Below are 121,896 nucleotides of genomic sequence, written 5' to 3'. Positions count from 1 at the left end.
AGCTCGACAAGACTTAATTCCTTTTGCTTGCTCTACTGTGGATCCTAGAGATTAAATTCTTATTATGTTCCAGTGGATCAGCTTTTCTACTCCAGACCGTACAATCACTTCTTGAAATCGGCTAATACAGAGAGACATTTTCATGGATAAACACTAGCTGAGTTGTCAGTTTGAATCGCCCAGAGTCGAAGTGGAAATAATATAGGGAGAAGACGAATTCATTTCAATATCGTTGATGAAACAGTGGAGCAGGAAAACAAAAACCAAAATGCGTGCGTAATAAATAAGATAACAAATGTTATAATTTAGCTAATTCTCCTCTTATGCATAAAATGGAAACAGGTTTACTGGAAAACAAAACTGAAACCTACGTATATGTTCGTGTAGTAACACGTGGTCTTGCTAAAGTTCTAAGTTTCGAAATAAACTGAAATGAAACGTTGCAAATGTAAACTACAGCTGCAACGACATATATTTTTAACGTATTTAAACTACTCAGAAAAGTAATTTCACACTTACGGTAAACGAAGTTCTAAAAAAAACCCATCACCTATTAATAACTATTTATAACCTATTAATAACTCAAGATAAACTAGTTTAAAAAAGGGCTTTATATATCACTTACTATATGTATCTAGCTACATGACCACAGGGACTTAAGAAGATTTTACGTGTACAACTAACAACAATAAGGTTTGGCTAATTCAGCAAAATAAAAAACAATATACAAACTTAACAATATCAAATACAGATAATAAAATATATTTATAACAATCATTAGATACCACATATAAATAGACAGCTCTAAAACTAATAATTCAACCTCTTAGTGGCACAGCGGTATGTCTACGGACTCACACCTCAAAAAACAGGGCTTCAATACCTGTGGCAGGCAGAGTACAGATAGACCAGTGTGTAGTTTGTCTAAACAAACAAACTATTTTCAATATATAAGAAAAACTTATCACCAGCACTCAGTTATTCGGACCGGCATGGCCAGAGGGTTAAGGTACTTGAATCCTAAACTGAGGGTCGCGGGTTCAAATCTCCGTCTTACCAAACTTATAACTATAACATAGAGTTATCTAATTACAGTTTACACACACAACCAAGTGGTGTCTTGCTATGACTTATTTTAATTGATTTCGTAACTTTATGATACCTCACTGTAATTATACCCTTAACATATTAATGTCTTATAACACTCTTGAGGTGTAAAGATATTTAATAACAATTCAAAAATAGTATTAGCTCTTTACTATAGGCAGATTAGAAGACACAGTTTGTTAAATATTTTAAAACAATAAATTTACAGAAGTAATTATTATTGTCTGGGATTAAACATATTGCGAGTGGTAGATCCTGATGTGTTTCTCATTACAAAACTATGTTAGTTCAGCTCTCTTCTTCTTAGATGTGTTCTATACAACGAAGGTTTAGCGTCGCCCTGAACATGTATACCTGTTTTGGATTAGAGTAATTTTAGATATTTCCGCTAGAGGGCGTAGCTCTGCAGTTGCTTGATACTAAGAGTTTTGTCAGCAGATTGTGTAGCGACCAGTGTTATCTGTGTTTAGATATCGTAAGTTATCAATTCTTTTGTTTTACTTTTGTCACCTATTTTAATTTAAGAAACAGCGAAACTCGTGAAGATTTCAGTTTAATATCCAACTAATTATAGAGTAGAAATTGATATAGAGTTTATTTCTATCTTAATGTTGCGCGATTATGTACACCATTCAACATATGATCAACTAGAAGACAACAATGACAGTAATGATGTCGCTAGAATGCAGGCCGGCCTTGCTGAGCCCTTCGGCCACGCACGAGGCTATCGAAGTCCGGGACCACTCTGAACAAGTTCACGAGGCCCATCTCCGCACAAATCAGTCGGCTTCTCGCAGCTCAACTCCGTCCTTTCTGATAAGGAACCTCATATCTTCAGAGAAGATTTCTTCTCAACGAAACCAGTCAAAATGTGACCATTGTCGCTATCGAAATTATAGGTCTTTACAAGTAAACTGTTCATCAGAAGAACAGGATTTGTCGGAGACAGGTAGCATAGAAAAAGGTGAGTGGACAACCTACAGCTACTAGCATAAAGCTAAGAACATTTGTATCACGTACATAGCAGCATTAAGCAGTTGCTACTGACTGTTATAGTCTAGGAGAAATACGCTCGTGTATTTTAAACAACACCAAGTTGGAGTAACCGTTTCTCCTTATAATAAAGATGTAATGAACGTCCACTTGAGGTAATCATTTCTCCCTGTAATAAAGTTGTAAAGGACGTCCACTTGAGGTAATCATTTCTCCCTGTAATAAAGATTAAAGAACGTCCACTTGAGGTAATCATTTCTCCCTGTAATAAAGATGTAAAGAACGCCCACTTGAGGTAACCATTTCTCCCTGTAATAAAGATGTAAAGAACGTCCACTTGAGGTAATCATTTCTCCCTGCAATAAAGATGTAAAGAACGCCCACTTGAGGTAATCATTTCTCCCTGTAATAAAGTTGTAAAGGACATAACTTGAGGTAATCATTTCTCCCTGTAATAAAGATGTAAAGAACATAACTTGAGGTAATCATTTCTCCCTGTAATGAAGTTGTAAAGGACGTCCATTTAAAGTAATCATTTCTCCCTGTAATAAAGATGTAAAGAACGTCCACTTGAGGTAATCATTTCTCCCTGTAATAAAGATGTAAAGAACGTCCACTTGAGGTAATAATTTCTCCCTGTAATAAAGATGTAAAGAACGTCCACTTGAGGTAATCATTTCTCCCTGTAATAAAGTTGTAAAGAACGTCCACTTGAGGTAATCATTTCTCCCTGTAATAAAGATGTAAAGAACATAACTTGAGGTGATCATTTCTCCCTGTAATGAAGTTGTAAAGAACGTCCACTTGAGGTAACCATTTCTTTTGTAGTAAAGATGTAAAGAACGTCCATTTAAAGTAACCATTTCTTTTTGTTATAATGTTGTAAAGAACGTTCACTTAAAGTAACCATTTCTCCCTGAAATACACTTGTAACAGGGTATGCAGTTACGCATAAAATGGTGTTTAGTTGTTATGAGAAATGATATTACCAATTTGCCGTTTAGTTGTTATGAGAAATGATATTACCAATTTGCCGTTTAGTTGTTATGAGAAATGATGTTACCAATTTGCCGTTTAGTTGTTATGAGAAATGATGTTACCAATTTGCCCGATTCATGATTAGTTGTTATGAGAAATGATATTACCAATTTGCCCGATTCATGTTTAGTTGTTATGAGAAATGATGTTACCAATTTGCCCGATTCATGATTAGTTGTTATGAGAAATGATATTACCAATTTGCCCGATTCATGATTAGTTGTTATGAGAAATGATATTACCAATTTGCCCGATTCATGATTAGTTGTTATGAGAAATGATATTACCAATTTGCCCGATTCATGATTAGTTGTTATGAGAAATGATATTACCAATTTGCCCGATTCATGACACGAGAGATTTTATTGAAGCCAGTTCTTAGAACCTGTAGTTATGTTATTTTGCGAAACAAATATTTGATTTTTACACTTAAATGTATATGATCTCATCATACACTTAAATGTATATGATCTCATCAGTTAATTTCGTGTCGTTTAAACAGAGAATATGTCGATAGCAATTGTAGTTTTGCAAGGAAAGTTTGTTTGTTTTTATAATCTCGCCCAAAGCTATCCGAGGGCTATGCGCTACAAAGAAAGATTCTATTCAATCATTCATGGAGAAAGACGCCATCTTGAAACTAGACAATAATTACATGTAAAACATTTTAACAGTGAAACTTATACTCCCATTAACTAAAAGGAAACCAAGAGAAAAATAAAACATTAGCTTGAAAGTTAAAGAACAAATGTCGTTTGCAGCAGTTTTCCTTCAACTGAATCACTCAGTATCGTTTAAAACAAAATTTCAATGAAGAAAGATATATATTTCCAAATATTTCTGCTCAAATATTAGGTATGATCAGAGAACCATAGACGGTATAGATGACATGCATAATATAAAAAAGGTTTAAAAAGAAGTGGCGGAAGTCACGTGTAGATCCATGGAAATGATGAAATTCATGTGTTGAAGCACAACTGTAACATATCATCACACACAATAGAAAGTGAAACCGTTTGTCTCCTAAAGTTCTAAATGAGTTCACTTGTGAAATAAACCTACACTTTATAGTTCATTCTGCCCCATAGTCCCCGTGGGTTAATAATGTTCAGTTACCTCTGCAGTTCCGCCAGTTTGTGAGTAACAAAAGGAAAAAGGTGCGTGTTTACTAAGCTTATGAAATGTGGTTGTTTGGTAATAACTACAAAAATCATCCAGTGGTAAGCAGTAAAACGGATTATCTTATTTTATCCGTTCTTATCACTCATCTCAAAGGAAAACAGCAGTTCAAATCATGGGAACATATTCACGTTACGAGAAGGAAAAACATAAAGTTTCTTATTAAAGTTTTCTCCTTTGAAGGACATGCAACATATGAATCTAGAAATTCCGTTAAAGAACTTCTAATAAACTGTATAGCCACCTAATAACTATAGTTAGCTTACACTTATCATGCAAAGTGCATTAAACTTATTATTGGTGAATTAAACACGGAAGGCTGTCAGTGTATGAGATACGTGTTAGCAATAAGGTAAACACAGAAGGCTGTCAGTGTGTGTGTTAGTAATGAGGTAAACACAGAATACTATCAGTGTGTGTGTTAGTAATAAGGTAAACACAGAAGGCTGTCAGTGTGTGTGTTAGTAATGAGGTAAACACAGAAGGCTGTCAGTGTATAAGATACGTGTTAATGATGATAGTTATTGAGTTTACATATCACACCTGATAGTTATTATGTTATGTATATCACACCTGATAGTTATTAAGTTAGGTATACCATACTTGATAGTTATTCAGTTTACATATATGACACCTGATAGTTATTAAGTTATGTATATCACACCTGATAGTTATTATGTATAGCACACATGATAGGTATTGAGTTTACATATCATACCTGATAGTTATCTACTTATGTATACCACATGTATTAGTTATTGAGTTTACATATCACACCTGATAGTTATTATGTTATGTATACCACATTTATTAGTTACTGACAAGGTTCACTTATGGAAGTATAATATTTGAAACACATTGTTGTTAAGTAGCTACTTACTAAGGTATCACATTCTAAATGTTAAGTAGCTACTTACTAAAGTAGCACATTCTAAATGTTAAGTAGCTACTTACTAAGGTAGCACATTCTAAATGTTAAGTAGCTAGTAACTAAGGTAGCACATTCTAAATTTTCAAAACTAGATATAAGAAATATATCGTAAATATACGAGTGTCGGATCTGTTTCTCAGTTTAATGTTCTTAAACTGTTTAAAGATCTACACACACACACACATAGGACATCTTTACGAATACATTTCGTTTCGAAATTAAGCCTAAAATGAAACTAAACGCAACTCTTAGTAGCAATAAGTTCAATTATGAAGCGCTCATAATTATGTTTAGTAAATTGCGCTCAACATTAAAATACGGTAAAGAATATTCATAACACAATCGCTACTCAATATCGACATTTTATACAATATAATAGATCAATTTCCTGGCTATAAAAAAGCGAAACCTTCGAGAAGGTAAATCGTCTTCTCGTGAAAGTTTTATCTAGAGTATATGTTATTGAAATATCACATAGAAAAATATTATTTCAAATGAGTCGTTTTTATTATAAATATTGCATAGTCAGAGCTGACTGTTATGCCTAAAAACAATTTTGTTTTCCACTAATTTACATTTTTAAGCCAATTATCCTTCCGGCAATATGTATATCAGAGTGCGCATTTCAAGACTGTTTACAAAGTTACATTTAATTAAACTACGTTATTATTAATGAATATATACGAGTAAACTTGAATAAAAACGTAGTCAATAAATGAAATTTGAATGTTTTATATGTTCACAAGAAAATACTTTTCAAAAATCCACAATCGTCCTTAGTATGATGTTTGTTTTCTGGGTCTTCTTTATTTACTACCCTTCTCCGAAGTATGGAGCTTAACGTATATTACTTATTATAATATAGCTAAGACTAGCTTCTATACCCTTCAATCCTATTTGTTTATAGAGCCATAAACTAGAAAGTCCAGCCCGTTTGCCACGCCCATCTACCACCTCTCTTGCCAATAATTCATTCTTACATTTAATACTTTATCATTTACAGCCATTACAGAGGCAAACTTTCAACCTATCAGAATTATCAACACTTCTGCCTTTCCATGTTTTGTATTTTCACATGGCTCTGGAATAATTAATTACTTGTTTGTAGTTTTATTTCACTGATATAGTTATACTTAACTCTGTTGTGTTTCATTTATTTTTGTTGAACTAGCTTGTTCTGACTGCACTTCATTATTTGTATCTGGTGGGGTTACGTTGACTGATGTGGTTTTATTTAATTAACTCTTCAGAACGACTCTAGACAGGATTTGTCTTTGTTGTGTGAGCAGAATTCATGAATGTGTATGATAAGTCATTGAAATGTCTATATATTTCTGTGAAAGCTCACAATTAAGCTAGAAAATTAATAAAAACAAATATTTCACTTAATGCCACTAATTACACGTAACGGTTTTTGATGGAGAAAAAATTATGTTACGTTATCCCGCAGAGAATCAAACCTGAGATTTTAGGGTTCTAAGTCTGAAGATTTACCATTGTCACACAACGCACTTTTCTCTTTTTATTACTTTCTTATATTTCTATAATTCTTACTTCGCAATGTGAAAAGTACATATTTTTACTGCTGAAATAACGTGTATGTTTTCATTTCTTGGACTAAAAACCATAAAGTTCTTTATGTGTGACTTGGAACATTGTTTTGAAAAATAACAAATCAGAGTTAGAATTATTTCATTTAATGTTATAGTCCTCGGACGTGCTTGTAACTCAAACGAGTCAGTCTTTGTTTGAAACAAAATTACAAAATTGTATGTATAACCCAAGCACTTTCGAAAAGTGGACCTTTTTTTCATCAGCTTGTCCTTCATAAAGAAATGTCCACTTTTCAAAAGTGCTCGCAACATAGAATTTTGTAATTTTGTCCCAAACATTTATTGAGTCTCCTTGTTTATCTAATAATACTTATATTTAATATTTCGCTCACAAAACCTTAATTACTGGCTTAAACGCATATAGATGGCAGTGTAACGGATTTGTTTGTTTGTTTGTTTTTGAATTTCGCGCAAAGCTAAACAAGGGCTATTTGCGCTAGCTGTCCCTAATTTAGCAGTGTAAGACAAGAGGGAAGGCAGCTAGTCATCACCATCCACCGGCAACTTTTGGGCTATTCTTTTACCAACGAATTGTGGGATTGACTGTCACATTATAACGGATGAAAGGGCGAGCATGTTTGGTGTGACGGGGATTCGAACCCACGACCCTCAGGTTACGAGTCTATTGCCTTAACTACCTGGCCATGCTGGGTTTTGTTTGTAATTAAGCACAAAACCACATAATTGGGTCTCTGTTCTCTACTCACCACGAGTACCGAAACCCTCTTCCTAGCGTTATAAGCCTAAAGACAAACCACATTAAATTTTAATGCAGAGTTATGCAGATAAATTTTCTGTGTTCTGTCCGCTACAGGGAATCCAGCCCCGGATTTTAGGGTTGTATGTCCTAATAGTTACCATTGGACAAATGGAATCACTATACTTAATATCCATAACAAAACAATCACTGCAGCTGGTTTTGTTTGTGTGTACAACTTAATCAGTCCATTACGGATTTCAAATAAAAACAAAGTAAATTGTCTATTTAACTGGCCACCCTTTGCTGTATTACTAGTAAGCCTAAGTAATCTCAAGAGGCGAATACGTAAAAAGAGAATTTGCTCGTTTGTTTTGAATTTTGCGCAAAGCTACACAATGGCTGTTCCTAATTTTAGCAGTAAAATAGTAGAAGGAAAGCAACTAGTCATCACCATTCTTCTTAACTCTTAGGTTATTATTTTACTAACGAATAATGGGATTGAACGAATCATAACAATGCCTTCACCCCTGGAAAGGTGAACGTGTTTGGCGGGATAGGAATTCGAACTGGGAGGTAAATACAGTAACCACCTGGCCATACTGAAACGGTGAAGCACAGTATGTTTATTCATTACACTGAAAATGTGGAAAAAGTTGTTATCGACGCTAAGCCTAAGTTATGTTCTGGTAAAATCAGGTGTTTTAACTATGCATTATAAACAAAACATTTCAAGGTTAGCATTGTTAATACTAAATGCACAAGTTGTTATATACAACAAAAAATTAAAACTTTATATTTATCGACAGTTTATTAAAACTATTTTACGTCTACTTGCTTTCGCACAAATCTACGTAATTGACTATTTATACTTTGACGATGTAGAGAATCTAATGCTGGATTTTTAACCTTTTAAGTTCATAAACTTAATGCTCGTCCATAGACCAAATATATTTTACTTCAATATTTGTGTAAAAGTTGTATCTTCTGCAATAGTAACATAGATTCCATATATGTATATAAACGAGTGTTTTGTTGTTGGTGGTGGTGGTGGTGTTTTTTTATAATTTATCTTCTGGAACCTAATAGTGCGTAGTCAAAACAATGTTGGCCTGACGGTACTGCGTGAACTTTGTTACAAAACTGCTGATAAAATTACTTATTATGACGTGGAACATAATCTGTTTCTTCAAGAACTAGGAATCAAAAGTTTGTCTGATTTTTATTCATCTTTCAGCTGAAACGAAATCAGAAATGGATCTTTCTCAAGGTAACACATCAGAGAAGAAGTTACGAAAAGCAAGAACAGCTTTTACGGACCATCAATTACGAGTAAGAATTTTGTAAAAATGTTTTTTATGAATTCAGTGTAAAAAAGAGAGAGAAAAAAACGCTATGAAATGAATCACACTTTCTTTAGAGAGAGATTTCTCAGGAATTCGTTCTCAGAAAATTGTTTAATATATATTACTTAGAGCTTTCTTATGAGTTCATTCTCAGAAAATTGTTTACTATATATGACTTAGAGCTTTCTCAGGAGTTCATTCTCAGAAAATTGTTTAATATATATTGCTTAGAGCTTTCTCAGGAGTTCATTCTCAGAAAATTGTTTAATATATATTACTTAGAGCTTTCTCAAGAGTTCCTTCTCAGAAAATTCTTTAATATATATTACATTCATTAGAATACAGTAATTTTACAATAAAAACAACAATAACAGGATAATTGGAATTTATAATGTGTTAGCTATACCAAGCTTGAACCACTATTATAAATGTAATGTCAGTTTCTCTCTCCGCTTCATTCCACTTTTATGGTGAACTGTTTTGTGCCTTTCATTGAGCGGAACGTGAATCACTGGCCGTACAGACTGGCATTCTGATTGGCTGTATTACATTCTTCCAGTGGTTTTCCAAACACATGAAACATCAGCATCATGATGTAATTGATTGTTTTCCATTCATCCTATGATTTTACAATTACATGAAACAATAAAATCCTGATGCTGTATTCCATCCATCTGATAACGTGAAAAAAACGTAAACACCTGATGGAATTGGTTGTCTTCTATTTATCCGAATGCTCTACACATATGTGAAACGTCAACATACTTTCTTTCACATTGTTCAAGAACAAGTTTAAACTCTGTGATTCGCATTAGTGTGACGTCTAAAACAGAACTAGATGAGACCACTCATTATAACATAAGCTGAATGAACAATCATTTACCCATCAGATTAGATATCTAATTTACATAACAATGAGTTAATGAATATCATTTGCATTATTTTATGATAAGGTGGTTTATCTTGAAATAGCTATAATGCTACAAATTGTAATTATCCTTTAACTGCTTTATGTTGAATAAATTTTATGAAACTTAGGCTTCGCTGAAGTGAAAATAATTCTTTGTCTTTTTACATGAAAATCATTGTTTTTATTCAAAACTGATATGCAATCCGTCAGAGGACTAGCATAATGAAGACATAAAATTAGTGTCCACATGTTGACTCTTCTAGCCCATATTGCTGACTAAAAGGACTTATACTTACAAGCACAAGATAAAAAAATTAAAGTAATATCACATGTTGACTCTTCTAGTCCTAAAAGACTTATAATAAGAATCACAAGGTATAAAAATTAATTTACTGTTCATATGTTGACTCTTCTAGTCCATATTGTTAATTAAAAGGACATGAACTAACAAGCACAAGGTTTAAAAATTAATTTAATGTCCACGTGTTGACTCTTCTAGTCCATATTGTAAACTAAATGGACTTACACTAACAAGAACAGAAGGCATAAAAATGAATTTAATGTTCATTTTGTTGACTCTTCTAGTCCATATTGTTCATTAAAAGGACTTATAGTAATAAGCACAAGGTATAAAAGTTAATTTAATGTCTACGTGTTGACTCTTCTAGTCCATATTGTTAACTAAATGGACTTATACTAAGAAGCACAAGATATAAAAATTAATTTATTGTCCATATGTTCACTCTTCTAGTCCATATTGTTTATATGATTTAGTTAAATAAGAACTTAATATGTTTACGACCAAAAGCAACGTTATAAAGTAAAAACAGTAAGAGTTGATATTTAACTTTAATTTTGTTTGTAAGTAAAATCGTACGTATACTTCAGACTCTGGAAGAAAGTTTTGAAAGACAAAAGTACCTGAGTGTTCAGGATCGAATGGAACTAGCTGTTAAACTAAACCTAACAGACACCCAAGTGAAAACGTGGTACCAAAACAGAAGGTAAGATAACAAATGTAGTTATGTAGATAGCTGTACAGAGAGCAAAATTTGTTACTCATTTTAACCTGATTAATGTTATTAGTATCAATTCACAAACCAAAACAACAAAATGAGTGATGCAATTGATTATGTGCTAAAACGTGATGTATTTTTAGCCGCGGTATAGTGGCTCATAGTGGTCTCTGAATATTTGTTGTGTTCTGAAGTACAAGTTTTCAGTTCATAGCTCTATTATCTCTTGATCGATTTAATATATAATTAAAGTTTAGGGTTCAGAAGGTCAAACCCTTTCGAGTGATGTACTTGGCCATGCCCAAGGTCTCATTGACTGATTTACTCTGCCTAAAATAAAAGTCTGCCTAAAATAATTTCAATTTAAGGGTGGACTGGCAGTAATCCTGATAATTAATAAAAATGAATAGGAGATACGCGCGCCCCATACTTAGTATTGCTGGCGCACGAAAATGTAGCTATTATAAAGGAGGTAAGGGCTCATAGATTGATTTATTCTAATCCTACTTAAGAAAGTTTCAGGTGCCGCAGTTATTGAGGATTCCTTCTTGCTTTTACACTGACTACATGCAATATAAGTTTCAGTTACATAACTGATTATAAAACGTTTTTAATTTATATGTAACAATTCTGCGAACACTTACAGTCTCATCTTTAATCTACACCTTTGTCTTATATTCTGTTTACTTTTATTAATAAATTGAACTATAAGATGTAAAAAGTATTTCTCAGATAACCCAAATTCATCAATTAGGTTTATAAAAAAGAAATGTTTGTGGTTATAGAAATACATTTTAAACTTGTTTTCATTTTGTATGAATAATTCTCCAGGAATATGTATTATATTTCATTAAATTAATAAGGTTTGTTTTTCTCATCAGAACAAAGTGGAAAAGACAAGCATTGGTGGGATTAGAAATATTCCCGCCAGATGGAGGCAGCCTTTCAACTTTCCCTTCTATGTTAGGACCGCCTTTCTGCTACTGGCCTTACAGCTACAGTAGTTACCTGTCATCACTGTCTGGAATAAGTAATGGACAATTAATTTCAGTTAGCGGTTTATCTTCTTTTGATTTCTACCAGAGACAAGGTCAGTTTCTAACAAATTATCGTCCAGTTTTGCCTCGTCCTATGTACCCAGGTTCTAACCCTTACCCGTCAGTAATTAAAAGACAACCGCTACCATAACTAGGTTCACAAAAGTTTGACATAATCTTCATTAGTTTTCAAAATAGAAACAACGAAATTGGAAGTGAACATTTGTTATGAAAAGTTTTGTCATTAATAACCAAGTGACAATTGGACAGTAATTTTCATTATCCTACGAAAATAAGAAAGTTATCTAAAGAGTTTTATTGTGACTTGTTGATAAGACACAAAACCTTCAGCCGAGTACGTAATTCTTATCTTGTTATGTCAAGTAAACTAATTTATCATATACAGACAGCAATATATCTGCTGGAAAATCTCGTAAGCCTTTGTTAATACGAACTACAATTCCTGAAAGGCCGAGAGAAAAATTGCATTCAACAAATTATCCAGGAAACTTTACGTAACTCTCTGTTATGATGAATTAAACAAAGGCCTAGTGAGAATTACGATTAATTGATTATTCTTCAAAATATTGTGTAACCTTCCTTTTAACGCGACTGAAATTTGCGGGAAGCTTTGTTGAAGAGAACAGCGTTATTCTACAAAGCTAACAATTAATTATGTTTAAATGACAACACAGTTTTTTTGTGTTTTTGTATAATTTGTTCTCCTTTGTAGGTGGTGGGAACAGTCGAATACATCATAAATTTTCTAGAATTTCCAAACTTGTGCCTGAAGTAAAGATTTATTCTTTTTTTATCGATTTGTTAATTCATAGGGGGCTGTTTTCATCACTTTTTTTGTCAAATCAAGTTTACAGGTTTCTCGGAAACATTTAGTTACTCTGTATCTCTGGTCTCATACAAAGACACTTTCAAGCAGCTACATAACGGGGAAAAATGAACATGAGATACATCATAAACATCACCAAACAATTTTTCAAAAATTTCGATTTGGCAGAAGGCTTACGTTTAGTAAACGATATACACATTTCTCAATGCATTTATGATTTCATAGATGGGCTGATTAGAGTTTACTGAACTGAATAGAATGTTAAGTCTGTATTTTTTGACAAACAAAATGCTTAAGAAAAATAATAATGCTCTAGATTACTAAATGAATGCAGTATGAAAATAAGAGAGAAAGTTTTAAAGAAATACTCCAGATTTCTATTACTCATATATTGTTAAAAAATTACATTCGCGTTCCTTCTTGTGTCGTATTACATACTCGCATTCAAGTTTGAAACGAGTTTCTTCGTACGTCATGTTGCACTGTAGGCTTTCAACCGAACTCCTCATGTCTACAGACTTACATCGAAGTTTCCTCTTGTGTAGTGTTACATACTTATATCTAATGTTTAAGCAAGTAGCGGTTCCTAAACGAGAATCGGGAAACCTGCCCAAAATAGAGACTTTATGATACGTAGTCATGTGAAGAACTCTCAGTACGAAGATGCTTTTTGCCATCTACACTATATTCCCTTAATTATTACGTAAAACAGTGATTTTTTTTGTTAACCAGGGTAACGTTACGAAATTTATAGATCTTTTATTCGTTAAATTCTTTTGTGTGTGAGAGAAGATGCGGCAACCGAGATCTAACCCAGCAGGCGTTTGTTCGTTTGTCTGTCGGCAACTTTGGTGCTGTTGTCTAGCCTAATTAACCTAAAGCTCGACTTCGTGCAGACCACCGGTAAGATCCTTTCTTTCTCGTTGTAAATCATTTTCCTTAACTTTATTTGGCCACAAACTCTCCCGTAGGCTGACTAAGACATTGAGAGAAGAGAATAGTCCGAACAAAGTAAGTGGGAAATATTTTTACAGACAAGAATCGTAGTGATGTCAAATCTGACCTTCGTATAACTGCCTTTCCCAGCCGCCGCCGGCGAGTGGCTGTGTATAAATCGCTCAGTGTTTCACGAGATTGCTGTACCATCCGGTTAGTCTAGTCCGCAGTTCCTATTCTTCGTAATTACAAAGGTTTACTCTGTCAAACGTAATTAAATGTCTCAACAGCTACTGTGATGATGAAGCAACGTGAGTCACGCTGGAACACTAGGTGTAGATCAAACAGTGTCACTTTTACAGTCGGTCAAAGGGCAAAAGTTCAGCCCTTCTACATTCATAAACATTATAATCTATGGTTTGCTTATGACTACATGTATTAGTATTCACACGACGACTTTATAACTGTGACGAGAAACATGTATCCTAAACTTTTGAATATTAATAAAATTGTTCATCAGTTAATAATACCTCGTTGTTATTGTACTTGACCTACCAACAAAATGTATAAACAGTATTTTCACTTGTAAAACATATCAGTAACAAGTGAACTAGCAACCCTCAAGCGAAAGGTAAATATTAGTTCACGAGGTATATGTACAGTTCTGGTAAAGTTTATGTGAAGCTCACGTGATTTGTGTATGCACAATTCTGGTAATGTTTGTGTGTAGTTTAGGTGATTTATGTATGTATAATTCTGGTAATGTTTGTATGTAGCTTACGTGATTTGTGTATGTACATTTCTGGTATTGTTTGTGTGTTGTAGTTTACGTGATTTGTTTATGTACCTTTCTGGTAATATTTGTGTGTAGTTTACGTGATTTGTTCTTGTATAGTTCTGGTAATGTTTGTATGTAGCTTACGTGATTTGTGTATGTACAGTTCTGGTAATGTTTGTGTGTAGTTTACGTGATTTGTGTATGTACAGTTCTGGTAATGTTTGTGCATAATCCAAGTAATTAGTTCTGGAATATAGTATGTAGTGCATGTGGTTAGTCTGTATAGAATATAGTGTGTAGTACATGCGGTTAGTGTTTGTATGGAATATGGTTTGTAGTACATGTCGTACTTCTGTATAGCTCGTTTCCGAGGTAAACTTTATTACAAAACTCACATAATTCTGTTTACTTACCAACATTGTTGAAGAAACACATTAGTAGAATTATTCTTCTGTTCATACCGTAATAATGTGTCCATTATATTTAATTTACCTAACCTTAATTCCACCATTAGACATATGTAACACTTCAAGCCTTGGTTTGAACAAACTTTAAATCTAAAGTTAATGGACTTCAAGAGTGTTAACTAATTTCATGACTCAACACCAACGATGCTGAGTCACTTAAATGAAACGAGAAACTTGTCTGTTTATTAATAAATTATAAAGAAATGACGTTAAAATTATATTGACATCAAAATGAGGATATTACTATGATTTGTACTGTTGGCCATACCATGTCTCTTAAATTGTCTTTTTTAGACAATTACGACAATTATTCCTAATTTATGGCAAAGCTACTAAGTCCATGTGCTGCGGTCAGAAAATTTAAATTTCGGACCACAGCGAAGGTAAACGGCCGGCACTACACACCTAAATCTGTTGGATTTCTAGTTACCAATTAAAAATTAGGTTGACCCTCACATGATAATGTTTTCGCAGATGAAAGGCCTAACATGTGCGGCGACAGGTTTCTATCCCGTGACTGACTTTCAGGTTGTGAGTCGAATGCCCTAACTATTAAGCTATACCAAACCTTACTTGAAAGAAATATCACGATGAATATGACACCTTACATAAGATTATAGAAATATTAATAAAACTTAACCTAATAGTTATTTTCTTTCTAGGCCTGGCATGGCCAAGCGCTGAACATGCTCGCCCTCCCAGCCGTGGGGGCGTATAATGTGACGGTCAATCCCAGTATTCGTTGGTAAAAGAGTAGCCCAAGAGTTGGCGGTGGGTGGTGATGACTAGCTGCCTTCCCTCTAGTCTTACACTGCTAAATTAGGGACGGCTAGCACAGATAGCCCGTGAGTAGCTTTGTGCGAAATTCCATTCCATACTTTCTTTCTAGCATTCCATGTTTTTGCGCCATCTGTTGAACAAATAGTATATTAGAATATATACAGGATTTTCAGTAAATTTGCTGTTATTTAAAACAATTTTCCGTTGTAATTTGTAGAAAAGTTTCCGTAAAGCTAGATTTATTTTTATGTAGTCACTTATAATTTGGAGTTTATTTTTCCAAAAAAACAAAACAAAATAAAGGCATTAATTAGCTCTTTCAGTTTGGAATGAATTTTACAATAAAATATCTGTTCATATATTCATTCATCTCTTTAGCTGCTATTTTTTATTGTGTATGTTATAAACTAAGCTTAAAAATGCAAAAGTAAACAGAGTAGTTAGTCATGATTTAAACATATAATCAACAGTATAGGTTACGTTCAGTGTAAGCAAAAATTAAATATTGTATTTAGAAACTAAGCTATGGAAAATTAAAAATACATACAACTCGGATTATATTTAGTAGATAAAATGTTTATTGTTTTAGTAATAATTTATTTAATTTTTTGCATAGAGTTAAAAATAGTATGGTGTCGGAAACTCAGATGCAGTTGAGCTTACTAATTACAAAGTCCCCCACTGGTACAACGGTAAGTCTTCGGATTTAAAACGCCAAAATCAGGTGTTAGATTCCCCTCGGTGGACTCAGTAGATAGCCCAATGTGGCTTTGCTATAAGAAAATACACACATAAATTACTACTTGTTTGTCTGTTGCTTTGTGTGAGACATATACACACTTTAGATGTGATCCTGCCATCTAGTGAATGTTTATAAAACGTTGTGTATTTAAAAAAATAAATAAAAAAATTATGCTTTATATAAAGAGCTACAGATGCCCCGGAACTGAAAGTAAATAACACTTCAATTCTGTGGCCATAAATATGGCATTTGGAAAATCATGATACAACCTTTATATTTTATTTTGCGTTGTTGGACCCAACCTCTTATTTGAGTAGAATTTCGAAAGATGAAAATAAGGGAAAATAAAAATAAAAAACTTTTTAGCATTTACATGGAAAATGTGAACACTATGAAATTGAGCTAAATATGAGCTGGTCAAAAGTTTAAGACCATACCAAAAAAGAAGTCCTAAACAGGGTAAGAAATGCTCAACATTAGTGAGTTGCATGGCTTTCATTGCGAATAACTGCAAACATTCGCTTTAGCATGGTCGATATAAGCGTTTGCAGAAGGCTGGCTGGAATGTTATTACAAGTGGTGAAGATGGCTTCACGAAGATCATGCACTGTTTGACATTATTATCTGGATATTATATCTTCGTATTTGAGAGTTCCTTTGTTTCAACTTGCAAAACCGTGTAGTACACTGAGCGCTTATAAGTTTATAACCGTCTAGTACACTAAGTGCTTATAACTGTTTATAACCGTGGACTACAATGAGCGCTTGTAACTGTTTCATATTCTGTAAACTATTATAAATTCCACTACTTTACTTTATTGTTTAAGTGTAGTTTTATTAAATAGAGTTATGTCAACATGAGTTTATTTGTCTGATTTAAAAAAAAATGTTTATGAAACAGACCAGAATTAATTAATCTAACAGGTAACATCTGCAAGATAGCATAACTTAAGTACTGTGTGTGTGAAAATTATAGAATGAGGAGTGAAGAGCATGAAAACTAAAGCAACGTTTTCTTCAGGTTGTGGCTAGTAGAAGTGTAATAACTTAAACAGCACAAACACTTCTTCGAAAAACATTTTTTAATCTGGTTAAAACAAAATAATTTCACTAGTGAACATTAACAACATGGTCCATAATCAGTGTTTCAATACAATATTATCCATAGTGTTATTGTCTTCGTACAGTCATGTGAAAAAATTAGGGCACCCTATGAAAGCCTGTGTATTTTTGTAACAATTTTGGATATATAGATATTTAATCTCAATATCAACAATACTGAGAGATTATAGGAATATAACTAAACAATTAAAACTGAAGAAAACACTTTTCAAGATCTTCTGTAAATGTAATTCTACAAAAATGCATATTCGAAATGAGGAAAAAGTTAGGACACCCTACCCCCTAATAGCTAGTGTTACCCCCTTTGGCTGAAACAACTGCAGTGAGATGCTTCTTGTAGCCATCTACTAGTCTCTGACATTGGTCTGAAGAAAGTTTACCTCACTCCTCAATGCAGAATTCTTTCAGCTGTGAGATGTTTGAGGAGTTTCTTGCATGTACAGCTCGTTTCAAGTCACCCCACAGCATCTCAATGGGATTAAGATCTGGGCTTTGACTCGGCCATTCCAGGACTGTCCATTTCTTAGTTTTCAGCCAGTCCTTGGTGAATTTACTGGTATGTTTTGGGTCATTGTCGTGTTGCAGGGTCCAGTTCTGCTTCAGCTGGACTGACATGTTCTTCATCACCATCTGATACACAGTAGAATTCATGGCAAATTCTATGATTGTGAACTGTCCAGGTCCTGCTGCAGCAAAGCAGCCCCAAACCATGACACTTCCACCTCCATGCTTCACAGTTGGCATGAAGTTCTTTTCCTGGAATGCTGTATTTGGTTTATTCCAAACATGTCCTCTGTTCTGGTGTCCAAATAATTCAATTTTGGACTCATCTGTCCAAAGAACATTATTCCAGAAGTCCTGGTCTTTGTCTACATTCTCTCTGGCAAACTTCAGTCTGGCCTTGATGTTTCTCTTAGAGAACAAAGGTTTCCTCCTTGCACACCTCCCATGCAAGTTAAACTTGTGCAGTCTCTTTCTGATTGTAGAGACATGCACTTTCATATTAACAGTAGCCAGGGCCTGCTATAGGTCCCATGATGACATTTAGGGTTTTTTGGAGACCTCTTTAAGCATCTTGCGGTCTACTCTTGGGGTGAACTTGCTTGGACAACCAGACCTGGGCATGTTGGCAGTTATTTTGAAAGCCCTACACTTGTTGACTATTTTCTGGACAGTGGAATGGCTGATTTCAAAATATTTTGAGATATTTTTTAAATCCCTTACCAGAGTCATAAGCTGCTACAATTTTCTTTCTGAAGGCCTCAGACAGCTCTTTTACTCTCACCATGGTGCTCACTCTCACTTCAACAGTCAGGAGCACACCAAACTAAATGTCTGAGGTTAAATAAGACAAACCTCATTCAAAATGCTGATTAACGATTTTCTAATCATGTGCACCGGGTGTGATACACCTGTGTGTCAGTTGAGCCATTTTAAGTGGGTATAAATGTGGGGATGTCCTAACTTTTTCCTCCGTTAGAATATGCATTTTGTAGAATTACATTTACAGAAGATCTTGAAAAGTCTTTTCTTCAGTTTTAATTGTTTAGTTATATTCCTATAATCTCTCAGTATTGTTAAAATTGAGATTAAATATCTATATATCCAAAATTGTTACAAAAATACACAGGCTTTCATAGGGTGTCCTAACTTTTTCACATGACTGAAGATCCAAGTTTCCATTTCTTGTTTCCAAGAAATAAGCTCCTTTGAGTTAAACCAAAGTTCCAATTCTCTCTGTTCCTGCAGGGAGAATTAAAATAGAAATTATCCTCAGCTTATGTTATTTTAAAAACACCAGTTACAACAATAACACAAACAACTTCTAGAAATGTCAACAAAATATCTCCTGCAATATATTAATAACAGATTAAGTAGCTGTGAAGCTACGTATGAAAAGTTCACCCTATATTAATGAAAGTTATGTACTTTCAAAAGAATCAAAGTAGTTTGATATCCTTTCCAGAACCAGATATTATATTCTCTCTACCAGGTTTCTAGTTGCATTCAATGAATATTTAAGCTTATCTGTAATCTTATTTATGTGCTTTGTAAAGCTTTACCAATAGTGATATAAATATAACTGAATGTAAGGAAACACAATTAACTTATGTGAAATTAAACATCCTTTAAACTAACAATTTTAACCCTCATTCTAACCAACCATGGAATAAAGAAATTCTAAAAGAATGTCTTACTTTTACTGTAGTACATTATCTTTACAAAATAGCAAACATTACAAGTTTTTATATGTAAAAAAGTCCATTTTATAACTATGTATTTGAAACTACTAACAACTAATACTTATAGCAGTCAAACAAAGTTTATCATAGAAGCTACACACAATGTTCTTATCTTTTCTAAGTGGTTGACTTTTACACTCCTATCTGCAAAGAATGAGTTTACCATCAAGAATACCTTACAATTTGTCAACTCAACAGAATTTGATCACTCTCCATAGCATCACCAGTTTTGACATTAAGTTGTGATTTACTGTTTCCTGATGATAATGGGGATACTGGCTTAACTAAAAACAACTTATAAAACTATTTGATATTACAACCAAATAACCTCACTTTGTGTCTAATAATAAAACATGATCAAATTGACAGAGTGACCATGGGCTCACAACTTGCTTCTACAGAGTTAATTTAGTTGTCTTCTGACAAAATTAATTGATTTTTGCTGTATCCATCTGAATTTAACCCTTTAGTATTTAATAAATACGTAGATGACACTTTTATTGTATTCAGAGCAGAAAGCCATGTTAAAAATGTTTTGATATATCAAATGTACAGTTGAAAAACAAAAAATAACCTATATTGGTTTTTATATCTAGACCAGGGGTCACCAAACTTTTTTCACAGGGGGCCAGATTACTTGGGGAATGAGAAGTGCGGGCCACATGATCATTGTGTTCAATACTCATAAGCTAGAACGAAAGCTCTCTGTAAAAGACTTAACACTAAGTTTAGGATGCCACATTAGCCACGTGGGAGTAGCATGCAATACACACATATAATAAAAAACAAACAGAAATACAACCAACATTTTTATTTACCAAAAAGGTTATCAAAGAAGGTGACATTAGCAAAAACAGTTGTCACATCGTACATTGTGAGTACATATCTGAATTTCACTAAGCCGCATAAAAGTTAGTGAGATTAATGAAATTGGCATTTGGCTTTCAAAATATCTTCAATGTTTGTTCTGAATTGCTGCATCCAATCATTAGAATTGCTCTCAAATGTTCATCAGTCAACCTTGATCGATGTACCGACTTCACATACTTCATTTTTGGAAATGCTTGTTCATAGACACAAGTTGTTCCAAACACTGATGCCATACCAGATGCAAACTGCTTCAGCTTTGGAAAATCATCTTCAGGTATGCAGCTGTAAAATTCAATAAGTTGCCCCTCTCTGTGTTTTGCTTTCAACAAGTCATTTCCTTGCAAATCGATGACCTCCAGCTGAAGTTCCACTGGCACATCACCAATGATACAATCAAAAGGATTCTGAAAAAGGAGAATGTCACTTTAGATTCTGTCCAGATCTGAAAATCTCTCTAAAAATGTTTATTTAAATCACCAATAATCTTTTTCTGAAACTCCAGGTTGACATCTTCTGTGATTCCAGCATGAAACTCATTGAAACACTGAAAATGAGAGGTTCCTCCTTCCAAATGTGCTTCAAACAATGACAGCTTTCTCCAAAATCCTTTAATGATTCTATAGAGATCACAGACAAGGTTACTCTTCCCCTGAAGTTTCAAATTCAATTCATTGTTGTGGGATGTGATGTCAACTAAAAAATGACAACTTTGACAACCAGGTTGGATCCAATAGAAGTGGATCGGCTCTATATTTCTCGATAAAAAATATACCTATTTCTCTTTTCAGCTTATAAAAACGAGACAAGACTTTACCTCAACTGAGCCACCTCACCGACATGTGATAAGGGAAGTCACAGAAATTTGAATCAATTTTTTCAACAAATGCCTTAAACTGGCGATGATGAAGTGCATGACCCTGAATGAAGTTCACTGCAGAAATGACTGGTTTCAATATGCAAGAAATATCTAAGTCTTTTCCACAGAGTGCTTGCTGATGTATGATGCAGTGTATGAACAGAGTGCTTGGGAGTTGAATATCTTCCATCTGTTACCTGATCAGCCCCACCAGACCCTTCTTTACTCCAGCCATGTTTTTACCTCCATCAACTGTTACACCTCTAAGCTGATTGCACTGAAGGTTATAGTCTTGCAAAGTTTTATGCACTTCCATGAAAATGTCTTCTCCAGTTGTTCTTCCGTGCATGCTGCAAACTGATGACAACTCTTTCATGATCTGAAAGTCCATATTAACTCTACGAATGAAAACGAGAAGTTGTGACGTACTCGAGAGATCAGTTGACTCATCCAGTGCCAGAGAATACCATAGGAAGTTTCTAGCTTTTTGGCGTATCTGTAATGCGATGTTCTCTCCAAGTTCTTCTGCTCTCCATACAACTGAAGTTGCTGAAAGGGTGGTACTTTCAAAGAAATTGGCTTTTTCAGAACACAGCTCATTTGCTGCTTCCATCATACACTCTTTGATGAAGTTGCCGTCAGTAAAAGGTTTTCCTCGCTCTGCCATCCTATGCACTATTTTGTAACTTGTACGAGTGACAGATTCATTTTCAGCAAACTTTCTCGTGAAGAGATTCGTTTGAGATTCAAAAACATGGTTCATGGATTCAAATTTCTCAGAACGGAACGTTCCTGAAAATTTCAAATATGTTGATAGATGTTTTGTTTCATAGTGACGCCGAAGATTGTACTCTTTTAAAACGACAACACTTTCGGTACGTATCACACAAGTAGCTTTCTGTTTCCACAAAGAAGTACTTTTCTCCCCATTATTCACGACACTCAGTGTCCACTTTTGTTCTTTTAAAAGCAGCCATAATGATGAGTGAAATAAACACAATCCGAAAATGAAAAACACAAAACACTGCGAGAAAAGTATTGTACTGGTCCAAGAACGCACAAACAAAATATATTGAAACGTATGTTTGCCACAACACTTACCTAAGAACGAGTTACGAAAAGCGCATAACCCGACTACTAAAAGAAATGAGCTTGCTGAAGCGGTAACCCTAGGCCACTGAATTTACAAGACGAGTCGATAGGACGAGGGTTAAGTCTGTACTTGTTTTCGAAATCCTAATGCTTTCATAGATATGTGCCTCGATATGAATAAACGGGTAGCAAGGACGAAAGAAAAATGTTCCTGTTGGTTAAATATGTGAGTGACAGCCTTGTTTCTTTTTATCATAACCTCTTGTATATGCCAACTTGAAGCGATGATTTATTTTGTTATGGCAGTCGGACATTTGATGAAATGTCACTTTTTATTTCCAAGCAGCTAGATGCTGACGGGCTGAACAAAATGACCTCGAGGGTCGTATCTGGCCCGCGGGAGGTGGTTTGGTGACCCCTGATTTTGACAACTGAACAAGAACAATGGGTTCAAACTCTTACAAATGAACATTTTCTGCTCTGGTCAGCATATTTATATTTGTTTAGTTATAAAATTAATTCAGTAATCATTTTAATTCATAGTTCTTACTGTAATATCCAATGTTAAGTTATTGATATTAAAAATGCCTTCCCTCTAGCAGCCAATAATAAAATTCCTTTTTAATATATTAACAAAGTATAAACCACAAAATTCCAGATCTCAATGTTTCCAAATGCCCTATCACCCTGTTTTTATTACCCTATACTGGTTCCCATTGCATCAAACTAATACGAAAATTCAAGAGCATTCTGCATTCTAATTATCCACAAGTCGGCCTAAAAGTGATCTTTAAATTCAACAAATGGAAAATGTATTTTTTTCCATTTCAAAGGCAAAATGCATTCTTTCAAAAAAGTCACTGGTGGTCAATACTCTCATGCCCATCTTGAAGGCACAGCTACACTGGATCAGTGACATGAACCCTCAAGAAGCATGTACAAAACAACCCTTTCAACATTCCCTCAAATCTACAACCACCTGAGCACAGACTGTAGCAAGAAGCCGAACATTGTATGCTTCAAAATGATAGATTCAGCAACAGAAAAATAAACCTAAAGGAAGCAGGAAAAACTTAACACCAATGCTGAACAATACCACTGCATCTCAAACAGCAATAAATTTGTCTGTACTGAAATGAGCAAAGAGTGAAAACTTCAAATAATCAAATGTGAATATTTATCTCAGATAGATATAAATTCACACTAAAAGTTCAACTGTGAAGATAATTATTTCGATTTATGGGTTTTAACTGCATCCGTGTCTTACCTGCCAACCTGGATGCAGAGATCACCATATATGGTACCTGGGTTTGATTCCATGGGATTAGTGGCTCCAATTATATCTCTGCCTGTCTTCACAACATTCAGACCTTCCCATGCCTATGAATATATAACAATATGTTTACTTTGAAAAACCTTGCAACAAGCATTATTACATCAAATCTTCACAACAGTTCTCTTTCCACAAGTAACAAAACCAAGGCTGTACAAGAAACATGTATATCACTGTTTCTTGTATCTTAAATGATATCTTACTCTGAATGCATGCCACCGATTCCTGAACCCTAAACGATATTTCACTCCAAATGTATGTCACTGATTCTTGTATCGTAAATGTTATTTTAGTCTAAATGTACATCACTGACTTTTGTATCGTAAATTATATTTTAGTCTAAATATACATCACTGATTCTTGCTTCCTAAACAATATTTTAGTCTAAATGTATATAATTTATTCTTGTATCCAAAGCAATATTTAATTCTTGAATCCTAATTAATATACTAATATAAATGTATATAACTAACTTTTGTATCTTAAGTAATATTCTATTCTAAATGTACACATTCATTAATTTGGAATACTCAATTACTGGAAGAAGAGAATAATTACTTCACATTTATTCATTCATAATTACCATGGCAACAACAAGACCATTAAAAGAAAGGGAGACCTGCCAGTTCTTCATTGTGCTTTTTCAAAAGTACTTCATCAGCCTACAAAGAAGATTTTCCAACAATTATCCATTTAACTTTCATAATATATTGGACTGATAAACAGTAATATTAAGATAAAAATTTGCACATATATTTCATTATTGTAGAAGGCAAAAACTGTACTAATTGTTACTTATTGTAAAATAAAAAATATACTTTGCTAAATATGTTATGTAACGTACAATATTAGGACAAGGGGCCTGTTACTCCATCTTCACTGTCCCACCCTCTAAATTATACTAAAATTATTATGTTTTAAATTAATCCTTATTGTTATTAATATAGCTATCAAGCTTTATCTTAAACTTATTGCCTCTTACATAACAACAAAACTGCTTTTTCAAAGGATGTCAAATTATTTTCTCTTAGTGAAACCATGTCGACTATCCAATAAAATTCTGCATTTTCTTAAATGACTTTGTAAAGCATCTTTTAACAGATCTTACAAAACTTTTCACTCAAGTGACATAATAATAACAGGTCTACAATTATTGGGACAATTTTTATAACCTTCCATGAAAAAAGAAGTGATATTAGCTAACTTCCAGTCCTCTGAAACCTGTCCACTCTTCTAGGATTTACAAAAAAATAGTAGAAAGAGGCCCACATGTCCAACCTCCTTCAAAACCTTTGGGTAAGTAGTATCTGGTCCACAAGCCTTATTGTTTTCTTAAGCTTCACAATTTTATCTTAACAAGCTCAAAATAAATGCAGCAACTTTGTTCAATCTATTAATTGTTCAATAAATGTGTTTCTGAAACACTAACATAAATCATAATTTTATAAAAACTCAGAATTTGTTTTCAGTTCTTCTTTACTGAATGACTGAAACTATAATCCTTACCTGAATAAATATGTAATTTATTTCTGGTAAAAGTTATAATTGTATTGATACATAGCATACAAATAATAAAATATTCAAGTGTAGAATTAATTTACTTTTAAATATGCATTGGCAGCAATATTGATTGGAAAAAACATAATCTGTTTAAGTCATTCTAAAGATGTATATTTTACAAGTGCTGCATAAAAACAGACTAAAATATACGTTTTAATATACTGTCATTCAGGTACTTTATCTGTTGCCATTTCCACTTCTGCAGTTCTGATAAGAAAGGCACGTGGAATTTGAATAGGACCTTTTGATCAGGATCAAGAAAGAGATTTTATTTACTGGTACGTGCCGATGTTTTTGTTGTTTTTCTGTAGTTTTAACCAACATATTTTAATATTTTGTCCTGGCAATACGCTGCAAATCATTTTATCAAGCAAGAAGTCAAACCAGTCTCGTAATTTACTGTCACTTATTCTGTTGACTGAGAGGTGATCGTATCTCATCAATATTCAAAGACCTGGACTGCAAGACGTTTAGTATTTGAAAGATCATTTCTAGACGTATATTTAGCTTTTTCTCTGTTGGTGAATATCCAACCACATACTTATCTAGCATATGAATAAAGTATACTGTATAGATTAAAGTTCCCAAGTCAGATTTCACAAAACTTCTAACTCCTAAGTTAACACTATCAGAAAAATAACAATAGCATGTTATTCGAAAATTAGACATTGCCTGTACAACGTGTGTGTAATTTCTTGAAGCTGGCTGTTTACCTGTAAAAATTTCATTCCAATTAGTTTGAACCCTTTCTTTTCGAATCGATGAATTATTTCACCAATTAGACCCCGCTGGACACCATCAGACTTGACCATTATAAAAGTTCTTTCTCTTTGTGTTGCCATGACTGACGAATTAGAATCAAACCCAGGAAGCCACAATATATGGCTAACCCTTCACCACCACGTTGCAGTGAAGAGAAAAGCGTAATTCAATCTTTATCTGGGCATATGTCGAAGGCCTGGCATGGCCGAGCGCGTAAGGCGTGCGACTCGTAATCCGAGGGTCGCGGGTTCGTGCCCGCGTCGCGCTTAACATGCTCGCCCTCCCAGCCGTGGGGGTGTATAATGTGACGGTCAATCCCACTATTCGTTGGTAAAAGAGTAGCCCAAGAGTTGGCGGTGGGTGGTGATGACTAGCTGCCTTCCCTCTAGTCTTACACTGCTAAATTAGGGACGGCTAGCACAGATAGCCCTCGAGTAGCTTTGTGCGAAATTCCAAAACAAGCATATGTCGAAAATTATGCAAACAAAATATTTGAAAAAAAAAATGTGTCTGTGTGTGTGTATTAAATATAATCTATTAAAAAGATATATTTTTGCTTCTATAGGATTCAAATAAAATAAAATAATACAATACAGTAGTGAGGATACAAAATTTAATATTACTGGATTATATTAAAGCTGTTAGACTGAAAAATGTATTTTCCATTACAGTTTTAAATATTAGTTTTAGGTCACTGTTAAATAATTGAACATATAATTATTTTTGTTACTGTTGAATCATTTCATAACCTAATTAATACCAATTGTTGTTTTTTGTACTAATAACAAAATATTCACGCGTTTACCCACACACACAAAAAAAGAAAGTGAAATATTTGTAAACCAATGATACAGGAGTGATGAAATAACTAATCGGCAGATGATAGCTACATTTTTGTATATAGGTATTCTACTTATCATTCTGATATATATATATATATCCTTTTGAAAAGCGAAATAGTTTGAAACGGGATTGTACGTCATTACAAAAAAATAGTTAAATGCAATCAAAAAATAAAAAACAAATAATTTCTGTTTAGAACCTGATATCTCACTATTTTATAAGCATTTTGAATTTAGTGTGAATATTGAATTTAGTCAGTCTCGATAAAACATATTATAAAAGATAAATATATCATACAAGTACGTAATTGTCTTTTCAACCCAAAGGATATAGATACATACCGATGAATAAACACTCGATAATTTCTAAGGATAAATTATATACCTTATACAGTTGCAACATAAAAAGTAAAGAAACAAGAGTATTTAAATTACAGATTTTAAAATTAAATAAGGATCCTGCCATGAAAAAGTAATCAAACAAGAATGAAAACCACAATCACAAATTTACAAAATTCAATCATCACTTTAGCCTACAGATACACTAGATGGCCAAAGGTATGTGAACACCCGACCATCACACCCATATGTGCTTGTTGAACATCTCATTCCAAAACCATGGGCATTAAAATAGTGTTGGTCATCCCTTTGCTGCTATAACAGCCTCCATTCTTCTGGGAAGGCTTTTCACTAGATTTTGAAATATGGCTGCGGGGATTCGCTCCTATTCAGTAACAAGAGCATTAGTGAGGTCTGACACTGATGTCGGGCGAGAAGGCCTGACTCGCAGTCGTCGTTCCAATTCATCCCAAATGTGTTCGATGGGGTTCGTTGAGGTCAGGGTTCTGTGCATGCCAGTTAAGTTCTTCCATACCAACCTGGGCAATTAAGATTTCCCTTCGCTAAAGCTAAAGAACCTAGCCCAAACCATGAAAAACAGCCAAGACCATTATTCCTCCTTCACAAAACTTTACAGTTGGCTCTGTGCATTCAGGCAGGTAGCGTTCTCCCGGCATTCGCCAAACCCAGAGTCGTCCGTCAGACTACCAGATAGTGAAGCGTAATTCATCACTCCATAGAACGCGTTTCCATTGCTCCAGATTCCAATGGCAGTGTGCTTTACACCACTCCAGCCGATGCTGGCATTATGCATAGAGATCTTAGGCTCGTGTGTGGCTGCTCGGCCATGGAAACCCATTTCATGAAGCTCCCGGCGAACAGTTATTGTGCTGACGTTGCTTCCAGAGGCAGTTTGGAACTCAGTAGTGAGTATTGCAACTGTAAACAGACAATGTTTACGCGCTATGCGCTTCAGCCCTCGAAGGTTTCGTTCTATGAGCTTGTGTAGCCTATCGCTTCGTGGCTGAGCTGTTGTTGCTCTTAGATATTTCTGCTTCACAATAACAGCACTTACAGTTGACCGGGATATTGACCGAGACAGCTCCTACAGGCAGAAATTTGACGAACTGACTTGTTGTGAAGGTGGTATCATATGACAGTGGCACGTTGAAAGTCACCGAGCTCTTCAGTAAGACCCATTTTACTCCAATGTTTGTCTATGGAGATTGCAAACGCAAACTAACGTGGCAGGGGTTTAGTTTAGAGAGAGAGAAATCAGAAGAATTCTCTCTCCAACTGGGGTGTTCAGGAACGTTGTGGTTCCTCTTCGTCCCCTCACGTGAGAAATTGTTAAAATATCCATGGGTTTTTTTCCTTTACTTTTATTTTGATATTTTTTAAGGTGGAGTGGGGTATTTGTGAATGAGAGGAAAGACGGGAGAACTGGACGAGAGCAGCGTAAGTGAAGTGAGCCAGACCCGAGGATGGAGTACATTGGCGGCTGGCGAATTGATTTAAAATTTACTATGGCTGAATAACCTGTGACTGGAGATTGCATGGCTGCATTCTTGATATATAATCGCCTGTCGGCAATGGGTGTGACTGATATAGCCAAACCCACTAATTAGAAGGAGTGTCCACATACTTTTGGCGATGTAGTGTAGTGCATAAAGCTGCCAAAATATGGATTAAATTTTATAAATTTGTGATTGTAGTTTCAATTCTTGTTTAATTACTTTTACTAGCAGAAATCCTAATTCGTTTTAAAATTAATAACTATCTAATACTTTTGTACACGAATAAGTTTCTGCATCCCTATTCATAATGAATATCTTTAATATGTTTCTTCCGATTTTTTCCTTACACGTATAAAAAATAATATTTTGTAAGGTTTGGTTTGTTTTGAATTTCGCGCAAAGCTACACATGAGCTGTCTGCGCTAGCTGTCCCTAATTCAGCAGTGTAAGACTAGAGGGAAGGCAGCAAGTCATCACCACCCACCGCCAACTCTTGAGATACTCTTTTGCCAGCGAATAGTGAGATTGACCGAAACATTATAACGCCCTACGGCTGAAAGGGCGAAGATGTTTGGTGTGACGAGAATTCGAACCCGCGAACCTAGGATTATGAGTCGAGTGCCTTAACAATCTGGCCATGCGAAGCTTCTATAGTAGGAAAACCTTTAATTCATGCATGAAACTTCAAATGCTACCATAAATAAGATACTCTAAAATATATTAGCACCATCACTATCGCGTCTATGTTAGTGCTGTGATTTTACTGAACATTTCATACTAGAAATTGTTATCTTGTGATTGTTGCATATTTCATTAGTAGATGTGATTCCATGGTCTACTAATATTGATGTGGTTCCAAGGACTATCACCAAGGGTAAATCCACAGTCATCTGTTCTTGTGGCTCTACTGTTTATCAACATAAAGTAGTTTCAAGATCATCTGTTCTTTCAACTCTATGTTCCACCTGAAAAATGGTATTGAGTTTTGTATTATAAAAGACCCACAGCTGAAAGGACATGTTTGGTAGCAGGATTTCAATTTGAAGATTAGGCGTCAAGCACCCTAACTACATTAGTGCTTGCTTATCGCTACACAATAGCAAATTTATACATCAGTTAGCTGTATACCTCAAAATATAAACATTATATTGAGCACTTTCCTACATATTACAGTAATAATCTCAATCCAATGGATTGTATACTTGATTTAGAATAATAAATTAAAGTATATAAACATACTGAAACATATCTGTAGAGAAATGCACTCATACTTTGGTGGGTTTTACTTAATTGTGCAATAACTCTGTTTCGATTCCTTAACATCTTTTATCTTAATGAAAATATCATTGCATTTTCTCTCTCTTTTTCATACTTTTACGATTTTTGCAAGTTTTAGTTTGCTACATGAAGTTAACGTGTACCTTTCATTAACGTTTAGAATCAGTGTTTGACATAAGAGATATCTTAAAGTAGAGAAGTTTATTTTAATAAAAGTTTTAATACCCATACCAGTCGTCTTGACGTACATTTTTACTTCAAGTAGGTTTCTCGTCATCACGAATTATGGTTGACTACATTATAACAAAATTATTTTTGAATCACATCAGGTAGCGACATCTGGTCATTTCCTATATAATAACAGCGCTGTAGCATATTTCTCATTGCAAGATACTCCATCGTAAGACTGTCATGTGTCGAAAACGCACTACTCATCTACCATACGAGGACAATGATTTACAGTACCCTTTTCAACAGTCCTATCACTCAAAATACTTCCTTTAGTACCTTGACTGGTAGTCTTCATCTGGAATAGATGAAAACCAGATTTATTCATTAGCTGCTTGAGAACTGAAATAAATGTACGAGAATGATATGATTAAAAGCCTAATTTTTCAAAAGAGAGCTTTCTCGTGTTGCATATTATCCTAAGGCATTTGGATGGTTTTCGGCAGTGATATTTGTGTAAGTAATTTCGAATCTCTCCTGATACAGTGTACCACACTGATACAAGGTGGTCTCTTTTTTTATAATCCTGTGAGGCCAAGTTGATCCTCATTTATTTCAAATGATCTTAAATACAAGTGGTATCCTGTACACATTATGATTTGGTTGTTCGAATATTTTCTATCAGAAAGAGGCAATGTGCAATCATCCCAAAAATGATCTATTTTGTGTGGTGTACATTCCACTCTACTGCAGATTTATATCAGCTACAGTTGTGATGCGACTTCAATATTCAAAATCGTTTTCATATAATGAATACGATATAATTATTTTGCTACTTTTAGGGGTTCGTTGATTTCCTATATCAACTGACACTTTACTTTCAGTTTAAATTACTCTGTTTGAAACACTTCGATGACAAATATTTTGACAGCTCACAATTTAGTTCTTTATTCCTCTATTTATCAGTGAAATTACTGACAGATCAAAATGTAATGAATTATATTTTTCAATTTAATTCGATGAAAGTGAAACAACTGAAGTAGTCTATTAAATGGAACACCCAATTCTTATTGTACCAACTAAAGAACCAGAGATTTCAAAAAATCTTTATATTGGTTTATTGAAATTCTAAACGCAAGAAGTGAATAAAATAATAGGAGTATATTGTTTTAATGGAATCCGAAACACTATGTATTTAGCGGTATGTCTATGGATTCACAACGCTAAAATCAGGGGTTCGATTCGCCTTGATGGGCTCAGCAGATAGCCTGATGTGAGTTTTCTATACGAAAACACACACACACACTTATTTTAACGGAATCCTAAGCACAAGAAGTGTCTAAAATATTAGGAGTACATTGTTTTAATTGATCCTAAACACAAGAAATGTATAAAATATTAGGAGTATATTGTTTTAATGGAATGGTAAGCACAGGACGTGTCTAAAATATTAGGAGAACATTGTTGTAATGGAATTCTAAGCAAAAGAAGTGTCTAAAAGACTAGAAGTACATTGTTTTAATGGAATTATAAACAGAGTAAGTGTTAAAATATCACGAAAACATTGTTTTAATGGAATTATAAAAACAAGAATCTAAAATATTAGAAGTACATTGTTTTAATGGAATTATAAACAGAGGAAGTGTTAAAATATCACGAATACATTGTTTTAATGGAATTATAAAAACAAGAATCTAAAATATTAGGAGTACATTGTTTTAATGGAATCCTAAACACAAGAAATACCTAAAATATTAGAAGTACATTGTTTTAATGGAATCCTAAACACAAGAAATACCTAAAATATTAGAAGTACATTGTTTTAATGGAATTATAAAAACAAGAATCTAAAATATTAGAAGTACATTGTTTTAATGGAATTATAAAAACAAGAATCTAAAATATTAGGAGTACATTGTTTTAATGGAATCCTAAATACAAAAAAAAAGTGTCTAAATAACGAGTACATTCTTTTATTGGAATCATTGACACAACAAAAGTTGAGAATATTAGGAGTATATGGCTTTAATGGAATTCTATGTCCAATAAGTGTCCAAAATATTACGAGTACATTGTTTTAATGAAATCCTAAGCACAAGAAGTGTCTAAATAACGAGTACATTCTTTTATTGGAATCATTAACACAACAAAAGTTGAGAATATTAGGAGTATATGGCTTTAATGGAATTCTATGCCCAATAAGTGTCCAAAATATTAGGAGTACATTGTTTTAACGAAATCCTAAGCACAAGAAGTGTCTAAATAACGAGTACATTCTTTTATTGGAATCATTGACACAACAAAAGTTGAGAATATTAGAAGTATATGACTTTAATGGAATTCTATGTCCAATAAGTGTCCAAAATATTACGAGTACATTGTTTTAATGAAATCCTAAGCACAAGAAGTGTCTAAATAACGAGTACATTCTTTTATTGGAATCATTGACACAACAAAAGTTGAGAATATTAGGAGTATATGGCTTTAATGGAATTCTATGCCCAATAAGTGTCCAAAATATTACGAGTACATTGTTTTAATGAAATCCTAAGCACAAGAAGTGTCTAAATAACGAGTACATTCTTTTATTGGAATCATTGACACAACAAAAGTTGAGAATATTAGAAGTATATGACTTTAATGGAATTCTATGTCCAATAAGTGTCCAAAATATTACGAGTACATTGTTTTAATGAAATCCTAAGCACAAGAAGTGTCTAAATAACGAGTACATTCTTTTATTGGAATCATTGACACAACAAAAGTTGAGAATATTAGGAGTATATGGCTTTAATGGAATTCTATGCCCAATAAGTGTTCAAAATATTACGAGTACATTGTTTTAATGAAATCCTAAGCACAAGAAGTGTCTAAAAGACTAGAATTACATTGTTTTAATGGAATCCTAAAAACAAGAAGAATCTAAAATATTAGGAGTACATTGTAATGAAATCCTAAGCACAAGAAATGTATGAAATACTAGGAGTACATTGTTCTAATGGAATCATCAGCATAAGAACGGTCTAAAATATTAGGATTATATTGTTCTAATGGAATTCTAAACACAAGAGTCTAAAATAATAGGAGTATATTGTTTTAATGCAATCCTAAAAAAAAGAATGCCTAAAATAATAGGTAAACATTGTTTTATTGGAATCCTAGACACAAAAGTGTCTAAAATAACAGGAGTACATTCTTTTAATGGAATCCTAAAGACACAAAAGTCGAGAATATTAGGAGTATATTGTTTTACTGGAATCCTCAGTCCAACAAGTGTCTAAAATATTACGAGTACATTGTTTTAATGGAATTATAAAAACAAGTAAAATCTAAAATATTATGAGTACATTGTTTTAATGGTATCCTAAGCACAAGAAATTCCTAAAATATTTGGACTGCATTGTTTAATAGAATCCTAAGCACAAAAAGTATCTAAAATATTAGGAGTACGTTGTTTTAATATAATCCTTAACACAAAAAGTGTCCAAAATATTACAAGTACATTGTTTTAATGGAATCGTTAACACAAGAAGGGCCAGAAATATTAGGAATACATTACTTAGTAGAATCCTAAGCGACAGAACTATTAGGAATACGTTATTTAATAGAATCCCAAGCACAAGAAGTACCCAAAATATTAGAAGTACATTGTTTTAATGGAATCTTGAGCACAAGAATTGTCCAAAATATTAGGAATACATTGTTTTTATGGACTCCTAAGTACAAGAAGTGCCTTAAAATATTGGGAGTATATTATTTTAATGGAATCCTAGACACAAGTGTCTAAAATAATAGGAGTACATTGTTTTTATGGAATCCTAAACAGAAAAGGCGTCTAAAATATTAGGAGTGCATTGTTTTAATGGAATCCTAAACAGAAAAGGTGTCTGAAATATTAGGAGTGCATTGTTTTTATAGAATCCTAAACAGAAAAGGTGTCTAAAATATTAGAAGTGCATTGTTTTAATGGAATCCTAAGCACAAGAAGTGTCTAAAATATTAGGAGTACATTATTTTAATGTGAATCTTTACTCATAATTATCTTTAATGCTTTGTTCTTTTGATGTTTTTCCTTATACATATGAAAAACAATAATGATTGATACGAAAACCATTAAATCATGCATGAAACTTGAAGTACCATTGTAGATATAACGTAATGCACATTATCACCATCATTGTTGTATCTATGTTAGTGCTGTGATGTTACTGAACATTTTAAACTAGAAATTGTTATTTTGTGATTTTTACATGTTTCACCAATAGGTGTGATTCCGTTATCTACTAATATTGTTGTTGTTCCAAAGGCTATCACCAAGGTTAAATCCACAATCATCTTTTTGTTGTTCTCTGGTCTACCAACAAAGACATTTCCACTACCAAATGTTTTCATTGTTTTATAGGCTACATACCATACTTGTTCCAAATTCATCTGTGTTTTACTGTACGATAACCAACCTACCAGAACAGTCTATGTAGAGGAATATTTTCAGAGATATTTAGCAGAAGACATTTCAAAGATAGTTCTCATGTTACAGTGTACATGGTTTAGTAGAAGATATTTTAATTAAAGTTATCTCATTCTTGTGTTCCAGTGTACATGGTTTAGTAGAAGACCTTTTAATTAAAGGTATTTAGTTCTTGTGTTCCAGTGTACATTGTTTAGCAGAAGACATTTTAATTACAGTTTAGTTCTCGTGTTCCAGTGTACATGGTTTAGTAGAAGACATTTTAATTAAAGTTTAGTTCTTGTGTTCCAGTGTACATGGTTTAGCAGAAGACATTTTAATTACAGTTATTTAGTTCTTGTGTTCCAGTGTACATGGTTTAGTAGAAAACATTTTAATTAAAGTTATCTAGTTCTCGTGTTCCAGTGTACATTGTTTAGCAGAAGACATTTTAATTAAAGTTATTTAGTTCTCGTGTTCCAGTGTACATGGTTTAGTAGAAGACATTTTAATTAAAGTTAATTAGTTCTTGTGTTCCAGTGTACATGGTTTAGTAGAAGACATTTTAATTAAAGTTATTTAGTTCTTGTGTTCCAGTGTACATTGTTTAGCAGAAGACATTTTAATTAAAGTTATTTAGTTCTTGTGTTCCAGTGTACATGGTTTAGTAGAAGACCTTTTAATTAAAGTTATTTAGTTCTCGTGTTTCAGTGTACATGGTTTAGTAGAAGACCTTTTAATTAAAGTTATTTAGTTCTCGTGTTTCAGTGTACATGGTTTAGTAGAAGACATTTTAATTAAAGTTATTTAGTTCTCGTGTTCCAGTGTACATGGTTTAGTAGAAGACATTTTAATTAAAGTTTAGTTCTTGTGTTCCAGTGTACATGGTTTAGCAGAAGACATTTTAATTACAGTTATTTAGTTCTTGTGTTCCAGTGTACATGGTTTAGTAGAAAACATTTTAATTAAAGTTATCTAGTTCTCGTGTTCCAGTGTACATTGTTTAGCAGAAGACATTTTAATTAAAGTTATTTAGTTCTCGTGTTCCAGTGTACATGGTTTAGTAGAAGACATTTTAATTAAAGTTAATTAGTTCTTGTGTTCCAGTGTACATGGTTTAGTAGAAGACATTTTAATTAAAGTTATTTAGTTCTTGTGTTCCAGTGTACATTGTTTAGCAGAAGACATTTTAATTAAAGTTATTTAGTTCTCGTGTTCCAGTGTACACGGTTTAGTAGAAGACATTTTAAGTTATTTAGTTCTTGTGTTCCAATGTACATTGTTTAGCAGAAGACATTTTAATTAAAGTTATTTAGTTCTCGTGTTTCAGTGTACATGGTTTAGTAGAAGACATTTTAATTAAAGTTATTTAGTTCTCGTGTTTCAGTGTACATGGTTTAGTAGAAGACATTTTAATTAAAGTTATTTAGTCCTTGTGTTCCAGTGTACATGGTTTAGAAGACATTTTAATTAAAGTTAATTAGTTCTTGTGTTCCAGTGTACATGGTTTAGTAGAAGACATTTTAATTAAAGTTATCTAGTTCTCGTGTTCCAGTGTACATGGTTTAGTAGAAGACATTTTAATTAAAGTTATCTAGTTCTCGTGTTCCAGTGTACATGGTTTAGTAGAAGACATTTTAAGTTATTTAGTCCTTGTGTTCCAGTGTACATGGTTTAGTAGAAGACATTTTAATTAAAGTTATCTAGTTCTCGTGTTCCAGTGTACATGGTTTAGCAGAAGACATTTTAATTAAAGTTATTTAGTTCTTGTGTTCCAATGTATGTGGTTTAGCAGAAGACATTTTAATTAAAGTTATCTAGTTCTCATGTTCCAGTGTACATGGTTTAGTAGAAGACATTTTAAGTTATTTAGTTCTTGTGTTCCAGTGTACATGGTTTAGTAGAAGACCTTTTAATTAAAGTTATTTAGTTCTCGTGTTTCAGTGTACATGGTTTAGTAGAAGACATTTTAATTAAAGTTATTTAGTTCTCGTGTTCCAGTGTACATGGTTTAGTAGAAGACATTTTAATTAAAGTTTAGTTCTTGTGTTCCAGTGTACATGGTTTAGCAGAAGACATTTTAATTACAGTTATTTAGTTCTTGTGTTCCAGTGTACATGGTTTAGTAGAAAACATTTTAATTAAAGTTATCTAGTTCTCGTGTTCCAGTGTACATTGTTTAGCAGAAGACATTTTAATTAAAGTTATTTAGTTCTCGTGTTCCAGTGTACATGGTTTAGTAGAAGACATTTTAATTAAAGTTAATTAGTTCTTGTGTTCCAGTGTACATGGTTTAGTAGAAGACATTTTAATTAAAGTTATTTAGTTCTTGTGTTCCAGTGTACATTGTTTAGCAGAAGACATTTTAATTAAAGTTATTTAGTTCTCGTGTTCCAGTGTACACGGTTTAGTAGAAGACATTTTAAGTTATTTAGTTCTTGTGTTCCAGTGTACATTGTTTAGCAGAAGACATTTTAATTAAAGTTATTTAGTTCTCGTGTTTCAGTGTACATGGTTTAGTAGAAGACATTTTAATTAAAGTTATTTAGTTCTCGTGTTTCAGTGTACATGGTTTAGTAGAAGACATTTTAATTAAAGTTATTTAGTCCTTGTGTTCCAGTGTACATGGTTTAGAAGACATTTTAATTAAAGTTAATTAGTTCTTGTGTTCCAGTGTACATGGTTTAGTAGAAGACATTTTAATTAAAGTTATCTAGTTCTCGTGTTCCAGTGTACATGGTTTAGTAGAAGACATTTTAATTAAAGTTATCTAGTTCTCGTGTTCCAGTGTACATGGTTTAGTAGAAGACATTTTAAGTTATTTAGTCCTTGTGTTCCAGTGTACATGGTTTAGTAGAAGACATTTTAATTAAAGTTATCTAGTTCTCGTGTTCCAGTGTACATGGTTTAGCAGAAGACATTTTAATTAAAGTTATTTAGTTCTTGTGTTCCAATGTATGTGGTTTAGCAGAAGACATTTTAATTAAAGTTATCTAGTTCTCATGTTCCAGTGTACATGGTTTAGTAGAAGACATTTTAATCAGTTATTTAGTTCTTGTGTTCCAATGTATGTGGTTCAGCAGAAGACATTTTAATTAAAGTTATCTGGTTCTTGTGTTCCAATGTATGTGGTTCAGCAGAAGACATTTTAATTAAAGTTATCTGGTTCTTGTGTTCCAGTGTACATGATTTATCAGAAGACATTTTAATTAAAGTTATCTAGTTCTCGTGTTCCAGTGTACATGGTTTAGTAGAAGACATTTTAATTAAAGTTATCTAGTTCTCGTGTTCCAGTGTACATGGCTTAGTAGAAGACATTTTAATGAAAGTTATTTAGTTCTCGTGTTCCAGTGTACATGGTTTAGTAAAAGACATTTTAATTAAAGTTATTTATTTCTTGTGTTTCAGTGTACATGATTTAGTGGAAGTCATTTTAATTAGTTATTTAGTTCTTGTGTTCCAATGTATGTGGTTTAGCAGCAGACATTTTAATTAAAGTTATCTAGTTCTTATATTTCAGTAAATGGTGCTTGGTTATCTATTATAGTACAATCAATCATTTACTGCTGTTGCAAGAATAATATTTTTTGTTTCTCAGTATACACCATTAACGTTGTTTATGTTTCTTGCTTCACTTCACAGGCTTCATATGCCACAGTCCATCATTTAAATAATGAATGTTCTCTATTCCAACACCTTTGTTAACTTTTTCTCTGAAAAAAAAAAGAGAAAATAATTTTATATAGTAGTTTAGACTGACTATAAACTTCTGCCTGTAAAACCTATATAAGACTAACAAAGATTTTCTAATACCAACTTTTTATGGAAAACATAGTTTAGACTGACTATAAACTTCTGCCTGTAAAACCCATATAAGACTAACAAAGATTTTCTAACACCAACTTTTTATGGAAAACATAGTTTAGACTGACTATAAACTTCTGCCTGTAAAACCTATATAAGACTAACAAAGATTTTCTAACACCAACTTTTTATGGAAAACATAGTTTAGACTGACTATAAACTTCTGCCTGTAAAACCTATATAAGACTAACAAAGATTTTCTAACACCAACTTTTTATGGAAAACATAGTTTAGACTGACTATAAACTTCTGCCTGTAAAACCTACATAAGACTAACAAAGATTTTCTAATACCAACTTTTTATGGAAAACATAGTTTAGACTGACTATAATCTTCTGCCTGTAAAACCTACATAAGACTAACAAAGATTTTCTAATACCAACTTTTTTATGGAAAACATAGTTTGCTTTCATGTCATTTTCATGTCAGTTATAGAGCACACTGCCAATTTATATTTAACAAATAACTTCATCACCTAAGGTGTACTTGAACCTGTAACATGGCCTGTTTTGAATGGAAATAAGTTTATGAAATTTATATTTTAACAGTAATGTGGTAAATAACAATAATATTATTAATTATTTATTTAGAAGTATTTAACCAGATGTCTTGTTGCTCTTCCAATTAAAGAAATAGATTAACTGCCTTTTTTATTGGTTAAATTAATATATGTCAATATTTAATTTTTACAGCTTTGGCACACAATCTAGAAATAAGTTTTTGAAAATGTGGTTTGTTTTTACTTAAGCACAAAACTACAAAATGGGCTATCTATACTCTGCTCAACATGGGTATTGAAGCCAGGTTTCTAGTATTGCAAGCCTGCAGACATTTTGCTGTGCCAATGGTGGGCTAGTTTCATTAAAGCTGGGGACAAAACTTTCAACTTTAGATATGAGTTGATACTTTTATTCAGATAGTGGTCTGCTAAAGTTCATATGTCAAGTTTTAAGTCAAAACAGAAGTTAACATTTTCTTACACTGAAAATGCATCTCTGATAGGTACTTGCCTATCCTCACCTAAAGCTATCTCTGACAGGTACAGTTACGACAGAAAGTGTTCGTACCCCTGCATCCCGAGTAGTTTTTGCTCATAACATAAAAAAGTATCACGATTAGGCTAACAGAAGTAAAATTTATTATAAATATTACACTAACACACATCTACATGAATTTTTATGTAAATTAAACGATAAATAAACTGTTTATAAACAAATAACTAAAAATAGGAGGAGCAGAAAGTGTTCGTACAGTTCAGAACGTGTGAAAAAACTGATATTCCCGTATCAATTTCGTTTAGGTTGGCAAATAAACTACATTATACCATTCTAGAACTAGACACTGGGTTCATAATTATTGGAATTTAGCCAGCAAAAAATCTACTTCCGGCAATTTAGCGCTGTCTCTGTCTATCTGCTTGGTCATCATGGCGAACAGGAAACAACTGTCCAGCGATTTAAAAAAACGAATTATTGTAAAATATAAGCATTGTGTGTTTCTTTCTGGTATTGCTACACAACTTAATGTGCCAAAATCTACTGTTCAAAGCATAATTGCCAAGTTTAAGCTAACAGGATCAACTGCTAACCTCCCTCGTTCCAGATGTTCCACCAAAATTCAAGAGAGAACCAAGAAGGTTCTCAGAGAAATTAGTAGGAACCCTCGTTTAACACATAATTACATACAGAAACTGGGGTTGAAGTAAGCACCTATACAGTTACGAACATATCATGCTCTTCTGGGTTCAAAGCATGATGTCCTCGTAGAACTCCATATTTAAAGCCTGTTCATTTAGAAGCATGATTGAGGTATGCAGGAAAGCATGTAGATAAACCCTTTACCTATTGGAAGAGTATTCTTTGGTCAGACGAGACTAAAAATCGAGCTTTTCGGCCACAATGATGTTCGCAATATTTTCTGTAAGAAGGGTGAACAAAATCTTCCAAAGAACACCGTCCCTACAGTTAAAAACAAAGGTGGCTCGATCATGCTATAGGGTTCCTTCAGCTCTTCTGGTGTAGGCAGCCTTCACCATGTCAACAGAATCATGAAAAAAGCAGAGTACGTTAATATATTAGACACTTATATCAAGAATGATGCTCGTAACTTGCAACTTGGGCATCGTTCGATCTTCCAACATGACAATGACCCTAAGCACACATTGAAATATGTGCAATCCTGGTTGCAGAGGAACCATATAAGCATTCTGGAGTGGCCATCACAGTCACCCAATCTCAACCCAATTGAAAACGTTTGGCATGAGTTGAAGACCAGGGTTCATCAGCGTCATCCTAAAAACTTGCAAGAGTTTGAGGCCTTCTGTAAAGAAGAATGGAAGAAAATACCAGTGGAGTACTGTCAAATGATCATGGAGAGCTATGAGGAGAGACTGTGCCAAGTAATTCACCTGAAAGGCTACACAACTGACCATTAAAGTAGACGCACGAACACTTTCTGCCCCTCCTATGTTTGGTATTTGTTTTTAAACACTTTATTTGTCGTTCAATTTACATAAAAATTTATGTAGAAGTGTGTTAATATAATATTTATAATATACTATACTTTGATTATCCTAATCATGATACTTTTTAACTTATGAAAAAAAAACTGCTCACAATGCAGGGGTACGAACACTTGCTGTCGTAACTGTACTTGCTTATCCTCATCTAAATGTATCTCTGACAGGTACTTGCTTATCCTCATCTAAATGTATCTCTGACAGGTACTTGCTTATCCTCATCTAAATGTATCTCTGAAAGGTACTTGCTTATCCTCATCTAAATGTATCTCTGATAGGTACTTGCTTATCCTCACCTAAATGTATCTCTGATAGGTACTTGCTTATCCTCACCTAAATGTATCTCTGATAGGTACTTACCTATCCTCACCTAAATGTATCTCTGAAAGGTACTTGCTTATCCTCATCTAAATGTATCTCTGAAAGGTACTTGGTTATCCTCATCTAAATGTATCTCTGACAGGTACTTGCTTATCCTCATCTAAATGTATCTCTGACAGGTACTTGCTTATCCTCATCTAAATGTATCTCTGAAAGGTACTTGCTTATCCTCATCTAAATGTATCTCTGATAGGTACTTGCTTATCCTCACCTAAATGTATCTCTGATAGGTACTTACCTATCCTCACCTAAATGTATCTCTGAAAGGTACTTGCCTATCCTCATCTAAATGTATCTCTGACAGGTACTTGCTTATCCTCATCTAAATGTATCTCTGAAAGGTACTTGCTTATCCTCATCTAAATGTATCTCTGAAAGGTACTTGGTTATCCTCATCTAAATGTATCTCTGACAGGTACTTGCTTATCCTCATCTAAATGTATCTCTGACAGGTACTTGCTTATCCTCATCTAAATGTATCTCTGACAGGTACTTACCTATCCTCATCTAAATGTATCTCTGAAAGGTACTTGGCTATCCTCATCTAAATGTATCTCTGATAGGTACTTACCTATCCTCACCTAAATGTATCTCTGATAGGTACTTACTTATCCTCACCTAAATGTATCTCTGATAGGTACTTACCTATCCTCACCTAAATGTATCTCTGATAGGTACTTACCTATCCTCACCTAAATGTATCTCTGAAAGGTACTTGCCTATCCTCATCTAAATGTATCTCTGACAGGTACTTGCTTATCCTCATCTAAATGTATCTCTGACAGGTACTTGCTTATCCTCATCTAAATGTATCTCTGACAGGTACTTACCTATCCTCATCTAAATGTATCTCTGACAGGTACTTGCTTATCCTCATCTAAATGTATCTCTGACAGGTACTTACCTATCCTCATCTAAATGTATCTCTGAAAGGTACTTGGCTATCCTCATCTAAATGTATCTCTGATAGGTACTTACCTATCCTCACCTAAATGTATCTCTGATAGGTACTTGCCTATCCTCACCTAAATGTATCTCTGAAAGGTACTTGCCTATCCTCATCTAAATGTATCTCTGATAGGTACTTACCTATCCTCACCTAAATGTATCTCTGAAAGGTACTTGCCTATCCTCATCTAAATGTATCTCTGATAGGTACTTGGTTATCCTCATCTAAATGTATCTCTGACAGGTACTTGCTTATCCTCATCTAAATGTATCTCTGACAGGTACTTGCTTATCCTCATCTAAATGTATCTCTGACAGGTACTTGCTTATCCTCATCTAAATGTATCTCTGACAGGTACTTGCTTATCCTCATCTAAATGTATCTCTGACAGGTACTTACCTATCCTCATCTAAATGTATCTCTGAAAGGTACTTGGCTATCCTCATCTAAATGTATCTCTGATAGGTACTTACCTATCCTCACCTAAATGTATCTCTGTTAGGTACTTACTTATCCTCACCTAAATGTATCTCTGATAGGTACTTACCTATCCTCACCTAAATGTATCTCTGATAGGTACTTACCTATCCTCACCTAAATGTGTCTCTGAAAGGTACTTGCCTATCCTCATCTAAATGTATCTCTGATAGGTACTTACCTATCCTCACCTAAATGTATCTCTGAAAGGTACTTGCCTATCCTCATCTAAATGTATCTCTGATAGGTACTTACCTATCCTCACCTAAAACTATCTTGATCATAGTTTGCCCTCTAAACATGATAAAGAATGTTTGCTTTTGTACCCTCTCCTCATTTCCAAACATATGCTGATCATGTGACCACCTTCCAACAATTATACTGTGACATCTACACTACTTCAGATACTTCCCTCTACTATACTAATACAATCCTCACTTTTAAGAATTAGCAACTACAAAGTAGAAACAGTGGGGAAGAATGGAGGTAAGAGGTAAGTACCTAATGGAATACAGATTTTCAGCGTAAGAAAATGTTAACTTTTACTTTCTTTCATCTAAAGCTGAAATGACACACTATAAAGGTGGTGAAGACATGACAGTATTCAATTAAGTGGAGAGTAACTACCTTGAAAGAACAGGTGTGTCAATAATAAAAAAAAAGGCACACTCGTAGGCATAGCACTATTTCTGGAACAGTAAAGAACACAGTAATATTTATAATGTAATAAGCAGGTTCCATAACCCCAAGAAAGCACAATGTGAACAAAAACAGAAAGTCTAGTGTGTGATTGAAAATGGTCGTAAATAAATATATTCCAATGGTAGTGTCTCAGGTTCACAAATCCAACCAGAGAGCACAAGTGGCAGATCATGGTAAACAGAGGAATGCCACAGAACAAACAGACAGAGATGAGAACTATGAAAGGAGAGAGTACAAGCAATATAACATAGCAGGAAATGAACTGAATAAATTAGTAGGTCAGGATTAAAAAATGGAATGTAAGGAAACAGAAGAAAAGGCTAAACAATACTCCTGAGCAGCTAATATTCTGGGAAGGATAGCCTGCTATGGATAGAGGATAACATACAAGGAATGGTAAAGAATGCAGGAAACAGTAATAGAAGAAATATGGAAAGGACAAAGACTGCATGCCAGAAGGGGGAGGAAATAGGTTTTAGGAGAAAAGTGGTACAAGGAACATATTAAGATTACAAAGATTGCATACCAGAAGAGGGAAGAAATAGGTTTTAGGAGAAAAGTGGTACAAGGAACATATTAAGATGAGAAAAACTGCATGCCAGAAGGGGGAGGAAATAGGTTTTAGGAGAAAAGTGGTACAAGGAACATATTAAGATGACAAAAACTGCACGCCAGAAGGGGGAGGAAATAGGTTTTAGGAGAAAAGTGGTACAAGGAACGTATTAAAATGATAAAGACTGCATGCCAGAAGGGGGAGGAAATAGGTTTTAAGAGAAAAGTGGTACAAGGAACATATTAAAATGGTTCAAATAGAAATCAGAACAGGGCATGAAAGACAAAATTGGAACTTAGAAGACCCTTAAATATCAAACACATAAATTCACTCAAAGAACCTATAAGACAAAGGACAAAACTGAAACCTACCCTGAAGAACTTGAGAATAAAAAGATACCCAGTTAACAATACCAAATACGATTCAAGTCTAATTTCCAATCAGATGAGGCTAGTAGCAAATATAGAAACTTACAAACTCAACAACATAAAAGGAGTAAATATAATGAACCATTTCACCCATTAAATTAGCCGAAGGTACAATTACCCAAACAGTAACAATGACAGAAAACCAGAGTACAAGTACTGAAATTTAAACAAAGTAATAATCAAATTCTTAAAGCAAATTTAAACTAAGTAACTTCAATGGTAAAATAATTCTAGAAATCTAATTTACCAAATACCAAGCAGGGAAGACCTGTGAAGAAATAAATTATCAAGTGTGGTAATCAGGTCCATCTACACAAGTTGCTAAACATAGCTATACTTACTTGGAGTGAGGAATACACAATGGAGAATTTACCAAAATACCTTACCCAACAGATTACATGGAAGTGCAATAGAAAGACATTTCAACACAATATTTTATTTTTACTCACAAAAAAATTCATAACATGAAAAAAAGAAATTGTCGAACAAAAGTATGACACAAATTCCCAGTGAACTAAAGTCTGTGATTTCCGCCTCAACCCTGATATGAATGTCAGAACCACTGTTACCATCCACCAAATTAAATATTGAACAAATTGGAATTCAGAAAACAGAAAGAACAAATCCTTGATGACGAGAAACTCACCTGAAGTAAAACTGTATTCTCAAGATGGCTGGTATGAGCTTTAAGTAAAATAAAGTGCAGACAACCTTTTGAGCTTCTTAGGTCATCTTCAGCTTAACCTTAGAAGGTTGAAACATTGTTTTGTATTTTACTTTAATTAAAGTGCTAATACCCATACAAGCCATCTTGAGAACACGGAAAGAACAAATGAGTAGAAACAATTGATATCAAATGCAGAAAGTTTAATCCATGATCAAATGTCACATGGAGAACCTGTTAAAACACATGTTTATACACTAGAATGCCTATCGAGAATGTGAGAACTGTGTTAAAATAGCAGAAGAAGCTAATTGCTTTAATACAGATGGCACAGTATGATTGGTGGAGGGTAGTCACATGATCAGCACATTCTGAAATGGCACAGAAACAAAGGGGTGTGAAAGACTAGTATGTTATTAGCAAGTTTTTTGGCAATGCTTAGAGGACAAACTAGGATTGAGAGAGCCTTGGTAAGAAGAGGTTGTACCATTTTGGTATTTAGTGTTTTACTTATATTTTCATAGTAACATCTGCCAAAGCTTGTTAATTAATACAGAATTTCCATGTTTTAGCACACATGCTTTGAGAGCACAGCCTGTGCCTCCTCAACATAATGGTAAAAAGACTAACAAATCCAGGAGCATTATGATCTGTGGCCCACTAGACAGATTCAGGATAAAGCCCATGGAATAAGGGTAAGAAAGGGTGAAGACCCCTGAAGCTCCTACATGTTCAACAAATTAGAAGAAAATTAATAGTTTGAACTAAAGAAATTAATATATTTTCCTATCCAATAACTACAAAACATTACCATTATTTCTAGCCACACCTGTTGAAAATGATTAATTTCTCAGACTCTAAACACATTGCTTTTTAAGAGAATTGTTCCTATTTCTGCAATACGATACCAGATATTCACAATACAATACCAGATATTCAAAAGTTTCTAAGCCAATTGTTGGTTGAAAAACTATCTTTTAATTTGTTTATTAATATTTTCTTTTTTCATAAATACAATTGAAAATACTTTATTAGACCAAATGCAATGTCAATACCCTGTTAGTTTTGATTCTACAAATAAATATTTTGTGAAAAAGTGAAACAGTTGTCTTGCAACTTAATGAAAAATGTAGTGAGAGATTTATATGAAAACTGTTGACTGTGACTTCAAAGACTCTATTATAACATCCACTGAAACTGATATGCTTCTCATCATCTGTAGGCTGGTTTAGAAATGCATTAATTACTATAGAAATAACAAAAACAAACTTACATTTCTTCTGCAGATATAGACATGAGACCAACAGCTAAAGCATGCTTCTTTCCTTCAGCCATGACAGCCTGTTAACTAGTTAAGGAAAATTATGATTCTCAGAAAACCTTACTAATAGAGTGGCTTTTAAGCATTAAATCTTTTGCTCGATTCAAGCACCACAATGAAGCAGGAGTGTTCTTTACATTTCTCTTTGACTACGTACCTGCCAAATTAATACAAAAAGTAAACTTTTTTAAAAAAAGGATACAACAACTGTTCCTTGTGGAACATCAATCATTTTCGCCCCTGGTGAAGTTAACCCAGGACACATAATATTGGCACCACTGAGAACAAAACGGATTGCACCTTTATCAACCTGCTGCCAGGGGCAAATAAAAGGATCTGAAGATAAAAAGAAAAAAAATTTTAGGTGGAAGACATAAAAAAAACATAGAAGTGGAGTAAGTAAGAAAACAGAGTGGACATTTGGTGAAAAAAAACCCCATAGAAGTGGAGTGAGTAAGGAAACAGAGTGGACATTTGGTGAAAAAAAAACCCATAGAAGTGGAGTGAGTAAAAAAACTTGTGGAAGTTTGGTGAAAAAAAGAGAAGTGGAGTAAGAAAACTTGTGGAAGCTTGGCTGAAAGGATGCGAGAAAAGTAAAAACAGTGGAACCTTCCAACAGCAGCTTGCTTGAAAGGATCTTGGTGAGCAAAAAATTAATAGAAAAAGCTCACTGAAAGCTAAATAGATATCAGGATAAAAGTAAAATAAGCTATAAGACAATGTGAAATCAAAATGAGCTACAAGACAGTGTGAAATCAAAATGAGCTACAAGACAATGTGAAATCAAAATGAGCTACAAGACAGTGTGAAATCAAAATGAGCTACAAGACAATGTGAAATCAAAATGAGCTACAAGTCAATGTGAAATCAAAATGAGCTACAAGTCAATGTGAAATCAAAATGAGCTACAAGACAATGTGAAATCAAAATGAGCTACAAGACAATGTGAAATCAAAATAAGCTACAAGACAATGTGAAATCAAAATAAGCTACAAGACAATGTGAAATCAAAATAAGCTACAAGAGAATGTGAAATCAAAATAAGCTACAAGACAATGTGAAATCAAAATAAGCTACAAGACAATGTGAAATCAAAATAAGCTACAAGACAATGTGAAATCAAAATAAGCTACAAGAGAATGTGAAATCAAAATAAGCTACAAGAGAATGTGAAATCAAAATAAGCTACAAGAGAATGTGAAATCAAAATAAGCTACAAGAGAATGTGAAATCAAAATAAGCTACAAGACAATGTGAAATCAAAATAAGCTAAAAGACAATGTGAAATCAAAATAAGCTACAAGACAATGTGAAATCAAAATGAGCTACAAGACAATGTGGAATCAAAATGTTCGTGAGAGAGAATGTTAACACAAAATAATAATCTGGAAACGATCTGAGAGAAAACAACCTAAAAATACTGAAACAGTTTAAGAAAATAGAAATCTTCACAGTTGTTTGTGTAGTAGAAAAACTCAGCATTATTTCAATTTTTTAAAGTCAACCATACTTAAGTTGGTATCCTTTAGTAAAATATTTGTTGAACAAATTTTTAATTAAAAACTGAAATGGAAATGAACTGTTTATTATTGAATTTAAAAGAAAATTTACATTTGTAAATACTGGCACAAATTAATTTTAAACAAATCGGTTACAAACACATTTGAAGGATTGCTGAATCTATAAAACATTTACAATATGTACTGTACAAAGTTACTAAAACATGTACATTAGGTAGAGTACAGAAGACTACCCACATTTGTGAAGCAGCCGAAGTGTTGGGTAATATGGTCCCTCCCTCTGTCGAAAAAACAGAAGCTCTCCACCAGCTCCCACTAATACTTCTATATGGTCGTGGCTGTTATAAGAAATGTAAAACTGAAAATTATCTATGTTGGAGTAATCTACTTCATAGTTTTATAAATTTCTAATTATATAGCTCTCAATCTTTCTAACAAAAGTATTCAATACTTAAAACATACTTTAATAACACTTTTCCCCATTCGATTTAAAGCTACTCCAATACATACAAAATGTTTATCCAGCAACTAATTACCGTACTCTAGTTCAAAGCTTATAATCAAATTATAAAAAAAAACAACAGCATGCTGTTACAAAGACAACGATTAAGCTACAAATATTAACTGTAACACACAAATCAACAACTGAAGTATGCATCAACTTTACACAAACCTCTCCAACTAGAATGTGATTACTTTAGAGTTTATACTGAAGAACAGGCCTCAACATTGGTGGCTAAATGAAAAAAGAAATTGGGCTCTAGTCTGAACCCATAACAACCACGAGTAATTAAATGGCAAAAGTTAACGTTTTTCTAAATTGAAAATGTATTTCCAGTGACATTACCCCTCACAACATACTTATAAATTAGTGCTGCCATCTATTGGAACACATGTTAAATGCTTACGACTAGACTTTTACCTCCTGCTCCTGCATAGCCACATGTAAGAGGTTATACAGCAGCTCTCCATTGATAGAAGTGTGACAACCCCTACTGTAACTAACACCCTCTAAATGGTTATGCAGGACAATACTAAATATACCTGAAAGTCTCTGTAGTAAAAAAAAATACTAAATACACCTGAAAGTCTCTGTAGTAAAGGACAACACTACATACAGCTGAAAGTCTCTGTAGTAAAGGACAATACTAAATATACCTGAAAGTCTCTGTAGTAAAGAACAATACTAAATATACCTGAAAGTCTCTGTAGTAAAGGACAACACTACATACAGCTGAAAGTCTCTGTAGTAAAGGACAATACTAAATATACCTGAAATTTTCTGTACTAAAGGACAACACTAAATATACCTGAAATTTTCTGTACTAAAGGACAACACTAAATATACCTGAAAGGCTCTGTAGTAAAGAACAATACTAAATATACCTGAAAGTCTCTGTAGTAAAGAACAATACTAAATATACCTGAAAGTCTCTGTAGTAAAAAACAATACTAAATAAACCTGAAAGTCTCTGTAGTAAAGGACAACACTAAATATACCTGAAAGTCTCTGTAGTAAAGGACAATACTAAATATACCTGAAAGTCTCTGTAGTAAAGGACAACACTAAATATACCTGAAAGTCTGTAGTAAAGGACAACACTAAATATACCTGAAAGTCTCTGTAGTAAAGGACAACACTAAATATACCTGAAAGTCTCTGTAGTAAAGAACAATACTAAATATACCTGAAAGTCTCTGTAGTAAAGGACAACACTAAATATACCTGAAAGTCTGTAGTAAAGGACAACACTAAATATACCTGAAAGTCTCTATAGTAAAGAACAATACTAAATATACCTGAAAGTCTCTGTAGTAAAGGACAACACTAAATATACCTGAAAGTCTGTAGTAAAGGACAACACTAAATATACCTGAAAGTCTGTAGTAAAGGACAACACTAAATATACCTGAAAGTCTGTAGTAAAGGACAACACTAATTATACCTGAAAGTTTCTGTAGTAAAGGACAATACTAAATATACCTGAAAGTCTCTGTAGTAAAGGACAATACTAAATATACCTGAAAGTCTCTGTAGTAAAGGACAACACTAAATATACCTGAAAGTCTCTGTAGTAAAGGACAACACTAAATATACCTGAAAGTCTCTGTAGTAAAGGACAACACTAAATATACCTGAAAGTCTCTGTAGTAAAGGACAACACTAAATATACCTGAAAGTCTCTGTAGTAAAGGACAACACTAAATATGCCTGAAAGTCTCTGTAGTGAAGGACAACACTAAATATACCTGAAAGTCTCTGTAGTAAAGGACAACACTAATTATACCTGAAAGTCTGTAGTAAAGGACAAAATTAAATATACCTGAAAGTCTCTGTAGTAAAGGACAAAACTAAATATACCTGAAAGTCTCTGTAGTAAAGGACAATACTAAATATACCTGAAAGTCTCTGTAGTAAAGGACAATACTAAATATACCTGAAAGTCTCTGTAGTAAAAAAAAATACTAAATACACCTGAAAGTCTCTGTAGTAAAGGACAACACTACATACAGCTGAAAGTCTCTGTAGTAAAGGACAATACTAAATATACCTGAAAGTCTCTGTAGTAAAGAACAATACTAAATATACCTGAAAGTCTCTGCAGTAAAGGACAATACTAAATATACCTGAAAGTCTCTGTAGTAAAGGACAATACTAAATATACCTGAAAGTCTCTGTAGTAAAGGACAATACTAAATATACCTGAAAGTTTCTGTAGTGAAGGACAATACTAAATATACCTGAAAGTCTCTGTAGTAAAGGACAATACTAAATATACCTGAAAGTCTCTGCAGTTAAGGACAATACTAAATATACCTGAAAGTCTCTGTTGTAAAGGACAATACTAAATATACCTGAAAGTCTCTGTAGTAAAGGACAATACTAAATATACCTGAAAGTCTCTGTAGTAAAGGAGAATACTAAATATACCTGAAAGTCTCTGTAGTAAAGGACAATACTAAAGTATGTACACTTTTACCAAATTGTGTCTAGAATTCCCGAGCTTCTAGCTTAAATAAAAAGTTCACTTAAGGAACTTAACTTTTTTGTTTTTATAGCACAAAAAGTGTGAGTTCACTTACTTGTAATTAACTTACTGTCTTGTAGAGAAAACAGCAAATGGCAAAATTGAAAGTTTTCTTTCCTGGGTACAGATAGGTGCAATGATGCCCTACAGTTTTACTTAGAGTGAACAGATTGTGGGTGCAAAGTGCACTTTCTACAAAACATTGATTGTGTGCTATTGTTCCCATACATAAAGATGTATTTACTTCTGACTGTTACACTTATAGCACTGTTCAATCAAGACACTTCTGTGTTATTTAAGTGAATGTCAGCTGCTTTGAACTTTAAATATATTCTTTTTTAAATAACATATGCCTTTGAAGCCTTTTCATGTGAAAGTTCAATGTTTTAACTTGAGTTTGAACTTTGAAAAAATTATATGCTTTAGTTTGGGACTTTGTACCTCAACTTTAAATGGATTTACTTAAATATTTAAACCATAATTTTGGATTTGGTTAATGTTCTTTAAAGGGTATATTCTGTTCAACGTAGGATTTGTAGCTTAAATTACGAGGGGGAATACATGAAGTTTCTGACAGATTTCTAAATGTTCATCTCTTATCAACTTGATACACACACCAATGAACACCTCTCCTTGTTTGATTTAGTATTTGCATTTTTTTATTGTTTTGTGTTTGTAAATAAGCATGTTTGTCCTCATGAATGTTTCAGTTTCAACTCTTCTAGTCACTCTCAGTTAAAGATCAAAGTGATACTCAGTTGTATTAAACAGTCCAGTATCTTACAATAAGTGGGAAATACCACAGTTTTACCATTTACAATCTCGCATACACTTACCATTTAACAATTCTAAGAGATTCTTTCTTGGGCAAAATTTGGTTGATGTAGTCCTCAATGTAAGGAAACTGGTCCACAATCTTGTTCTTGATAGATTTTTGCACAGAAGATTTTAACTGGGTAAGACCAGAAACATGTTCCTTTTCATCAAACCTACAGAAATGGAAAATGACTAATTCTACATCAGTAAGTTCTAACTTAGAGCCTTATATACGTAGATGTTTTTATCAAAGGCTATATCAATACTTGTTACTTCCACTGGTCACTTCATTACAGACTTATCTTGGCACTATATTCTACTATGAATAAGACATTTTCAACAGTAGTTACATGAATATTTCTAATTTATTGTCCAGCTAACAAAGAGAATTAGCTAAAATTTTGTCTTCTGTACTTGTTGATCAGGTTTACTTTGATATTGATGGCATTGAACTTCATATACACACAAAACAAATATGAAAACTATAAGCAAAACAAGTCTTTACATTTATGTGGTGCACAAGTGATGAAACTATAGTTAAATGGAACCAGAACCAAGATGGTGACACTCTTATCCCATATTTGTTTTTCCATTTGAAATTTCAGGTTACATAATCATAACATTTTTAACTCATGAAGAAGCCACTTAACTGCAAAGCTCAGTGAATACTTGGATCAATCTTTGGAAGCAAAAGTATGGTATCAATTATTTCAATATTGGATGTGTAATTGACATCTTCACTACTACAGACAAGTTATGATCATAAAAATGCATACCTCATTTCAGACATATGGTTTTAGTACTTTTTAATATGAGGATATTATTTTCCATTGTTTTAGGATAAACTGTTTAACTTTTATTTTGTTCATTCCAATCAATCGTTACACTCCACTAATCTTCTGCCTCATAAACATTGGAATACCTTAAAATCTACTGTTTAATAATTTTGCTATGTATAGTACATGTATAATAATAATATTAAATTCATAAATTAATTTTATAAATAGTATATCATGAGACTTTTTAACCCATAAAGGATGTTGTAATTCCTGATAACAAAAAAAAAAGCTAATTACTAAATCCAGCCCTAATACCCCATTTCTGACTCATCAATGATGCCCTAATCTGGACCTTCCTAACAAACAAAAACTAATTACTGCATCCAGCCCTAAATCTTTTAGGTATCCAACAACCCATTCTTTAAACTCCTATAAAATTAAACCCTCTACCACTCTAGATAACAATTTATTCTACAGATTTATTACCATATTAGAGAAGTAAAATTGTATGAACTGTGTTGGATAATTACATATCTTATATTTGTACTCTGGCCCCACCTTGCCTTTAATAAAAAATCTGAGATATCTGTGTTATCAATTTGTTTAATAATTATGAAAACTTGTTTGATCACCCATTTTATTCTTATGAGAGAAAAGTTAAGATATTTTTATCCTATGAATCCCCAAAAGTGAGAACTTTGCAAGTAGTAACTGACTGAGCCAAAAGGGCATGGTGAACCAAAAGTTCCATTGAATTTGTAAAGAAGGTAGTGCTTGACCAATATTCCTGTAGACCCCCCTCAATGGACATAATATTAAATGGGTCTGAGGAAGGACTTTTCCAATTTTGATTAACCAGCCCATCCAAGCTGTCACGGAAAGTAGCTGCTGAATATGATTGGCAGATGCCTATTTAGAATAAGCCAGAAGAAGCTAGTTACCCATGTAATAATTAAATCACAACTCCAGACCAGGGATATGATGTGCAAAAGCCTGTATTTGACTATTTGACAAAACATGTAAGGTGACTATGCAAGTCTGAAGGAAAGGGCCTGAAATTGGTAAACCAACCTGAGATGGACAAACTGAAGATAAGGATGAGACGAAGGGAATATCAGTATATGTAGATAATCATAGGAGACATCCATTTTTATCATCTGTAACCCTGGAGAAAATGCTCATTGGGTGAACTTGGGTAGTGATATGAAGCAAATTTGATTGCCTACTGCAAAAGCAATTCTTGAACAGCTTACGACAGATGCTAGCTGATTACAAGATCTCGAAGAGAAAGGAAGGAAACAGAAAGGAGAAACCAGAGGTGGGGAAAGAAACTGGACAACATATCTTTCTGACAGAATCTGAAGCATCCATTAATTGTTGATGAAGAAACACCAGTGTTAAAGAAACTCAAACAAATACAACCCCACTGAGTAGTCACTAGTATTGTTGGCAGTGGGTAGTGTGTTGTTTTTGAAGGCAGTAAGAAGAAGCCCCTTAAGTAGAAGGAAAGGATAAGGGCTGGGAAAAAGGAATTTGAATCCAGTGAAGTTCTCACAAATAAAAACAGGCTACAGTATTTGTAAGGGTTGACTGCTTGTAAACCATTGTCACCCAAGGTTTGATAGCTTATGGAACCGTATCAAATATGTAACACCACAGAAATGGAATTATAAATACGTCCCCGAGACATGTTGACGATAAATGGATCCAAGCCAACACAGCATCACAGCTTATAAGGTCCCAACAACAAAGAAACCATGAATGTAATGCCAGAGCCAAAGACAATATTCAGGCTAAAGTGGAGGAGAAAAGGGCAAGGATATCTGCCAAAAACCTTTTGGAATTTCCATAGAGAGCCTCAGACAGGATGTGTAGAAAAGGCTGATACTCAATAAGGGTAAAACACAGGCAAGAATATTGGGCAGGAGTACAACTAACAGTAGATTCACGAACTGTCCCCCAACAAGGAAGCTAACAACTGCTGATCTAAAAATACTTAGTCTGTAGGATGGTAAGAAAGGAAAAACTGATCAGAAGTCATTGTGGGAGCATGGCATGCTAATCCGTTCACTTAATTGCAAGGTACACTAATCAATATGAACCCTAATATCAGAAGAAAGGGAAAAACTAAAAAGGGTTAGGAAGATTGTTCATGTAACGAGGTGAATAAGAAATAGATGAAAGGATTGAAACATCACAAATCTGAGATATGTATACAGACAGAATTAGGCCTTGGAAGCTTCTCATGTTGGAAATGGGATGGAACAACAAACTATGGAGGCAGAAAAAGATTATCAGAGTCCTTGTCAGCCTGCACAGGCTCAGGAAGAGTCTTGGGACAAAGGTTGTCCCACGTAACATTAAATCTCTCAATAAATCCACTATCAGGTCACCCTCACCTAAGACCTGAAAAAAATTGCTGTTTAATGGTGTAACTCCTGAAGGGTTAATGTTAAATTAAGAATTTATTATACAGTAAAGGTTAATCAAAACTGAGATGGAGATATACAGTTACAATAATTGACAAATACTAACATACAAATCAAACATGAAGCACACAAATAAACACTGGAAGTTATAATACCCCTGTACTGAAAATGTATTTCCAATATGTACTTACCTCTCCTGACACTCAACCTTTCATTCTAACTTTTCTCCAGTGTTGACATATTATACTAAACTGCAAAGTGATAGTTTGATAGAGTCCAGAGGAAGTGATATGCAATCATAATGCGAGCATATAATGGTATCACACTCCTATCAGTGATGCATGATGACTTACATAAAAGACAGGTTGGAATTATGCAATTCCAGTAAGGAAGGGGAGGCAAACATAAAGAAAAAGTTTACCTACAGGAGGCAGTACTGAACAGCTAATATTGTAAGTGGAAGTAGCTGGTGTTTCTGGTAATTACTATTTTTAATTATTCCAGCTATGTGTAAATAATTTGTTAATAAGCTGGACAATTGTTCAATTATCAAATCCATTAAAAGACTAGCTCTAATTACACGTAGGCTTCACTTGGAATACTGTGTACAGCGTTTATTTTATTACTTTTGAAAAGATATTGACTTACTGGAAAGAGGTTAGAAGAGGAATACTAGGATGATTCTAACGATAAAACAGTTTTTTGGGAATACATGAAGATCTCTTCACTTATTTTGTCTTCAGAAAAGAAAGTTATGAGATGATCTGGCTTATTCATGAGTTTGACACGATAAAGGCCTCTGACTTTGTGCTGTATCCTGAAACAATAGAACAATGGACACAAGGACTCAAACTAATCCTTGAAAATAAAAAGAGACAGCCTAGACTTTAGCTATGATCTTTTCATTTTTCTAACAGGCTGACTAACTTATGAAATGAATAGCCATTGACAATACTGGAAACTGGTGCTTCATGGGAGTTCAAGATGGGAATTATTTAATTCCTGAAACTAAAATGTAATTTTATTTCTATTTTTCTTTGTGAATGTAAAAGCAGTTCAAAGACCAAATGATCCCTTCTAACCTGTATCTGAACACTGTCTTGCTTTCAGTTTTACTAATTAACATAAACTTACCACAAATACACATATAAGGTCAAATATTGTTATACACCGTGTTACCTGTACTGTGTGTATGTATAACAGAACATTAGTAAAGTTGTCTTTTCTTTTTTTTAAGTCTTCTTTTGTAAAGTTATTTTACAGCAAACTTAGTTTTTGTCTGTCCACAAAAGTCCTCCCAAAGTTCAAGTCTAATTTGGATGACCATTTGCATGATTTTTCAACAGCATAAGGGGAAATTCCTAACAAAGTTTCATTACAATTCTTATAAAAATATTTATTTAGTGCATATGTCCACTTTATTTTTTGTGAAACAAGTCAATAACAGTGTCGATCCAATATTATGTTAAAAAATACATCCTTGATTAAAGTTGACAAATAATTGGACCTTATAACATTCTTCCTAAAGTTGGAACTTTTTCCCTTTTTAATTAGATACATTAATTTTGTACATTATTATCAATAAAATTATTCTTTTAGAAAACCTTAAAAATTGCATTAAAGTGAGTTTAATGCAGAATTTCAGAGTCTTCCTAGTAGAGAATCACTGTAAAGAAAAGTGTAGAGAATTCATGTGTGTAATATGGACTGTTTTATGACCAAAGGAACCATAAGTTCATCACAGAGTTTGTTGTATATAAATTTGCAGTAACCTTCATAAAATTATCCAGTCAACCATCATAAGTTACACAGGTATTTTTCCTATTTCAGTATGAATATAAAGTGATCAAAAACTTTGAAAATCATGATTCCACAAATTGATAAATAGAAAAGTGACTTATTAAGGAAAAAATCTGAAACATTGCACATTTTCATTTACATAAGGTTTGAATAAAACAACGTATGAATCAAGATTTACATGTATTTACACTAAAGTTATACAAAAATGAACAAAAAGGTTTAGAAGTGAGTAGTTTGCAAGATTTGCAACTGTAATGTAAATCACTTTCACGTATCAGCCCCCAAGATCTCTGGTCAAGTCACTAAGGTTTCTTTGGTTGTAGTTGTATGGGTTTCTCTCACCAGCTGCACCTCTGAAATTGTAATCTGGATTTTCAATGTCTACCTCCTCTTCTGATTTGCTGCTCTCTTCTGAGGATGGCTGCTATCTCTTTGGCAGAGTGGGTACAGGGAGCTCAGGGCAGTGTGGCACTGGGGTGATGGATGATAAATGATAGCAGATGCATTCTTGTCAGCCAGACACTTGGAAGGATCCATCATGCAGAAGTAGCAATTGCTTGAGTGGTCAGTGGGTTTGTGCCAAATTCTTGGAATAGCAAACTTTAACACTTTTTCCCCCTCTGTACCATCCTGCAAAAGAGAAAAAATTGTTATTATGAAGAATAAATTTATTTCATCCACAAGTAATGTGCAAAAGGTTTATGCAAAATATTTTATATGTGATATTTTTTCTATACTATTGGAAAATAAAAAAAATAGATATTTAAATTTTAAAAGGTCTAAACTTTGTATAATATAAAATCTTACTATTCAAGTAAGTAAAAATTGTTTGTCTTACCTGCTAGTGTTTTTTTGCAGTGCTCACAGGTAAAATGAGGCGTCCAGGGTTTGTCTTGATCTCTGACAGGCATGCCGAAATGTGCCTTGTAGGCTTCACACATTTTAGCAAATGCTATCACGTAGCACGTTTTTTCTCTCGTCTTGATAAATTGGCCACATACATAGCAGAATATGCCTGGAGAATGCTTGCAGCTTCTTGATGCCATCTCTTATAAAATCAGATAGGTCTATGTGTTCATTTAGGCAGCTAGAACTAAACTGAAGTGGGGAGTCCCTGTATATATATATTACTATGAAAAGTTCCCAAAAGTTCTACAACATTCTAGAAAGTTCTTGAAAATTCAAGAAAATTCTTTTGGGTATTCAGCACTGAATCTACCTGGAATGTTCTGGAAAATGAGTAAATTTGAAAATTGCATTACCCAGGTTACAAAAGCAAAGTTTGAAGAGAAAAATAGGTTTTTTTCCATTTATTTTAGGCATAGGCAATTGGAAAATAACACTTTCTGTCCAGGAACAAGAAAAAGTAAAAATTTTGTGACATAGTGTTATATATGTTTTTGTCCTGTTTAGTTAGCTTATAGTAATTTGTAGGACTTTATGATTACTTTGTGGTATTCTGTAATTACTTTGCAATAATTAGTACACAATACTATCATTTTTTTTACTTACATCACTAGATTTGTTCTGACTTCTAAGTTCCAGACAAATACTTTTAACAGAAACCTGTTCTACTACTGATTAAGAACAGTTTTAGGTTATTTCATGTCAACTTTGTACCCATCCTCCTTTAACAATATTTAAACTGATTAAACACATTATTAGATATGAAATTTGCTGACATCATAAGAAGTGAATGATAAATTAACTTCAAGAGGTCTGTTAGATAACAGGAAAATCTAAATGTTAAAGAAAAATCTTTATTGTCTCATTGTTAGACAACTAACTAGATGAGAGAACAATTACTGTTTTCACCTATGCCTTAAAAGTCTTAATTGGTGTATGCCATCAGGTAATGTTTGTCAAACAACAGTTTGTAACATTGTTAGTTGGTGTAACAAACCTATTATGATAAATTTGACAAAGTAACTATTAATGCATAATGGTAGAAAATTGTTTATTATACAGGCCACGGCAAAACTACTGCTAGTAATTCAAACACTCACATCTAACTGAAGTTTTTAGAAGCATCTATACCTATGATTACTTACCTGGTAACTGAACACCTATCAAACTCAAAAAAGAAAAATAATTTAATTATAGGAAAAGCCAGAAGACCGGCTGGCCTACAAAAGATATCCTTCACCAATCAAACATATATACAGTTATTATAAACACTAGAAGCAGTACTAATTTTATAACTTTACTCACTGTTTAACTGAAGCATGACTAACCTTTCACAATTCCAGCTTTTGATATAGTACATTAGTAGCAAACAGTTCTGCTAGTACTAAGTTAAGCTTAAAGTAGTATTTTCACTCATATTTTAGTTACGTTGAGGTTTATAAAGAATACTTTACAACTATACCATATATCATACTCACTGACAATAGTAATAATACTAATACTACTAGTAATACAATCATCAGTTGCAGACAACAGTCAGTAACACGTAATAACTAACGCAATAATTCAACAAGAGGTTTACTTGTACTACATTACTTTTGTTTTGTATAACACAAGTACTGGTAACATAGAAAACAAAAAATAAAAAGTACAATGTCGCTTATCAACATTTTCATACAGCCACATCCAAAATGCCGGTTCGCTAGAATGTCTAACTCTACTATTGTATTCGCCATTATCAATGTTAAAACTAAAATATCCACGATGCCAACAGACATCACTGTGAACTTGAAAATATTAATATACTTACTTCTTGAACATATTATATCATGTAAAAAAGTACCCACACCTTCACAGTTTTTCTCCTTAAAATTATTAAACACGAAATCTCAAATAAAACCTAGTTTAACTTCTAATTACGGATAACCAGACACAACTTATCTCCCAAAAAAATAGTCTCGTAGACAGAAATATTCTAGAGGTCACTATTAAAATTTATTACAATATCACAATCGTTTAAGAGATGAAAATGTGTGCGGGAATTATTATAAAATCATGAGCTTTTATTGCTTTGAACTTTTTTGCAACATATAATTCAATACAAGAATGTACCTATTGATCTATCTAGGTCATCCCATTCTTTGAACTAAATCTTAAAATAAAGATGAAATAGTGCAATACAAATCAAATAATTATCAATCCGCCCTTTAAATTATTTTGAATTCACTGCATCTGAAGGGTTTGTTTGTTTGTTTTTTGAATTTCGCACAAAGCTACTCGAGGGCTATCTGTACTAGCCGTTCCTAATTTAATAGTGTAAGACTAGAGGGAAGGCAGCTAGTCATCACCACCCACCGTCAACTCTTGGGCTACTCTTTTACCAAAGAATAGTGGGATTCACCGTCACATTATAACGCCCCCACGGCTGAAAGGGCGAGCATGTTTGGCGCGACGGGGATGCGAACCCGCGACCCTTAATTACCAGTCGCACGCCTTAACACACTTGGCCATGCCGGGCCCGCACCTGAAGGGTAATTCACGGTATCGAAACACAGTTTTTAGTGTTGTAAGTCTGCAAACAAACTGCTGTGACTTTAGGGGGGCATATCAAAGTATTCACCTTATTCTTGTTTGCACGATTATTATTAACTCTCTACTGATAACAAAAACACTTTTTCTGACTGTGCTTCTCTCTCAAGTCCCCCACTAACACAGCGGCAAGTCTACGGATTTAACAACGCTAAAATCAGGGGTTCGATTCCCCTTGGTGGACTCAGCATATAACCCAATGTGGCTTTGCTATAAAAAGAACACACACGCCTCTCTCTCAAAAATTACTGCATGACGTCACTGTTAATATTTGATCTGACACTCATTACTAATATGATCAAAAAGTAGAATCATGTTTGCTGTCCATAAACAACAAAGCTGTGACGTACAGAAGTGTATGAATATTGAGAACCAATGATTGGTCATCCTACATTATTTATATTACAGATGAAACAACTGATCATCTTTTCAATCGGTAATGGTTTCATAATTATGGATGTGAAATTGATAAACCTACAGGATTATTTGTACCGATCAAATGCTGTCAGAATCCAATACATTTTACCACCAGTATGTTTAGTTAACATGAAACAAAAACATTTAATCAATAGGTTTAAAAATTAATTGAAACAGATTAATAGTTATGTTATTAAATATTTGTACTGAAGTTATCTTTTAAAAGGTTAGATATCCGTGCTGGTTATTTAAAAGGTTAGATATCACTGCTGGTTATTTAAAAGATTAGATATCTGTGCTGGTTATTAAAGATTGATACTGAAATTATCTTTTAAAAGGTTAGATATCTCTGCTGATTATTTAAAAGGTTAGATATCTGTGCTGGTTATTTAAAAGGTTAGATATCTCTGCTGGTTATTTAAAAGGTTAGATATCTCTGCTGGTTATTTAAAAGGTTAAATATATGTGCTAGGGAAACTTAATTGATTTCTCCAACTTCCAATTGTATACTAATTTTTTTTCTTCTGAGTTTTAATGTTTGGAAATTGTTGCTTGTTAAGAATTGATGTTCAAACCTCTTTCATAAACGTTATCATTTTTGTGTTTCTACTCCACGAGAGTGTTAATCAATGTAGTAACCAAAACCTGGTATTCTTCGATAGGCCTTGACGGGAAGCAGCGACATAAAGCGTGACTGTTTTTTTTTTTTTTGGTTAAGCGCAAAGGTACACAATGGAGTATCCGTGCTCTACCCGTCACGAGTGTCAAAACACAATTTTTAGCGTCGTAAGACAGCAAATTGTCCGATGACCCACTATATTGTTGAGGGGGGTACAACATACGACAAGAGAGGTACGAACAAACTGTTATTTTTAATATATCCATTTCTTGGAACCAGTAATAAGAATGAGTGAATTGTTATTAGATCCATTTCTTGGAACCAGTAATAAGAATGAGTGAATTGTTATTAGACCCATTTCTTGGAACCAGTATTAAAGAATAATTGAATTGTTATTAGATCCATTTCTTGGAACCAGTATAAAAGAATGAGTGAATTGTTATTAGGTCCATTTCTTGGAACCAGTATTAAAGAATGAGTGAATTGTTATTAGATCCATTTCTTGGAACCAGTATTAAAGAATGAGTGAATTGTTATTAGATCTATTGCTTGGAACCAGTATTAAAGAATGAGCGAATTGTTATTAGATCCATTTCTTGAAACCAGTTTTAAAGAATGAGTGAATTGTTATTAGATCCATTTCTTGAAACCAGTTTTAAAGAATGAGTGAATTGTTATTAGATCCATTTCTTGAAACCAGTTTTAAAGAATGAGTTAAATGTTATTAGATCCATTTCTTGGAACCAGTATTAAAGAATGAGTGGATTGTTATTAGATACATTTCTTGAAACCAGTTTTAAAGAATGAGTGAATTGTTATTAGATCCATTTCTTGAAACCAGTTTTAAAGAATGAGTTAAATGTTATTAGATCCATTTCTTGGAACCAGTATTAAAGAATGAGTGAATTGTTATTAGATACATTTCTTGAAACCAGTTTTAAAGAATGAGTGAATTGTTATTAGATCCATTTCTTGAAACCAGTTTTAAAGAATGAGTGAATTGTTATTAGATCCATTTCTTGGAACCAGTATTAAAGAATGAGTGGATTGTTATTACATCAATTACTTGTAACTAGTGTTAAAGAATGAGTAAATTGTCATTGTATCTATTTCTTGGAATGGTATTAAAATGATGATTAAATTGTTATTATATCTTGTTATTTGTCTCTACTAGATGGCGGCACAAGTACTATCAATATTTTAAAAATTGTTGTTTTTATTGTTTGTTGTTCTTGAATTAAGCACAAAGCTACTCAGTGGGCTATTTGTGCTCTGCCCACCACGGGTATCGAAACCCGGTTTTTAGCGTTGTAAGTCCGCAGACGTAACGCTGGGCCACTGAGGGGCAATTAAAAAAAATTCATAATGCTCAATTTTTCCATCTCCAAGTGCTTTTATTTTTGTGTACAGCTTATAAAAGTTCTGAAATAGTTTCCTACTTAATGTTTGGAGTTAAATGCAGTTTTTAGCTTATTTTGGATTGAAGTTGATTTAGTTGCTAACTTCCTGTTATTTCAAACTTTGAATTACAAATATTCAAACAATTTGAATATCTGTTTTGATATTATAAGGTACGAATAACTTCACCTGAAATTTTTGTTTTTTTGTTACACTTTCTTCTGCACGTTGAATATAATATTATACATATAAAGAGTTTCACTAACCACTCAAAGTATAAGCAACGATTCCAGAGTAACAAACTGATGAACTTACGGTGCTAAAATCCAAGGTTTTGATTCTCCGCGATGGACAAAGTGCAAGTAACCGATCTAGTAGGTTTGTGCTAAAATAAACAACGAGCTAAGTTAGCCTTTACGGATGCAGAGGGCGACCTAGCGTCTCTGTTACTCGGCACTATTCAGTAGTAAATGTGCTATCTCCAGTACATATATAAAGATTAAAATCTTGACATGCGTAAACTCAGCTTGTTTTAGATTCTTAAGAGGTTAGTTCCTGTTTTTCATGTGTGGAACTGAAAGAGAGGCATTTCTAAAAGCCTATTTTTGATTTAATAAGGATACATATCATCCACGTGGGGGGTCAATCAATTTTCAAGAACAGAACTAGTTATATACAATATGATATTTTAAGCATAAACAAATTTCGAACAAATATCGGTGTAAAATGTCCCCCAGTGAATTAACAATAAGTTTGAAGACTTAACTCCCTAAAATCCGGGGATATACTCCCTGTGGTGGGAAAAGAACAGATAGGCTATTGAGCAGTTTTTAACTAACACAAACAAACAAATCAGACTATATTACTCAAAATTAACTAGTTTTTGCCACCAATATGTGGTAAAAAATATAGTTATTCACAATATCTTATATTGACAAATGCATATAAAGAATTGTGTTTACATCCATTATTAATATAAAATCAATGCAATGTTTTTAACCTTAGTTCTGTAGCGAATTTTGAATTAGCTCTTTCATAAAATGATTGTTACAATGATTTTCTTCGTTTTATAAAAACTACTAATTAAGAATGTTTCTCCATGATAGTCCAGTGTATTTCGATTCTAATGTTTTTCCCATGACAGTTCAGTTTATCATGATTCCAATGTTTCTCCGTGATAGTCCAGTTTGTCATAATACTAATGTTTTTCCATGATACTCCAGTGTATTTTTATCCCGGTGTTTTCTCCATGACAGCCGAGTGTATCCTGATTCCAGCGTTTTCTCCATGTAGTCCAGTGTACTCTGATCTTGGTGTTTTATCCATGACAGCCGAGTGTATCCTGATTCCAGCGTTTTCTCCATGAGAGTCCAGTGTATTTCGATTTTAATTTTTTCTCCGTGGCATTGCAGTGTGTTCTGATCCTAATGTTTTCTCCATGACAGTCCAGTTTTTCTACCTTTTAGTGATTTTTCCATTACAGCCCAGTGTATCCTGATCCTTATGTTTTCTCCATGACCGTTCAGTGTATCCTGATTGTTTAGTTGTTTTGACGTTGCAAGATTTTCTGACTCTTTCGTTTCATGTACCTTCCGGTGACAGGGATCCGTAACCATAGCAACAGAGCTCCAATGTTCTCGAAAGCTTTCAGTTAAAGACTGGCTGTGCGTTATACACCATTCACTGCTAGTTTCTCTTAAATTTGTAAACCGTTGTAATGCGTCTCACGCGTGTAGTTCTTAGGAGCTCATAGAAGATGAAACTTACGCCCTGTTTCGATGATTGTTTAAATTTGGCTTTATGTAGAGATGTTAATAAATCTTTTTTGTTTTGGGTGAAAGATTCAACGTTACACACAAAACAACAAAAACAGTTAAGTTAGATTTATATTAAATACCTTTAAAAGGAAAGCATACTAGTGAATAAAAAACAAAAGACATGATTTTAGTTTACTCCAGAAACAAATATTTTCGATAAATCTGAGGAGAAAGTTAAGAAGAAAATGTGATTTCTAAATATATGGATGTTTGTACAAACTCCATACATTATTATGTAGAATATACAAGTGAATGTTTGTGCAGGATCTATACGTTAGTACGTTGGTTCTATTACTAAACGTTTGTGCAGTATCCGTACATTAATCTGTGGATGGCACACTTAAGTGTTTCTCCAGAACGAATATGTTAATATAGTATAAGGAGATATCGTCTTGACTGACATAGTTTAACGCTCGCAGACGAGATTGTTGCTAGTGGTGACTGACAAATATTTTGTGCACGTTTCATGTTACGTCATCTAATCAGATATCTATTAGGATGTGCTTCTTTATCACGTTGGAAAGGATAGTTAATATTTAGTTTTGGATTTTCGCACAAAGCTACTCGAGGGCTATCTGTGCTAGCCGTCCCTAATTTAGCAGTGTAAGACTAGAGGGAGGGTAGCTAGTCATCACCACCCACCGCCAACTCTTGGGCTACTCTTTTACCAACGAATAGTGGGATTGACCGTCACATTATACACCCCCACGGCTGGGAGGGCGAGCATGTTTAGTCGCACGCCTTACGCGCTTCGCCATGCCAGGCCCCGTTGGAAAGGAACATCTACAGTTGACTAAATGTAATCCTTTAATGGAACAGAAAGTTAGTAATATGGTTTTCTTGAGTTCCAGAGCTACGAACAATATGGAAACCAGTTCCTGCTAAATATACCCACATTAAGCAAGAATGCTGTACTAATCAACACCAGCGAAAACACGTGTTATATTAAATACACGAGTAGGGTTAAAGATAAAAATTCCAGACGTTTCTCTTCAAAGAGGTAATGTTCATAACCCGGATAACTGCGTCACGTTGTCTTTTATGTAACACAATGTAAAGTTCATAACCCGTATAACTGCGTTACGTTGTCTTTTGTGTAACACAATGTAAAGTTCATAACCCGGATAACGTTGTCTTTTATGTAACACAATGTAAAGTTCATAACCCGGATAACGTTGTATTTTATGTAACACAATGTAAAGTTCGTAACCCGGATAACGTTGTCTTTTATGTAACACAATGAAAAGTTCATAACCCGGATAACGTTGTCTTTTATATAACACGATGTAAAGTTCATAACCCGGATAACTGCGTTACGTTGTCTTTTATGTAACACAATGTAATGTTCATAACCGGGATAACTGCGTTACGTTGTCTTTTATGTAACACAATGTAAAGTTCATAACCCGGATAACGTTGTCTTTTATGTAACACAATGTAAAGTACATAACCCGGATAACTGCGTTACGTTTTCTTTTATGTAACACAATGTAAAGTTCATAACCCAAATAACTGCGTTACATTGACTTTTATGTAACACAATGTAAAGTTCATAACCCGGATAACGTTGTCTTTTATGTAACACAATGTAATGTTCATAACCGGGATAACTGCGTTACGTTGTCTTTTATGTAACACAATGTAAAATAAACAGCCGAGATAACTGTGTTACATTCTTTTAATGTAACACAGTGTAAAGTTAACATCTAATATAATTGCGTTACACTGATTGTAAATACTAATTTAAAGTAAGTATCATCTGTAATTACAAGATATCCTCTGTTCTGGTTATGAAATTCTGTAATTACAAGATATCCTCTGTCCTGGTTATGAAATACGTGGCAGTGGATGCTATGATAAATAACATAACATATTAATACAGTATTCATTATTACCTCACCCAATGCTTTGTATAAGCTTTAAAACTCAATATGTATGCACTTAAACACAGTATACACTGTGCAATAGTCAGGGTAGCTCTGTAGGGTGAGGTAGTGGCGATATGGATGCTTTCTGTTACCCACTTTCATCACCCAGCCCTTAATATCTCTTCACAGTGTTTCACATTGGTACCTAACTGACAATAGAGTAGAACTCAATAGATGGTTTTTCTTCCTCGCATTCATCCATAGAGAGTGGTAGCGCATTCTCTGATATATGTAAGGAGTTTGAGGACCTCCCCCCATTAAATCTGTATATGATGTTAGAGAAAAGGTAATAAGGGTTTATGTTCTGCTGTAATGATGTGACACCATCTATGAATGTAGCTAAGCTTAATTTTTTTTTTAAATATAATAAAAGCAATAATTGGGATGGGATATAATAATTTGGATGGGATACAATAATTTGGATGAGATATAATAATTGGGAAGGGATACAATAATTTGGATGGGATACAATAATTGGGAAGGGATACAATAATTTGGATGGGATACAATAATTGGGAAGAAATACAATAATTTGGATGGGATGCAGTAATTGGGAAGGGATACAATAATTTGGATGGGATACAATAATTGGGAAGGGATACAATAATTTGGATGGGATGCAATAATTGGGAAGGGATTCAATAATAGGGAAGGGATACAATTATTGGGAAGGGATACAATAATTTGGATGGGATACAGTAATTTGAATGGGATACAATAATTGGAATGGGATACAATAACTTGGATGGGACACAATAACTTGAATGGGATACAATAATTGAGAAGGGATACAATAATTTGGATGGGATACAATAACTTGGATGAGATACAATAATTTGGATGGAATAGATGGAGTTGTGAACCCCTATTGATATGCTCCTTTTTCCATGTTATCATTCCGCAACGTTTGATGAAGAACCTAGCGATTTTGAAGACTTTCTCTCACAAACTAAACATAAGTTTTTGTGCTTTACACTATACTAACTGGAGTACCCATCCACTGAACAGAAGTTATGTAAATTCATGATTAATAAAAGGTTACATTATGACATGAATAGTTGCTTCTATTATATTTCATTGTAGAAAGCGCCGACAAAAACTGAAAAACACAAAACGTTAAACCGTAATTCTGAATATCTTTCTGCACACTCCCAAAAAACCTACAGGCCAAATCTGGTAAAGATCCATCAACATAGGGCGAGGTAGTGGTGAACAAACTCCCAGTAAAACCACAAAATGCAAACCTGAAAGTTATTTCTCCACAGACCTAATAAACCTGCGTACGAAATCTGGTAAAGACCCTCTACGAGAGGTAAGCTAGTGAATTATAAAAACATATTCAAAAACGCAAACAAAATCCTCATAAAATCCACATAATACAAAACTGGAGTTTTATATTTACTCTCTAAAGGATCTGATTAATATATATATATGTGTATGTATATATATTGTTGAAAATCTATCAACACACTGCGATGTAGTTACTTGGACATAAAAGAGACTGTTAACATATATGTAATATTCTAATGTTCACTACGCAGAATGAACATACAACAGACTGTTATGATATAATTGTAATTTTCACAAGTTGGACTGTTCACAACCTAGATAGTTACGTGTCATGTAGTAATGATGAACTGAACAATACAGATATTTGGGTTATATTAACAGATGTGTAGCAATGATAAAACTAATAATGCAGATACTTGGGTTATATTAACAGATGTATTGTAATGATAAAGTTAACAATACAAATACTTAGGTTATATTAACTGATGTGATGTAATGATAAAGTTAACAATACAGATATTTGGGTTATATTAACAGATGTGTAGCAATGATAAAACTAATAATGCAGATACTTGGGTTATATTAACAGATGTATTGTAATGATAAAGTTAACAATACAAATACTTAGGTTATATTAACTGATGTGATGTAATGATAAAGTTAACAATACAGACACTTGAGTAATATTAACAGATGTGTTGTAATGATAAAGTTAACAACACAGATACTTGTGTTAGATTATCTTTTGTGACATCTAATAGTTTCTGATGAATATATTAGTGACACCTAGTAGCATCTGATAAATAGATTACTGACATCCACTAGTATCTGAAGAATAGATTAGTGACATCCAGTAGTATCTGATGAATAGATTAGTCACATCCAGTAGTATCCGACGAATAGATTACCGACATCCAGTAGTATATGATGAATAGATTAGTCAGTCCCAGTAGTATCTGATGAATAGATTAGTCACATCCAGTAATATCTGATAAACACACTAATGACATCCAGTAGTATCTGATGAATAGATTAGTCACATCCAGTAGTATCTAATGAATATATTAGTCACATCCAGTAGCATACGATGAATAGATTAGTGACATCCAGTAGTATCTGATGAATAGACTAGTCACATCCAGTAGTATCTGATGAATAGATTAGTCACATCTAGTATCATCTGATGAATAGATAAGTCACATCGAATAGTATCTGATGAATAGATTAGTCACATCCAGTAGTATCTGATGAATAGATTAGTCACATCCAGTAGTATCTGATGGATAGATTAGAGACATCCAGTAGTATCTGATGAATAGATTAGTGACATCCAGTAGTATCTCATGAATAGGTTAGTGACATTCAGTAATATCTGATGAATAGATTAGTGACATCCAGTAGTATCTGATGAATAGATTAGTCACATCCAGTCGTATCTGATGAAAAGATTAGTCGCAGCCAGTAGTATCTGATGAATAGATTAGTAACATTTAGTAGTATTTGATGAATAGATTAGTGATATCCAGTAGTATCTGATGAATAGGTTAGTGACATTCAGTAGTATCTGATGAATAGATTAGTGACATCCAGTAGTATCTGATGAATAGATTAGTCACATTCAGTAGTATCTGATGAAAAGATTAGTCGCAGCCAGTAGTATCTGATGAATAGATTAGTCGCAGCCAGTAGTATCTGGTGAAAATATTAGTCACATCCAGTAGTATCTGATGGCTAGATTATTCACATCCTGAAGTATCTGATGAATAGATTAGTCACATTTAGTAGTATTTGATGAATAGGTTAGTCACATCCAGTAGTATCTGATGAATAGATTAGTCACATCGAGTGGTATCTGATGAAAACATTAGTCACACCCAGTAGTATTTGATGAATAGATTAGTCACATCCAGTAGTATCAGATGAATAGATTAGTCTCATCCACTGTATCTAATTAATAGATTAGTCACATCCAGTTGTATCTCATGAAAAGATAAGTCATATCCAGTAGTATCTGATGAATAAATTAGTGACCTCCAGTAGTATCTGATGAATAGATTTGTGACATCTACTCGTATCTGATGAATAGATTACTGACACCCAGTAGTATTTGATGAAAAGATTAATCACATCCAGTAGTATCTGATGAATAGATTAGTCACATCCAGTAGTATCTAAAGAACAGATTAGCGACATCTAGTACCATCTGATAAATAGATTACTGACATCCAGTAGTATCTGATGAATAGATTAATGACATCAAGTAGTATTTGATGAATAGATTAGTCACATCCAGTAGTACCTGATGAATAGATTAGTCACATCCAGTACTATCTGAGGAATAGATTAATGACATCCAGTGGTATCTGATGAATAAATTAGTCGCAGCCAGAAGTATCTGATGAGTAGATTAGTCACATTTAGTAGTATTTAATGAAAAGATTAGTCACATGCAGTAGTATCTGACTAATAGATTAGTCACATCCAGTCGTATCTGATGAAAAGATTAGTCGCAGCCAGTAGTATCTGATGAATAGATTAGTCGCAGCCAGTAGTATCTCATGAATAGATAAGTCATATCCAGTAGTATCTGATGAATAGATTAGTGACATCCAGTAGTATCTGATGAATAGATTAGTCACATCCAGTAGTATCTGATGAATAGATTAGTCACATCCAGTAGTACCTGATGAAAAGGTTTGTGACATTCAGTAGTATCTGATGAATAGATTAGTGACATCCAGTAGTATCTGATGAAAAGATTAGTCGCAGCCAGTAGTATCTGATGAATAGATTAGTCGCAGCCAGTAGTATCTGATTAATAGATTAGTCACATTTAGTAGTATTTAATGAATAGATTAGTGACATCCAGTAGAATCTGATGAATAAATTAGTGACATTCAGTAGTATCTGATGAATAGATTAGTGACATCCAGTAGTATCTGATGAATAGATTAGTGACATCCAGTAGTATCTGATGAATAGATTGGTGACATCCAGTAGTATCTGATGAAAAGATTAGTCGCAGCCAGACGTATCTAATGAATAGATTAGTCACATTTAGTACTATTTGATGAATAGATTAGTGACATCCAGTAGTATCATATGAATAGATTTGTGACATTCAGTAGTATCTGATGAATAGATTAGTCACATCCAGTAGTATCTGACTAATAGATTAGTCACATCCAGTCGTATCTGATGAAAAGATTAGTCGCAGCCAGTAGTATCTGATGAATAGATTAGTCGCAGCCAGTAGTATCTCATGAATAGATAAGTCATATCCAGTAGTATCTGATGAATAGATTAGTGACATCCAGTAGTATCTGATGAATAGATTAGTCACATCCAGTAGTATCTGATGAATAGATTAGTCACATCCAGTAGTATCTGATGAATAGGTTTGTGACATTCAGTAGTATCTGATGAATAGATTAGTGACATCCAGTAGTATCTGATGAAAAGATTAGTCGCAGCCAGTAGTATCTGATGAATAGATTAGTCGCAGCCAGTAGTATCTGATTAATAGACTAGTCACATTCAGTAGTATTTAATGAATAGATTAGTGACATCCAGTAGTATCTGATGAATAAATTAGTGACATTCAGTAGTATCTGATGAATAGATTAGTGACATCCAGTAGTATCTGATGAATAGATTGGTGACATCCAGTAGTATCTGATGAAAAGATTAGTCGCAGCCAGTAGTATCTAATGAATAGATTAGTCACATTTAGTACTATTTGATGAATAGATTAGTGACATCCAGTAGTATCATATGAATAGGTTATTGACATTCAGTAATATCTGATGAATAGATTAGTGACATCCAGTAGTATCTGATGAATAGATTAGTCACATCCAGTAGTATCTGATGAAAAGATTAGTCGCAGCCAGTAGTATCTGATGAATAGATTAGTCGCAGCCAGTAGTATCTGATGAAAAGATTAGTCACATTCAGTAGTATCTGATGGCTAGATTAGTCACATCAAGTAGTATCTGATGAATAGATTAGTCACATTTAGTAGTATCTGATGAAAACATTAGTCACATCCAGTAGTATTTGATGAATAGATTAGTCACATCCAGTAGTATCATATGAATAGATTAGTCTCATCCAGTGTATCTAATTAATAGATTAGTCACATCCAGTTGTATCTCATGAAAAGATAAGTCATATCCAGTAGTATCTGATGAATAAATTAGTGACATCCAGTAGTATCTGATGAAAAGATTTGTGACATCTAGTCGTATCTGATGAATAGATTACTGACACCCAGTAGTATTTGATGAAAAATTAATCACATCCAGTAGTATCTAAAGAACAGATTAGCGACATCTAGTACCATCTGATAAATAGATTACTGACATCCAGTAGTATCTGATGAATAGATTAATGACATCAAGTAGTATTTGATGAATAGATTAGTCACATTCAGTAGCATCTGATGAATAGATTAGTCACATCCAGTACTATATGAGGAATAGATTAGTGACATCCAGTAGTATCGGATGAATAGATTAGTCACATCCAGTAGTATCTGATAAATAGATTAGTCGCAGCCAGAAGTATCTGATGAGTAGATTAGTCACATATAGTAGTATTTGATGAATAGATTAGTTACATCCAGTAGTATCTGATGAATAGATTAGTCACATCCAGTAGTATCTGATGAATATATTAGTAAAATCCAGTAGTATCAGACGAATAGATTAGTCACATCCAGTCGTATCTGATGAAAAGATTAGTCGCAGCCAGTAGTATCTGATAAATAGATTAGTCGCAGCCAGTAGTATCTCATGAAAAGATAAGTCATATCCAGTAGTATCTGATGAATAGATTAGTGACATCCAGTGGTATTTGATAAATAAAGTAGTCACATCTAGTAGTATCTGATGAAAAGATAAGTCATATCCAGTAGTATCTGATGAATTGACTAGTGACATCCAGTAGAATGTAATGAATAGATTAGCCACATCCAGTAGTATCTGATGAATAGATTTGTGACATTTAGTGGTATATGATGAATAGATTAGTCACATCCACTAGTATCTGATGAATAGATACGTCACATCCAGTATTATATGATGATTAGATTAGTCACATCCAGTAGTATCTGATGAATAGATTAGTCACATCCAGTGGTATCTGATGAACAAATTAGCGACATCTAGAACAATCTGATAAAAAGATTACTGAAATCCAGTAGTATCTGATGAATAGATTAATGACATCAAGTAGTATTTTATGAAAAGATTAGTCACATCCATTAGTATCTGATGAATAGATTAGTGTCATCCAGTAGTATCTGATGAATAGATTAATGACATCCAGTAGTATTTGATGAATAGATTAGTCACATCTAGTAGTATCTGACGAATAGATTAGTCACATCCAGTCGTATCTGATGAAAAGATTAATCGCAGCCAGTAGTATCTGATGAATAGATTAGTCGCAGCCAGTAGTATCTCATGAATAGATAAGTCATATCCAGTAGTATCTGATCAATAGATTAGTGACATCCAGTAGTATCTGATGAAAAGATTAATCACATCCAGTAGTATCTGATGAATAGATTAGTCACATCCAGTAGTATCTGATGAATAGGTTTGTGACATTCAGTAGTATCTGATGAATAGATTAGTGACATCCAGTAGTATCTGATGAAAAGATTAGTCGCAGCCAGTAGTATCTGATGAATAGATTAGTCGTAGCCAGTAGTATCTGATTAATATATTAGTCACATTTAGTAGTATTTGATGAATAGATTAGTGACATCCAGTAGTATCTGATGAATAAATTAGTGACATTCAGTAGTATCTGATGAATAGATTAGTGACATCCAGTAGTATCTGATGAATAGATTGGTGACATCCAGTAGTATCTGATGAAAAGATTAGTCGCAGCCAGTAGTACCTGATTAATAGATTAGTCACATTTAGTAGTATTTGATGAATAGATTAGTGACATCCAGTAGTATCATATGAATAGGTTATTGACATTCAGTAGTATCTGATGAATAGATTAGTGACATCCAGTAGTATCTGATGAATAGATTAGTCACATCCAGTAGTATCTGATGAAAAAATTAGTCGCAGCCAGTAGTATCTGATGAATAGATTAGTCGCAGCCAGTAGTATCTGATGAAAAGATTAGTCACATCCAGTAGTATCTGATGGCTAGATTAGTCACATCGAGTATTATCTGATGAATAGATTAGTCATATTTAGTAGTATCTGATGAAAAGATTCGTTACATCCAGTAGAATCTGATGAATAGATTACTCACATCCAGTAGTATCTGATGAATAGATTAGTCTCATCCAGTAGTATCAGACGAATAGATTAGTAACATCCAGTCGTATCTGATGAAAGGATTAGTCGTAGCCAGTAGTATCTGATGAATAGATTAGTCACATTTAGTACTATTTGATGAATAGATTAGTGACATCCAGTAGTATCATATGAATAGGTTATTGACATTCAGTAGTATATGATGAATAGATTAGTGACATCCAGTAGTATCTGATGAATAGATTAGTCACATCCAGTAGTATCTGATGAAAAGATTAGTCGCAGCCAGTAGTATCTGATGAAAAGATTAGTCACAGCCAGTAGTATCTGATGAAAAGATTAGTCACATCCAGTAGTATCAGATGGCTAGATTAGTCACATCCAGTAGTATCTCATGAAAAGATAAGTCATATCCAGTAGTATCTGATGAATAAATTAGTGACATCCAGTAGTATCTGATGAAAAGATTTGTGACATCTAGTCGTATCTGATGAATAGATTACTGACACCCAGTAGTATTTGATGAAAAAATTAATCACATCCAGTAGTATCTAAAGAACAAATTAGCGACATCTAGTACCATCTGATAAATAGATTACTGACATCCAGTAGTATCTGATGAATAGATTAATGACATCAAGTAGTATTTGATGAATAGATTAGTCACATCCAGTACTATCTGAGGAATAGATTAGTGACATCCAGTAGTATCTGATGAATAGATTAGTCACATCCAGTAGTATCTGATAAATAGATTAGTCGCAGCCAGAAGTATCTGATAAATTGACTAGTGACATCCAGTAGTATGTAATGAATAGATTAGCCTCATCCAGTAGTATCTGATGAATAGATTTGTGACATCTAGTGGTATCTGATGAATAGATTAGTCACATCCAGTAGTATCTGATGAATAGATTAGTAAAATCCAGTAGTATCAGACGAATAGATTAGTCACATCCAGTCGTATCTGATGAAAAGATTAGTCGCAGCCAGTAGTATTTGATGAATAGATTAGTCGCAGCCAGTAGTATCTCATGAATAGATAAGTCATATCCAGTAGTATCTGATGAATAGATTAGTGACATCCAGTAGTATCTTATGAATAGATTAGTCACATCCAGTAGTATCTGATGAATAGATTAGTCACATCCAGTAGTATCTGATGAATAGGTTTGTGACATTCAGTAGTATCTGATGAATAGATTAGTGACATCCAGTAGTATCTGATGAAAAGATTAGTCGCAGCCAGTAGTATCTGATGAATAGATTAGTCGCAGCCAGTAGTATCTGATTAATAGATTAGTCACATTCAGTAGTATTTAATGAATAGATTAGTGACATCCAGTAGTATCTGATGAATAGATTAGTGACATCCAGTAGTATCTGATGAAAAGATTAGTCGCAGCCAGTAGTATCTGATGAATAGATTAGTCGGAGCCAGTAGTATCTGATTAATAGATTAGTCACATTCAGTAGTATTTAATGAATAGATTAGTGACATCCAGTAGTATCTGATGAATAAATTAGTGACATTCAGTAGTATCTGATGAATAGATTAGTGACATCCAGTAGTATCTGATGAATAGATTGGTGACATCCAGTAGTAACTGATGAAAAGATTAGTCGCAGCCAGTAGTATCTAATGAATAGATTAGTCACATTTAGTACTATTTGATGAATAGATTAGTGACATCCAGTAGTATCATATGAATAGGTTATTGACATTCAGTAATATCTGATGAATAGATTAGTGACATCCAGTAGTATCTGATGAATAGATTAGTCACATCCAGTAGTATCTGATGAAAAGATTAGTCGCAGCCAGTAGTATCTGATGAATAGATTAGTCGCAGCCAGTAGTATCTGATGAAAAGATTAGTCACATTCAGTAGTATCTGATGGCTAGATTAGTCACATCAAGTAGTATCTGATGAATAGATTAGTCACATTTAGTAGTATCTGATGAAAACATTAGTCACATCCAGTAGTATTTGATGAATAGATTAGTCACATCCAGTAGTATCATATGAATAGATTAGTCTCATCCAGTGTATCTAATTAATAGATTAGTCACATCCAGTTGTATCTCATGAAAAGATAAGTCATATCCAGTAGTATCTGATGAATAAATTAGTGACATCCAGTAGTATCTGATGAAAAGATTTGTGACATCTAGTCGTATCTGATGAATAGATTACTGACACCCAGTAGTATTTGATGAAAAAATTAATCACATCCAGTAGTATCTAAAGAACAGATTAGCGACATCTAGTACCATCTGATAAATAGATTACTGACATCCAGTAGTATCTGATGAATAGATTAATGACATCAAGTAGTATTTGATGAATAGATTAGTCACATCCAGTAGCATCTGATGAATAGATTAGTCACATCCAGTACTATATGAGGAATAGATTAGTGACATCCAGTAGTATCGGATGAATAGATTAGTCACATCCAGTAGTATCTGATAAATAGATTAGTCGCAGCCAGAAGTATCTGATGAGTAGATTAGTCACATATAGTAGTATTTGATGAATAGATTAGTTACATCCAGTAGTATCTGATGAATAGATTAGTCACATCCAGTAGTATCTGATGAATAGATTAGTAAAATCCAGTAGTATCAGACGAATAGATTAGTCACATCCAGTCGTATCTGATGAAAAGATTAGTCGCAGCCAGTAGTATCTGATAAATAGATTAGTCGCAGCCAGTAGTATCTCATGAAAAGATAAGTCATATCCAGTAGTATCTGATGAATAGATTAGTGACATCCAGTAGTATTTGATGAATAAAGTAGTCACATCCAGTAGTATCTGATGAAAAGATAAGTCATATCCAGTAGTATCTGATGAATTGACTAGTGACATCCAGTAGAATGTAATGAATAGATTAGCCACATCCAGTAGTATCTGATGAATAGATTTGTGACATTTAGTGGTATATGATGAATAGATTAGTCACATCCACTAGTATCTGATGAATAGATACGTCACATCCAGTATTATATGATGATTAGATTAGTCACATCCAGTAGTATCTGATGAATAGATTAGTCACATCCAGTGGTATCTGATGAACAAATTAGCGACATCTAGAACAATCTGATAAAAAGATTACTGAAATCCAGTAGTATCTGATGAATAGATTAATGACATCAAGTAGTATTTTATGAAAAGATTAGTCACATCCATTAGTATCTGATGAATAGATTAGTGTCATCCAGTAGTATCTGATGAATAGATTAATGACATCCAGTAGTATTTGATGAATAGATTAGTCACATCCAGTAGTATCTGACGAATAGATTAGTCACATCCAGTCGTATCTGATGAAAAGATTAATCGCAGCCAGTAGTATCTGATGAATAGATTAGTCGCAGCCAGTAGTATCTCATGAATAGATAAGTCATATCCAGTAGTATCTGATCAATAGATTAGTGACATCCAGTAGTATCTGATGAAAAGATTAATCACATCCAGTAGTATCTGATGAATAGATTAGTCACATCCAGTAGTATCATATGAATAGATTAGTCTCATCCAGTGTATCTAATTAATAGATTAGTCACATCCAGTTGTATCTCATGAAAAGATAAGTCATATCCAGTAGTATCTGATGAATAAATTAGTGACATCCAGTAGTATCTGATGAAAAGATTTGTGACATCTAGTCGTATCTGATGAATAGATTACTGACACCCAGTAGTATTTGATGAAAAAATTAATCACATCCAGTAGTATCTAAAGAACAGATTAGCGACATCTAGTACCATCTGATAAATAGATTACTGACATCCAGTAGTATCTGATGAATAGATTAATGACATCAAGTAGTATTTGATGAATAGATTAGTCACATCCAGTAGCATCTGATGAATAGATTAGTCACATCCAGTACTATATGAGGAATAGATTAGTGACATCCAGTAGTATCGGATGAATAGATTAGTCACATCCAGTAGTATCTGATAAATAGATTAGTCGCAGCCAGAAGTATCTGATGAGTAGATTAGTCACATATAGTAGTATTTGATGAATAGATTAGTTACATCCAGTAGTATCTGATGAATAGATTAGTCACATCCAGTAGTATCTGATGAATAGATTAGTAAAATCCAGTAGTATCAGACGAATAGATTAGTCACATCCAGTCGTATCTGATGAAAAGATTAGTCGCAGCCAGTAGTATCTGATAAATAGATTAGTCGCAGCCAGTAGTATCTCATGAAAAGATAAGTCATATCCAGTAGTATCTGATGAATAGATTAGTGACATCCAGTAGTATTTGATGAATAAAGTAGTCACATCCAGTAGTATCTGATGAAAAGATAAGTCATATCCAGTAGTATCTGATGAATTGACTAGTGACATCCAGTAGAATGTAATGAATAGATTAGCCACATCCAGTAGTATCTGATGAATAGATTTGTGACATTTAGTGGTATATGATGAATAGATTAGTCACATCCAGTAGTATCTGATGAATAGATACGTCACATCCAGTATTATATGATGATTAGATTAGTCACATCCAGTAGTATCTGATGAATAGATTAGTCACATCCAGTGGTATCTGATGAACAAATTAGCGACATCTAGAACAATCTGATAAAAAGATTACTGAAATCCAGTAGTATCTGATGAATAGATTAATGACATCAAGTAGTATTTTATGAAAAGATTAGTCACATCCAGTAGTATCTGATGAATAGATTTGTGACATTCAGTAGTATCTGATGAATAGATTAGTCACATCTAGTAGTATCTGACGAATAGATTAGTCACATCCAGTGAATAGTATCAGTGATGAATAGATTAGTCACATCCAGTAGTATCTGATGAATAGATTAGTCTGATGAATAGATTAGTCGCAGCCAGTAGTATCTGATGAATAGATAAGTCTTATCCAGTAGTATCTGATGAATAGATTAGTGACATCCAGTAGTATCTGATGAAAAGATTAATCACATCCAGTAGTATCTGATGAATAGATTAGTCAGTAGTACATGACATTCAGTAGTATCTGATGAATAGATTAGTGACATCCAGTAGTATCTGATGAATAGATTAGTCGCAGCCAGTAGTATCTGATGAATAGATTAGTCACATCCAGTAGTATCTGATTAATAGATTAGTCACATTTAGTAGTATCTGATGAATGATGAATAGATTAGTGACATCCAGTAGTATCTGATGAATAGATTAGTGACATCCAGTAGTATCTGATGAATAGATTAGTGATTAGTCACATCCAGTAGTATCTGATGAATAGATTAGTGACATCCAGTAGTATCTGATGAATAGATTAGTGACATCCAGTAGTATCTGATGAATAGATTAGTCACATCCAGTAGTATCTGATGAATAGATTAGTGACATCCAGTAGTATCTGATGAATAGATTAGTGACATCCAGTAGTATCTGATGAATAGATTAGTGACATCCAGTAGTATCTGATGAATAGATTAGTCACATCCAGTAGTATCTGATGAATAGATTAGTCGCATCCAGTAGTATCTGATGAATAGATTAGTCACATCCAGTAGTATCTGATGAATAGATTAGTCACATCCAGTAGTATCTGATGAATAGATTAGTTACATCCAGTAGTATCTGATGAATAGATTAGTCACATTTAGTAGTATCTGATGAATAGATTAGTCACATCCAGTAGTATCTGATGAATAGATTAGTCACATCCAGTAGTATCTGATGAATAGATTATCCAGTAGTATCTGATGAATAGATTAGTCCAGTTCATCCAGTAGTATCTGATGAATAGATTAGTCACATCCAGTAGTATCTGATGAATAGATTAGTCGTATCCAGTAGTATCTGATGAATAGATTAGTCACATTTAGTACTATTTGATGAATAGATTAGTGACATCCAGTAGTATCTGATGAATAAATTAGTGACATCCAGTAGTATCTGATGAAAGGATTTGTGACATCTAGTCGTATCTGATAAATAGATTAGTCGCAGCCAGAAGTATCTGATAAATTGACTAGTGACATCCAGTAGTATGTAATAAATAGATTAGCCTCATCCAGTAGTATCTGATGAATAGATTAGTGACATCCAGTAGTATCTGATGAATAGATTAGTCACATCCAGTAGTATCTGATGAATAGATACGTCACATCCAGTATTATCTGATGATTAGATTAGTCACATCCAGTAGTACCTGATGAATAGATTAGTCACATCCAGAAGTATCTGATGAAAAGAGTAGTCGCAACCAGTAGTATCTGATGAATAAATTAGTCGCAGCCAGTAGTATCTGATGAATAGATTAGTCACATTCAGTAGTATTTGATAAATAGATTAGTCACATGCAGTAGTATAAGATGAATAGATTAGTGACATCCAGTAGTATCTGATGAATAGATTTGTGACATCTAATCGTGTCTGATGAATAGATTAGTCACACTTAGTAGTATCTGATGAATAGATTAGTCACATCCCATAGTATCAGATGAATAGATTAGTCTCATCCAGTAGTATCTGATGTACAGATTAGTGACATCTAGTACCATCTGATAAATAGATTACTGATATCCAGTAGTATCTGATAAATAGATTAATGACATCCAGTAGTATTTATGAATAGATTAGTCACATCCAATAGTATCAGATGAATAGATTAGTCTCATCCAGTATATCTAATTAATAGATTAGTCACATCCAGTTGTATCTCATGAAAAGATAAGTCATATCCAGTAGTATCTGATGAATAGATTAGTGACATCCAGATGTATTTGATGAATAGAGTAGTCACATCCAGTAGTATCTGATGAAAAGATAAGTCATATCCAGTAGTATCTGATGAATAGATTAGTGACATCCAGTAGTATCTGATGAATTGACTAGTGACATCCAGTAGTATGTAATGAATAGATTAGTGACATCCAGTAGTATCTGATGAATAGATAGACATCTAGTAGTATCTGATGAATAGATTAGTCACATCCAGTAGTATCTGATGAATAGATTCTCACATCCAGTAGTATCTGATGATTAGATTAGTCACATCCAGTAGTATCTGATGAATAGATTATCACATTAGTAGTATCTGATGAATAGATTAGTCACATCCAGTAGTATCTGATGAATAGATTAGTCACATCCAGTAGTATCTGATGAATAGATTAGTCACATCCAGTAGTATCTGATGAATAGATTAGTCACATCCAGTAGTATCTGATGAATAGATTAGTGACATCCAGTAGTATTTGATGAATAGATTAGTCACATCTGATGAATAGATTAGTCACATCCAGTAGTATCTGATGAATAGATTAGTCATTATCCAGTAGTATCTGATGAATAGATTAGTGACATCCAGTAGTATCTGATGAATAGATTAGTGACATCCAGTAGTATCTGATGAATAGATTAGTCACATCCAGTAGTATCTGATGAATAGATTAGTCACATCCAGTAGTATCTGATGAATAGATTAGTCACATCCAGTAGTATCTGATGAATAGATTAGTCACATCCAGTAGTATCTGATGAATAGATTAGTCACATCCAGTAGTATCTGATGAATAGATTAGTCACATCCAGTAGTATCTGATGAATAGATTAGTGACATCCAGTAGTATCTGATGAATAGATTAGTCACATCAGTTTTATCAGTAGTATCAGTGATGAATAGATTAGTCAGTAGTATCTGATGAATAGATTAGTCCAGTCCAGTAGTATCTGATGAATAGATTAGTCACATCCAGTAGTATCTGATGAATAGATTAGTCACATCCAGTAGTATCTGATGAATAGATTAGTCACATCCAGTAGTGATGAATATTAGTCACATCCAGTAGTATCTGATGAATAGATTAGATGAATAGATTAGTCACATCCAGTAGTATCTGATGAATAGATTAGTCACATCCAGTAGTATCTGATGAATAGATTAGTCACATCCAGTAGTATCTGATGAATAGATTAGTCACATCCAGTAGTATTTGATGAATAGATTAGTCACATCCAGTAGTATCTGATGAATAGATTAGTCACATCCAGTGTATCTGATGAATAGATTAGTGACATCCAGTAGTATCTGATGAATAGATTAGTCACATCCAGTAGTATCTGATGAATAGATTAGTGATATCTGATGAATAGATTAGTCACATCCAGTAGTATCTGAATAGATTAGTCACATCCAGTAGTATCTGATGAATAGATTAGTCACATCCAGTAGTATCTGATGAATAGATTAGTCACATCCAGTAGTATCTGATGAATAGATTAGTCACATCCAGTAGTATCTGATGAATAGATTAGTCACATCCAGTAGTATCTGATGAATAGATTAGTCACATCCAGTAGTATCATGATGAATAGATTAGTCCAGTATCTGATGAATAGATTAGTCACATCCAGTAGTATCTGATGAATAGATTAGTCACATCCAGTAGTATCTGATGAATAGATTAGTCACATCCAGTAGTATCTGATGAATGATGAATAGATTAGTCACATCCAGTAGTATCTGATGAATAGATTAGTCACATCCAGTAGTATCTGATGAATAGATTAGTCACATCCAGTAGTATCTGATGAATAGATTAGTCACATCCAGTAGTATCTGATGAATAGTAGTCACATCCAGTAGTATCTGATGAATAGATTAGTCACATCCAGTAGTATCTGATGAACAGATTAGTGACATCTAGTACCATCCGATAAATAGATTACTGATATCCAGTAGTATCTGATGAATAGATTAATGACATCCAGTAATATTTAATGAATAGATTAATCACATCCAGTAGTATCAGATGAATAGATTAGTCTCATCCAGTGTATCTAATTAATAGATTAGTCACATCCAGTTGTTTCTCATGAAAAGATAAGTCACATCCAGTAGTATCTGATGAATAGATTAGTGACATCCAGTAGTATCTGATGAATAGATTAGTCACATCCAGTAGTATCTGATGAATAGATTAGTGACATCCAGTAGTATCTGATGAATAGATTAGTGACATCCAGTAGTATCTGATGAATAGATTAGCGACATCCAGTAGTATCTGATGAATAGATTAGTCACATCCAGTAGTATCTGATGAATAGATTAGTCACATCCAGTAGTATCTGATGATTAGATTAGTCACATCCAGTAGTATCTGATGAATAGATTAGTCACATTAGTAGTATCTGATGAAAAGATTAGTCACATCCAGTAGTATCTGATGAATAGATTAGTCACATCCAGTAGTATCTGATGAATAGATTAGTCACATCCAGTAGTATCTGATGAATAGATTAGTCGCATCCAGTAGTATCTGATGAATAGATTAGTCACATTTAGTAGTATTTGATGAATAGATTAGTCACATCCAGTAGTATCTGATGAATAGATTAGTAACATCCAGTAGTATCTGATGAATAGATTAGTCGTATTCCAGTAGTATCTGATGAAAAGATTAGTCACATCCAGTAGTATCTGATGAATAGATTAGTCACATCCAGTTTTATCTGATGAATAGATTGTGACATCCAGTAGTATCTGATGAATAGATTAGTGACATCCAGTAGTATCTGATGAATAGATTAGTCACATTAGTAGTATCTGATGAATAGATTACTGACATCCAGTAGTATTTGATGAATAGATTAGTCACATCCAGTAGTATTTGATGAATAGATTAGTCACATCCAGTAGTATCTGATGAAAAGATTAGTCGCAGCCAGTAGTATCTGATGAATAGATTAGTCGCAGCCAGTAGTATCTGATGAAAAGATTAGTCACATCCAGTAGTATCTGATGGCTAGATTAGTCACATCCAAGAGTATCTGATGAATAGATTAGTCACATTTAGTAGTATTTGATGAATAGATTAGTCACATCCAGTAGTATCTGATGAATAGATTAGTCACATCGAGTGGTATCTGATGAATAGATTAGTCATATTTAGTAGTATCAGATGAATACATTACTGACACCCAGTAGTATTTGATGAATAGATTAGTCACATCCAGTAGTATGATGAATAGATTAGTGACATCCAGTAGTATCTGATGAATAGATTAGTGACATCTAGTCGTATCTGATGAATAGATTAGTCACATTTAGTAGTATCTGATGAATACATTACTGACACCCAGTAGTATTTGATGAAAAGATTAGTCACTTCCAGTAGTATCTGATGAATAGATTAGTCACATCCAGTAGTATCTGATGAACAGATTAGTGACATCTAGTACCATCTGATAAATAGATTACTGATATCCAGTAGTATCTGATGAATAGATTAATGACATCCAGTAATATTTAATGAATAGATTAGTCACATCCAGTAGTATCAGATGAATAGATTAGTCTCATCCAGTGTATCTAATTAATAGATTAGTCACATCCAGTTGTATCTCATGAAAAGATAAGTCATATCCAGTAGTATCTGATGAATAGATTAGTGACATCCAGTAGTATTTGATGAATAGAGTAGTCACATCCAGTAGTATCTGATGAATAGATTAGTCACATCCAGTAGTATTTGATGAATAGATTAGTTACATCCAGTAGTATCTGATGAATAGATTAGTCACATCCAGTTGTATCTGATGAATAGATTAGTGACATCTAGTAGTATCTGATGAATAGATTAGTCACATCTAGTAGTATCTGATGAATAGATTAGTCACATCCAGTAGTATCTGATGAATAGATTAGTCACATCCAGTAGTATCTGATGAATAGATTAGTCACATCCAGTAGTATTTGATAAATCGAGTAGTCTTATCCAGTAGTATCTGATGAAAAGATAAGTCATATCCAGTAGTATCTGATGAATAGATTAGTGACATCCAGTAGTATCTGATGAATTGACTAGTGACATCCAGTAGTATGTAATGAATAGATTAGCGACATCCAGTAGTATCTGATAAATAGATTTGTGACATCTAGTAGTATCTGATGAATAGATTAGTCACATCCAGTAGTATCTGATGAATAGATTAGTCACATCCAGTATTATCTGATGATTAGATTAGTCACATCCAGTAGTATCTGAATTATAGATTAGTCACATTATTAGTATCTGATGAATAGATTAGTCACATCCATTAATATCTGATGAATAGATTAGTCACATCCAGTAGTATCTGATGAATAGATTAGTCACATCCAATAGTATCTGATGAATAGATTAGTCACAACCAGTATTATCTGATGAAAAATTTAGTCGCAGCCAGTAGTATCTTATGAATAGATTATTCGCAGCCAGTAGTATCTGATGAATAGATTATTCACATTTAGTAGTATTTAATGAAAAGATTAGTCACATCCAGTAGTATCTGATCAATAGATTAGTAACATCCAGTGGTATCTGATGAATATATTAGTCGTATTTCAGTAGTATCAGATGAAAAGATTAGTGACATCCAGTAGTATCTTATGAATAGACTACTCACATCCAGTTTTATCTGGTGAATAGATTAGTGACATCCAGTAGTATCTGATGAATAGATTAGTCACATTTAGTAGTATCTGATGAATAGATTACTGACATCCAGTAGTATTTGATAAATAGATTAGTCACATCTAGTAGTATTTTATGAATAGATTAGTCACATCCAGTAGTATCTGATGAAAAGATTAGTCGCAGCCAGTAGTATCTGATGAATAGATTAGTCGCAGCCAGTAGTATCTGATGAAAAGATTAGTCACATCCAGTAGTATCTGATGGCTAGTTTAGTCACATCCAGTAGTATCTGATGAATAGATTAGTCACATTTAGTAGTATCTGATGAATAGATTAGTCACATCCAGTAGTATCTGATGAATAGATTAGTCACATCGAGTTGTATCTGATGAATAGATTTGTCATATTTAGTAGTATGTGATGAAAACATTAGTCACATCCAGTATTATTTGATGAATAGATTAGTCACATCCAGTTGTATCTCATGAAAAGATAAGTCAAATCCAGTAGTATCTGATGAATAAATTAGTGACAACCAGTAGTATCTGACGAAAAGATTTGTGACATCTAGTAGTATTTGATGAATAGATTAGTCACATCTAGTAGTATTTGATGAATAGATTAGTCACATCCAGTAGTATCTGATGAAAAGATTAGTCGCAGCCAGTAGTATCTGATGAATAGATTAGTCGCAGCCAGTAGTATCTGAAGAAAAGATTAGTCACATCCAGTAGTATTTGATGGCTAGATTAGTCACATCCAGTAGTATCTGATGAATAGATCAGTCACATCGAGTGGTATCTGATGAATAGATTAGTCGTATTTCGTAGTATCTGATGAAAAGATTAGTGACATCCAGTAGTATCTGATGAATAGATTAGTCACATCCAGTTTTATCTGATGAATAGATTAGTGACATCCAGTAGAATCTGATGGATAGATTTGTGACATCTAGTCGTATCTGTTGAATAGATTAGTCACATTTAGTAGTATCTGATGAATAGATTACTGACATCCAGTAGTATTTGATGAATAGATTAGTCACATCTAGTAGTATTTTATGAATAGATTAGTCACATCCAGTAGTATCTGATGAAAAGATTAGTCGCAGCCAGTAGTATCTGATGAATAGATTAGTCGCAGCCAGTAGTATCTGATGAAAAGATTAGTCACATCCAGCGGTATCTGATGGCTAGTTTAGTCACATCCAGTAGTATCTGATGAATTGATTAGTCACATTTAGTAGTATGTGATGAATAGGTTAGTCACATCCAGTAGTATCTGATGAATAGATTAGTCACATCAAGTGGTATCTGATGAATAGATTAGTCATATTTAGTAGTATGTGATGAAAACATTAGTCACATCCAGTAGTATTTGATGAATAGATTAGTCACATCCAGTAGTATCAGATGAATAGATTAGTCTCATCCAGTGTATCTAATTAATAGATTAGTCACATCCAGTTGTATCTCATGAAAAGATAAGTCATATCCAGTAGTATCTGATGAATAAATTAGTGACAACCAGTAGTATCTGACGAATAGATTTTTGACATCTAGTAGTATTTGATGAATAGATTAGTCACATCTAGTAGTATTTGATGAATAGATTAGTCACATCCAGTAGTATCTGATGAAAAGATTAGTCGCAGCCAGTAGTATCTGATGAATAGATTAGTCGCAGCCAGTAGTATCTGATGAAAAGATTAGTCACATTCAGTAGTATCTGATGGCTAGATTAGTCACATCCAAGAGTATCTGATGAATAGATTAGTCACATTTAGTACTATTTGATGAATAGGTTAGTCACATCCAGTAGTATCTGATGAATAGGTTAGTCACATTTAGTAGTATCTGATGAATACATTACTGATATCCAGTAGTATCTGATGAATAGATTAATGACATCCAGTAATATTTAATGAATAGATTAGTCACATCCAGTAGTATCTAATTAATAGATTAGTCACATCCAGTAGTATCTGATGAAATAGATTAGTCATATCCAGTAGTATCTGATGAATAGATTAGTGACATCCAGTAGTATTTGATGAATAGATTAGTCACATCCAGTAGTATCTGATGAAAAGATAAGTCATATCCAGTAGTATCTGATGAATAGATTAGTGACATCCAGTAGTATCTGATGAATTGACTAGTGACATCCAGTAGTATCTGATGAATTGACTAGTGACATCCAGTAGTATGTAATGAATAGATTAGCGACATCCAGTAGTATCTGATGAATAGATTAGTGACATCCAGTAGTATCTGATGAATAGATTAGTCACATCCAGTAGTATCTGATGAATAGATTAGTCACATCCAGTAGTATCTGATGAATAGATTAGTCACATCCAGTAGTATCTGATGAATAGATTAGTCACATTAGTAGTATCTGATGAATAGATTAGTCACATCCAGTAGTATCTGATGAATAGATTAGTCACATCCAGTAGTATCTGATGAATAGATTAGTCACATCCAGTAGTATCTGATGAATAGATTAGTCACATCCAGTAGTATCTGATGAAAAGATTAGTCGCATCCAGTAGTATCTGATGAATAGATTAGTCACAGCCAGTAGTATCTGATGAATAGATTAGTCACATTTAGTAGTATTTGATGAATAGATTAGTCACATCCAGTAGTATCTGATGAATAGATTAGTAACATCCAGTGGTATCTGATGAATAGATTAGTCGTATTTCAGTAGTATCTGATGAAAAGATTAGTGACATCCAGTAGTATCTGATGAATAGATTAGTCACATCCAGTTTTATCTGATGAATAGATTAGTGACATCCAGTAGTATCTGATGAATAGATTAGTCACATTTAGTAGTATCTGATGAATAGATTACTGACATCCAGTAGTATTTGATGAATAGATTAGTCACATCTAGTAGTATTTGATGAATAGATTAGTCACATCCAGTAGTATCTGATGAAAAGATTAGTCGCATCCAGTAGTATCTGATGAATAGATTAGTCGCATCCAGTAGTATCTGATGAAAAGATTAGTCACATCCAGTAGTATCTGATGAATAGATTAGTCACATCCAGTAGTATCTGATGAATAGATTAGTCACATTTAGTAGTATGTGATGAATAGGTTAGTCACATCCAGTAGTATCTGATGAATAGATTAGTCACATCCAGTGGTATCTGATGAATAGATTAGTCACATTTAGTAGTATGTGATGAAAAGATTAGTCACATCCAGTAGTATTTGATGAATAGATTAGTCACATCCAGTTGTATCTCATGAAAAGATAAGTCAAATCCAGTAGTATCTGATGAATAAATTAGTGACAACCAGTAGTATCTGACGAATAGATTTGTGACATCTAGTAGTATTTGATGAATAGATTAGTCACATCTAGTAGTATTTGATGAATAGATTAGTCACATCCAGTAGTATCTGATGAAAAGATTAGTCGCAGCCAGTAGTATCTGATGAATAGATTAGTCGCAGCCAGTAGTATCTGATGAAAAGATTAGTCACATCCAGTAGCATTTGATGGCTAGATTAGTCACATCCAGTAGTATCTGATGAATAGATAAGTCACATCGAGTGGTATCTGATGAATAGATTAGTCACATTTAGTAGTATCTGATGAATACATTACTGACACCCAGTAGTATTTGATGAAAACATTAGTCACTTCCAGTAGTATCTGATGAATAAATTAGTCACATCCAGTAGTATCTGATGAACAGATTAGTGACATCTAGTACCATCTGATAAATAGATTACTGATATCCAGTAGTATCTGATGAATAGATTAATGACATCCAGTAAAATTTAATGAACAGATTAGTCACATCCAGTAGTATCAGATGAATAGATTAGTCTCATCCAGTTGTATCTCATGAAAAGATAAGTCATATCCAGTAGTATCTGATGAATAAATTTGTGACATCCAGTAGTATTTGATGAATAGAGTAGTCATATCCAGTAGTATCTGATGAATAGATTAGTCACATCCAGTAGTATCTGATGAATAGATTAGTCACATCCAGTAGTATCTGATGAATAGATTAGTCACATCCAGTTGTATCTGATGAATAGATTAGTGACATCCAGTAGTATCTGATGAATACATTTGTGACATCTAGTCGTATCTGATGAATAGATTAGTCATATTTAGTAGTATCTGATGAATACATTACTAAAACCCAGTAGTATTTGATGAAAAGATTAGTCACTTCCAGTAGTATCTGATGAATAGATTAGTCACATCCAGTAGTATCTGATGAACAGATTAGTGACATCTAGTACCATCTGATAAATAATTTACTGATATCCAGTAGTATCTGATGAATAGATTAATGACATCCAGTAGTGTTTGATGAATAGATTATTTACATCCAGTAGTATCAGATGAATAGATTAGTCTCATCCAGTGTATCTAATTAATAGATTAGTCACATCCAGTTGTATCTCATGAAAAGATAAGTCATATCCAGTAGTATCTGATGAATAGATTAGTGACATCCAGTAGTATTTGATGAATAGAGTAGTCATATCCAGTAGTATCTGATGAATAGATTAGTCACATTCAATAGTGTTTGATGAATAGATTAGTTACATGCAGTAGTATCTGATGAATAGATTAGTCACATCCAGTTGTATCTGATGAATACATTTGTGACATCTAGTCGTATCTGATGAACAGATTAGTCACATTTAGTAGTATCTGATGAATACATTACTGACACCGAGTAGTATTTGATGAAAAGATTAGTCACTTCCAGTAGTATCTGATGAATAGATTAGTCACATCCAGTAGTATTTGATAAATCGAGTAGTCTTATCCAGTAGTATCTGATGAAAAGATAAGTCATATCCAGTAATATGTGATGAATGGATTAGTGACATCCAGTAGTATCTGATGAATAGATTAGTGACATCCAGTAGTATCTGATGAATAGATTAGCGACATCCAGTAGTATCTGATGAATAAATTAGTCACATCCAGTAGTATCTGATGAACAGATTAGTGACATCTAGTACCATCTGATAAATAGATTACTGATATCCAGTAGTATCTGATGAATAGATTAATGACATCCAGTAATATTTAATGAATAGATTAGTCACATCCAGTAGTATCAGATGAATAGATTAGTCTCATCCAGTGTATCTGATGAATAGATTAGTCACATCCAGTTGTATCTCATGAAAAGATAAGTCATCCAGTAGTATCTGATGAATAAATTAGTGACATCCAGTAGTATTTGATGAATAGAGTACTCATATCCAGTAGTATCTGATGAATAGATTAAACACATTTAATAGTGTTTGATGAATAGATTAGTCACATGCAGTAGTATCTGATGAATAGATTAGTCACATCCAGTTGTATCTGATGAATAGATTAGTGACATCCAGTAGTATCTGATGAATACATTTGTGACATCTAGTCGATCTGATGAATAGATTAGTCACATCCAGTAGTATCTGATGAATGATTATGACATCCAGTAGTATCTGATGAAAAGATTAGTCACATCCAGTAGTATCTGATGAATAGATTAGTCACATCCAGTAGTATCTGATGAACAGATTAGTGACATCTAGTACCATCTGATAAATAGATTACTGATATCCAGTAGTATCTGATGAATAGATTAATGACATCCAGTAGTATTTGATGAATAGATTAGTCACATCCAGTAGTATCAGATGAATAGATTAGTCTCATCCAGTGTATCTAATTAATAGATTAGTCACATCCAGTTGTATCTCATGAAAAGATAAGTCATATCCAGTAGTATCTGATGAATAGATTAATGACATCCAGTAGTATCTGATGAAAAGATAAATCATATCCAGTAGAATCTGATGAATAGATTAGTGACATCCAGTAGTATCTGATGAATTGACTAGTGACATCCAGTAGAATGTAATGAATAGATTAGCGACATCCAGTAGTATCTGATAAATAGATTAGTCACATCCAGTAGTATCTGATGAATAGATTAGTCACATCCAGTATTATCTGTGGATTAGATTAGTCACATCCAGTAGTATCTGAAGTATAGATTAGTCACATTATTAGTATCTGATGAAAGTTTAGTCACATCCAGTAGTATCTGACGAATAGATTAGTCACATCCAATAGTATCTGATGAATAGATTAGTCGCAACCAGTAGTATCTTATGAATAGATTATTCGCAGCCAGTAGTATCTGATGAATAGATTATTCACATTTAGTAGTATTTGATGAATAGATTAGTCACATCCAGTAGTATCTGATCAATAGATTAGTAACATCCAGTGGTATCTGATGAATATATTAGTCGTATTTCGTAGTATCTGATGAAAAGATTAGTCACATTCAGTAGTATCTTATGAATAGACTACTCACATCCAGTTTTATCTGATGAATAGAATTGTGACATCCAGTAGTATCTGATGAATAGATTTGTGACATCTAGTCGTATCTGATGAATAGATTAGTCACATATAGTAGTATCTGATGAATAGATTACTGACATCCAGTAGTATTTGATGAATAGATTAGTCACATCTATTAGTATTTGATGAATAGATTAGTCACATCCAGTAGTATCTGATGAAAAGATTAGTCGCAGCCAGTAGTATCTGATGAATAGATTAGTCGCAGCCAGTAGTATTTGGTGAAAAGATTAGTCACATCCAGTAGTATATGATGGCTAGATTAGTTACATCCGAGAGTATCTGATAAATAGATTAGTCACATTTAGTAGTATTTGGTAAATAGGTTAGTCACATCCAGTAGTATCTGATGAATAGATTAGTCACTTCGAGTGGTATCTGATGAATAGATTAGTCATATTTAGTAGTATCTGATGAAAACATTAGACACATCCAGTAGTATTTGATGAATAGATTAGTCACATCCAGTAGTATCAGATGAATAGATTAGTGACATCCAGTAGTATCGGATGAATAGATTTGTGACATTTAGTCGTATCTGATGAATAGATTAGTCACATTTAGTAGTATCTGATGAATACATTACTGAAACCCAGTAGTATTTGATGAAAAGATTAGTCACTTCCAGTAGTATCTGATGAATAGATTAGTCACATCCAGTAGTATCTGATGAACAAATTAGTGACATCTAGTACCATCTGATAAATAATTTACTGATATCCAGTAGTATCTGATGAATAGATTAATGACATCCAGTAGTGTTTGATGAATAGATTATTTACATCCAGTAGTATCAGATGAATAGATTAGTCTCATCCAGTGTATCTAATTAATAGATTAGTCACATCCAGTTGTATCTCATGAAAAGATAAGTCATATCCAGTAGTATCTGATGAATAGATTAGTGACATCCAGTAGTATTTGATGAATAGAGTAGTCATATCCAGTAGTATCTGATGAATAGATTAGTCACATTCAATAGTGTTTGATGAATAGATTAGTTACATGCAGTAGTATCTGATGAATAGATTAGTCACATCCAGTTGTATCTGATGAATACATTTGTGACATCTAGTCGTATCTGATGAATAGATTAGTCACATTTAGTAGTATCTGATGAATAGATTAGTCACATCCAGTAGTATCTGATGAATAGATTAGTCACATCCAGTAGTATCTGATGAATAGATTAGTCACATCCAGAGTAGTATCCAGTAGTATCTGATGAAAAGATTAGTCACATCCAGTAGTATCTGATGAATAGATTAGTCACATCCAGTAGTATCTGATGAATAGATTAGTCACATCCAGTAGTATCTGATGAATAGATTAGTGACATCCAGTAGTATCTGATGAATAGATTAGTAACATTTAGTAGTATCTGATGAATAGATTAGTGACATCCAGTAGTATGAATAGATTGATGAATAGATTAGTCACATCCAGTAGTATCTGATGAACAGATTAGTCACATCCAGTATTATTTGATGATTAGATTAGTCACATCCAGTAGTATCTGATGAATAGATTAGTCACATCCAGTAGTATCTGATGAATAGATTAGTCACATCCAGTAGTATCTGATGAATAGATTAGTCACATCCAGTAGTATCTGATGAATAGATTAGTCACATCCAGTAGTATCTGATGAATAGATTAGTCACATCCAGTAGTATCTGATGAATAGATTAGTCACATCCAGTAGTATCTGATGAATAGATTAGTCGCATCCAGTAGTATCTGATGAATAGATTAGTCACATTTAGTAGTATTTGATGAATAGATTAGTCACATCCAGTAGTATCTGATGAATAGATTAGTAACATCCAGTGGTATCTGATGAATAGATTAGTCGTATTTCAGTAGTATCTGATGAAAAGATTAGTGACATCCAGTAGTATCTGATGAATAGATTAGTCACATCCAGTAGTATCTGATGAATAGATTAGTGACATCCAGTAGTATCTGATGAATAGATTAGTCACATCCAGTAGTATTTGATGAATAGTAGTATCTGATGAATAGATTAGTCACATCCAGTAGTATTTGATGAATAGATTAGTCACATCCAGTAGTATAGATTGATGAATAGATTAGTCACATCCAGTAGTATCTGATGAATTAGATTAGTCACATCCAGTAGTATCTGATGAATAGATTAGTCACATCCAGTAGTATCTGATGAATAGATTAGTCACATCCAGTAGTATCTGATGAATAGATTAGTCACATCCAGTAGTATCTGATGAATAGATTAGTCACATCCAGTAGTATCTGATGAATAGATTAGTCACATCCAGTAGTATCTGATGAATAGATTAGTCACATCCAGTAGTATCTGATGAATAGATTAGTGACATCCAGACATCCAGTAGTATCTGATGAATAGATTAGTGACATCCAGTAGTAGTATCTGATGAATAGATTAGTCACATCCAGTAGTATCTGATGAATAGATTAGTCACATCCAGTAGTATCTGATGAATAGATTAGTCACATCCAGTAGTATCTGATGAATAGATTAGTCACATCCAGTAGTATCTGATGAATAGATTAGTCACATCCAGTAGTATCTGATGAATAGATTAGTCACATCCAGTAGTATCTGATGAATAGATTAGTCACATCCAGTAGTATCTGATGAATAGATTAGTCACATCCAGTAGTATCTGATGAATAGATTATTCACATTAGTAGTATCTGATGAATAGATTAGTCACATCCAGTAGTATCTGATGAATAGATTAGTCACATCCAGTAGTATCTGATAGTATCTGATGAATAGATTAGTCACATCCAGTAGTATCTGATGAATAGATTAGTCACATCCAGTAGTATCTGATGAATAGATTAGTCACATCCAGTAGTATCTGATGAATAGATTAGTCACATCCAGTAGTATCTGATGAATAGATTAGTCACATCCAGTAGTATCTGATGAATAGATTAGTCACATCCAGTAGTATCTGATGAATAGATTAGTCACATCCAGTAGTATCTGATGAATAGATTAGTCACATCCAGTAGTATCTGATGAATAGATTAGTCACATCCAGTAGTATCTGATGATGTCACATCCAGTAGTATCTGATGAATAGATTAGTCACATCCAGTAGTATCTGATGAATAGATTAGTCACATCCAGTAGTATCTGATGAATAGATTAGTCACATCCAGTAGTATCTGATGAATAGATTAGTCACATCCAGTAGTATCTGATGAATAGATTAGTCACATCCAGTAGTATCTGAGTAGTCACATCCAGTAGTATCTGACATAGATTAGTAGTATCTGATGAATAGATTAGTCACATCCAGTAGTATCTGATGAATAGATTAGTGACATCCAGTAGTATCTGATGAATAGATTAGTCACATCCAGTAGTATCTGATGAATAGATTAGTCACATCCAGTAGTATCTGATGAATAGATTAGTCACATCCAGTAGTATCTGATGAATAGATTAGTCACATCCAGTAGTATCTGATGAATAGATTAGATTGACATCCAGTAGTATCTGATGAATAGATTAGTCACATCCAGTAGTATCTGATGAATAGATTAGTCACATCCAGTAGTATCTGATGAATAGATTAGTCACATCCAGTAGTATCTGATGAATAGATTAGTCACATCCAGTAGTATCTGATGAATAGATTAGTCACATCCAGTAGTATCTGATGAATAGATTAGTAGTCACATCCAGTAGTATCTGATGAATAGATTAGTCACATCCAGTAGTATCTGATGAATAGATTAGTCACATCCAGTAGTATCTGATGAATAGATTAGTCACATCAGTAGTATCAGTCCAGTAGTATCTGATGAATAGATTAGTCACATCCAGTAGTATCTGATGAATAGATTAGTCACATCCAGTAGTATCTGATGAATAGATTAGTCACATCCAGTAGTATCTGATGAATAGATTAGTCACATCCAGTAGTATCTGATGAATAGATTAGTGACATCCAGTAGTATCTGATGAATAGATTAGTCACATCCAGTAGTATTTGATGAATAGATTAGTCACATCCAGTAGTATCTGATGAATAGATTAGTCACATCCAGTAGTATCTGATGAATAGATTAGTCGCATCCAGTAGTATCTGATGAAAAGATTAGTCACATCCAGTAGTATCTGATGAATAGATTAGTCACATCCAGTAGTATCTGATGAATAGATTAGTCACATTTAGTAGTATTTGATGAATAGATTAGTCACATCCAGTAGTATCTGATGAATAGATTAGTCACATCCAGTGGTATCTGATGAATAGATTAGTCATATTTAGTAGTATCTGATGAAAACATTAGTCACATCCAGTAGTATTTGATGAATAGATTAGTCACATCCAGTAGTATCAGATGAATAGATTAGTCTCATCCAGTGTATCTGATGAATAGATTAGTCACATCCAGTTGTATCTCATGAAAAGATTAGTCACATCCAGTAGTATCTGATGAATAGATTAGTGACATCCAGTAGTATCTGATGAATAGATTTGTGAATAATCTAGTAGTATCTGATGAATAGATTACTGAGTCACATCACATCCAGTAGTATCTGATGAATAGATTAGTCACATCCAGTAGTATCTGATGAATAGATTAGTCACATCCAGTAGTATCTGATGAATAGATTAGTGACATCCAGTAGTATCTGATGAATAGATTAGTGTGACATCCAGTAGTATCTGATGAATAGATTAGTCACATCAGTAGTATCTGATGAATAGATTAGTAGTATCTGATGAATAGATTAGTGACATCCAGTAGTATCTGATGAATAGATTAGTGACATCCAGTAGTATTTGATGAAAAGATTAGTCACATCCAGTAGTATCTGATGAATAGATTAGTCACATCCAGTATGATGAATAGATTAGTCACATCCAGTAGTATCTGATGAATAGATTAGTGACATCCAGTAGTATCTGATGAATAGATTAGTGATATCCAGTAGTATCTGATGAATAGATTAGTGACATCCAGTAGTATTTGATGAATAGATTAGTCACATCCAGTAGTATCTGATGAATAGATTAGTCTCATCCAGTGTATCTGATGAATAGATTAGTCACATCCAGTTGTATCTGATGAAAAGATTAGTCACATCCAGTAGTATCTGATGAATAGATTAGTGACATCCAGTAGTATCTGATGAATAGATTAGTCACATCCAGTAGTATCTGATGAAAAGATTAGTCACATCCAGTAGTATCTGATGAATAGATTAGTGACATCCAGTAGTATCTGATGAATTGATTAGTGACATCCAGTAGTATTAGATGAATAGATTAGTCACATCCAGTAGTATCTGATGAAAAGATTAGTCACATCCAGTAGTATCTGATGAATAGATTAGTCGACATCCAGTAGTATCTGATGAATAGATTAGTGACATCCAGTAGTATCTGATGAATAGATTAGTCACATCCAGTAGTATCTGATGAATAGATTAGTCACATCCAGTAGTATCTGATGAATAGATTAGTCACATCCAGTAGTATCTGAAGAATAGATTAGTCACATTAGTAGTATCTGATGAATAGATTAGTCACATCCAGTAGTATCTGATGAATAGATTAGTCACATCCAGTAGTATCTGATGAATAGATTAGTCACATCCAGTAGTATCTGATGAATAGATTAGTCGCATCCAGTAGTATCTGATGAATAGATTATTCACATTTAGTAGTATTTGATGAATAGATTAGTCACATCCAGTAGTATCTGATGAATAGATTAGTAACATCCAGTGGTATCTGATGAATAGATTAGTCGTATTTCGTAGTATCTGATGAAAAGATTAGTCACATCCAGTAGTATCTTATGAATAGACTACTCACATCCAGTTTTATCTGATGAATAGATTAGTCACATCCAGTAGTATCTGATGAAAAGATTAGTCGCAGCCAGTAGTATCTGATGAATAGATTAGTCACATCCAGTAGTATCTGATGAATAGATTAGTCACATCCAGTAGTATCTGATGAATAGATTAGTCACATCCAGTAGTATCTGATGAATAGATTAGTCACATCCAGTAGTATCTGATGAATAGATTAGTCACATCCAGTAGTATCTGATGAATAGATTAGTCACATCCAGTAGTATCTGATGAAAAGATTAGTCACATCCAGTAGTATCTGATGAATAGATTAGTCACATCCAGTAGTATCTGATGAATAGATTAGTCACATCCAGTAGTATCTGATGAATAGATTAGTCACATCCAGTAGTATCTGATGAATAGATTAGTCACATCCAGTAGTATCTGATGAATAGATTAGTCACATCCAGTAGTATCTGATGAATAGATTAGTCACATCCAGTAGTATCTGATGAATAGATTAGTCACATCCAGTAGTATCTGATGAATAGATTAGTCACATCCAGTAGTATCTGATGAATAGATTAGTCACATCCAGTTAGTATCTGATGAATAGATTAGTCACATCCAGTAGTATCTGATGAATAGATTAGTGACATCCAGTAGTATCTGATGAATAGATTAGTCACATCCAGTAGTATCTGATGAATAGATTAGTGACATCCAGTAGTATTTGATGAAAAGATTAGTCACATCCAGTAGTATCTGATGAATAGATTAGTCACATCCAGTAGTATCTGATGATGATTAAGTAGTATCTGATGAATAGATTAGTGACATCCAGTAGTATCTGATGAATAGATTAGATGACATCCAGTAGTATCTGATGAATAGATTAGTCACATCCAGTAGTATCTGATGAATAGATTAGTGACATCCAGTAGTATCTGATTAATAGATTAGTCACATCCAGTTGTATCTGATGAATAGATTAGTCACATCCAGTAGTATCTGATGAATAGATTAGTGACATCCAGTAGTATTTGATGAATAGAGTAGTCACATCCAGTAGTATCTGATGAATAGATTAGTCACATTAAATAGTGTTTGATGAATAGATTAGTCACATGCAGTAGTATCTGATGAATAGATTAGTCACATCCAGTTGTATCTGATGAATAGATTAGTCACATCCAGTTGTATCTGATGAATACATTTGTGACATCTAGTCGTATCTGATGAATAGATTAGCAATATTTAGTAGTATCTGATGAATTTATTACTGACACCCAGTAGTATCTGATGAATACATTACTGACACCCAGTAGTATTTGATGAAAAGATTAGTCACTTCCAGTAGTATCTGATGAATAGATTAGTCACACCCAGTAGTATCTGATGTACAGATTAGTGACATCTAGTACCATCTGATAAATAGATTACTGATATCCAGTAGTATCTGATGAATAGATAAATGACATCCAGTGGTATTTGATGAATAGATTAGTCACATCCAGTAGTATCAGATGAATAGATTAGTCTCATCCAGTGTATCTAATTAATAGATTAGTCACATCCAGTTGTATCTAATTAATAGATTAGTCACATCCAGTTGTATCTCATGAAAAGATAAGTCATATCCAGTAGTATCTGATGAATAGATTAGTGACATCCAGTAGTATTTGATGAATAGAGTAGTCACATCCAGTAGTATCTGATGAAAAGATAAGTCATATCCAGTAGTATCTGATGAATAGATTAGTGACATCCAGTAGTATCTGATGAATTGACTAGTGAGATCCAGTAGTATGTAATGAATAGATTAGCGACATCCAGTAGTATCTGATAAATAGATTTGTGACATCTAGTAGTATCTGATGAATAGATTAGTCACATCCAGTAGTATCTGATGAATAGATTAGTCACATCCAGTATTATCTGTGGATTAGATTAGTCACATCCAGTAGTATCTGAAGTATAGATTAGTCACATTATTAGTATCTGATGAATAGATTAGTCACATCCATTAATATCTGATGAATAGATTAGTCACATCCATTAGTATCTGACGAATAGATTAGTCACATCCAATATTATCTGATGAATAGATTAGTCGCAGCCAGTAGTATCTTATGAATAGATTATTCACATTTAGTAGTATTTGATGTATAGATTAGTCACATCCAGTAGTATCTGATCAATAAATTAGTAACACCCAGTGGTATCTGATGAATATATTAGTCGTATTTCGTAGTATCTGATGAAAAGATTAGTCACATCCAGTAGTATCTTATGAATAGACTACTCACATCCAGTTTTATCTGATGAATAGATTAGTGACATCCAGTAGTATCTGATGAATAGATTTTGACATCTAGTCGTATCTGATGAATAGATTAGTCACATATAGTAGTATCTGATGAAAAGATTAGTCGCAGCTAGTAGTATCTGATGAATAGATTAGTCGCAGCCAGTAGTATCTGGTGAAAAGATTAGTCACATCCAGTAGTATCTGATGGCTAGATTAGTTACATCCGAGAGTATCTGATGAATAGATTAGTCACATTGAGTAGTATTTGATGAATAGGTTAGTCACATCCAGTAGTATCTGATGAATAGATTAGTGACATCGAGTGGTATCTAATGAATAGATTAGTCATGTTTAGTAGTATCTGATGAAAACATTAAACACATCCAGTAGTATTTGATGAATAGATTAGTCACATCCAGGAGTATCAGATGAATAGATTAGTCTCATCCAGTGTATCTAATTAATAGATTAGTCACATCCAGTTGTATCTCATGAAAAGATAAGCCATATCCAGTAGTATCTGATGAGTAGATTAGTGACATCCAGTAGTATCTGATGAATAGATTTGTGACATCTAGTCGTATCTGATGAATAGATTAGTCACATTTAGTAGTATCTGATGAATACATTACTGACACCCAGTAGTATTTTATGAAAAGATTAGTCACTTCCAGTAGTATCTGATGAATAGATTAATGACATCCAGTAGTGTTTGATGAATAGATTATTTACATACAGTAGTTCCAGATGAATAGATTAGTCTCATCCGGTGTATCTAATTAATAGATTAGTCACATCCAGTTGTATCTCATGAAAAGATAAGTCATATCAAGTAGTATCTGATGAATAGATTAGAGACATCCAGTAGTATTTGATGAATAGAGTAGTCATATCCAGTAGTATCTGATGAATAGATTAGTCACATTCAATAGTGTTGGATGAATAGATTAGTTACATGCAGTAGTATCTGATGAATAGATTAGTCACATCCAGTTGTATCTGATGAATAAATTAGTGACATCCAGTAGTATCTGATGAATACATTTGTGACATCGAGTCGTATCTGATGAATAGATTAGTCACATTTAGTAGTATCTGATGAATACATTACTGACACCCAGTAGTATTTGATGAAAAGATTAGTCACTTCCAGTAGTATCTGATGAATAGATTAGTCGCATCCAGTAGTATCTGATGTACAGATTAGTGACATTTAGTACCATCTGATATATAGATTACTGATATCCAGTAGTATCTGATGAATAGATCAATGACATCCAGTAGTATTTGATAAATCGAGTAGTCTTATCCAGTAGTATCTGATGAAAAGATAAGTCATATCCAGTAGTATCTGATGAATAGATTAGTGACATCCAGTAGTATCTGATGAATTGACTAGTGACATCCAGTAGTATGTAATGAATAGATTAGCGACATCCAGGAGTACCTGATAAATAGATTTGTGACCTCTAGTAGTATCTGATGAACAGATTAGTCACATCCAGTAGTATCTGATGAATAGATTAGTCACATCCAGTATTATCTGATGATTAGATTAGTCAAATCCAGTAGTATCTGAAGTATAGATTAGTCACATTATTAGTATCTGATGAATAGATTAGTCAATCCATTAATATCTTATGAATAGATTAGTCACATCCAGTAGTATCTGATGAATAGATTAGTCACATCCAATAGTATCTGATGAATAGATTAGTCACATCCAGTAGTATCTGATGAAAAGATTAGTCGCAGCCAGTAGTATCTTATGAATAGTTTAGTCGCAGCCAGTAGTATCTGATGAATAGATTATTCACATTTAGTAGTATTTGATGAATAGATTAGTCACATCCAGTAGTATCTGATCAATAGATTAGTAACATCCAGTGGTATCTGATGAATATATTAGTCGTATTTCGTAGTATCTGATGAAAAGATTAGTGACATCCAGTAGTATCTTATGAATAGACTACTCACATCCAGTTTTATCTGATGAATACATTAGTGACATCCAGTAGAATCTGATGGATAGATTTGTGACATCTAGTCGTATCTGATGAATAGATTAGTCACATTTAGTAGTATTTTATGAATAGATTAGTCACATCCAGTAGTATCTGATGAAAAGATTAGTCGCAGCCAGTAGTATCTGATGAATAGATTAGTCGCAGCCAGTAGTATCTGATGAAAAGATTAGTCACATCCAGTAGTATCTGATGGCTAGTTTAGTCACATCCAGTAGTTTCTGATGAATAGATTAGTCACATCGAGAGTATCTGATGAATAGATTAGTCATATTTAGTAGAATCTGATGAAAACATTAGTCACATCCAGTAGTATTTGATGAATAGATTAGTCACATCCAGTAGTATTAGATGAATAGATTAGTCTCATCCAGTGTATTTAATTAATAGATTAGTCACATCCAGTTGTATCTCATGAAAAGATAAGTCATATCCAGTAGTATCTGATGCATAGATTAGTCACATCGAGTGGTATCTGATGAATAGATTAGTCATATTTACTAGTATCTTATGAAAACATTAGTCACATCTAGTAGTATTTGATGAATAGATTAGTCACATCCAGTAGTATCAGATGAATAGATTAGTCTCATCCAGTGTATCTAATTAATAGATTAGTCACATCCAGTTGTATCTCATGAAAAGATAAGTCATATCCAGTAGTATCTGATGAATAAATTAGTGACATCCAGTAGTATCTGATGAATAGATTTGTGAAATCTAGTCGTATCTGATGAATAGATTACTGACACCCATTAGTATTTGATGAAAAGATTAGTCACTTCCAGTAGTATCTGATGAATAGATTAGTCACATCCAGTAGTATCTGATGAACAGATTAGTGACATCTAGTACCATCTGATAAATAGTTTACTGATATCCAGTAGTATCTGCTGAATAGATTAATGACATCCAGTAGTATTTGATGAATAGATTATTTACATCCAGTAGTATCTGATGAATAGATTAGTGACATTCAGTAGTATTTGATGAATAGAGTAGTCACATCCAGTAGTATCTGATGAATAGATTAGTCACATTTAATAGTGTTTGATGAATAGATTAGTCACATGCAGTAGTATCTGATGAATAGATTAGTCACATCCAGTTGTATCTGATGAATAGATTAGTGACATCCAGTAGTATCTGATGATGAATATGATAGAGCAATATTTAGTAGTATCTGATGAATTTATTACTGACACCCAGTAGTATCTGATGAATACATTACTGACACCCAGTAGTATTTGATGAAAAGATTAGTCACTTCCAGTAGTATCTGATGAATAGATTAGTCACACCCAGTAGTATCTGATGTACAGATTAGTGACATCTAGTACCATCTGATAAATAGATTACTGATATCCAGTAGTATCTGATGAATAGATTAATGACATCCAGTAGTATTTGATGAATAGATTAGTCACATCCAGTAGTATCAGATGAATAGATTAGTCTCATCCAGTGTATCTAATTAATAGATTAGTCACATCCAGTTGTATCTCATGAAAAGATAAGTCATATCCAGTAGTATCTGATGAATAGATTAGTGACATCCAGTAGTATTTGATGAATAGAGTAGTCACATCCAGTAGTATCTGATGAAAAGATAAGTCATATCCAGTAGTATCTGATGAATAGATTAGTGACATCCAGTAGTATCTGATGAATTGACTAGTGACATCCAGTAGTATGTAATGAATAGATTAGCGACATCCAGTAGTATCTGATAAATAGATTTGTGACATCTAGTAGTATCTGATGAATAGATTAGTCACATCCAGTAGTATCTGATGAATAGATTAGTCACATTTAGTATTATCTGTGGATTAGATTAGTCACATCCAGTAGTATCTGAAGTATAGATTAGTCACATTATTAGTATCTGATGAATAGATTAGTCACATCCATTAATATCTGATGAATAGATTAGTCACATCCATTAATATCTGACCAATAGATTAGTCACATCCAGTAGTATCTGATCAATAGATTAGTAACACCCAGTGGTATCTGATGAATATATTAGTCGTATTTCGTAGTATCTGATGAAAAGATTAGTCACATTCAGTAGTATCTTATGAATCGACTACTCACATCCAGTTTTATCTGATGAATAGATTAGTGACATCCAGTAGTATCTGATGAATAGATTTGTGACATCTAGTCGTATCTGATGAATAGATTAGTCACATATAGTAGTATCTGATGAAAAGATTAGTAGCAGCTAGTAGTATCTGATGAATAGATTAGTCGCAGCCAGTAGTATCTGGTGAAAAGATTAGTCACATCCAGTAGTATCTGATGGCTAGATTAGTTACATCCGAGATTATCTGATGAATAGATTAGTCACATTTAGTACTATTTGATGAATAGGTTAGTCACATCCAGTAGTATCTGATGAATAGATTAGTCACATCGAGTGGTATCTAATGAATAGATTAGTCATGTTTAGTAGTATCTGATGAAAACATTAAACACATCCAGTAGTATTTGATGAATAGATTAGTCACATCCAGGAGTATCAGATGAATAGATTAGTCTCATCCAGTGTATCTAATTAATAGATTAGTCACATCCAGTTGTATCTCATGAAAAGATAAGCCATATCCAGTAGTATCTGATGAGTAGATTAGTGACATCCAGTAGTATCTGATGAATAGATTAGTCACATTTAGTAGTATCTGATGAATACATTACTGACACCCAGTAGTATTTTATGAAAAGATTAGTCACTTCCAGTAGTATCTGATGAATAGATTAGTCACATCCAGTAGTATCTGATGAACAGATTAGTGACATCTAGTACCATCTGATAAATAGTTTATTTATATCCAGTAGTATCTGATGAATAGATTAATGACATCCAGTAGCGTTTGATGAATAGATTATTTACATCCAGTAGTTCCAGATGAATAGATTAGTCTCATCCGGTGTATCTAATTAATAGATTAGTCACATCCAGTTGTATCTCATGAAAAGATACGTCATATCAAGTAGTATCTGATGAATAGATTAGAGACATCCAGTAGTATTTCATGAATAGAGTAGTCATATCCAGTAGTATCTGATGAATAGATTAGTCACATTCAATAGTGTTTGATGAATAGATTAGTTACATGCAGTAGAACCTGTTGAATATATTAGTCACGTCCAGTTGTATCTGTTGAATAAATTAGTGACACCCAGTAGTATTTGATGAAAAGATTAGTCACTTCCAGTAGTATCTGATGAATAGATTAGTCACATCCAGTAGTATCTGATGATTAGATTAGTCACATCCAGTAGTATCTGAAGTATAGATTAGTCACATTATTAGTATCTGATGAATAGATTAGTCAATCCATTAATATCTTTTGAATAGATTAGTCACATCCAGTAGTATCTGATGAATAGATTAGTCACATCCAATAGTATCTGATGAATAGATTAGTCACATCCAGTAGTATCTGATGAAAAGATTAGTCGCAGCCAGTAGTATCTTATGAATAGTTTAGTCGCAGCCAGTAGTATCTGATGAATAGATTATTCACATTTAGTAGTATTTGATGAATAGATTTGTCACATTTAGTAGTATTTGATGAATAGGTTAGTCACATCCAGTAGTATCTGATGAATAGATTAGTCACATCCAGTAGTATCTGATGAAAAGATTAGTCGCAGCCAGTAGTATCTGATGAATAGATTAGTCGCAGCCAGTAGTATCAGATGAATAGATTAGTCTCATCCAGTGTATTTAATTAATAGATTAGTCACATCCAGTTGTATCTCATGAAAAGATTAGTCACATCCAGTAGTATCTGATGGCTAGATTAGTCACATCCAAGAGTATCTGATGAATAGATTTGTCACATTTAGTAGTATTTGATGAATAGGTTAGTCACATCCAGTAGTATCTGATGAATAGATTAGTCACATCCAATAGTATCTGATGAATAGATTAGTCATATTGAGTAGTATCTGATGAAAACATTAGTCACATCTAGTAGTATTTGATGAATAGATTAGTCAAATCCAGTAGTATCAGATGAATAGATTAGTCTCATCCAGTGTATCTAAATAATAGATTAGTCACATCCAGTTGTATCTCACGAAAAGATAAGTCATATTCAGTAGTATCTGATGAATAAATTAGTGACATCCAGTAGTATCTGATGAATAGATTTGTGACATCTAGTCGTATCTGATGAATAGATTACTGACACCCATTAGTATTTGATGAAAAAATTAATCACATCCAGTAGTATCTGATGAATAGATTAGTCACATCGAGTTGTATCTGATGAATAGATTAGTGACATCCAGTAGCATTTGATGAATAGATTTGTGACATTTAGTCGTATCTGATGAATAGATTAGTCACATCCAGTAGTATCTGATGACAGATTAGTGACATCTAGTACCATCTGATAAATAGCTTACAGATAACCAGTAGTATCTGATGAATAGATTACTGACACCCATTAGTATTTGATGAAAAAATTAATCACATCCAGTTGTATCTCATGAAAAGATAAGTCATATCCAGTAGTACCTGATGAATAAATTAGTGACATCCAATAGTATTTGATGAATAGAGTAGTCACATCCAGTAGTATCTGATGAATAGATTAGTTACATTCAATAGTTTTTGATGAATAGATTAGTCACATGCAGTAGTATCTGATGAATAGATTAGTCACATCCAGTTGTATCTGATGAATAGATTAGTGACATCCATTAGTATCTGATGAATAGATTAGTCTTATCCAGTAGTATCTGATGTACAGATTATTGACATCTAGTACCATCTGATAAATAGATTACTGATATCCAGTAGTATCTGATGAATAGATTAATGACATCCAGTAGTATTTGATGAATATATTAGTCACATCCAGTAGTATCAGATGAATAGATTAGTCTCATCCAGTGTATCTAATTATTAGATTAGTCACATCCAGTTGTATCTCATGAAAAGATAAGTCATATCCAGTAGTATCTGATGAATAGATTAGTGACATCCAGTAGTATTTGATGAATAGAGTAGTCACATCCAGCAGTATCTGATGAAAAGATAAGTCATATTCAGTAGAATCTGATGAATAGATTAGTGACATCCTGTAGTATCTGATGAATTGACTAAGGACATCCAGTAGTATGTAATGAATAGATTAGTCGCAGCCAGTAGTATCTTATGAAAAGATTAGTCGCAGCCAGTAGTATCTGATGAATAGATTATTCACATTTAGTAGTATCTGATGAATAGATTAGTGACATCTAGTCGTATCTGATGAATAGATTAGTCACATTTAGTAGTATCTGATGAATAGATTACTGACATCCAGTAGTATTTGATGAATAGATTAGTCACATCCAGTAGTATTTGATGAATAGATTAGTCACATCCAGTACTATCTGAGGAATAGATTATTGTCATCCAGTAGTGTTTCATGAATAGATTAGTCACATCCAGTAGTATCTGATGAATAGAATAGATTAGTAGTCATCCAGTAGTATCTAAGTATTAGATGAATAGATTAGACATCCAGTAGTATTTGATTAATAAATTAGTCACATTTAGTAGTATCTGATTAGTAGATTAGTCACATCCAGTAGTATCTGATGAATAGATTTGTGACATCCAGTAGTATCTGATCAATAGATTTGTGACATCCAGTAGTATCTGATCAATAGATTAGTCACATCCAGTGGTATATGATCAATAGATTAGTCTAATTTAGTATTGTCTGATGAAAAGATTAGTTACATCCAGTAGTATCTGATGAATAGATTAGTGACATACAGTGGTATCTGATCAATAGATTTGTGACATCCAGTAGTATCTGATCAATAGATTAGTCACATCCAGTGGTATCTGATGTATAGATTAGTCATATTTAGTATTGTCTGATGAAAAGATTAGTTACATCCAGTAGTATCTGATGAATGGATTAGTGACATACAGTAATATCTGATCAATAGATTTGTGACATCCAGTAGTATCTGATCAATAGATTAGTCACATCCAGTAGTATCTGATGAAAAGATTTGTCGCAGCCAGTAGTATCTTATGAATAGATTAGTCGCAGCCAGTAGTATCTGATGAATAGATTTTTCACATTTAGTAGTATTTGATGAATAGATTAGTCACATCCATTAGTATCTGATGAATAGATTAGTGACATACAGTAGTATCTGATCAATAGATTTGTGACATCCAGTAGTATCTGATCAATAGATTAGTCACATCCAGTGGTATCTGATGAATAGATTAGTCATATTTAGTATTTTCTGATGAAAAGAGTAGTTTCATTTAGTAGTATCTGATAAATAGTTTACTGATATCCAGTAGTATCCGATGAATAAAAATAATGACATGAAGTTGTATTTTATGAATAGATTAGTCACATCCATTAGTATCTGATGAATAGATTAGTCACCCTCAGTAGTATTTGATGAATAGATTAGTCACATGCAGTAGTATCTGATGAATAGATTTCTGACATCTAGTCGTATCTGATGAATAGATTAATCTCTTCCAGTAGTATCTGATAAATAGATTTCTGATATCCAGTAGTATCTGATGAATAGATTAATAACATCCAGTAGTATTTGATGAATAGATTAGTCACATCCAGTAGTATCAGATGAATTGATTAGTCTCATCCAGATTATCTAATTAATAGATTAGTCACATCCAGTTGTATCTCGTGAAAAGATAAGTCATATCCAGTAGTATCTGATGAATAGATTAGTGACATCCAGTAGTATCTGATGAACTGACTAGTGACATCCAGTAGTATGTAATTTATAGATTTGCGACATCCAGTAGTATCTGATGAATAGATTTGTGACATCTAGTAGTATCTGATGAATAGATTAGTGACATCCAGTAGTATCTGATGAATATATTAGTCACATCCAGTATTATCTGATGATTAGATTAGTCACATCCAGTAGTATATGAAGAATAGATTAGTCACATCCATTAATATCTGATGAATAGATTAGTCACATCCAGTAGTATCTGATGAATAGATTAGTCACATCCAGTAGTATTTGATGAATAGATTAGTGACATCCAGTAGTATCTGATGAATGGATTAGTCACATCCAGTAGTATCTTATGAATAGATTATTCACATTTAGTAGTATTTGATGAAAAGATTAGTCACATCCAGTAGTATCTGATGAATAGACTACTCACATCAAGTTGTATCTGATGAATAGATTAGTGACATCCAGTAGTATCTGATGAATAGATTTGTGACATCTAGTCGTATCTAATGAATAGATTAGTCACATTTAGTAGTATCTGATGAATAGATTATTGACATCCAGTAGTATTTGATGAATAGATTAGTCACATCCAGTAGTATTTGATGAATAGATTAGTCACATCCAGTACTATCTGAGGAATAGATTATTGTCATGCAGTAGTATCTGATGAATAGATTGGTGACATTCAGTAGTATCTGGTGAATAGACTAATGACATCCAGTAGTATTTGATGAATAGATTAGTCACATCCAATAGTATCAGATGAATAGATTAGTTTCATCCAGTGTATCTAATTATTAGATTAGTGACATCCTGTAGTATTTGATGGATAGATTAGTTACATCCAGTAGTACCTGATTAATAAATTAGTCACATTTAGTAGTATCTGATGAGTAGATTAGTCACATCCAGTAGTATCTGATAAATAGATTAGGCACATCCAGTAGTGTCTGATAAATAGATTAGTGACATCCAGTAGTATCTGACGAATAGATTAGTGACATCCAGTAGTATCTGATCAATAGATTTGTCACATCCAGTGGTATCTGATGAATAGATTAGTCATATTTAGTAGTGTCTGATGAAAAGATTAGTCACATCCAGTAGTATCTGATGAATAGATTAGTCACACCCAGTAGTATCTGATGAACAGATTAGCGACATCTAGTGCCATCTGATAAATAGATTACTGACATCCCGTAGTATCTGATGAATATATTAATGACATCAAGTAGTTTTTTATGAATAGATTAGTCACATCCATTAGTATTTGATGAATAGATTAGTCACATCCAGTGATATTTGATGAATTGCTTAGTCACATCCAGTTGTATCTGATGAATAGATTAGTGACATCCAGTAGTATCTGATGAATAGACTACTCACATTTAGTAGTATCTGATAAGTATATTAGTGACACCAGTAGTATCTGATCAATAGATTAGTGACATCCAGTAGTATCTGATGAATAGATTTGTTTTATCTTGTCGTATCTGATGAATAGATTAGTCACATCCAGTAGTATCTGATTAATAAATTAGGCACATCCAGTAGTATCTGATGAATAGATTAGTGACATCCAGTAGTATTTGATGAATAGATTAGTGACATCCAGTAGTATCTGATCAATAGATTAGTGACAGCCAGTAGTATCTGATCAATAGATTAGTCACATCCAGTGGTATCTGATGAATAGATTAGTCATATTTAGTAGTGTCTGATGAAAAGATTAGTTACATCCAGTAGTATCTGATGAATAGATTAGTCACATCCAGTAGTATCTGATGAACAGATTAGCGAGATCTAGTACCATCTGATAAATAGATTACTGACATCCAGTAGTATCTGATGAATAGATTAATGACATCAAGTTGTATTTTATAAATAGATTAGTCACATCCATTAGTATCTGATGAATAGATTAGTCACCTTCAGTAGTATTTGATGAATAGATTAGTCACATCCAGTTGTATCTGATGAATAGATTAGTGACATCCAGTAGTATTTGATGAATAGATTTGTGACATCTAGTCGTATCTGATGAATAGATTAGTCACATTTAGTAGTATCTGATGAATACATCACTGACACACAGTAGTATTTGATGAAAAGATTAGTCACTACCAGTAGTATCTGATGAATAGATTAGTCACATCCAGTAGCATCTGATGAACAGATTATTGACATCTAGTTACATCTGATAAATAGATTACTGATATCTAGTAGTATCTGATGAATAGATTAGTCACATCCAGTAGTATCAGATGAATAGATTAGTCTCATCCAGTGTATCTAATTAATAGATTAGTCACATCCAGTTGTATCTCATGAAAAGATAAGTCATATCCAGTACCATCTGATAAATAGATTTCTGATATCTAGAAGTATTTGATAACAAGTGGTATAACAACATGTGTAAAGATATTTCACAACACAGTGTTTCTATATATAACAACATGGGTAAAGATATTTCACCACACAATGTTTCTATATATAACAACATGGGTAAAGATATTTGACAACAGAATGTTTCTATATATAACAACATGTGTAAAGATATTTCACAAAAAACAATGTTTCTATATATAACAACATGTGTAAAGATATTTCACAACACTGTGTTTCTATATATAACAACATGTGTAAAGATATTTCACAACACAATGTTTCTATATATAACAACATGTGTAAAGATATTTCACAACACAATGTTTCTATATATAACAATATGGGTAAAGATATTTGACAACACAATGTTTCTATATATAACAACATGTGTAAAGATATTTCACAACACTGTGTTTCTATATATAACAATATGGGTAAAGATATTTGACAACACAATGTTTCTATATATAACAACATGTGTAAAGATATTTCACAACACAGTTTTTCTATATATAACATCATGTGTAATGATATTTCACAACACAATGTTTCTATATATAACAACATGTGTAAAGATATTTCACAACACAATGTTTCTATATATAACAACATGGGTAAAGATATTTCACAACACTGTGTTTCTATATATAATAATATGGGTAAAGATATTTCAAAACACAGTTTTTCTATATATAACATCATGTGTAATGATATTTCACTACACAATGTTTCTATATATAACAACATGTGTAAAGATATTTCACAACACAGTGTTTCTATATTTAACAACATGGGTAAAGATATTTGACAACACAATGTTTCTATATATAACAACATGGGTAAAGATATTTGACAACACAATGTTTCTATATATAACAATATGGGTAAAGATATTTGACAACACAATGTTTCTATATATAACAACATGTGTAAAGATATTTCTCAACACAGTGCTTCTATATATAACAACATGTGTAAAGATATTTCACAACACTGTGTTTCTATATATAACAACATGTGTGAAGATATTTCACAACACTGTGTTTCTATATATAACAACATGTGTAAAGATATTTCACAAAAAACAATGTTCTAAATATAATAACATGTGCAAAGATATTTCACAACACTGTATTTCTATATATAACAACATGTGTAAAGATATTTCACAACACAATGTTTCTATATATAACAACATGTGTAAAGATATTTCGCCACACAGTGTTTCTATATATAACAATATGGGTAAAGATATTTGACAACACTGCGTTTCTATATATAACAACATGTGTACAGATATTTCACAACACAATGTTTCTATGTATAACAACATGTGTAAAGATATTTCACAACACAATGTTTTTATTTATAACAACATGTGTAAAGATATTTCACAACACTGTGTTTCTATATATAACAACATGGGTAAAGATATTTGACAACACAATGTTTCTATATATAACAACATGTGTAAAGATATTTCACAACACTGTGTTTCTATGTATAACAACATGTGTAAAGATATTTCACAACACAATGTTTCTATATATAACAATATGGGTAAAGATATTTGACAACACTGTGTTTCTATATATAACAACATGTGTACAGATATTTCACAACACAATGTTTCTATATATAACAACATGTTTAAAGATACTTCATAACACAATGTTTTTATTTATAACAACATGTGTAAGGATATTTCACAACACTGTGTTTCTATATATAATAATATGGGTAAAGGTATTTCACAACACAGTGTTTCTATATATAACATCATGTGTAATGATATTTCACAACACAGTGTTTCTATATATAACAACATGTGTACAGATATTTCACAACACAATGTTTCTATATATAACATGTGTAAAGATATTTCACAACACAATGTTTCTATATATAACAACATGTGTATAGATATTTCACAACACAATGTTTCTATATATAACAACATGTGTAAAGATATTCCACAACACAGTGTTTCTATATATAACAACATGGGTAAAGATATTTCACAACACAATGTTTCTATATATAACAACATGGGTAAAGATATTTGACAACAGAATGTTTCTATATATAACAACATGTGTAAAGATATTTCACAAAAAACAATGTTTCTATATATAACAACATGTGTAAAGATATTTCACAACACTGTGTTTCTATATATAACAACATGTGTACAGATATTTCACAACACAATGTTTCTATATATAACAACATGTGTAAAGATATTTCACAACACAATGTTTTTATTTATAACAACATGTGTAAAGATATTTCACAACACTGTGTTTCTATATATAACGTCATGTGTAATGATATTTCACAACACAATGTTTCTATATATAACATGTGTAAAGATATTTCACAACACAATGTTTCTATATATAACAACATGTGTAAAGATATTTCACAACACAATATTTCTATATATAACAACATGTGTAATGATATTTCACAACACAATGTTTTTATTTATAACAACATGTGTAAAGATATTTCACAACATTGTGTTTCTATATATAATAATATTGGTAAAGATATTTCACAACACAGTGTTTCTATATATAACATCATGTGTAATGATATTTCATAACACAGTGTTTCTATATATAACAACATGGGTAAAGATGGGGCCATTGGGGTGTATACTGTTGCGATCAATCCCACTTTATGTTAGTAGAAGTGTAGCCCAAGAATTAGTGGTTGGTGATAATAACTAGCTGCCTTCCTTCTAATTTTAAATTGCTAAATTAGAAACGTCTATCGCAGATAGCCCTCGGGTAGATTTGCGCAAAATTTAAAAAACAAACAAGAATAAATCTAATATAACAATCTTTATATCCCAATGTTACATGTTATCCCAATATTCCTTTTCTGAACTTTTTCTAACAGTTAAATGTTCCTTCTCAGCCAACAAGATGAAGATTAAAAACAGTAACTCACTTTTGGCCTAACACCTCTACAATTACATTAAAGCTTCTTAAGATATAACCTAAAATCCCATTTGCCTTCCACTGAAAAAGGTTATTCCTAACAAAACTGTACCAGTTATGATCCCACATAAATTAATGTGTATTTATGATGATTAAAAGTTATCTATCATTTACCAATTATGATATCCCACATTAATTAATGTGTATTTATTATGATTAAAAGTTATCTATCATCTACCAGTTATGATATCCCACATAAATTAATGTGTATTTATTATCTACCAGTTATAATATCCCACATTAATTAATGTGTATTTATTATGATTAAAAGTTATCTATCATTTACTTTCCCAACTTATCAACTGATTTAAAGCACCAGCATCCTCAAGACACGCTCAAATCCTTGGTATAATAAGAAAATCATTAGCGATAACATGAGAGATTCTGTTCACAACGTAAACAATACCAGAGTTCCGTACCAGTTACTGGACAGATGAACAGTTCTCCACGCACACAGCACAATGTGGAAGGGTAGATTTCATCTTTAGCGATGAAACACAATGTAATATTAGGGCAACAAAAAACAGTCATACGTATGGGAGAATAGAATGTCACGAGTAAATAGCCACAATTTCCCCTGGTTTTTTGTCTTGTGAATAGCGTCCCAACATCGGCAAAATTTTCAAAAACTGTATCGAGCGAATAAACATCTGATTTGTTAACTGACACGTATTCCTTTGGTTGTTCTCACTTACCTGATTTTCATAGGATGGGAACCCGGAAAACATATCAAGTATGATATATGTATATATAAATAGTACTTTCTAAGAATATTTATCTTGCTAGGTTTTGGTTTCAAAATTAATACAAAGGTTATTTACGTAGTTCTCAGTTTTTGTTTTGAACTTCAAATGTTTTACAGGTTTAATAAAACTTGCTTACCACAAGTCGGTCTCTTATCAATTTCATACGTATGTAGTGTATGTTATTATTCCGAACCGGAGGATGACCAACAATTAATTATTATCTTTTCATGGGTACGATTGTAAATGTAAAAAAAAATATCATTATATCGCTATAAACAACATGCTAATGACTTTATAGACCATTACACTGCTTCAAAAACACTTATCGCTTTATTAGATCACAGTACTAACTTAAAAACAGCTATCAATTTATTAGATCACAGTACTAACTTCAAAACTGCTATCAGTTTATTAGATCACAGTACTAACTTATAAACAGCTATCACATTATTAGGTCACAGTACTAATTTATAAACAGCTATCACTTTATTAGATCACAGTACTAAGTTAAAAACAGCTATCAATTTATTAGGTCACAGTACCAGCTTAAAAACAGCTATCACTTTATTAGATCACAGTACTAACTTAAAAGCAGCTATCAATTTATTAGGTCACAGTACTAACTTATAAACAGGTATCACATTATTAGGTCACAGTACTAACTTAAAAACTGCTTTCACTTTATTAGATCTCAGTAATAACTTAAAAACACCTATTTTTTTCAAAATTAAGGCCTGGCATGGCCAAGCGCGTAAGGCGTGCGACTCGTAATCCGAGGGTCGCGGGTTCGCGCTCGCGTCGCGCTAAACATGCTCGCCCTCTCAGCCGTGGGGGTGTATAATGTGACGGTCAATCCCACTATTCGTTGGTAAAAGAGTAGCCCAAGAGTTGGCGGTGGGTGGTGATGTCTAGCTGTCTTCCCTCTAGTCTTACACTGCTAAATTAGAGACGGCTAGCTTTGTGCAAAATTCCAAAACAAAAAACAAACACTCAAGATTTACAGCGAGTGTTTGTAGATTTAATGTTAACGAACCCCAAAAATACACCTAAGAAACTAGAATAAAAACAACAGAAAAATTTTACTTACTTAAAAAATAACTACTTCCTTTTAATTGTTAACAAATGACTAATTATCTTACATTATAAGATAACACGTCACTTCGTATTTCTTAAACTGTGTTCCTTTCACGAGCTTCGATGTTAATAATAATTTTATTTAGTATATGCTCTATTAACATTGATTTATAAATATTAGAAAGAATGTTAACACAAGAGTAGGCTGTTGAAACTTTGTTTAATGGACGGCAGCTGCCTGTTGTGGAGTCACAAGTGTAGAGGTCGACGTTTGGAAAGTCTTCCGTCTTTCTTCTTAAGAAACAGTCGTTTGATGTACTCTTTCTTAAAATACCAAACACATCTTCTGTTGTAAAGAAAGTACTTAGATTTTTTCTTACTTAAAACAACACATGTTTTTCTTTTATAAGGAAAGTTCTTAGGTGTACTCTTTCTTAAAATAACAATCCAGTTGTTCTATCGTAAGGAAAGTCCTTAAAAGTACTTTCTTAAAATAACAAACACGTTTACTATTGTAAAGAAAGTCTTTAGATTTATTCATTTTAAATCACAAACACGTTTTCCAGGGTAAAGAAAGTTCTTAGATGTACTTTTTCTTAAAATAAAAACTCGTTTATTACGGTAAAGAAAGTCTTTGTATGTTTTCTTTAAGATAACTCAAACGTTTTTCTATGGTAAAGAAAGTCATTAGATCTACTCTTAGTTTGTTTGTCTTGATTTTGTTTTTGAATTTCGTACAAAGCTACTCGAGGGCTATCTGCGCTAGCCGTCCCTAATTTAGCAGTGTAAGACTAGAGGGAAGGCAGCTCATCATCACCACCCACCGCCAACTCTTGGGCTACTTTTTTACCAACGAATAGTGGAATTGACCGTCACATTATAACGCCCCCACGGCTAAAAGGGCGAGCATGTTTGGCGCGATGGGGATGCGAACCCGCCTCCTCAGATTACGAGTCGCACGCCTTAACACACTTGGCCATGCTGGGCCTACTCTTAGTTAAAATAACAAATACGTTTTATATGGCACAGATAGTACTTAGATGTACTTCACTTAAAATAACAAACATATTTTTCTATTGTAACGATAATACCTAGATGTACTTTACTTAAAGTAATAAACATTTTTTATTGTAAAGATAATACCTAGATGTACTCTACTTAAAATAACAACATTTTTTATTGTAAAGATAATACCTAGATGTACTCCACTTAAAATAACAAACGTTTTTATTGTAAAGATAATACCTAGATGTACTCCACTTAAAATAACAAACGTTTTATTGTAAAGATAATACCTAGATGTACTTCACTTAAAATAACAAACGTTTTTATTGTAAAGATAACACCTAGATGTACTCTTTCTTAAAATAACAAACGTTTTTTATTGTAAAGATAATACCTAGATGTACTCTACTTAAAATAACAAACACGTTTTCTATTGTAAAGATAGTACCTAGGTACACTGTTTCTTCAAAGCCTGTTTCTATTTTCTTGCAACAAAATTGTGTAAACGTACTCTTTCTTAGGCTAGAAAATCATCCTCTCCTACATTATATAAAATTACTTGATTCGTAACCGGATTACTTGAGTTCTCAATCGATTCGGAGTTCTTCAAATCTAATTTTCCGTGACGTAAATTTTCAGATGAAAAAGTCCATTTTCTCTATAGAGTTTGTGCTTTTTCCTTCGATTTCTTTAGCGTGGAAATGTCCAGGTACGAAATTTTTTTTTCTGATTTTAGATTCTACTGGATGTGTGCTAACACTAACACAAAGTCTCCTCCATGTGTTCTCGGTGAATATGGTGCATTTTATCCGTGTTAGAAGTTACAACGATTGCAAAACTATCTCATGCTTTAATTAAGAACAATGTCTTCTGGACCACATTTATTATTAAGTCATTTCTTATCTTAGGCAACGTCTTGTAAACCATGATTATTATTATTAAGTCATGCCTCACCTAAGAACAGTCTTGCAGACCATGATTATTATCAAGTCATGTCTCACCTATGAACACTGTCTTGTAGACCATGTTTATTATCTGAACTTTTTGTGGTCTGTAAACCATGGAAATGTAAGTTGAAAAATAACTGTTAAGATGATCATATCTAAAAGAAAGCAATTAATCCCTAGAAGCACCGATTTTCTGTTGAACAGCTACAATGGCTCATGAAGGTTCATTATGCTTCTAGCTGAGACCACTAAGACACGTTTATGAAAAAAGTAACTTATCTTAGAATGTCAATCAGCAAGGACACCAGTTGAAGAATTTAACAACAAAATTATCTAACATTATCGAATATTTCTTATACAAGAAGGACTTCTGGTCTAACACTAACGAATATCTCTTGAATGACAAGGACATCTGGTCCAATAGTACCGACCATATTTTGAAGACAGCTGATCTTACACTATTTTCTGTTTCTTGAGCAACAAAGGCACCTGGTCTAACACAATAGATTCCTTTAATAACAAGGGTTTCTGTTCTAACGCTATCTACTCATTATTGAACAACAACCATATATGGTTTAACATTGTCTACGTTTTTGAACAAAAAGGACATCTGGTCTGACACTATCTTCTGTTTCTTGAACAACAAGGGCTTCTAGCCTAACACAATCGAATGCTTCTTTATCTACAAGAACATCTGGTCCAACACTATCGACTACAATACCAGCAGACGGATGGGCTAGAAGATTTTTGCAGCTATTTGCTGATTATAGAGGCCACCCAAAATATAACACATGAAAATAGTGTATGTTATTTAAGTGATTATTGTAGGTTATGGGCCTGGCATGGTTATGGCGCTTGTCTCTCAATCTAAAGTTATCTGAAAAATAAGGCAAAGTGGTAGATAAAAAAAAAGAAGACAAAAACTTTCCTAGACTTTGGTGGCACATCAGGAGCATAAGACATGCAAATGTCTATATCAAAATGTTGATGTTGGATAATAGATGGCCAAGCGTGTTAAGGCGAGCGACTCGTAATCTGAGGGTCGCGGGTTCGCATTCCCGTCGCGCCAAACATGCTTACCCTTTCAGCCGTGGGGGCGTTATAATGTGACGGTCAATCCCATTATTCGTTGTTAAAAGAGTAGCCCAAGAGTTGGCGGTGGGTGGTGATGACTAGCTGCCTTCACTCTAGTCTTACACTGCTAAATTAGGGACGGCTAGCACAGATAGCCCTCGAGTAGCTTTGTACGAAATTCAAAAACAAACAAAGAAACAAAGAAACAAAATAGATTAGCCTAATACTAAATGGTGAATTAATAGATTAGTCTGATACTAAATGGGGAATTAATGGATTAGCCTAATAATAAATGGTTAATTAAAGAATTTTTAAACTCCTTATATATTAGACACTCAACAATTTCCGTTATAAGATACTGTATATCTGTGGTTTAGTGACCGAAACTGTGGTATTGTCTCAACTTACAAACCAGTTTAACATTCTTCTGCTGGAACAACATCACAGTAAAGGTTTAATTTTTAATTTATTCGATTTTAAAACAAATTGTGTCAAAAGAGATATTTTCTTTTTCACTTTTCGATTTGCGGTAATATTCAAGTTTAGATGTTTTTCATTTCAAATGTAGTTATTATTCTGTGTTAGAGGCCTTAGTAAACTTCATGTTACTTTAGTACATCTTTAATGTTCACATGTTACTCATTTTCATAAACATCTTTAAATATGGAAAGCTGTTTACAGTCTAACTTATTACACATTAAAATCAGCGTATATCAATAATGGAGTGTTATTTTTTTTCAGTGTTTATGTTCTGTAACTAAATATTATATATGAATACAGAGGCTGCGTGGTTTGCATAGGTATTTGTCGATAACAACAGTAGATGGCGCTGTGATGAACCAGCAGAATCTGCTCAGCCGAAAAGCAATCACAATATTGGTGCGCAGTGGCTTTTGATCGATTTTGGTTCTGTTGGGTGCAGAGCTCCTTCCTTGTACGGTTGTTATATACGTATCACTGTTTCTATGGGTAGAAGATTAGGAGTTGTTTGAAAACGGGCCTAAATTTTCTATATCGATTCAGCTTTTTAGGTGTTAAGATTATTTGACTGTGAGTTTTATTGAGCAGAAGCCTGGACACCGGGACGATTCGGTTAGTCTTGGCTCAACGTGCACAGCTGGAAAAAAAACAGTTATGCGTCATTCTAAACTTACTGGTAAAATCAAGAAGAAGTCGACTTTTCAAATGTTTTCTTACTAATAAGACAAGACGCTCACTGTCTTTCCAGCAACACCCTGATGTTCTATCCTCAAGCTTGAATGGGAGAGAAACTCTCCAAGATGGAGATTCTCTTCTTCCTGCTAGTTCTGTCTGGAGGAGCGACTGGGGATGAATATATTGTTCCTTCTCCCAAACCAGGGTAAGACTACCGGTTTCATGAAAGTTATATAATAACACAAATAATTCTTTGATTTTTGGTTAAAGTAAAAAGACATTAATAAAGTCACCATTAAACATTATCTTGAAAAACAGACGAGTTTTTGAAAAAAACGATACGACATTTTTTTTGTCTGAAATGAGTTATCTTTGTTATAGGGACAGTACTATCAACATAACCAAAATTTTGAATGAATTTTTTCAACAAGGCTATGACAAGAGAGTGAGACCAAACTATGGAAGTAAGTTATATTTCAATTGTTCTTTATCAAAATATTACAAGACAACTTGACCAAACTATGAAAGTAAGTTATATTTCACTTGTTCTTTATCAAAATATTACAAGACAACTTGACCAAACTATGGAAGTAAGTTCACTTGTTCTTTATCAAAATATTACAAGACAACTTGACGAAACTATGGAAGTAAGTTCACTTGTTCTTTATCAAAATATTACAAGACAACTTGACGAAACTATGAAAGTAAGTTCACTTGTTCTTTATCAAAATATTACAAGACAACTTGACCAAACTATGGAAGTAAGTTCACTTGTTCTTTATCAAAATATTACAAGACAACTTGACGAAACTATGAAAGTAAGTTCACTTGTTCTTTATCAAAATATTACAAGACAACTTGACCAAACTATGGAAGTAAGTTCACTTGTTCTTTATCAAAATATTACAAGACAACTTGACGAAACTATGAAAGTAAGTTCACTTGTTCTTTATCAAAATATTACAAGACAACTTGACCAAACTATGGAAGTAAGTTCACTTGTTCTTTATCAAAATATTACAAGACAACTTGACGAAACTATGAAAGTAAGTTCACTTGTTCTTTATCAAAATATTACAAGACAACTTGACCAAACTATGGAAGTAAGTTATATTTCACTTGTTCTTTATCAAAATATTACAAGACAACTTGACCAAACTATGGAAGTAAGTTATATTTCACTTGTTCTTTATCAAAATATTACAAGACAACTTGACGAAACTATGGAAGTAAGTTCACTTGTTCTTTATCAAAATATTACAAGGCAACTTGACCAAACTATGAAAGTAAGTTATATTTCACTTGTTCTTTATCAAAATATTACAAGACAACTTGACCAAACTATGGAAGTAAGTTATATT

At 33.2% G+C, this 121,896-nt stretch overlaps 4 protein-coding genes and 1 long non-coding RNA gene across 6 annotated transcripts in view; 2 read left to right on the top strand and 3 right to left on the bottom strand.

The window, feature by feature from the left end:
• The first annotated feature begins 1,535 nt into the window (after positions 1 to 1,535).
• On the top strand, positions 1,536 to 25,960 carry LOC143228682 (homeobox protein B-H1-like). Of its 2 annotated transcripts, XR_013015410.1 has the most exons (5): positions 1,536 to 2,071; positions 8,796 to 8,890; positions 10,703 to 10,818; positions 11,712 to 13,617; positions 25,666 to 25,960. XR_013015410.1 is itself a non-coding variant. In XM_076459942.1 (4 exons), exons 1-4 carry the CDS (start codon positions 1,768 to 1,770, stop codon positions 12,016 to 12,018), a joined length of 822 nt encoding a protein of 273 aa, XP_076316057.1. In that variant the 5' UTR covers positions 1,536 to 1,767; the 3' UTR covers positions 12,019 to 15,943. The 2 variants fall into 2 exon arrangements, 1 of the variants encoding a protein (XP_076316057.1); XM_076459942.1 differs by lacking the exon at positions 25,666 to 25,960 and having other exon boundaries at positions 11,712 to 15,943.
• On the bottom strand, positions 19,154 to 26,457 carry LOC143227931 (nucleoside diphosphate kinase-like). The gene is made up of 4 exons (XM_076459286.1): positions 26,207 to 26,457; positions 24,542 to 24,595; positions 23,876 to 23,980; positions 19,154 to 19,282 (listed from the first exon to the last, which is right to left on the bottom strand). The coding sequence occupies exons 1-4, from the start codon at positions 26,333 to 26,335 to the stop codon at positions 19,154 to 19,156; spliced, it is 417 nt and encodes a 138-aa protein (XP_076315401.1). The 5' UTR covers positions 26,336 to 26,457.
• Positions 26,458 to 38,220: 11,763 nt separating this feature from the next.
• Positions 38,221 to 59,960, bottom strand: MCTS1 (malignant T-cell-amplified sequence 1 homolog). Its single transcript, XM_076459941.1, has 6 exons — positions 59,793 to 59,960; positions 52,089 to 52,241; positions 48,461 to 48,561; positions 46,906 to 47,039; positions 46,656 to 46,723; positions 38,221 to 38,559 (listed from the first exon to the last, which is right to left on the bottom strand). The coding sequence occupies exons 1-6, from the start codon at positions 59,801 to 59,803 to the stop codon at positions 38,478 to 38,480; spliced, it is 549 nt and encodes a 182-aa protein (XP_076316056.1). The 5' UTR covers positions 59,804 to 59,960; the 3' UTR covers positions 38,221 to 38,477.
• Positions 56,498 to 59,785, bottom strand: LOC143228681 (uncharacterized). Its single transcript, XR_013015409.1, has 2 exons — positions 57,915 to 59,785; positions 56,498 to 57,706 (listed from the first exon to the last, which is right to left on the bottom strand). It is a non-coding gene; the product is annotated as an uncharacterized LOC143228681 (long non-coding RNA).
• A 60,295-nt stretch (positions 59,961 to 120,255) lies between the features above and the next one.
• LOC143228679 (gamma-aminobutyric acid receptor subunit beta-like) overlaps positions 120,256 to 121,896 on the top strand; it is a 77,058-nt gene continuing 75,417 nt past the window's right edge. Inside the window, exons 1-2 of the mRNA XM_076459939.1 lie at positions 120,256 to 120,740; positions 120,917 to 120,999. Of these exons, the coding sequence (XP_076316054.1) occupies positions 120,640 to 120,740; positions 120,917 to 120,999 (184 nt within the window). The 5' untranslated portion in view covers positions 120,256 to 120,639. The remainder of the gene's footprint in view (positions 120,741 to 120,916; positions 121,000 to 121,896) is intronic.

The sequence above is a fragment of the Tachypleus tridentatus genome, chromosome 10 (assembly GCF_004210375.1).
Source record: "Tachypleus tridentatus isolate NWPU-2018 chromosome 10, ASM421037v1, whole genome shotgun sequence".
In the NCBI taxonomy this organism is placed as follows: Eukaryota; Metazoa; Arthropoda; class Merostomata; order Xiphosura; family Limulidae; genus Tachypleus; species Tachypleus tridentatus.
This window is presented reverse-complemented; position numbering and strand designations above follow the sequence as displayed.

Bases quoted from the DNA above. Each gene is read 5' to 3' on its own strand.
- LOC143228682 (XM_076459942.1), top strand. From the start codon at position 1,768: ATGACAGTAATGATGTCGCTAGAATGCAGGCCGGCCTTGCTGAGCCCT. The intron at 2,072-8,795 runs GTGAGTGGACAA...TTCATCTTTCAG, and splicing joins GACAGGTAGCATAGAAAAAG to CTGAAACGAAATCAGAAATG. The intron at 8,891-10,702 runs GTAAGAATTTTG...CGTATACTTCAG, and splicing joins TTACGGACCATCAATTACGA to ACTCTGGAAGAAAGTTTTGA.
- LOC143227931 (XM_076459286.1), bottom strand. From the start codon at position 26,335: ATGGCAACACAAAGAGAAAGAACTTTTATAATGGTCAAGTCTGATGGT. The intron at 24,596-26,206 runs GTAAACAGCCAG...TCTTCTTTGTAG, and splicing joins TTGGAATGAAATTTTTACAG to GCTGATGAAGTACTTTTGAA. The intron at 19,283-23,875 runs GTTGGCAGGTAA...TTCTCCCTGCAG, and splicing joins ATGGTGATCTCTGCATCCAG to GAACAGAGAGAATTGGAACT.
- MCTS1 (XM_076459941.1), bottom strand. The intron at 46,724-46,905 runs GTATCCTTTTTT...ACTAGTTAACAG, and splicing joins TTCCACAAGGAACAGTTGTT to GCTGTCATGGCTGAAGGAAA. The intron at 38,560-46,655 runs GTAAGTTTGTTT...TTTTTTTTTCAG, and splicing joins TCTATATCTGCAGAAGAAAT to AGAAAAAGTTAACAAAGGTG.